A 144,179-nucleotide genomic window follows, 5' to 3' on the forward strand; every position below is an offset into this window, starting at 1 on the left:
TGGGACACAACAGGGCAGCTGCACATACCAACTCACAGTGGTTGTACCAGCATGCACAGAACCTGTGCAAGAGGAGGCCAAACCAAATTCCAGGTTGGAAATGGGATTTGGACACAAAATACTACCCCTAGCTAAAAAGCTATGGGCAATTGTTTAACTGTTTAAAGATGGAGAAACACTTTTTTCCAAGATTATAGCTCCTGGCAAGTCTACCATGCTGCAGTGGAAGGCCATGCTTTCAAGAATATTTGGGCAGCACATTGCTCTCGATGGGTCAAGAAGAAAAGAAGAAGGAATAGGAGGTTAAAGGAGGAAGAAAAATGGAAGAGGAGGAGGAGAAAGAAGGAGAACAAGAAAAAGGAGGAGGAGGGGGAGGAGGGGGAGGAGAAGAAGAAGAAGGAGAAGGAGAAGGAGAAGGAGAAGGAGAAGGAGAAGGAGAAGGAGAAGGAGAAGGAGATTGTAGGAAGGAGGGTATATCTGAGAAAAGTTGCCTGGGGTGGGTGTTGACTATGACCACAACATGTAATGTGAAACTCTCACAGAACTAATAAAAAACATAAAAAAATTTAAAAGTATTTAACATCAATTTTATTTGAGTTACACATGAATATTAAATGGACTCTTTAATAAAAAGCTATCCTTATAACTCATGCTTAGCAGACTATGAGCTTTCACCAGCCCCAAAGCAAAGAATGTCATAATTCTTTGTTCTACAACTAATGAAGTCCCATGTAACCACTTCCATGGTAGAATATGGTACTTGAGAAAACTTGAACCTGTACTCCTTGGCCATGATCTCTTATAAATGGTTCTGGAGTAAACTATCTGCTCTGCCTTGCTTTTTGTTGCTGTGGTAAAACACTATAACAAAAAGCACCTTGGGAAAGGAACAAGTTTATTTGGCTTACATTTCCATGTCACAGTCACCATTGAGGGAAGTCAGAGCAGGAACTCAAAGCATGAGCATGGAGGCAGGAACTGAAGGAAGGACCACGGAAGAATGCTGCCTTACTGGCTTACTTTCCATGGCTCACTCAGCTTGCTTGTTTTATACAACCCAAGACCATCTGTTCTGGGCTGACAATGCCCACAGTGAGCTGGGACCTCCCATATCAATCATTAAGCACAACCCTTCACAGACTTGCCTACAAGTCAATCTGATGGAGGCGTTTTTTTCAATTGAGATTTCTCTTCCCAGTTGACTCTACCATGTGTCAAGTTGACAGAATTAACTAGCATAGTATCTTTTATTTGTTTTGGGGTAAAAAACTGTGTCTTTTAAATGATTCTTTTTTCTTTTAAAAGAAAGTCATTTACTCCTTGACTCCATCTAATCAAAACTGAGCTTTGGCTAGAGTTGAGCTATACAGTCTACTCATAGCAGGCATCTAAGATAAACATTAGAGTCAGACTGGGGTATCATAAGACTCCCAGCCTTGGCCTCCAAACTGGTTTCAGTCACCTTCACTCTCACCACAGCAAAAGGAAAATTGTTTTTAGAGTGCCAATGATAAAACCCTGGCCTTGGTAGTGGTAAGCAAGCACTCTACCCCTTTTCCATCTTCCTATTTGATCAGACACATTTTTGATGGTTTAATAGCTAGAACAGAAATAGAAAGAAGTATCCCCATCAGCAATAAAGAAATATTTTGATTTCGCACCTTGAAAAAGTGTCCATTATCAGAAAAATTCAGGCCACAGATAAGATAGTTTATCTTGAATATTCAGAATGCTTAAAAACTGGGATCAAATAAATTCGGTATTGGTTACAGCGTATAATCATAGACAATTTTTCCCAAAGGTTGAAATAAATTTTAAGATCCTCACATAGCTATGAATCAAAGCTTTGAAGTCAACAAAATAGTATTATGACACTACAAGTGGGATGGGACACACAGAGAGTGATCAGTTACAATCCTCAGTTCAGCATGTCATCTGCATCCATGATGAATAATCCCATTCCTCCAATTCTGACATCAGCTAAGGCTCCTGCTCCTTCCTTGAGTCCTAGTGGATTACAAGTTCTCACCACCTCTTAGTCACATATCAGCTTAGCAAGAGCAACAGCACACAGAGCCCTGGTGTCTATTAAAGGGAAGTCGAGTTGAGTCTGATTTATATTTGACTTGTAGAAATTTTAGACCTGGCCTTTTGCTATCATTTCATGTGTCTCCCCCACGCAAAACAACAATGACAACAAAAATGTGCTGGAAACTTAACACCCAACCCAACAGTGTTGGGAGATAAGGCCTAATTCAAAGTAATTAGGCTAAGAGGGCTCTGCCCCTGTAAATGGATTAGTGTCACTATTTTTGGAGTGGGTTCCTTGCCAAGGGAGTAATTTCTTTATACAAGGTTGAGTCTAGTCTCCCCTTGAAATCTTCTCACTATTTCTTTGCGTGCCTGCTATGGAATGATCCAGCAAATTATCCCTTGACAAATGCAGCCACTCAATCCTAGAGACATACTCAGATTTTGACACATATAAATTCATTCTAAATTACCCCACCTCTCATATCTATGTTATAAGAGTACAAAGCAGACTAAGACACCTACAAAGGCATGGACACAATCATCAACCATCCACACATTCACCACTCATTTATTAGCATGTGTAACACACACCCATTAAACTTCTATATACCATATATATATATATATTGGGGATGCAAAGTTAATGAAGCATGAAACTTTCCCTGGGGAAGCTTAAGAATAATATGTTTGCCAAGTAAACCCAAGGGTTCTGACAAACATCATAAATTATAGATCAAATGGGTACCTGAAATTGGCATATAACTCTCAACAGTAGTCCATAGGACAATCCCAAGGAAAACCTCTGGAACTTTGATTTTTTTTATTAAATTTTCTGAGATTGTCAGAGTCCCAAATGAATTACTTCATATTTTGGATAAAATCCAGATAAGGTCTCACTCTAACAGATGTCAGTCATTAAACATGACATGCCCACAACCAAATCTAGAATAGAATCAATAATTGAACCCAGAGCTCTCCTGACTTAATACCCCTTATGATTCACTCCAAGTAGCTCAGAGAGAAAAAGATAGTTGTGACTCTACAGTGATCACTTTATAATGAATGATAGGTTCTGCTTGTGCCCAACCACCAGATCAATATTCCATCTTCACCAAAGTCTCCACTTACATTAGTTTTCCATTGTTGTGTAACAAGCTGTGTCAAACTCAGCACACACTACTGCACAGTCTCTTAGCATCAGACACTGATGCAAAACTTTTCTAGGACCTTTGCTTAGGGCTTCTTGAAACCTCAAGTATCAGGATACTGAGGGTTGAGATCTTATCTGAAGACTCAACTGGAGAGGAAGATCTGCTTTCAAGCTCACTTATATGGTTACTGGGAAACTTAGTTCCTTGAATGCTATTGAATAGGAACCTCCATTCTTGTTCCTCATTGACTATCCTCAGTTACTCAATATAATGTCCTCCCCAGCACAGCATCCTATTTCATTGTAACTAATGCAAGAAAGAGAGTGGGCAAGCTAGATGGAAGCCACAATCCTTTCCAACCTCATCATGGAAGTAGCATTCCTTCATGTTCACCTTAATCTATTCATTAGAAGCAAGTTATTGAGTTCAGGCTGTATTCAAAGAAAAAGGATTACATAGAGTATACTGTGGTGATATTTTGTTTGTGCTCTAACAAATAAAGCTTGCCTGAAGATCAGAGTGTGGAGCTAGCAACTAGTTAACCATAGAGGACAGGCAGTGGTGGCACACACCTTTAATCCCAGCACTTGGGATCTCATGTCTTTAATTCCAGTACTAGGGAGGAGGAAACAGGAAGTGATATGGCTGGGTGGAGAGAGGGATATAAGGCAGGCAGAGACAGGATCTTGGCCCCTTTTTGATCTGAGGATTCTAGAGGTAAGAAGTCTCTCTAGCGGCTGGCTGCTTTGCTTCTCTAATCTTTCAGCTTTCACCCTTGATATCTGACTCTGGGTTTTTATTATTAAGACCAATTAGAATTCACACTACAGTGTGAATATTAAGAGGAATAGATATTGGAGTCACTCTAGTAGTTGGGTATCACACAATCACTCTCAGCATCTGAAGCACGTATTAAGAGCACCCATGTCTTCCCCAGAGAACTGGTAGGCAGAGTGATAATCGGTGGAAGGTAGGAATTAGAGTCACAGCCTTCTCTTTCCTTCCAATGTCTTGCTAGCAATGACAGCTAAGCTGTACTCAAGCAAGCACAACAGATATGCCCTAAGCCTCCCTTTTTTAGGAAAGAGTACAATGCATCCTCCTTTATGATAACTGGCTCTTCAATCATAGTTCAGATACTTGATACTCTACTGATAACAATCTTATAGATGAGAATAAAATACTTTTCCTCAACAAATTGTTTTGCCCTAGACAGTAATTCTAGTGTTCAATTAGAATGAAAGTCTTGAAGTCTTGGGGTATTTTTCTTTAAAAAAAAATGATTAAATTTGTTCATTGTCAATTTTATACATGTATATAGTGCATTCTGTTTATTCAAACCTCTCTGTTCTTTCTTATCTCCTTCCTACCCTTGGTATCTCCCATTCTCCCTGCAAGTCCCTTCACACAGTCACAACTTTTGTATTTGTTTGTGACTCTCCAGTTTTAGCCAGTACCATCTGTGTGGCAATGGGTTTGAACTATCCATTGGAGCCTGGTGAGGTCACCATTTGGTATACATCTGAAGGCAATGACTGCCTACTCCACAGGATCTATCAATTGGCAAACACCCAATCATGAATCCAGTATTTTTATTTTTGTGGCACTTCTTTCTTCTATTTACTCATAGGTGTTAGAGCACAGACCAAATAAATAAATAAATAAATAAATAAATAAATAAATAAATAAAAACACTATTGTGGGGACTGGAGAGAAGACTGGGAAGAGCATGCATTACTCTTTCAGAGGACCAAAATTAGGTTCAACTACCTGTAACTCTAGCTCCAGGGGATCAGGTATCATCTTCTGGGTTCTTCAAACATACACATAGCCAAATACAGATGTTCATAATAAAAAATAAAATATTTTAGTAAGAGCAGCAAGATATTCTAGAGCCCTAGATTATTCACCCACCTTCCTATTCCTTAGTTAAGCTACTCAATAAGTATTTATTAAGCTGCCATTGCATGTTAGATATAATGCTAATTCTCATTGTGCTAAAAAGATGAATAAGGACTAAGTGGGCCAGAGTGTCACAGTGACACCCCATTCCATAGTTCAAAAAACAAAAAGAGAACAGAAAAAAAATAAACTACAGATAGATGAGATATAGATACTTTAGTCAATCATTCTGTCTTAGTTAGGGTTACCATTGTGGTGATGAAACACCATGACCAAAAATCACATTGTGGAGGAAAGGGTTGATATGGCCTATGCTTCCACATTGCTGTTCATCTGAAGTGAGGACAGGAACTAAACACGGCAGAAACTTTGAGGCAGGAGCTGATGCAGAGGCCATGAGGGGAGCTGTTTACTGGCTTGCTCCTCATAGCTTGCTCAGAATATTTTCTTATAGAATCCAGGACTATCACACAGGGGTACTACCACCCATAATGGGCTGGGCTCTCCCCCAACAATCATTAATTAAGGAAATGGCTAATAGGTTTGATTACAGCCCCATCTTATGGAGCCATTTTCTCAATTGAGGCTTCCTTCTCTAGATTCTAACTTGTGTCAAATTGATTTAAATATCAGCTGGAAAAATTTACCCTTGGTCAACTTGACACACAAACACACCACTTATTGTGCTGGCTAGTCTTATGTCAACTTAACACATAAGCTAGAGTTATCTGAAAGGAGGGGCCATCAATTGAGAAAATGACTCCATAAGATCCAGCCTGTAGGGTATTTTCTCAATGAGTGACTGATGGGGGAGAGCCCAGCTTACTGGGGGTGATGCTGTCTCTGGGCTGGTAGTCATGGATTCTATAAGAGAGCAGGTGAGCAAGCCTCAGAAAGCAATCCAGTGAGCAGCACCCCTCCATGGCTTCCACATCAGCTCCTGCCTCCAGGTTCCTGCCCTGTTTGAGTGCCTCTCCTGACTTCTTTCGATGATGAAGAGAAATATGGAAGTGTAAACCAAATAACCCTTTCCTCCCCAACTTGCTTTTTGGTCCTGGTGCTTCATTGCAGCAATAGAAACCCTAAGACACTTATGAAGCATAACCTTTCCTTTCTTGTCCCCAAGATCTCATACTTATATTAGTGTTACAATATAAAACATTATAGACTTTAAACATCTCACATTCTTTACAAATTCAAATGCTTGAAAAATCCAGCCTCTTAACTGTGGGCTCCTACATAATTAAAAATACATTACTTTTTTACTTCAAGAGGGAAGAACCAGGGCAGAGTCACAATCAAGCCAAACTCCAACTGTGTAAATAACCCCGTGGGTTCAGTGTCTGAGATCTACTGAAAAATCTTCTGATCTCCTCCACAGAGCCGGGGTCACTTTGCTGGTTCCCCACACTGCAGCACACACAGAGTATCTCCTAAGCCCAGGCCAACTCCACTCCGAAGCTGCTGTTCTTCTTGGTGGTCATCCCATGGCATCTCCAAAATGCTGGGGTCTCTTGATACAACCAGGTTGCACTGCAGTCAACAACCTTTCCTGGGCTCTCTTCAGAGACTCCAGTCCTGCCACACAGTGCCATGCCTCAGCTCTTTTCCATGACTCCTTCATGCCTTCCAAACCAGTGCCATCTGAGTAACCTTTAACACTACCATGTTCAGCTTCCAGCAAAAGATACACCGTTGGCCGCCTCTAGAACACAGCTGCACCCCTTTGTAGGCAATGGGGACAAAGTTTTGCCCTTATCATGTAGCTTTTGAATCTGAGCTACTCTTTTTACTGATATCTAGCTTCTAGTATTGTAGGTTACCAAAATGAATCATGGAGTCTAGGAATACAAATTTGAATAAAAATTCAATACAAAGAGAATGTTGGCTGTGTGCTAACTCTGAGGAAACACTTCCAAGAAGATTTCACCTCAGTGATGCATGTCTCTTCTTAACCACTGATAATTTCCCAGTTCCAGCTGCCTATCATCAATTAGCCAAGCAAAGCAAAAGTTTCACTTTAGTGGTTCTGGTCTCTTGCTCGCCATAGCCAATTCTTAAACCCCAGCTTACCAGAACCACAGATTATCAAATTTCCCACAGGAATTTTACAAGACAGGCCTCCATGGTCTGTGTTTCTCTCAACACTCTTATCTTCCAAGCTCCCACAGAAGAACTCACCACACTTTGAACACTCAATGGCTTTTCTGGCCCAAACTTTCAAAGTCCTGCCACAATTGTCCCAAAAACATGGTCAATTCTGTCACAGCAATACTCCACTATACTGATATCAATTTCTGTCTTAGTTAGGGTTACGATTGTGGTGATGAAACACCATGGCTAATAGCAAACTGTGGAGGAAAGGGTTTATTTGGCTTACACTTCCTCATTACTGTTCATAATCTGAAGGAAGTCAGGGAAGAAATTAAACAGGGCAGGAACCTGGAGGCAAGAGCTGATGCAGAGGCCATGGAGGGGGTGCTGCTTACTGACTTGCTCCTCGTGGCTTGCTCAGACTGCTTTCTTATAAAACCCAGGACCACCAGCCCAGAGTTGGCCCACTCACAATTGACTGCTCCCTCCCACTTCAATCACTAATTAAGAAAATGCCCAAAAGGCTTGCTTAAAGCCAAATCTTATTTTTTTGATGTAAAATTACTTTATTTTATGCTATTGAACTTTTTTTTTGTTTGTTTTCTTTTTCTTTATTTTTTTTAATTTTTATTTTGCAATACAATTCAGTTCTACATATCAGCCACAGATTCCCTTGTTCTTCCCCCTCCTGCCCCCCTCACCTTCCCCCCAGTCCGCCCCCCATTCCAATCTCCTCCAGGGCAAAGCCTTCCCCACAGACTGAGATCAACCTGGTGGACTCAGTCCAGGTAGGTCCAGTCCCCTCCTCCCAGGATCTCTGGGAGTCCAATTAGCGAGAATGAGGAGGGTTTATATGAGCGAGAATTGTTGAGACCAAGGTTGGATAAAGCACAGAGACAAATAGCCAAACGAACTGAAACACATGAAATATGAACCAATGGCTGAGGGGTCACGAACTTTTTTTTTTAATTTTTATTTTGCAATACAATTCAGTTCTACATATCAGCCACGGATTCCCTTGTTCTGCCCCCTCCCGCCCCCTCACCTTCCCCCCAGCCCGTCCCCCATTCCCATCTCCTCCAGGGCAAAGCCTTCCCCACAGACTGAGATCAATCTGGTAGACTCAGTCCAGGTAGGTCCAGTCCCCTCCTCCCAGGCCGAGCCAAGGGACCCTGCATAGGCCCCAGGTTTCAAACAGCTAACTCATGCAATGAGCACAGGACCCGGTCCCACTGCCTGGATGCCTCCCAAACAGATCAGGCCAATCAACTGTCTCACCCACTCAGAGGGCTTGATCCAGTTGGTGACCCCTCAGCCATTGGTTCATATTTCATGTGTTTCCGTTCGTTTGGCTATTTGTCTCTGTGCTTTATCCAACCTTGGTCTCAACAATTCTCGCTAATATAAACCCTCCTCATTCTCACTAATTGGACTCCCAGAGATCCACCCAGGGCCTAGTCATGGATCTCTGCATCCAGATCCCTCAGTAGTTGGATGAGGTTTCTAGCACGACAATTAGGGTGTTTGGCCATCCCATCACCAGAGTAGGTCAGTTCGGGCTGTCTCTCGACCATTGCCAGCAGTCTGTTGTGGGGGTATCTTTGTGGATTTCTGTGGTCCTCTCTAGCACTTTGCTTCTTCCTATTCTCATGTGGTCTTCATTTACCATGGTCTCCTATTCCTTGTTCTCCCTCTCTGTTGTTGATCCAGCTGGGATCTCCTGCTCCCAACTCAAATGGCTGAAAGACATTTAAGGAATTGCTCAACATCCCTAATCATCAGAGAAACGCAAATCAAAACAACTCTGAGATACCACCTTACGCCTGTCAGAATGGCTAAGATCAAAAACACTGAAGACACCTTATGCTGGAGAGGATGTGGAGCTAGGGGAACTCTCCTCCACTGCTGGTGGGAATGCAAGCTTGTACAACCACTTTGGAAATCAATATGGTGCTTTCTTAGAAAATTGGGAATCCATCTCCCCCAAGATCCAGCTATACCACTCTTGGGTATATACCCAAGGAATGCTCAACCACACCACAAGAGCACTTGTTCAGCTATGTTCATATCAGCATTGTTTGTAATAGCCAGAACATGGAAACAACCTAGATGCCCTTCAACTGAAGAATGGATAAACAAAATGTGGTACATATACACAATGGAATACTACTCAGCAGAGAAAAACAATGACATCATGAGGTTTGCAGACAAATGGATGGATGTAGAAAAAATCATCCTGAGTGAGGTAACCCAGACTCAGAAAGACAAACATGGTATGTACTCACTCATAGCAGGATACTAGATGTGGAACAAGGATGACTGGACTGCTACTCACATCACCAGGGAGGCTACCTGGAAAACAGGGCCCCAAGAAAGACATGGGGATCGCCCAATGACAGAGAAATGGAATGAGATCTACATGAACAGCCTGGACATGAGTGGGGGTAGTGAAGGGCGAGGGTCGAGGGAAAGAAAACCAAATCTTATAAAGGCATTTTTTAATCAAAGTTTCTTCCTCTCAGATGACTCTAGCTGTGTCAAGTTGTCTTAAAAACTAGCCAGCCCACATCCAAAACACCCTAGACTTGCTGAGCAACTTCTCATGGAAGTTGTTACTATCAAGTTACTAATGAACATTCTGGTCCCAAAGCCAACGTTCTCTTTGTATTGAATTCCTAGTCTCTATGATTCATTTTGGTAACCTACAATACTAGGAGCTAGATATCAGTAAAAAGAATAGCTCAGATTCAAAAGCTACATGATAAGAACAAAACTTTGACTCCATTGCCTACAGTAGTTTTTTTAAAATGAGATCTTCCACATAAAAATTCTTAAATAAGATTTTTATTAGTATTTTCATTCCCTTCACTTTTTAAAAATCTGCTCCTCCTACCCAGATGAATTTGCTATTGATTTCCAAATGGATTTCAGCACAACTCCTTGAAGACATTGATCTTACTAATGAACTTAATATTACCCAAACCAAGAGCCAAGTCTATATTCTTGAATTAGATGCCTTCATGACATCCAGAACTCTCCTCTCAGGTACACCCTCCTTCTCTTTAAATTTACTTTATTTTATTTATGTGTATTATGTGTGTATGCTACATGTATGCAAATATACTTGGAGACCAGAAGAGGACATTGAATACCCTGGAGCTGGAGTTACAGGAGGTTGTGACCCACCTGACATGGGTGCTACAAACCAAGCTCAAGTCTTCTGGAAGATCACTATACACACAGAAACACTGGTTCATCTCTCTGGCCTGAAATGTTCTTTTTTGACTTGACTTCCTCAGTGTCATGCTGTCTTCACTGTCCTCCATCTCCCACCTCCTGCTCAGTCTCCTTGGGTGACTCTTGTACCTCTGTTCAGAAATCTTGATATGTCTGTCCAGGATTGTATCTTGAGACTCTAACACTTTTAATCAATGAATATTTTAAGTTCAGACTATTCCATTTAGTCCTATAGCTTGAAAATCTGTCCTAGACTGCTCCTTCCCAAATTTGATCTCTATGACTATAGAGGACAGGGATATGATCATTCAAAAATGACATAGAAGAGGGAAAATTTTTCCACAAGTCTCAAGAACTCCAGATACTAAGCATTCTAACAGCTAATACATGAAACCTAGACTATGTAGCAGTACCATCCTAAACATTCTTTTGTTAGTAAAGCTTCTCCTTTTGTGCTTTCCTGATATAAGAATGTAATACAGAAGGTAGTGTTCCAACACTGGAATGTCATAGGAGCTCAGAAGGCAGTACTGCTGATAGTAACAGGTACTGTGGAGGACCAGCTCAAGAAGTTTCAGAGGGTAACAATATTAGAAACTGGGCTAGGGACCATTCTTGTTATATTTCAGCAAAGAATATGTCTGCCTTCAGCCTTTCTTCTAAGAATTTACCTTAGACTAAATTGAAAAGCAATGGACTAATTTCCTTGGCAAAATAGTTTTCTAGAGAACTTAAATTAATGATTCTGTTGTATGGTCACTAGACATCAATTTTATATGGGCCTACAGTTAAAAAGAAGCAAGTAGGGCAAAGAAGAAATATAAAATGTACAATTTGAAGCAAAAGAAAAAGAAAAAAAGAATACCAGGAAATTTAATGTTAGGGCCAAGGCTTGTGTTGAAAGAGATCAAGGAGAGGCCTTGACGCACATTGAGATAAAGATAGGGTTCCACCCAGAGTAAGATCTCACTCAACTAAGCTTCCATAATGTGGAATGAAAAGGCTTAAGACAGTTTCTGCTCCTAAAAAGCAAAAAGCCATAAAAACTCAAAGCTGTTACAAATGTGTTTCTTCTCAAAGGTGTCGTGACTCACCCCAAGTTGGTAGATGAATTTGGCAGTACTATCTCTATGATTCTGTCTTTAGAGTCATGAAGGATACATAAGTAAAGGGGTTGTGCAGTCTTCCTCCATGATTAAACACAGCTACTGAGATCAGGCAAGTGGCAGGGGAAGTCCCTGCATGAGGGCTTGGAGAGGCCATTGTGTGAAGCTACGAAAGTGAAACCTGGATTGTACTGGAGATCCCAAGAAGTTGATTACACCAAAGCCATGACACATTTGCCAAGGTAGAGAGGGAGTGGAACCATTCCAGGAGAGAGTATGTTGTAGGCACCAAAGCTAGAAGAGCAGAACCAGCTAAGTCCTCTGACATCAGACAAGGAGCTACAAGATTTGGAGTTTGTCCTGCTGGGTTTGTATCTTCTATGCCATCATTTGTAGGAAGAATGTAATTTGCTTTCTCATTTTACAAAGAGTTACAATTAAGAAATTGTCTTGCGTCTTAGAAGAGGCTTTGAACTTTGGACTTTCAAACAGTGTTAAAACTGAAAGACCATGGAAACTTGCTGATGTACAAAGACAGCCTCTATATGATGTCCACCCCCTGGCTCTATGCTGTGCAGCAGCTTTGAATGCTTGGGACAGAACTGAAGAAGGTGGAAAGAGAACTAAATCATTTACTAAAGTTATACAGGACCCAAAAGAAACCTCCACTGATTTTTTTTTTTTTTTACAAAGATTGTCTTCAGCTATAAATACAATGATACCAATTTCAGAAGCTAGACAGATAATAATTGAATCTTTGGCTTTTGAAAATGCTAATTCACAATGCAAAGAGACAATTAGGCCTTTATAGACAAGGTCATCACCCATCGAGGAATGAATCTGAGATGCAGTCAATGTTAAATCTCATAACTATGATGATGCTTGGATAGAGGTGTAGCTGGAAGTTTTCCTGTGTCCTGCCCAGTCCTGCAACCACTCAGACCTAAGGAAACACACAGAGGCTTATATGAATTATGAATTGCATGGCCACGGCCTATGGCTTAATTTTCTTGCTAGCTAGCACTTTTTTTTTTTTTTTTTTTTGGTTTTTCGAGACAGGGTTTCTCTGTGTAGCTTTGCGCCTTTCCTGGAACTCGCTTTGGAGACCAGGCTGGCCTCGAACTCACAGAGATCCGCCTGGCTCTGCCTCCTGAGTGCTGGGATTAAAGGTGTGCGCCACCACCGCCCAGCGCTAGCTAGCTCTTATAACTAAACTCAGCCCATTTCTACTAATCTATTATGTTGTCGCATGTACCATGGCTTTCCCTGTGTGCCATTACATGCTGCTCCCTTGATAGCAGGATGGCATCACTTGCCTCTCCTTTCTCCTTTCACTCTCTCCCTTGGATTTTCCAACCTGGCTCCATTCTGCCCTGCCATAGGCCAATGCAGCTTTATTTATCAACAAATCAGAGCAGTACATATTCACAGAGTACAGAAAGACATCCCACAGCGTAGAGGAGGTGATTTCCAGAGGCTTGAAGAAAAATCGAATTGTCATGTGTTTTCATTGTGGCAAATAAGGTCACCCAAAAAGGAATTATAGACAGGACATTCCTAGAAACAATGATTTTTTAGGACTAATCCAAACAGAAGGCTCTCCCTTCTGGAGTATGCAGAAGGTGCAGCAAAGGCCTACACTGGACCAATGAATGCAGATCAACAACAGGCAGACAGGGTAACTCTTTGCCATCAGAAAACATCTTGGAGGCCCTCTAACAGGCTCCCATATCAAATTTGGTTCAGTCATTCCCTGTCACCACGGGGGAAACTCCTCCCCAGAGCGATTAAAGAACCTAATGCCTATTGTAAAAAACTGTACTGTGCTGGAGGACAGAAAAACAAGGAAGTAGACAAAATGGAAAAAAAATCAAGTTTTTTTTTATTCTATGAACAAAGCTTAATTTTAGTTTTGATTGTATGTTCCAACATATATCAAGAACCAAAAGTACCTTAAAAAAATTGTCAGAATGTGGTAATATAATAAGAATTTCATATGCATAAAATCAGAAAGTAGACATCTCTACAGTAGACCAGGTGTAGATAGTCTGTTCTATAAAAAGGCAGGGAGGAGTTTTCTGGGGTAGTGGACATGGTCTGTGTCTTTGTGTGTATGTGTGTGATATGCATGTGAAGGTTGATTGACCTGAACAACCTATAGACTGGCTATGTTGATGTGTGGTCACACCTACATGTTTTAAAGGTAGAGGAAAGAACCAAGTTCTAAGTAGCACATAGCAGCGTACTGGAGTACCTCTGAGCTGTGGGCTTTAGAAGTACCTCTACTATCTTCAATTCAAACTGGTACAAGCCTCCATGATGAGAGCCACTGTGGCAATCTCTCTTGTGACATCAGCCACATAAGAAAGTGGCTGCTACTAACTTGCCTTCTTTAATGGGAGCCCAAAGGTCTTGGGACGGAGATTTTGGAATCTATGTGCATTACTTGATGACTAATAGTGTTCCCATTGCAAGTTCCTGAAGTTTGCAAGCAAGGACGGACATTTCTGGTCACACTCAGAGCTAAGACAAAAGGAAATCTGTCAAGGATGGCATTTCTTTCAGACATGCTTATTGCACTGGACAATTTCCAGCATTTCATCTGGGGATTTACCTATTTATTCTCCTTTAAGTTCACACCCTGTGATCAAGGCCATTGGATGAACTGTTGGCTGATTTGCTGACAGAAAACTCAAATCTTTACTGGGAATTGTTCTACAAGTGAAAAAGTAGCTGCCTTGGTTCTGGAATTCTTGAAAGAGAGGCACAGCACATACCCACAGTATTAAGTGAGCCTTTTAATCTGTATTTTCTTGGTTGTTTTCTTTCTGTTTAAGTAGATCAAGATCCAACTTCAAGGCTACACATCCTTGAAGCTGCCCATGATCTTTTCAGGCAGCGTTGCTGATTTACTACTGCCGTACTAACACACGTCATTGGGTCTATCAGTAGTTACCTAGAATCTGAACTGATCAGTCACTGAACTTGTGCTTTCTAATAAAGTCTATTAGCCTGAAGCTATTTGTGTGACTCATGTCTTAATAAAGCATATTAAACAAAATAGTCTCAAAAATGCTTACTGGGTTGCATTGTAGGTATTCATGAAATAAATTTAATTTTTGGTTAAAAAAACTTTCATGTAATTATCCTGAGATGCAACACTGTAATTGATTGCATCTAGTAACTCTAATTATTTTTGTTTTGTTTTGCTTTTTGAGACAGGGTCTCATTATGCAGCTGTGGCTATCCAAAAATTCACTATGTAGACTAGCCTGGCCATGAACTCACAGAGATCCTGAATCTATCTCCAAAGTGCTGGTATTAAAGACATGCACCTCCAAGGCCCTTATTTTTTTGAAAAAAAAAAAAAAACTTCAGTGTTTTATGTCTACTGGTCCTTTATATGTTAACAAAAATCCTGAAAGAATTGCACATGTCCAAACATAATGAAGTCTTTGTCACAACATAGCCTTGAAGCTGACTTTTCTTTCTGTGTCAAGAACAAAGGATATAACATGTCACATTAGTTACTGGGGAGGAGGGATCACAGGAAAGAATAAATAATGACCCCAAAGTAGGCATGAGTCAAAGTATGATGGATCAAGAGACCAGCGCGTAAAACTCGGGTGCTGAGGGCTGAGGCCAACATCACTCTGACCCTTCCATTCTCTCTCTAAAAGTTTAGCAGGGTGGAACACTGCATTTATTTTAGTCCCTTGGTGCTGGTGAGGCAGTGTTTGCACAAATCGGGTAGAGTGAATCTGGGGATTACTGGAAAACTGTTCTCATTGGCCCTCTTTACTTGACCTTTCTAGGGTCACCTACATCACACCTGCTCCCATTGCCATCTGCTTCCTGTGTTGACCATGCCAGGGTGGAGCTGCCTGGTGACAGGAGCTGGAGGGTTTCTGGGCCAGAGGATCATCCGCTTGTTGGCTCAGGAGAAAGAGCTGCAGGAAGTCAGAGCCCTGGACAAAGTCTTCAGACCAGAAACCAGGAAGGAATTCTCTAGTAAGTAAGCCAGAGGCTGTTTGTGTGATGGCTGTGAATGTTGACTGGACATTGAGGGGGCTCGGTGTCTAGCAAACAGGGAGCACTTGGAGCATAACTCTTCTCCCATGCTCACACTCATCAGGAAGAATCATGAAAACACAGCATAAACTACATCACCCAGCTGTTGGGAGGCTAAAGTCTGGCTTATCCCAGATCTAGAGAAGGTGGCCATGAGGACAACTGATGGACCTCCAGGCCTCTGGCCTTCTTCCCATTGGGAAATGTCCCCTCTGTTCTCTCTTTCTAATGTGCTATTTTGGATTTATAGATTTGTTTAGTGCTCCACAGCATCAGCAAGCTTCTGGGGTTGGAGACTTCATCAGCAGTTTGCTGCCTTTCCTACTTGTCCTGGGGCTGGCTGACTGTTCCATTTCTTGTTATATTTTACAGAGGAAAGCCATATAGCATCCTCCTGTAGAGTTGGAAAAATAAAAAAATGAGGCTCTTTAAGTGAGACAGAGAGTCAGAGGATGCAGAGAATGAGTGCCTGCATCAGGCAGAACATACGCAGGACAATACAAAGAGCAGAGTCAGGTGAGGGCCTGCAGGGCCACAGATGCCTCCCCTGGATTCCTTCAGTGTCTTTCCAATCATTCCTCTCTGTCCTTCATCTTGACAAAGAAAATGACGGCAGACTTTGCTGGAGCAGCACGTAATTCTTTGCTGAAATTGCTATCCCTAGGGTAAGGGCAGAGTCTAGGTGGAAAGTGTGGTTTCCCAGCAGCCTTATCCTCACATCTTCAAGATAACCCTGCAGTGAATGAGGAAAAAGGCTCAGACATGAGGACTATAGCCTGAAGTTTTTCTCAGGTCCTGCCCGGCCGCGCAGTCATGCATTCCTCTAGTCCTGCCTGGCCGCACAGTCATGCATTCCTCTAGTCCTGCCTGGCCCCTCAGTCATGCATTCCTCTAGTCCTGCCTGGCCCTGTAGTCATTCATTCCTCTAGTCCTGCCTGGCCCCTCAGTCATTGATTCCTCTGGTCCTACCTGGCCCTGCAGTCATTCATTCCTCTAGTCCTGCCTGGCCCCCCAGTCATTGATTCCTCTGGTCCTGCCTGGCCCCGCAGTCATTGATTCCTCTGGTCCTGCCTGGCCCTGCAGACATTCATTCCTCTGGTCCTGCCAGGCCCCACAGTTCCTCAGTCCCTTATAAAATAATCATTCAGAGGCTTAATATTAATTACCAATTGTATGGTCTATGGCAGGCCTCTTGCTAGCTAGCTCTTATATCTTAAATTAACCAATTTCTATTAATCTATATTTTGCCACAAGTTCCCTGGCTTTACCGGTCTGCTGTAATGTTGCTCCTTAGATGGCAGGCTGATGTCTCTTCAGATTCAGCCTTTCTCTTTCCTGTCTCTGTCCTTGGATTTCCCACCTGCCTCTAAGCTGCCTTGCCATAAGTAAGAAGCTTATTTATTAACCAATGGGAACAACACATATTCACAACATACAGAAAGACATCCCCAGCAGAGGACACTGTCAGGGACTCGTGTAGGTTGCATGTGTCACAATGCTAACTTTGTGGGATAATTTAGCTGCCAGCACGGCAGTCAGTGTCATCCTATGGATGTCAGAGAAGCATGAGGATATTGATTTATCCAGTGCCCTGGCTTAGTGTCTGCAATGCAGGTCTCTTGGTGGCTGACTGGTGTGCAATGCACACTTCTGACATCTGCCATATGCTGACAAGCAAACCCATCATAGGAGCCCATTCTGAGTTCTCTCACTGGGGCTCCAGTTTCCTCTCTGTAACTGAGCTCACTCTTCATTTGTGCTCAGCCCAGACTCAGAAAGTATCAAGATATGTCAGGGGCAGAGCTCAGTTTTCCATCTTCATGTCTCCCTCTTCTGGGTCCTCCTCACTGGAACTCTGGAGGACACAATCTGATTAACCTGTTGCTTGCCCAGGTTACTCTTATGTCTTCATGCCTGTCCATTAGCAACCTGAGAGCACTGTTACAGCTTCCCAGGGCAGGACTCTGCCTCTGTTTCTCCTTCAGTCTGAATCCTCAAATGATTCCCCGTTCTCTATCAATTAAATCCTAGTTGTGCCTTTTTACATTTGACATCCACCACCTCTCTGGTTCCTTTAATCACTGTATGAATTCCCATCACTCTGTTTTTATGTACAAAGCACAAATCACATCTCACTGCTCAGACTCATTTTCTACAAAGGGTGGGGTAGACACAGATGCTTCCTCCTTTCCTACAAATGATACATTCTGACTGTTGAGCATTTATTGTTCCTTCAATAGAAAGGCCTCCTCCCCAGGATCTCCTCACTCTGGCTACCCTTGAAGGCCTAGGTCACTGATACTGTGTCAGGAAACTTCCATCCTGTGCAGAAAGCTTCCCAGTGACCTGCTTTGTGTTCCTCAGACCTACAGACAAAGACCAAGGTGACAATGCTGGAGGGAGACATTCTGGATGCCCAGTGCCTGAGGAGAGCTTGTGAGGGCGTCTCTGTTGTCATCCACACTGCTGCTGTCATTGACTGCTTAGGTGCTATTCCCAGACAGACCATCGTGGATGTCAACGTGAAAGGTACAGAGCCTCAGGAAGATATGGAACAGGTGGAAAAATGAAAACAGAAAAACAGGTTTGGGGAAGGGACTCCTACTTTGAAACATCTGCTGTGCTTGCTCACCTCTCTCAGAGAGCAGAGCACACAGCTGCTAGTCTCAATACTTCTTTACATTTTTATTTTATTTTTGGTTTCTGCCTGCAAGCATGTCTGAGCACTGTTTGCATGCTGGCTGCCAATGGGGTGAGAAAAATGCATTAGATCCCCTAGAAATGGAGTTACAGACAGTTGTAAGCGGCCACATGAGTACTGGAGTCACACTCAGATTCTCTGGGAAAGCAAGCAACCAGTGCTCTTAACCGATTTGACACCCCTCCTGACCCTAGTCTCAACAGTTCCAGTGAAGAAAACAAAGTAAGAGGGGAAGAACATGATCAGAATGCCCGAAGTATTAAGAGAATGAAGATTTAAAGTCACAATCCTGTCCCCTCAACTGCTAGAAAAGTTATCCATCTCCATGCCAGTGCAACTGGACTCCAACTCCAAATCCTCAACTTCCATCTACCCACTGCCCTGCTGGCCAGATCCAGACCTGACAGGTGATAGCCAGCACAGCATGTGGTATTTTCGTTCTGTGAGAGCCACTCTGCCCATCTGCACAGACCATGGAAAAGCTTCCCCACAGATGTCTGCAGGAAAGAATGACCCAGCACTTCCCTGCCCACTCTAGTTTTTTAGGAGTCACTAGTTCCCTTGTCTTTAACAATAGCTTCTCAGCCCACTGTGGATCTCCTCTGGAGGAAGTAGGTAATTCCCTTTAGTTGGTGGTCCTTTCTGCATTATGGCTTTGTAATATGTTAGGGTAAAACAGGTAAGTTTGCATGGGATTTCTATGTAATGTCCTCACCCTGAGCACCAAGGACAAATCTCTGTATCATTATTACACCCTCTCCAAAGCTGCTCTATGTTTTCCTTATGTTGACTTTCAATTTGGACACTCCAAGACTCCTTTACGAAAGAAAAATATTTGATTTAGAAATCAGGAATATGTCAAAAATATCCTTTCTGGTTTTTAATCCATCTCCCTGAAGTGGCACATGCATACCTGCAGGAAGGTGACAAAAGTCTTTGGTATTCCTCCCCTAGCTCTCACCTGGAAAGAATGCACAATGGAGCTGGGATTAGGGTGGAAATGAACAAGAATTATGTGGATGCCTGAGTTTATTTCCTGAGACTGACTATATGTTGTCTGTGACTAGGTACCCAGAACCTGTTGGAGGCCTGTGTCCAGGCTAGTGTGCCAGCCTTCATCTACACCAGCTCAGTTGATGTTGCTGGACCCAACTCCTACAAGGAGATTGTCCTGAATGGCCATGAGGAAGAACTGCATGAAAATTCATGGTCTGATCCATACTCATATAGCAAAAAGATGGGTGAGAAGGCAGTGCTGGCAGCCAATGGGTGCAGCCTAAAAAATGGTGGCATTTTGCATACTTGTGCCTTGAGACCTATGTATATCTATGGGGAAAAAAGTCCATTCATTTATGTTACAATGGTCAGGGCCCTCAATAATAATGGTATTCTTAATGTTATTGGCAAATTTTCTACAGTTAACCCAGTATATGTGGGTAATGTGGCCTGGGCACACGTTCTGGCTGCCAGGGGCCTACGAGACCCCAAGAAGTCACCAAGGATCCAAGGTCAGTTCTACTACATCTCAGATGACACCCCTCACCAAAGCTATGATGATTTAAACTTCACTGTAAGCAAGAAATGGGGCTTCCACCTGGATTCCAGTTGGAGCCTTCCTCTGCCCATGCTCTACGGTCTCGCCTTCCTGTTGGAAACTGTGAGCTTCCTGCTGCATCCAATCTACAGTTACCAGCCTCCTTTTAACCGCTACTTAGTCACCCTGTCAAATAGTGTGTTCACCTTCTCCTACAAGAAAGCTCAGCGAGATCTGGGCTATGAGCCACTTGTCAGCTGGGAGGAAGCCAGGCAGAAAACTTCTCAGTGGATCGGGTCACTGGTGGAGCAGCACAAGGGGACACTGAACACAAAGTCTGAGTGATGTGACCATGGCAGGGACATGGCACTGGGTGCTGTCAGTTGGTAGTTGTCAGGTCCTCCAGAAGGGATAGAGGCACAACCCAGGTCCTGCTTCCAACTTGGTGTCTTCCTCAAGTCACCAGATGCTTTGCCCGTCACTGGCCCAGACACAGGCTTTCCTCCCCCAACACCTGCCCAGGGACACAGAGGCTGCTATGTCTCAGCTGCTGTGACTAAAGCGTTCAGCAGTTACAATTTCCCTTCACTTGGATTGCAGGACTGGTTTTCTTTCCACTCTCAAGCCCTAGATCACATTCTGCCTTTGAAAAACCCCATTGCTTTATAAAGCTCAACAGAAAGAGCAATAAATATTGCAATGCCTTACCTGGAGACAGCATCTTTCTATTATTGGGCATTGTTATGGCTTCCCTCCATAGCCAGGCTTGGCACATCCAGATCACAAATGGAACCTGGAAATGGCATTTACTCACAGGAAGTATGAATTTGAGCTTGGGCTTAACCAACCATGTGGGCACTGACGACATGATTCATATAGATTACCTCATTTCATACCTTCCAGACAGGGATCCCAATCCCATGTCATGTATGAGAGATCCACCCCCCTGATGGGATGACGGAAAGTTCACTTCAGCAGAGACTGTGGATAACATGTAATCTTCCCTGTAAACCTTGTAGCCTGCACTTGCTTTTTATAGAGGCAGCAGCTCTGAAGAGTAGGCTGTTCCTCATTGGCAGAGCTCCAGCTCTCTTGGCCTCCTTTCTGCCTACCTAGACCTACACACAAGGCTCCCCAGAACCTTGAGGGGTACCTGGAAGACTGTGTACTCCTTAACAAATGGCCCTGGGGAGCGAGGCAGGAGAGGGAGAAACTCTCAGCCACCACCTGCAAAGTCAGTGTCGTGAAAGATTCTAGAATATACCTGGATATATTTGTGACAGGTATTTTAGTCATTAATAACCCCATACTTCTACCTTAATGTTCACACAATAAAGACAAACCTGAGTTCCTGGAAGGTTAAAAGGAACAGAACAAATTCATCCAAACTTGTGTTCCTACTCAGCCTTGAATCCGAAAGAGGTTTCCCCCTATTTATTTAATTTCCACTCCTTATATCTTCCATGTCTCCATCTCACTTCCACAGGGCCTCTTCTGACATTGTACCTCTTTACTTCCTTCCATTTCTCCACTTTGCTTTCAATATTGTCTGAGCAGAGGAAGCTAGTCAGGAAATGTGTAGTAACCTAAAGAGAACACAAGTATTAACTAACGATTAACCAGCATTTGACAGTTGAATGCAGACAGCAATGAAGCATGCTACTTAGGTAAGATAGAGGTAAACACTCTGCACACAACCCTTTGCAGTGCAAGTAAAACACCACAAGGGGCAGCAAAGACACAGGAAAATGGCAGCAGCTCCAGCTTGAGAGCCTCCTTCCCTTTTCCTCAGGATTCTGCAGTCTGTGGTCAAGGAATAAGGGAAGCACAGGGAAGTGATCATCCATGGGTTTAAGTGTGATGTAAAAATGACCGAAGAGAATGGAGTTGGACAGAAGGTGTCCAGTAAAGCTTCAGAAACCAGATGGGACTTGGAGAGTCAGGTGGGTCTATGCAGGGAGGACAGCAGGAGAGTTTGTGAGAAGAAGGAGTGTGCAGATGGGGAAAAAGGAGAGCAAGGAGAGTATAGAGGATGGACACCACTTAAGGTAGGTTTAAAAAAAAACAGTGGGTGTCTTGAGTGCAGGACAGAGCTGGGCACTAAGAAGGGTGGCCTCTGGGGACACAGCAGAGTGTCCAGTGCATAGTCTAAGAGGCCATCCACAAGAGCATGGTAAACACCAAAAACAGTCAATGCTTGATCTTTTATCTCCAAATACTGGAGTGTGAGCTTTGGGAAGCAGAGAACAGCTCAAGGAAGAGGGTGAGTGTGGAATCAACTTTCTTAACAAGATGGTGACATATCTATTCTTTTATGGTACTTTGTTGCTAGAATGAATTTTCCCATACTTCAACCTTCTACATATTTTCAATTGGCTGAAGATCCTTTAAAAATAGAGTCAATTGATTGGCAACACTAAGTGCATAAACTAAGAAAACTCATCTGTGGGCTGATCATGACCTCTGGCCTCCAGTTGCATCTCTGCTCCTAATTCCTGGTATAGTTAGGAAATCAAACATGAGATTTGGCACATCTGGAAAGCTTGGGAGCAACAAAAGCAGAGTGTAACAAGGCCAAACCTGCAGCAAGAGAGAAACATTCAGCTTTCTTGGCAGCCCCTGCTCACTCACTTAAACCCAACTGCCCATCCAGGTAGTCAAGCATTTTGCCAAACTGCCAGAACAGAATTCAGGGCAAAACATTTTTCTCCTCTATTCTAGATGAGATTTAGGACATAAGATCATGGTGCTTTTTGGTGTTTTTTCCCTCCTGTATCTCCTTCTGTTCAATGGGTCATAACAAGGACATGTGTTGCCCAAACCCAGATGTTAGGACCTCGATGTAATTTCTTTTTTGCAACTAGGAGTAGATATAATGTGGGTGTGTTAAAATGCCCCCTATCACTGACCTGACATGTTATCATGTCCAGCCCTCTGAGCACAATACAAGGAACACACTTGCTGTGCTTTACAAGTGAGTTATCTAAACCAACCCAGTGTTGTCTATATTGGCTATTTTGCTTAGAAACCTAGTGATCACAGGCTTTCCTCACATTTACAGATAAAAGGTTTAAACCTAAATCTTCATTCCACATTCCAGATAGTATGATTAAATTGCTTTAAGATCAAATTTAAAAAAATTTCTTTCTGAGAAAAACTCTTCTGAGTTTTAAAAAGACAACAGATATTCACGGAGACGATGAAGCAGGAGAGATTTCTCTCTGATGACTTCTTCCCCAGTTATCATGCTCCCTTCTATTAAATATGGAAAACTTTTTAAATGTTTATTGGCACAGAAGACAAGCAAAGAATTCCAAATATTTTAACAGTCTCTTTCTCACATGTTCTTTGTTCTACAAAGCTAGTATATTTGAATTTTCAAATGGACTAAAATTCAACATTTTAGAAACAATGAACTATCCACATTTCTCTGTGGGCTTCGACGAAATGTCTTCATATGCATTTGAAGATTGTCAAATGAGATAGTTTAGCTGATGACCCAAATACTAGAATGATTACACTAATAATCTAGCATTCTATCTGGCATGTGATGAACATCAGAAAGAGGTTCCAAGTCTGGTAGATCCCTGAGGTCCACAGGTCAACCAGGCTGACGTAGTCAGAGAACTCATGACCAATTGAGAGATCTTATCTCAAAACAGGATAGAGAGAATTTGAGGACTACCTGGGGCTAACCTCTGTCTTCCACAAACGCATATACACACACAAGTGTATAAACATGAACACAAACATATTATGAAGTTTTTTCTTTCTAAATTTTGATAGGACAAAAAGGAACTATCAAGTAAGAATAAGAAAAACTGTGTCCATTGTTTGAAGTAGGTGTTTCTACCCAGGCTCTGGCCCAAGCTTTTGTTCACCATTTGAGGTTGGAGAGCCTACTCATACTTTGAACCCTGTCCCAAGTTTCCTTGCCAGCCCAAGAAATCAGATGCGAACCCTACATTCAGTATCCACCAAGCTCTTGTTGCCCCCCACAGTTTTTCCTTATTTGTATGATACACATGATCATTATAGCAAGCTACCTATGTCTCTCATGATTCATACCTTTTTGTTTTGTTTTATTTCCTCTCTCTCCACATGATGTCATCTATATTTTTTCTCTCCCAAAGAACACGGGCTACTTTATGTTGCAGAAACTTTGGACAATGACCTTATTAGAGATGAGCATGTTTGACATCATTTTAGTACATATTATGACCTCATTCTTTTTAGTCTATTTCTAACTAAGACATGAACATCTAACACCATCCCTTTTCCTTTGTGGCTGCCATTCTTTCCTGGTCACATTCCACTCTTTACCTCCCATATAACAGCATAATGACAATCACTAGCCCCTCTGTTTCCTTCCTTTTTCTCTTTATTTTCTCCCACAGTGATCCGTGTATATCATAGTACTGGGCTCTTTTCTATTTTCTACAACATATGGTATGTACAGAATGACTGTTTTGTAGTCAACTCACACTCTGTGCAGTGTGTTTATTCCTGGACAGAGACTATAGTTGCAGACACTACTCAACTTCAATAGATGTCTGGGGATACAACCTGGTGGCCTGAAAAACAAACTAAAATAGAAAGTGTCACCTCAAGCCCACCACAACCTAGTCTTTCCTGAACACCATTCCACTAAAAGCAGAAAGGCAACCTGAATTCAAAAACAATGAAAATCTTAATCAATAATCTGATCCCAGATAGGCAGGTCTCAGAGTAAAATCATCAGGAGCACATGAAAAACCAAGACAACTTGTTGAGTTATGTGGATTGTACTGTGTAGATACAAGAAATAGTAAGTATGCTGTCTTTGTGGCCCCTAGATAAAACTTGTTCTGGCCAGTCCTTTTACAGCCTATAGTGTATTATAAATGTAAGTTTTATGTACTATCCTATATATTCATTTATTAGTCTGCATCTCTGGTAATCAGCTTGTTGGAAGCTGAAAACTTTATGGCTATAGCAATGGTCTCATTATGTATTTATCTACATGAAGGTCTCAGGAATCCAAAGATAAGAGACAAATACTTATGCTAGGTGACTCTAGGTGACTAGACTCTTAATGGATATTTAGACATGCTTGGCCCATAATGAGCAGAGGCCTCATAACAAATCAGAAAATAGTACTGTGCTGCTGCGCTTTAAGGAAACCCAGCAGCTCATCTGGGAGGTCCATCCTAGGTTTGACCACTTGAACCTTGAATTATCCCACATCCTTGTTATTTGAGGTTTCCCTAAACATAGCTGCCCATAATTGACAGTGTAAGAAGGAGTCCCTATTAAGCAGTACACATAAATGGCCAAAACCACTCCCCTAGTTCTGATTATTTATCCATCCACAAAGATTAGCCTATAACCTGAAACACAATCTTCCTTTAGAATTCCTAAAATTAACTGACTAATGTAGCTCCATTTCTGCCTTTTGACTCATTAAGTATTGTTGTTGGTTTTTATTATTTCAAATATATAATTGTTGCATTTGCAGGAGTTATTGCCTGTCTGTGTTTATTTTCTCTCTGGATGTCTGTGTAAGATCTGATGGTTAACTAAGAGTAAGACTCAGCCGGGCGGTGGTGGCGCACGCCTTTAGTCCCAGCACTCGGGAGGCAAAGCCAGGCGGATCTCTGTGAGTTCGAGGCCAGCCTGGGCTACCAAGTGAGTCCCAGGAAAGGCGCAAAGCTACACAGAGAGACCCTGTCTCGAAAAAACAAAAAAAAAAAAAAAAAAAAAGAGTAAGGCTCTATTAATGGTCCTGGATTGATGGTTACAACGTAGGCATTTTGCTTTATTTTGGAGACTTACCTCTACATTTCCACCTGTACATCACCAATATCAAGTTATTGAATGTGAATGAAAACTATCTTCTGAAAAAGCTCAGAACTGAGCATGGGTCTTGGATTCCTAGCTGGTGTTGTTGATCCACATAAGTTTGTAGGGCTCTAAGGCCTAGACGGCTCAGCAGTATTTTGGAGAGGAGAGGAAATGACCATCACCAGAGATCAAAGGCTAGCCTGTAACATCCTTTAGAGTTCAAGAAGATCTGAGTGATGGGAAACAGTCTTCAGTGTTGATGGTAATGGTTGATATCCCAAAGAAGTAGCGTAATATTTCATAATACAGAATATTCCAATGTTATCAGATGGTTAAGTAAACTAGAAATCAAGAGACAAAAGCACAAACCAAGTGTGCTGGCTGGTTTTCATGTCAAATTGACACAAAGCTACGACAATGTGGGTAAAGGGAATTTAAATTAAGAAAATGGCTCCATAGCAGTTGGTCTGTAGGTAAGTCGGGAGGGCATTTTATTGACTGATAATTGATGTAAGAGTGCCCAGCTCACTTTGGGCAGTGCTACTCTTGGTCAGGTGGTCCTGGGTGGTATAAGAAAGCAGACCAAGCAAGCCATGAAGAGTAAGCCAATAAGTAACTCTCTTCCATGACCTCTGCATCAGCTTCTGCCTCCAGGTTCCTGCCCTGTTTGAATATCTGCCCTGACTTCTCTCAGTGATAGACTGCAATGCAGAACTGTCAACTGAAATAAACCCTTTCCTCACTGAATTGTTTTTAGTCATGGTGTTTTATTAGAGCAGTAGAAACCGTAACTAAGACACCAAGCATTTCCAAACCCATCCTGACAAGCTACCTTAGATTTGTCTAGCCAGAAGGCCTTTTGAGTTCTTAAAGGAAAAACTTAGTCACTCACTGTAGGAGTCAGGGACTGAAAATGTACAGTAGAATAAGAAGAGTAAGAAATGCTACTAGATAAGAGGAAGAGCCGTGGCCATGTGCAGCCAAACAAGGGTTGTGAAAACTGGACATGAGAAGAGGCACAGCAGTATGCCTAGCATTAAAAATAAATAAGTAAGTAGAATCTACCCCTTCAGAAGAGAAGAGGCTGGCAAGAGCCTGCCATGTTGCAGGAAGAATTCACTGGCTTGTGTGGTGATATTTATTTGTGCTGAAATGTAGTAACACACTAGGGAATAGCCAAGCATGGTGACAGATGCTTTTTATCCCAGTACCAAACATAGAGACCCAGAGGTCTGTAAGACAGGCAGTGACAAGGAAGTGAGGTAGGTGGGCTAAGAGCCAATGAGAGGGCAGAACAGCAAGGCAATAAAGGCACTTGTAGACAGGAAGTAAGTCAATTTTGATAGCTGCAGAGCTGGAGAGGCAAGATTGATGGCTATCACTATTTCCCTGATCTCTAAGGCTTTCACCCCTATATTTGGCTCTGTGTTTCTTATTTAATAATACCATTTAGAAATTCACCTATGGGCTTGCTTCTCATAAGGTCCTCTGAAGCAACAGACTGCAAATAGAACAGATCTAGATATGATCAATTAGTGCATCCCAGCAGCCCACTGGTTGCCAGTGCATTGTCTAGGGTCTGACCGTGTAGGAGTTAAGGGGAATGTTCTGAAGTCTGTGTAAAGGTTAGGCATAGTCTGTTGAGCATGTGGGTGAATGACAGAGCTGTCATGGAGGGTTTGGGGGAAATATCAGACAGAGAGTTAGACTCTCATTTACTCAGAGCCAGACAAAATTAATTTTGACAGAGCATTCTGGAAAGAATTTTGTGGCAATCAAGAAAGAATTTGCCTGGGGTAAGGGAGAGCATAAATGTCACCAAGACACTTCCCACCAGGGCAATTTTAGAGGCAGAAGCTCTGTGTCACAGATCTTTATATTTAGTTGTCTGAAGTTGGCCTCTAGGGTCCCCTTTAAAGGGAAAGTATAAGGACTTCGTTGGTTTAGTACTCTGGTGGGACTCACTTGCAGCTTGCTTTGGCTGTTTCTTGAAAGAAATGCTGACGGTGCACAGGTGAAACTCCCTAGTAAACTCATGGCGTCTGACAGCCACTGCATTAGTTAGTAACACCTAGTAAAGTCCCTTTCAAATGGCTGAGACCAGTCATTTAAATGACTCTCCTGTGGGTCTTTAGGTCCCCTGACTGAATGAGGTCAATCTGGGAACCTCAGTGAGGGGCTGGTAGCACTTGTTTCATAGTATCATAACTGTTTGGTGTTGTTGGCATTATTCTTTCGTACTCGATGTTCAAGTCAAATAGGTGGCCAATAATTAACCTTTTAAATGCTAATTTAGCCAAAACTGGGGGGTTGGGGGTAAACTATCAGTTGTCATCTTCAGGGATGGGTCAAAGTCTTATTTACCTTGTGTGTGTGTGTCCTAATTAAAGCATGAGAGAACTTTTGTTCTGATGTTTTCCTCCTCAGAGGGAATTCTGTTTAGTGTTCACCCTCTAGGGTCTCAATTGCATCTGTTATTAAAAGGAACGTTTAATCTGGAGCTGTGGTATTTAAAGGCACCTGTGTTCCCCTGGATTCTGACTAACCTTCCAGGACTAAGACCCAAGCATTGGCTTTCTTTTTTGTCCTTACCTTTTGACATTCACACTTGGACATTAGAAGGACTTCAACAAATCTTTATGTGGGGCCCAGGGGTTTTTATTAAAACTTTTGTGAAAATTTACATAAAAATTAGATAGGAAATTAGATTTTAAAATAGTCATTTTTGTTATTTATTGTGAATTTTGATGTTAATTTTTCTTGATTCTTGAGAATTTCATGTGTATGTACAGTGAGGCAAGATCATATTCATCCCTCATTTACCGAACCCCCCCCCCCCAAATGCTCCTCAAGCACCCTGTCCCAACACTTCCCCTGAACTCCGTATCTTTTTTGGATAGTGTCCATGAATGAGTATGGAACTATCCACTAGAGCAGGAGACATTAACTGGTGGTCATGGTCAACATTCAAAATTCTATCTAGGTCTGATAACCTCCTCCTTGCTCTAAAATATACCCAAATGTAAAAGGGCGCAGTGCAAGGATAGCAACCAGCCCTCTCTTACTTTCTTGAAACCCAGTGGCCCATCCTTGCTGCTATCTCCCAGTCAGCAGAAACACAGCTGTAGCCCTCTGCTGGTCCCACTTGTGAACTTTGCAGCACTCTGCCTGCCTCCACCCTTAGCCCTGAAAACAAAAAAGCTTTGAACATCAGTATTAATATTTCACAGTTAGATTTATCTATAGCTAAAGATATAAAATGAGATGTCATAGAACAAATGAAAACTCTCCCCACACATTTATGGGGACACCTTCCTACAAGATGTTCTAGCTTCATATCTCTTCTCTTTTAAGTTTAGACTGGTCCTTAGGTATAGAACAAGATGTTCTCTTTTGCTCAAAAGTAGCCTTCCCCCAAAAGAAGACCCCTCACCTGGTTCTGACACAGGAGACACCTAATTATGATTCGTTTTAGTGTCAATTCGTCACAAAAGAGAATCACTCAACAAAGTGCCCTGATGACCTTGATTGATGTGGGAAGCCCCACCCTAAAAGTGGGCGGCAAACTCTGGAAGCAGCCCAGATAAAAAACGTCCAGTTCAGAAAAAAAATCTAGCCTGTTGCTGGCTTTGGATCTCTCTTGCATTGGAGTTGGTTTGTGGTGCTGCTGCTGGCTCCTTTGCAGATAGAAGACACCAGCTTCTCCAAGCTTGCATCGTGGACTAGGGACCAGCTGGTCTCAGAAACCTTCCACACTTCCAGTGCCAACTTGTGACAACTGACCCACTGGCCCTGTGGCTGAGTAAGTACAATTTGTCTCCCCACAGCGAGGAACACTTATTGTGGGACTATTCCAATGGTTGGGGTATTTAGCCTCAAGGACCAAGTAAGCACTAGTTTCTGAGGTGTGATTTAGCTGTTCTTACTACGTTAAAGCTGATTTAATAAATTCTGAGAGACAGAAAGACAGAAGACAGACAGATAGATATAAATCCTCTTGGTTCTGTTCCTCTATAGACCGCTGACTAAAACACACCAGCTATCTGCCTATACTATACTACTACTAACTGCCCAGCAGGCTATTGGGAAGGGTATATTCTACCATCACTGAATTTTGTAACCAGAACTTCTAAGTTAAAAGCCTAGACTGGAGCAGCCATCCTGACATACCAATTAAAGAAACAAGGAATTGCTAAAGCAGAGGTGTGGGGGAGAATCTCTTCAACGTGGCTCCAGGAGGATCAAAAGCAGACAGGGGTGTTCAGGGACCCCAAGTCTGTCTTCATGGTTCTGCTTTGGCTTACGGTAAACAGAGAGAGCTGCCATAGGAGCCACAGGTAAACATGATTAAGCGATGCTTGTAAAGATCATTGTCTGAGTCTAGGTTTGTCAGTGTCCCCAAGGAAGTCCTTGGTGCTTAATGTCACAAAGTGATTCTCAGAAAATGATTGCTCACTGTCATGGATAATTGCCCTCCTCTTTTGTTGATATACAATATCAATATATCAAAGAAAATTCAATATATTAGGGCGACAAATATAGATATTATATCCTGAGAGGAGCCTGGGAAGCACATGGTTATAGACAGCCCTTTTTTATTCCCCTTTCGCTTCCTGAAGGCTCAATCTTACAAACATTTATTAAAAATTATCCCTGCAACTTAGAGATGGCTACAACATCTGGAGAATTGTGCCCCTGTGTGCCCAGAAACATACAAACTCATAAGAAAGGACTGAAACAGTCCATTATTGGCCATTGTTAACAGACAGTGCTGGGTCAGACTGCTGCAGAGGATGCCCAACATGAAAATAATAGACCAAGAACAGTGGGTCAGACTGATGCTAGACAGAGCTCAGAACTCCATGTGTTTGACCTCAGCCTTCTACCATCAGCAGGGCCTCCAAGGAAAATTACACAAGAACTACAGGGGTAATCTTTCTGTTCCTTGGTCACCAAAAATATTCCTTTAAAGGGAAAGGTAATAGCAAGAAATGGTGGAAGCAGGAAAGCATAATGTGAAGGAAATCTTTCATTTGTGTAATCCAAATGGATTGTGAGAGTAGCCGGTTAAGAAGAGCAATTCGGTTTTGAAAGCTGTGCAGTGGCCAACACACCAGGGTTCATACAGGACCCATGGCCACAGAAAGCAGGCTCTACCTGGTAAAAACTAACACTAGGTTATCCCCCAGTGGGGGAGCAGACTAGTGGGCTGGATAAAGGACACTCAGGTCATTAACTTGGCACCAAAACATTAAAATATAAGAGCCAATAAGGTTTCAAACTTGAAGTGTTTAAACCGGCATTATGTGATAAGCTGAACCACATTTTCTTTAGTGTTGGTTGAGAAGGGTGTAGCCTCTAGGTGAGCAGCCCTCCCTGATGAGGTCCTCTTAGACCAAAATGTGATGCTGAAGTCTTAGTGGAGGCCAAGTAGAAACGGTGATGGGATAAGGACAAAGTTCACAGAAGAGGGGTCTTTACGAAACCTTTCCTTCAAGTTCTTATCTCTTTTATCTGCTTCTGAGGGAGCAGAAATTGAATCTAATAAAGAAATCTTTCTCCAGCCTGATGTGTAAAACAGTAGCCATGCAAGCCAGAGAAGTGTGTGCATATGTGTGTAATTGTGTGTGACTGTGTAACATTTTGCTTTTCATATCTCTTCAAAGATCACCTCCCAATGCACCAAGACTCTGGTCTGAGGACCAGAATTCAAATAACTGAAAGTGCTATGCTAGAAACAGTGCCCATGGATACTTCTGTCAGTCCTCCTCGGGGTTTGGGGGCTGGGGGGTGTTGGGGTTAACAGTGAATGCTGCTATATTGGCTAGTGGTCCAGATAGCCCACTAGTTCTACAAGATGTAGCTAACCCTACTACTGTGTGGGAGAGTGGTTATTTAGTATTCTAGCCTTGCTGCATGCAGCCTAGATGGGACAGTGTTATCACCTAATGCCCCTTCCAAGCATGAAAATGTTTGAGTGTTGATGAGTTGGGAGAAAATGTGAGCCCCTGAGAGAACAGAAGGAAATAACTGCACTCTACCTTAAAGGGTATCTTGTACCTCCAGTAAGACTAGAGGAAGAAACAACATTATTTCATAGCCCAGTTATACCAGATGCCTGAGAAGATGAAAGTTTAGGCTTGCCAAAGTGTTACCTTGCTTTGTAACCTGATGTGATCGAAAAGGAAGTGTGGTATCTGACTTGATTTGGAAGACATATTCATATAGTATAAAGCACAGTACTTGCTAATAAAGGTTGACCAGAATTCCGTTGATGTGGCGATTTCTTGAGTTATGTATCTGTTTGGTATGAGGGATTTAGGAGTTTGTGTTTAAAAAAAAAAAAAAAACAGGCTGTGGATTTTAATATTATCATCTAAATTGCTTCTCCTCTATTGTATGTGATTCAAATCTCACTCCAAAATGGCCTGTGGCTGATTTGACAGAGCCTTCTTATTCCAAATGACTTCTGCCCTGCAAACTCAAGGAAGGAATGCGGAGAAATTTTAAAAAACAGGACTTACTGGATCACCTATCCCATTTGATGGCACTTAGATAAACTTGTGTCCTATCACAGTTCACTAAAATTGTAAATGGTTCAAGAATGCCCATAAATGCAATCTCCAAAGAGTTGCCTGATAATAGGTCCATTGTGGTTCTGGGACAATGAACCTATAGAATTTTCTGGAGGTATAGACCTCGAGGCACGGGATCTCTCGACCCTTCCTTTGTGCCTCACCTTTTGTAGCCAACAAGCAAACATTTTTCTGAGTTCCATGAACTGCTTATGTAACTTGATCGTGTGCAGTAAGTTTGTGGCCATTTCTGAAGCACAGGTGAAATTGCCTGGGCGGGCAACAGATATCAGGTTACAGGAGATATCTTGGGGAAAAGAGACCCTGCGGGTCTAACAGTTTCTGGGTACACATCGAAATACATTGATAGTGCTATGGAGAAATTGTACCATGTCTTATGATCTGTGTTATGAGAGGTTGGTGGGAGAAATTAAGCTTGAGTAATCCCTGGCCGTCTCTTTCTAGGCATCTTCAGAATCACCCTACATTACCCCTGCTCTCACTGGATCTGCTGCCTGTGTTGACCATGCCTGGGTGGAGCTGCCTGGTGACTGGGGCAGGAGGATTTCTAGGGCAAAGGATTGTCCACTTGCTGGTACAGGAGAAGGATCTGGAGGAGGTCAGAGTTCTGGACAAGGTCTTCAGACCAGAAACCAGGGAGGAATTCTTCAGTAAGTCAACTTGAGGATTTGGTATAAAATTCCAATTCAGCATAACAATTGCTGACTGATGCAGGGAGGGCTTCTGAACTGTTAAGTAAATAAGGACACTTGCTGTCATAACACAGCACCATGTCCACATTCATCAGGGGGAATCAGACCACACAGCATAAAAGACACTGTACAGTTAGGGGAGGCTGAATTTGAACTGACGATTTCTCTCTCCCTTTCCTGGAGCTCTTTAATGTGGACTTGCCAATTGCTGGGTATTAGCCATAACGATCGTTAAGCTAGTGGGTTCAGTACAAGCTCCCTCTGTCCTAACTGCTACTGTTCCAGTTGTTTTGTTCTGGTTTGCTCTGTGTGGGCAGGGTGGGGGCAGAGGGAGGTGGTTCTGTTTTTTTTTTTTTTTTCATCTTTTGTGGTCCTTCATTTAGCATTTTGAGTATATGTCAAATAAAAGAAATGAAAAATAAAAAAGGGAGAGAAATTTAGAGAGACAGAGTAAGAAAGTGATAGACAGGAAAAAACAGAGATAGAAAATAAGATTGAGAAAGTGAATTTCTGAGGAAATGCATGAGGTCACAGCAAGGGACCAACACAATGCCAATATGAGCAGGACTGTTCATACCTCACCTGGACTGTTCTTGCGTATTTCTCTCCATTCCTCAACGGAGTTTATCATCACTAAGGATAATATTGCAGAAGGCACTGGGGCAGGCCATAATTCCTTCAGCGATTTGTTATCTCAGTTACAACTGGACCAGCTGGTTTCATGGGATATTTTTACCACCTTTTCAACCTCCAGGTCATTATAAGAACTTTGCAGGACTTGGAGGAAAGGATGCTCACTCACCTGGACAGCAAGGACTTTGAGTTGGGATAACAAAGATGACTATAGCAGCAGCATCCAATTAATGAGGATCACAGACCAAGCAAAAGGTTCCCTCACTTACACTCCATTATTTTGTCCAGGGACCAACTCATGGCTGAGCAGTCCTCCCATCGTCTGTATGTGACTCAAGCTAGCTCTATGCCCCGTCCTTGGCTTCAAGGATAAGTGCACTCTACCTAGAGATCTGCCCTGCACACAGGACCCTCCATGGCCCTTGAGACAACACTCCCCCTCTACTCTGTCTTTGTTTCTGACTTCTTCAAATGTCAAGTTCCTCCTCTATCATTCTGAGTGCTGCCTCCAGAAACTCAATGTTAACACAAAGCCAATTCTATTCGTTAGAGTCCCGATGTCTAAGCAATACTTGCAAATAGCCAAGGCTTGAACTGGAGGAATAGCACAATAGTTGAGTACTGTAGGGATAGAGGTAGAGAGGGCCCTGCATAAAAATAAATGCGCTTTCTGTGCCAGGCTCCGTGGTACATACTGCGGTGACATATCATTAGCTCAGTTTAAAATTCCTGGAATGTAGATTAATAGGTGCAGAGGATAAATGGTTTACCCAAATATGAAAGCTAAAATAAACAAACTGAATGGGAACCCCAGAAATCTTTCTATAGCCTTTATATTCCTCACATTCAGTGTGGGTAGGAGCTTCTTTGGGTCTCTTTCTGACACTGTTCGCATGACAGCAATACTCCACCATGTTGCTGTGCAAACATTTGCCACATCCAGGTGTTCTAGATAAGGGTGCAGCTATGGCTCCACCAACAAACTCTCTAAGAGGACTCTCCTGTGATCTCTGGGTTCCCAAAAAGCTCATGGATTAGAGTCTACTACAATATACATCAGGATTCCTCTTTTCTATTCATAGCGACATCCCTGAACCAGTCTGTAAAAATCAAAGGCAAAGGAGAAGAAGGACAGAATGGGCAGATAGGATCATAAGCCATGAATTCAACCCTCATACAGGTACCTGATTCCCTGTGAGCAGTACCTTGTTTGCCTCCCTCTACTTCAGGGCTTTCCTGGAGTTATATAAGGAGTGGAGGGGACATGGATAGGACACACTTAGAAGAGAGTAAGTGGGAAGCCATTCTATTTGTGTCTCTAGAGATGTTTCCTCAGCCATGGATTTCTGCTATCCTTCTCACTGTTGTTCAGCCTCATTGATAATTTCAGTTGAGTGGAATGACTTCAATCTGCCTCTGATAAATTGATTGCAAGCATCCCCAGAGAATAGGCTAGTAGCACAGGTAGAGACAGGTCAAGGGAGGTGTCCTCAGTCAGTGTAGCCATAACTGTGTCCACAGATTGCTGATAACCCACAAAGTTCATCTACTAATTCTGGCCTAGAGGACCAGTCTCTACAAAGTGTGGGCAGAAAGGAATGAAACTCCAAAACCTGGGTGAGAATTAAGAAGCCAAAGCAAATGTAGGGTACTGGGGAAAAAACGCATGTGGGACACGGGCATTTTGTGAGTTGAATGACAAAATTATAGGCAGTGCTATTTGTAGGTTCCATAGGAACCAAAAGATACTGGCATTGTACCCACTGCCTTGGGTAGATGGCTGTAAGGGATTCCCTGGAAGGCCTCAGTTACAGCATAGACATGTAGTTTTTTGATAATATCTCAGAGACGATGTTCTACTATCTACCTATGTGATCCCATCCTATTTTTATTGTTAGTTCCTTCACTCTCCATGAGTCATGTATGCCCATCGAGTGGTACTGTGTTAACTCTTCCTTTTTGGTTCAGCACAGACTCAGAAAATACTAAACTCTGGCTGAGATTCATAACCATGTGGCTTCTCTCTCTGATCCCACTGCTGGAAACAGGGTCTTCCTCATCATAATACTGAAACAGACATTCCATCTGCTAATCTCCCTTCTACCCAGCCACCATCATTACCTCCTGAGTCTCTTTGATGAATGGATCAATTTCCCACCACTCTTCTGCACAGGTTCATGCCCCAGGCACATTTCATTGCTTCCTAATCTGATTTGTTTTCTGCCATGGGAAAGAATGCATCTTCCTTCCTTATATCAGGCCTCCTCTCAAAGATTTCCCCCACTCTGACAATTTTTCATGAACTCAGAAACTGGTACCTGTGTACAGGAAACATCCCAGCCCACAGAAAAGTTTCCCAATGACCTGTCTTGTGTTCCACAGACCTACAGACAAAGACCAAGGTGACACTGCTAGAAGGAGACATTCTGGATGCCCAGTACCTGAGGAGAGCCTGCCAGGGCATTTCTGTTGTCATTCACACTGCTGCTGTCATTGATGTTCAGGGGGCCATTCCCAAACAGACCATCCTGGATGTTAATCTTAAAGGTACAGTATCTGGACACAAGGTGAAAGTTGCGAGGTTGAAAATGTCCACACAGATCAGGAAGGGATTCTCTCACCACAGAAGACCTGCCATGCTCTGATTCTAATGCTGTGCTCACCAGACCCAGCTTGAAGATTTCAGGGCTATTACATGGCTAAGGCCCAGCAGGTAGAAAGTATGTGGCCTAGGATGTGAGGTCACATCTATGTCACTCCAACTTCAAGGAAAGCTCTTTTGTGGTCGTCCCTTCCAAGGAGACAGGATTCCAACTCCAGGCAGTTGACAACCATCCACACTTTCCTCCTTTTGGTCAGACATAGACAAGACCTACATGCTATTAGTTTTGAGAGAGCTTTCAGCCTGACAAGGGTCTGCCATGACAGGAATTCCCAGCAGGAAACACACAGTCCCTTTTAGTTTTCTTCCAAGAGGAAGAGATGACATCAGTCAGTGCTGGGATCCAAGATGAAAACTAAAAGAATATTTATCCCCTCTACTTTGTACAACTAAGTCAATAAAGTCATAGATGGAACCAAGAGTGCTTTACCGTTGTGTATGCACTCAGGCACACAGTTGTATCTTCACTTCTCCCCAAACCCAATAATCATTTGTTCCCTGACTCAGACTAGTTGTCTTTAGACAGTTTTATTCTTATCTAATGACAAAAACCCTGTAGCTATGAAATGTCTGTGTAACATATTATGACCTGTATACAAGTGGATTTGAGCTTGGATGATGTTAATTCTTGAACAATTCTTAGTTAAAAAGAGCTATTTGTGTTAAAATAGTTTTAATTAGTTAAAAAGAATATGATCTTCTGCTTTTGTACATCTAAAACACATGAATTTATATGCATAAAATTATAATTATATCATAGACATATTCAAATTGGATAAACAAGAAGCCTTAGGGGCTTTGGACACTAAAGGACACCCAGTTTCACATATTCATGCACATAAACACACACAGGGCTGTGAACACAAGTGCCTAGAGACTCTTGTTCTCTAGAACTACCTGTTGTCCCCAGATCATAGCAAGGTAGCTGTGAGTTTAGAGAACAGGAAATGTGCATTGGTCTGTAAAGGTTGCTCTGTTAGCCAGAAGATGAAAATAACCATGAAGCTGTGCACATGGTGAACCCCCTTAATTATCTATCTCCTAAGACTGACAGTGTATTCTCTGTGATTAGGTACCCAGAACCTGTTGGAAGCCTGTGTCCAAGCTAGTGTGCCAGCCTTCATCTACACCAGCTCAGTTGATGTTGCGGGTCCCAATTCCTACAAGGAAATCGTCCTGAATGGCCATGAGGAAGAACAACGTGAAACTATATGGCCTGATCCCTACCCGTATAGTAAAAAGATGGCTGAGAAGGCAGTGCTGGCAGCCAATGGGTGCAGCCTAAAAAATGGTGGCACTTTGCATACTTGTGCCTTAAGGCCTATGTATATCTATGGGGAAAAGAGTCCATTCATTTATGTTACAATGATCAGGGCCCTCAAAAATAATGGTATTCTGGGTGTTACTGGCAAATTCTCTATAGCCAATCCAGTGTATGTAGGAAATGCAGCCTGGGCACACATTCTTGCTGCCAGAGGCCTACGAGACCCCAAGAAGTCACCAAGTATTCAAGGTCAGTTCTACTACATCTCAGATGACACCCCTCACCAAAGCTATGATGATTTAAACTGCACTGTGAGCAAGGACTGGGGCTTCCACCTGGATTCCAGTTGGAACCTTCCTCTGCCCATGCTCTACTGTCTTGCCTTCCTGCTGGAAACTGTGAGCTTCCTGCTGCGTCCAATCTACAGTTACCAGCCTCCTTTTAACCGCCACTTGGTCACCCTGTCAAATAGTGTGTTCACCTTCTCCTACAAGAAAGCTCAGAGAGATCTGGGCTATGAGCCACCTGTCAGCTGGGAGGAAGCCAGGCAGAAAACTTCTCAGTGGATCGGGTCACTAGTGGAGCAGCACAAGGGGACACTGAACACAAAGACTCAGTGATGTGACCATGGCAGGGACATGGCCCTGGGTGCTGTCAGTTGGTAGTTGTCAGATCCTCGAGAAGGGACAGAGGAACAACCAAGGTGCTGCTGCCTCCCTTTGACACAGAGAGCAACTTGGTGTCTTCCTCAAGTCACCAGATGCTTTGCCCGTCACTGGCCCAGACACAGGCTTTCTTCCCTCAGCACCTGCCCAGGGACACAGGGCTGCTGTGTCTCAGCTCAAACTTCCAAACGATCAGCGCCTCTTGCCCCTTAGAGCTCTCTCCATTGGTTTCATCCCCCCACTAAAAACATTTACATCTCTGCAAATTTTTCTTTGCTTTATAGAGCTCAATCAAAGGATCAATAAATATTGGTTAATACATCATCTGCACAAGTTGTTTTAGTCTTCTATTTCCCTTCCATGACCAGGCAAGGCCATGCTGGGATCAGAAATAAATAGGGTTCTGAGGTGGATTGAGGAAAATGGGGGCCAGATTAGGGACAGGAGACTCATCCCTGGCCGCTGTCCTGTGAAGTGCACTAGATGACTAGATGACTGTACTTTATGTAATAGGGACTGGCAGTAAGAATGCCACAGTTTCTCCAGGAGATTCCCCAGGGCCAGGGAAAGAGCTGGGAGGAGGCGTCCTCTAGTGGATATTCAGAGTTACAGTTTTTCTCACAGCTAAATCTACACTTGTCTGTTTGGTGGTTTATGTTCCAGGTTTCCTATAAAATTGCCAGTATGAGAACAGTGGATAGAGGCTAAGAAAGTTTCTCTCCCTTGGTCTAGACAGAACTATGAAAAAACCCACTCCCCTTTACCAGCTAATGCCTCATAGTTTTCTCTTTCTGATGCACAGAGAAATGGGCCTCAGATATCTGACTCAGGGGACCAGTTTTTTACAAGCCTAGACAGTAGAGAGTAACTTTGTTTCAATAATCCTGGATTCCCAGCAGTTGGTGGGTAGCGCCCAATGGGTTGCCAATAGTTTCTACCTAAAACCTGAGAAAGAAGATTGTAAAACGGAGTTAAAAACAGCTTCCTAGTTGTTTTTCTCAAGTTAGCAGCAGCCTACCGGTTTGAGCTACTATATGGTGGGTTCCTGGTGTGTGCATGGTTGACCTGCAGCATGGCGGGAATGAGGCGCCTCCAAGCCACACATTATGCTGTGTGGTGGATTTAGCCTTTGCTAGTACAAAACAAAAAAAAGTGGTTCTGGGTTCCATGCTTCTTGGATAGAAGCATAGATCCACTATGGCTCCCAGCGCTGGTGGTGAATTATCTCCACCAAGCTGAAAAGCTAAATTGCGTGGAGCTAACAGCCAAGACTTCTGCTTCAGTACTAATCGCTGCAGTTTAAAACAATGGGCTCACAATTAGATAGGTTCAGATAGAATAGTTTACAATGTGTGTAAAAATGTTCGTAGCCTTGAAAGAGAAAAAAAGAAATATATGCAGTTATATTGTTATATAAAGAAATAGATAGTTTTTAAAAATAAAGTCTTTAAAGAGACAGTAAAATTAATATAACAAATAAGGCACCTAAAGATGGATATCACACAGAGAATCTGGATTATGTTGTCTTTGATATTCTTAACTGCAGAAAGACATTTGATTGTAAAAGCTGTTGAGTTAAGGCAATATATATGTTTTAAAGTTACCTTGACTTCAAAATTTAGATATAAGGATATGTTGCTTTGGAAAAGAGACTCTGCTTTTGTTTCCACAGAAAGCCAGAGGTTATGGATTTGTTCCAGATTAAGATATATCAGGTTTGACCAGCCAAAACCCTCTGAAAGGTCTCTGATGACACCATGGCCCAGTGGTTCCAACATCCAAAATTGGCTTCAAGGCAATTGGTTCAGACAATACACTTTCACAGACTACTCCATAATCCTAAAATTTTCTTTATGTCCCCATAAGATACAGTGCCCTCCTCCAGCAGGAAGTAGTAAGAAAAGCTAAGCCCAAATTCCCAAGCTGGCTTTGGAGATAGAATTGGCTCACTCCTTCTCTAAATCCAAGCATATTGCCAAAAAAAAAAAGGATTAAGATATTCTTTTGTCCTATATCAGAAGAGACAGAGAAAAACCAATATTTTTATTTAAAACAGGTTGATTATAAATACAATCTCTTTCTAAAGAACAAAAGGGGACAGTATAGATAATGATAAGATAAAGGGGTAGATTATTGAACTTACTTTTAAAGAGCAACTTGTTTAAAAATGTTTTACATTGCTATGGATTTTAGTTTATTGATACAAATTTAAAGTTAATTTTGTTATACTGTATGTGTATTTTTACTCTTGTTTAAGGTATTATGTTTATACAACTCATTTAAATTGTAATGGAATAGTTAGTATTCTATGATAGTCAAATTTATAGATCATGTTAAGTTTTCTAGGTATACATAGATATATTTCAGATAGATAGGTAATCTTCAAATACTTCAAAGACCCACAGAATATGACATTTAAAATGTTTTTAAAAATTTAGACTTTCTGGACAATGAGACATGTCTGCTCCTGGCAGCACAGATTTACTTCAGAAAGGAGGATAGGCATCTAAGACACTCCATATGGAGTTTATCTTCTTGGCAAAAATAGCCATTTGGGCAACAAACTGTTCTTGCCTTGTCTGCTTGAAAATAATGTATCGACTGGACAGGCAGGACCTGTAGGAAGGTGACCACTGAACTTTGCTAGGCAAAATGGTCCTTCAGGTTCCTGCTTCACAGAGGAAACTGCCAGACATTCTACAGGACACAGAGAAAAGTGACTGAGGTACTCTAAGCATGTGGGCTGAAGACAGATGCCCCAACTTTACAGAAAAACTTTGGATCACTGTCCTGGCTGCCAGCTGTCTGTGTCTACTTTCGTAAGATCCTGAAAGTTGCTTGCATCCTTCTCCCATTTCTCAGGTAATATTATATCCTTCAGATGTCTTTGATGTAGTTGAAGACTAGATAGTTATAATTTCCTTAGTTATGATAAAAGGTAAGTTAGATATGAAATCTTAGACTCACAAATGTAAGATAGATAGGATATCTTCTTTAATTTTGCCAAATACAAATAGACTAGATATTATAAATAGAGTAGATATTGTAACTGTAATGCTTGCTTGATAATTGTTTTGTCATATATAATTTTACTATGTTAAAGTTAAAACCTTCCTTTTTGAAAAAAAAGAAAAAGGGAAGTGCTGTGGGATGTTCCCTATGCTGTGAATGTATTGCTATGATTGACTGATAAATAAAACACTGATTGGCCAGTAGCCAGGCAGGAAGTATAGGCGGGACTAGCAGCGAGGAGAACTGAGGGAACAGGAAGGTGGAGTGGAGGAGATGCTTCCAGCTGCCACAATGAGGAACAGGATGTAAAGTACCGGCAAGCCACGAGCCACGTGCCAAAGTATAGATTAATAGAAATGGGTTAATTTAAGATAGAAGAATTAGATAACAAGAAGCCTGCCATGGCCATACAGTGTATAAGCAATATAAGTCTCTGTGTATTTACTCAGCTGGGTCTGAGCTGCTGCAGGACTGGCGGGTAAGAGAGATTAGTCCTGACCATGGCCCAGGCAGAACTGGAGAAACTTCAGCTACAGTTGGGGGTGGGGGATGAGGAGATTCCCCCTTTTCAAGCACGGTAGTACCAACTGCCTATGAGGGATATTGATCAAGAGAATGGGCAATGGGCTCCAGCATGACCTTATTGGGAAGGAAGCTGTGCTACTGGGTTTGTGATTGGAAAGTTGTGGTAAATTGTGGTTAGGAATGCTATTCTTCTCATTTACCTTTTCCAGTTTCTAAGATTATGAAGATTGCTTGCTTCTAAGAACCCCTTGAATAGGAAAGTGGACCCTGTGTATTTGAACCCATTTTGTAAAGAGTGTTGGGTAAGATACATATGCATTTAGGATTGCTGTCATGTGGGAGTCTCTTCTCCTCACACCTAAAGCTGCACAGGCACCAGACTCCAGACACCATGCAGAAGCTCTCTCCTCCTGTGAGCTCAGGATTCCACACCTGGGGTGAACACAGCACTGGCACTCTCTCCCTTGGATGTGCAAGGAATGTGACTTAGGAAAAAAGATATGCCGAACTGAATCAGAGGCTTTGGGGCTTGTTTAAATATGATCTTTAGCCAAAGCCTGCTCTGCTCTGTCCTTAGATCCTGGGAAGTGACAATCTGCCCTCACTTTTTAAACAGCGTGTCTGTTCTGAACCTACCTGGGTATTCTAATTCTATGTGAATGCTCTTGTCCTGTTCCTTTTTGTCTGAATCTATGAAGACTGGCCCGATGAAGGCAAAACAATGTAGCTGCATCAGTTCTGTTAGAGAGGAGACAAATGTGCCCTCCAGCCCACTCTCCTAATGAGGGACAAGGCCCCTAACAGAAGTTTCAGGCATCTGACCCCAAGACATACATCTGCCTCACAGAGAGTCATAGGAGAAGAACATATCCCATTTCTGGAGTGGAAGGAACTCCAAGAACTCCTCAGGGAGATGGACATAAGAGCTTGGTCACGCCATATCTTGAGCTATGCCACATCCACTTTAGAGTCGGGCCCTTCTGAAACATGGAAAAGAGGATGTCTGGCCCTCAGTGACCCTCTGGAAAGGAGCCTTCAATAAACATCACACCTCAATGACCCATAACACTACCCCAGCATTAACTCTTGCTTCAGCCACTAAAATCATCCTCTAATCAAATAAACTAAAACAAGGCATTCAGCAAAACTTCATCTACCTGTGGAATTCTGAAAAGTAAAGAACTTGTGTACCTGCTATGGTCCATTTTTGCATCAAATTGGGTTTTCCTTATGTATAGCATATGTTACCATTCTGGTGTGTCTACTCTAAAAACAGTTGTGTAAATGTGCGTGTATAAGTATATGAACATTATTATCATATTATGCCTTTCTCTACTGACTTTCCATTTGCACTTGTTTGTGTCTCCTTGTGAACCACAGCAGGTGTGTGTAGAAGCCAAAGGACAAGATGTGGAGTTAGTCCATCCAGGAACTGAACTCAGATTATCAGTCTTTGGGGGAGGAGCCTTTACTTGCTTAGCCATCTTACCAGCCCTTAAGATGAAGTTGTAAACACAGTGCAGAGACTATGTCTCTGACTCATAGTCCCAACTCCATAGCTCTTTCTTCTGCTGCCTCTGAAAGAAAAACTATTAGGGAAGCTTCTTATTTCAGCTCACTCTAGCTGACATGTTAACGTTTAAGAGTTAATTCTCAGCACGGGCAATTAATTCTCAGGCACATCTGAGTTAAAGGCCAGCCTGGTCTACAGAGTGAGTTCCAGACCATCCAGAGCTGTTACACAGAGAAACCCTGTTTCAAAAAAAAAGAGAGATGGAGAGAGAAAGAAAGATGTAGGGACAGAGACAGAGACAAAAGAGACAAAGAGAGAGAGACAGAGAGAAATAGGCACACAGAGAGATAAAAAACACACAAATTCTCATAGGAGATTAAAGGGGAAAATACACGAACTATTGCTATTGTTTTAGCTTAGACATTTACAAAAAGAGTAAACGATACCATTTTCAAAGGATGTAACAGGCTTGAAGGGCCCTCTCCTCACGCCCTACTCCCTCCATTCCATGGGGACTCCTGGAACCTTGCAACAGACCCAGGTTTCCTCCTTCTTCCATCCATCTGTGTCTGAAGCCTATATGTATAAAAGCTCTCTACTTGAAACCCACACTGGACTCCAGTGGGAGACTTGCACTGTCCTTCATGCCCTCCATTACACTTTCTCTCCTCACCCCCAGCCCTGTAACAGCCTGCTTGCAGGAGCCTGTCCCTCAGTCCTACTTCCTTACCTGGGGACCATGCTAAACCTTGCAGCAGACCCAGCTTTCCTCTTCCTGTGGATCATCTCACTTCCCACCCCACCCCCAACACACTTCTAGCCTTTCCCCATTCCTTCCTGTCAGCCCCCAATACCAAGAAGCTCTTTGTACCCGGGACCCCAGTGGCTACATCTGGCAGGGACTCAGATAGGGGAGTCACACTCTCCTTCCTGTCCTCCATTATGATCTCTCCACTCTCACCCTCAGATATATAACAACCTGCATACAAGTCCCCTTCTCCCACCTCAGCTCCATTCACTGGAGACTTCAACTCTTGCTTCAGAACCAGGGTCCCCCAGCCCATTCAAGCCTGTCTCTCCAGATTCTTCTGTGCCTTAGGTCAACCTACTTACAGAAGGCCCACTTTCTATCATACCTCCAACTTCCTGGGGACCCCATCACTTGATGTAGACAGGATCCCCTTAGCTATTTCCTGGAGCAACTCTTCAGCCTTTTTCCTAGCCCACCTCTATTCCTCTTTGCCACCATCAATCTGCAGAAGCACTGCAGAAGTCTACCACCACACTCTCCTAAGATCAAGAGAGGGCAACAGAAACCAAACAACAGAGCACCCACACAACAAAGACCAGATATCAACACCTAAAATCACCTCAGTCATCACAAACCCAGAGGCCAAGACCCCAGCATGGAAACACAAGGACTTCAAAGCAGCAGTTCTGAATATGTTTAAGGACCTTACAGAGGATGTGGAAAAACCCTTAAGGACGTCTATGAAAACACAAAGGAACAGTGAGGGACGTGATGAAAACAGTTCAAGACATGAAAGTCGACATGGAATAGCTAAAGCAAACCCAACCTGAGATAAAACTGGAAATGGAAAGATAAGGAAGTAAAACTCAAACCTCAGAGTACACAGCATGGAACAGAGAATCTCTGGTGTTGCAGAAGAAATGGATACCTCAGACACAGAAAATGTTAAATTTCCACACAGCTCAGCAACCTTTGTTCGGGCACTAGGGATGGTCCTTGTGACAATTTCTATAGATCTCACTTGGTGAGAACAATTCCAGAGATATAATGTCCATGTCAGTGTTCAGTTGCCTCTGTACAACTGAGTGTGGCACTGTAGCATCTGGAATCTCAGCTGTCCTTGTATGTGGCTGTACGTTTTTCTTAATTTGAAAATTGCTTCCCAATAATGAAATGAGAAATTTTCGTCTTTAAAACTATATTGACAAATCATAGACTAGAAATACTCTGGTCTTTTCCAGAATCAAAGTTCTTGGTCAGAATTACACACACACACGCACACGCACACACAGAGAGAGACAGAGACAGAGAGACACAGACAGAAACACAGACAAACAGAGAGATCTCTGTAAAGGCTGAAAGTCTAGAACCCTTGGCTCCCAGATAGTAGATGTCACCCCTGTCATTTTTATTGGTTGTGTTCCCACACCATGGCCGTGCTGATCCAGGAACAGGAAAGAATGTACCAGGCAACAGGGATCAAGGTGGAAATGAGCAGTAATCATGTGGACATTTTGGTTTGTTTCCTTATACTAACAGTGTGTTGTCTGTGATTAGATACCCAGAACCTGTTAGAGGCCTGTTTCCAGGCTGGTATGCCAGCCTTCATCTACACCAACTCAGTTCATGTTTCAGGGCCCGACTCCTACAAGGAGATCATCCAGAATGGCTGCAAGGAAGAGAATCATGAAAGCACATGGCCTAATCGCTACTTATATAGCGGAAAGACAGGCGAGAAGGCAGTGCTGGCAGTCAATGGGTGCATCCTGAAAAATGGTGGCACTTTGCATACTTGTGCCTTATGGCCACATACATTTATGTGGAGGGAAGCACATTCCTTTCTGGCACAATTGTTAGGACCTTCAAAATTAATGCTGTTCTGGATGTTACTGGCAAATTCTCCACAATCAACCCACTATATGTGGGTAATGTTACCTGGGAACACATTATGGTTGCCAGGGGCCTACAAGATCCAAAAAAGTCACCAAGCATCCAAGGTCAGTTCTACTACATCTCAGATGACACCCCTCACCAAAGCTATGATGATTTAAGTTGCCTCTGGAACAAGGCTTGGGGCTTGCACCTTGATTCCAGTTGGAGCCTTCCTCTGCCTGTGGTATCCTGGCTTGCCTTCCTGCTGGAAACTGTGATCTTCCTACTGCATCCAATCTACAACTACCGGCCTCCTTTTAACTGCTGCTTGGTCACACTGTCAAATAGTGTGTTCACCTTCTCCTACAAGAAAGCTCAGTGAGATCTGGGCTATGAGCCACTTGTCAGCTGGGAGGAAGCCAGGCAGAAAACTTCTCAGTGGATCGGGTCACTAGTGGAGCAGCACAAGGGGACACTGAACACAAAGACTCATTGATGTGACCATGGCAGGGACATGGCCCTGGGTGCTGTCAGTTGGTAGTTGTCAGATCCTCCAGAAAGGACAGAGGCACAACCCAGGTCCTGCTTCCTCCCTTTGACACAGAGACCACTTGGTGTCTTCCTCAAGTCACCAGATGCTTTGCCCGTCACTGGCCCAGACACAGGCTTTCTTCCCTCAGCATCTGCCCAGGGATGCAGGGGCTACTGTGTCTCGGCTCCTAGTTCCAAATTCTCAGCACCTCTTGTACCTTAGAGGTCTCTCCATTGGTTTCATCTCCCCACTAAAATCATTTTACATCTCTGCAAATTTTTCTTTGCTTTATGAAGCTCAATCAAAGGATCAATAAATATTGGTTAATACATCATCTGCAGAAGTTGTTTTAGTCTTCTATTTCCCTTCTGTGACCAGGCAAGGCCATGCTAGGATCAGAAATGATCATGGATCTGAGGTAGATTGAGGAAAATCAGGGCCAGATTAGGGATAGGAGACTAACCCCAGCCCATACTCCTTTGGGAGTGTGCTAGATGACTAGATGATCATATTTTATGTAATAGGGACCCTGACAGAAGGAACGCTGAAGTTAAAGTTTTTCCAAGAGATTCCCTACTTGGGCCAGAAGGAGGCTCCTGCTTCAGAACATTCTCAGAGTTACAGTTTTTCTTGCAGCTAAATCTAGAAATGTCTGTTTGATGGTTTTTATTACAGTTTTCCTATGAAATTGCTGGTATGAGAACAGTTGTTGTTCAAACCTTAGATGGTCCTTTGATAGAAAAAAAACCCAGAGCCAGATATCAGGGTGAAAGCTGAAAGATCAGAGAATCAGAACAGCCAGCCACTAGTTCTTACCTCTAAGAAATCCTCAGCCTAAAGAGAGTGAGTTTCTGTTTCCTCATGCTTCGTATTTCTTTCTCTTCCCAGACATCACTTTCTGGGATTAAAGGCATGTGTGTGTCTTGTCCCAGTACTGGGATTAAAGGTGTGTAGCACCACTGCCTGTCTCTGTTTCCAGTGTAGCCTTGAACTCACAGAGGTCCAGATGGATCTCTGCCTCCCAAGTGATAGGATTAAGGGTGTGTGCCACCACTGCCTGACCTCAATGTCTAATGTAGTGGCTGGCTCTGTCCTCTGATTCTCTGGCATGTATATTAGGGTACACAATATATAACCTCAACAGTGGATAGAGGCTAAGAAAGTTTCTCTCCCTAGCTCTAGACAGTACTATAAATAAACCCACTCCCCTTTAACAAGTTAATGCCTCATAGTTTTCTCATTCTAAAGCACAGAGAAATGGACCTCAGATCACAGACTCCAGGGACCATTTTTTTTTAATAAGCCTAGATAGGAGAGAGTGGATTTGAGTTGATATTATAAGATTTTCAACAGTTTCTGGGTGGTGAGGAGTGGGGAGATTCCCTTATTCCAAGCATGATGGTGCCAGCTGCCTATGAGGGATATTCGTCAAGAGAATGGGCCATGGGCTCCAGCCTGACCTTGTATGGAAGGAAGCTGTGCTACTGGGTTTGTGATTGGAAAGTTCCTGGTAAACTGTCATTAGAAGTGCTTCATTCTTCTCACTTACCTTTTCCAGTTTCTAAAAATGTGAACGATATAATTGGTTTTTTGTTTTTGTTTTGTTTTGTTTTACTGTTTTTTCTGTGGGAGGCCTGCCACCCATCTCCCAAATAATCACATGGAGACTTATTCCTATTTATGAATGTCTAACCTTATCTTACCTTGTTTCTAGCCAGTTTTAATTAACTTAAATTATTTCATCTACCTTTGGCCTCAGGCTTTTCCTTTTCTATTCCTGTATACCTTTCATTACTTCTTACTACATGGTTTGCTGGGTGGCTGGCCCCTGATGTCCTCTGGACCCTCTCACTCCCGCCCTCCTTCCAACACACACTTCTAGCCTGTCCCCATTTCTTCCTGTGAGCCCCCAATACCAAGAAGCACTTTCTCTCTGGGACACCAGTGGCTATTTTTATTTCAAAGGCAGCAGAAGAAAGAGCTAAGGAGTCAGGACTATCAATCAGAGACACAGTCTCTGCATTCAATTTGTAGTGTCAGCTTAAGTGCTGGTGAGATGGCTAAGCAAGTAAAGGCTCCTGACACAAAAGACTGATAATCTGAGTTAAATCCTTGGAATAACTCCACATCTTGTCCTTTGACCTCTACACACACCTGCTGTAGTTCAAGCAGGCACACACAAGTGTGCATAGAAAGTAGATTAAGAAATGTATAACATAATGACAATGTTCACATACTTAAACACACACATTTATAAAAATGTTTTTAGATTAGAAACAACAAGAGTAGCAATTTGTACTATGCATAAGGAGAACCTAAATTGATGCAAAAATGGAGACTTGCAGGGACACAAGTCATTTACTTTTCAGAATTCCACAGGTAGATGAAGTTTTACTGAATGCCTTGTTTATTTGATTAGAGGATGATTTCAGAGGCTGAAGCAAGAGTTAATGCTGGGGTAGTGTTGTGGGTCATTGAGGTGTGATGCTTAGTGAAGGTTCCTTCCCAGAGGGTCACTGAGGGCCAGGCATCCTCTTTTCCATGTTTCAGAAGGGCCCGACTCTAAAGTGGATGTGGCATAGCTCAAGATATAGGGTGACCAAGCTCTTATGTCCATCTCCCAGAGGAGTTGTTGGAGTTCCTTCCACTCCAGAAATGGGATATGTTCTTCTGCTATGATTCTCTGTGAGGCAGATGTATGTCTTGGGGTCAGATGCCTGACACTTCTATTAAGGGCCTTGTCCCTCATTAGCAGAATGGGCTGGAGGGCACATTTGTCTCCTCTCTAACAGAATTGTTGTAGCTACAGTGTTCTTTCCTTCATGGGATCAGGGTTCGCAGATCCAGACAAGAAGTAACAGGACAAGAGCATTCATATAGACTTAGAATGTCCAGGTAGGCTCAGAACAGACATGCTGTTTAAAAAGTGAGTGAAGGCTGTCACTTCCCAGAGTCTCTAGGGGCAGAGCAGAATAGAGCAGTGTAGTAGTTGTTGTTTTATTGTTGTTGTTTACTGTTTGACTGTTTTGAGGGGAAGGTGAGGGGGCGGGAGGGGGGAGAACGAGGGAATCTGTGGCTGACATGTAGAACTGAACTGTATTGCAAAAAAAATGGGTTCAAATGCACAGGGGCCACTTTCCTATTCAAGGGGTTCTTAGAAACAAGCACTCTTCATAATTTTAGAAACTAGAAAAGGAAAGTGAGAAGAATGAAGCATTCCTAACCACAGTTTACCAAGACTTTCTAATCACAAACCCAGTAGCACAGCTTCCTTACAAAATAGGTCAGGCTGGAGCCCATTGCTTATTCTCTTGACCAAAATCCCTCACAGGCAGTTGGTACCACCATGCTTGGAAAGGGGGAATCTCCTCATCTCCACCTCCACCAACTGCTGGGAATCCAGGAGTATTAACCCAAAGGTACTCTCTACTGTCTAGGCTTGTAAAAACTGAGGCAGATGTCTTTGTGCATCAGAAAGAGAAAATTATGAGGCATTAGCTGGTAAAGGGGAGTGGGTTTATTCATAGTTCTGTCTAGGCTTAGGGAGAGAAACTTTCTTAGCCTCTATCCACTATTCTCATACTGGCAATTTTATAGGAAACCTGGAACAAAAACCACCAAACAGACAAGTGTAGATTTAGCTGTGAGAAAAACTGTAACTCTTAATGTCCACTAGAGGACGCCTCCTCCTAGCTCTTCCCCTGGACCTGGGGAATCTCCTGGAGAAATTGGAACTTTGGCATTCCCACTGTCAGTCCCTACAGTCATCTAGTCATCTAGTGCACTTCACAGGACAGCGGCCAGGGATGAGTCTCCTGTCCCTAATCTGGCCCCCATTTTCCTCAATCCACCTCAGAACCCTATTCATTTCTGATCCCAGAATGGCCTTGCCTGGTCATGGAAGGGAAATAGAAGACTAAAACAACTTGTGCAGATGATGTATTAACCAGTATTTATTGATCCTTTGATTGAGCTCTATAAAGCAAAGAAAAATTTGCAGAGATGTAAATGTTTTTAGTGGGGAGATGAAACCAATGGAGAGAGCTCTAAGGGGCAAGAGGCGCTGATCGTTTGGAAGTTTGAGCTGAGACACAGCAGCCCTGCGTCCCTGGGCAGGTGCTGAGGGAAGAAAGCCTGTGTCTGGGCCAGTGACGGGCAAAGCATCTGGTGACTTGAGGAAGACACCAAGTTGCTCTCTGTGTCAAAGGGAGGCAGCAGCACCTTGGTTGTTCCTCTGTCCCTTCTCGAGGATCTGACAACTACCAACTGACAGCACCCAGGGCCATGTCCCTGCCATGGTCACATCACTGAGTCTTTGTGTTCAGTGTCCCCTTGTGCTGCTCCACTAGTGACCCGATCCACTGAGAAGTTTTCTGCCTGGCTTCCTCCCAGGTGACAGGTGGCTCATAGCCCAGATCTCTCTGAGCTTTCTTGTAGGAGAAGGTGAACACACAATTTGACACTGTGACCAAGTGGCGGTTAATGGAAGGCCGGTAGTTGTAGATTGGACGCAGCAGGAAGCTCACAGTTTCCAGCAGGAAGGCAAGCCAGTAGAGCATGGGCAGAGGAAGGCACCAACTGGAATCCAGGTGGAAGCCCCAGTCCTTGCTCACAGTGCAGTTCAAATCATCATAGCTTTGGTGAGGGGTGTCATCTGAGATGTAGTAGAACTGACCTTGGATGCTTGGTGACTTCTTGGGGTCTCGTAGGCCCCTGGCAGCTAAAACATGTGCCCAGGCCACATTACCCACATATACTGGGTTAACTGTGGAAAATTTGCCACTAACACCCAGAATACCATTATTTTTGAGGGCCCTGATCATTGCAGCATAAGTGATTGGACTCTTTTCCCCATAGATATACATAGGCCTTAAGGCACAAGTATACAAAGCGCCACCATTTTTCAGGCTGCACCCATTGGCTGCCAACACTGCCTTCTCAGCCATCTTTTTGCTATACGGGTAAGGATCAGGCCATGTAGTTTCATGTTGTTCTTCCTCATGGCCATTCAGGACGATTTCCTTGTAGGAATTGGGACCCGCAACATCAAATGAGCTGGTGTAGATGAAGGCTGGCACACTAGCTTGGACACAGGCTTCCAACAGGTTCTGGGTACCTAATCACAGAGAATACACTGTCAGTGTCAGGAGATAGATAATTAAGGGGGTTCACCATGTTCACAGCTTCATGATTATTTTCATCTTCTGGCTAACAGAGCAACCTTTACAGACCAATGCACATTTCCTGTTCTCTGAACTCACAGCTACCTTGCTATGATCTGGGGACAACAGGTAGTTCTAGAGAGCAAGAGTCTCTAGGCTGTTTTGTTCACAGCCCTGTGTGTGTTTGCATGCATGAATGTGTGGAACTGGGTGTCCTTTAGTGTCCAAAGCCCCTAAGGCTTCTTGTTTATCCATTTTGAATGTGACCATGAAATAATTATAATTGTATGCATATAAATTCATGCATGATTTTTAGATGTACAAAAGCAGAAGATCATAATCTTAGATTACAAACAAGAATAGCTCTTTTTAACTAAGAATTGTTCAGGAATTCACATCATCTAAGCTCAAATCCAGTTATATACAGGGGATAATATGTTACACAGACATTTCCTAGCTACAGGGTTTTTGTCATTTGATGAGAATAAAACTGTCCAAGGACAACTAGTCTGAGTCAGGGAACAAATGATTATTGGGTTTGGGGAGAAGTGGAGACACAACTGTGTGCCTGAGTGCATACACAACGGTAAAGCACGCTTGATTCCATCTATGACTTTATTGACTTAGTTGTACAAAGTAGAGGGGATAAATATTCTTCTAGTTTTCAACTTGGATCCCAGCACTGACTGATGTCTTCTCTTCCTCTTGGAAGAAAACTAAAAGAGACTGTGTGTTCTCTGCTGGGAATTCCTGTCATGGCAGACCCTTGTCAGGCTGGAAGCTCTCTCAGAACTAACAGCATGCAGAGCAAGTACCTGCAAGGGCTTGTCTATGTCTGACCGAAAGGAGGAAAGTGTGGATGGTTGTCAACTGCCTGGAGTTGGAATCCAGTCTCCTTGGAAGGGATGACTACAGAAGAGCTTTCCTTGAAGTTGGAGTGACATAGATGTGACCTCACATCCTAGGCCACATACTTTCTACCTGCTGGGCCTTAGCCATGTAATAGCCCTGAAATCTTCAAGCTGGGTCTGGTGAGCACAGCATTTGAATCAGAGCATGGCAGGTCTTCTGTGGTGAGAGAATCCCTTCCTGATCTGTGTGGACATTTTCTACCTCGCAACTTTCACCTTGTGTCCAGATACTGTACCTTTAAGATTTACATCCAGGATGGTCTGTCTGGGAATAACACCCAAGACATCAATGACAGCAGCAGTGTGGATGACAACAGAAATGCCCTGGCAGGCTCTCCTCAGGTACTGGGCATCCAGAATGTCTCCTTCTAGCAGTGTCACCTTGGTCTTTGTCTGTAGGTCTGTGGAACACAAGACAGGTCATTGGGAAACTTTTCTGTGGGCTGGGATGTTTCCTGTACACAGGTACCAGTTTCTGAGTTCATGAAAAATTGTCAGAGTGGGGGAAATCTTTGAGAGGAGCCCTGATATAAGGAAGGAAGATGCATTCTTTCCCACGGCAGAAAACAAATCAGATTAGGAAGCAATGAAATGTGCCTGGGGCATGAACCTGTGCAGAAGAGTGGTGGGAAATTGATCCATTCATCAAAGAGACTCAGGAGGTAATGGTGGTGGCTGTTTAGAAGTGAGATCAGAAATTGGAATGTCTGTTTCAGTATTATGATGAGGAAGACCCTGTTTCCAGCAGTGGGATCAGAGAGGGAAGCCACATGGATATGATTCTCAGCCAGAGCCTGGTATTGCCTGGGTCTGTGCTGAGAAAAAAAAGGAAGCGTTAACACACTACCACTCACTGGGCAGAAATGACTCAGGGAGACTGAAGGCACTAACAATAAAAATAGGATGGGTTCACATATGTAGACAGTGAAACATAGTCCCTGAGATATTATCAGAACACCAGATGTCTATGCTGTAATTGGGGCTTTCTAGGTACTCCCTTACAGCCGTGTACCCAAGGCAGTGGGTACAATGCCAGTATCTTTGGGTTCCTCTGAAACCCACAAATAGCACTGCCTGTTATTTTGTCATTCAGCTCACAAAATGACCGAGCCCCACATGCGTTCTTGCCCAGTACCCTACATTTGATTTGGCTTCTTGATTCTCACCCAGCTTTTGAAGTTTTCTTCCTTCCTGCCCACACCTTAGAGGACCTAGAGACTGGTCCTCTAGGCCCTAATTAGTAGATGAGCTTAGTGAGTTTCCAGAAATCTGTGGACACAGTTATGGCTACACTGACTGAGGACACCTCCCTTGACCTGTGTCTACCTGTGCTATTAGCCCGTTCTTTGGGGTTGCTTGCAGTCAATATTTCAGAGGCAGATTGAAGTCATTCCAGTCAACTGAAATTGTCAACAATGCTGAACAATAGTGTGAGGAGTGGGAGAAATCCAGGGCTCAGGAAACATCTCTAGAGACACAAACAGAATGGCTTCCCATTAATTCTCTTCTAAATGTTTCCTATCCTCGTCACCTCCTCTCCTCATGTAACTCCAGGTAAGCCCTGAAGTAGAGAGAGGCAAACAAGGTACTGCTCACAGGGAAGCAGGTACTGTGTGAGGGTTGAATTCTTGGATTATGATCCTATCTGCCCATTCTGTCCTTCTTCTCCTTTGCTATTGATTTAGACAGGCTGGTTCAGAGATTTTGCTATGAACAGACATGTGGAATCCAGACTTGTATTGGAATAGACTCTCATCCACGAGCCTTTTGGAAACCTGGAGGTCCCAGGAGAGGCTTCTTAGAGTGTTTCCTGGTGGTGTCATAGCTGCACCCTTATCTAGGATACCTGTACCTGGATGTGACAAATATTGACAGAGGGACATGTTGGAGTGTTGCTGTCATGTGATCCGAGTCAGAGAGAGACCTTAGGAAGCTCCTACACAAAATGAATGTGAAGATTATAAAGGCTCCGACTAGATTTCCTGAGTTCTCTTTCAGTTTGTTAATCTTAGCTGTGGTGTTTGTGTAAGCCATTTAACATCTGCACCTATTTATCTACAGAAATAGAGCATAGACACATGAACTTCATTTCAGGATTGTTAAACAGAGCTAATGATTAGTCGCCACAGTATGTACCACAGAGCCTGGTACAGAAAACGCACTCACAGGAATATCAGCTTTATCTTTATGCAGGGCCCTCTCTACCTCTACCCCTGACAGTACTCACTATGGTGCTATTCCTCCAGACCAAACCTTGGCTATTTTCAGGTACTGGTGAGACATCGGGACTCTAAAAACTGGAATTGACTGTGTGCTAATATTGAGTTTCTGGAGGCAGAAATTAGAATGTTAGAGGACTAACTTGACATTTGAAGAAGTTCGAAACAAAGACTGAATAGAAGGTGAGTGTTGTCTCAAAGAGACAAGGAAGGTCCTGTGTGCAGGGCAGATCTGTAGGTAGAGTGCGCTTATCCTTGAAGCCTTGAAGCCGAGGAGGGGGCATAGATCTAGCTTGAGTCACATACAGACAATGGGAGGACTGCTCAGCCATGAGTTGGTCCCTGGACAAAATAATGGAGTGTAAGTGAGGGAACCTCTTGCTTGGTCTGTGATCCTCATTAATTGGATGCTGCTGCTATAGTCATCTTTGTTATCCCAACTCAAAGTCCTTGCTGTCCAGGTGAGTGAGCATCCTTTCCTCCAAGTCCTGCAAAGTTCTTATAATGACCTGGAGGTTGAAAAGGTGGTAAAAATATCCCATGAAACCAGCTGGTCCAGTTGTAACTGAGATAACAAATTGGCAAAGGTATTATGACCTGCCCCAGTGAATTCTGCAACCTTATTCTTAGTGATTATAAACTCCAGTGAGGAATGAGAGAAACATGGCAAAATAGTCCAGGTGAGGTATGGACAGTCCTGATACTGGCTTTGTGTTGTTCCCTTGGTATGATCTCATGCATTTGCTCAAATTCACTTTCTCAATCTCATTGTCTATCTCTGTTTTTTCCTGTCTACCTGTCCCTGCCCAATCTCCTGTATCTGTCTCTGTATGTTTCTTTCCCTTTTATATCTTTTTACTTATTTTATTTACCCTCTACCCCAAATTCTAAATGAAGGAATGGAAAAAAAGGTAAAAGAACACCTCCCTCTGCCCCCACCCTGCCCACACAGAGCAAACCAGAACAAAACAACTAGAACAGTAGCAGTTAGGACAGAGGGAGCTTGTATTGAACCCACTAGCTTAACGATTGTCATGGCTAATACTCAGCAATTGACAAGTCCACATTAAAGAGCTCCAGGAAAGGGAGAGAGAAATCGTCAGTTCAAATTCAGCCTCCCCTAACTGTACAGTGTCTTTTATGCTGTGTGGTCTGATTCCTCCTGATGAATGTGGACATGGTGCTGTGTTATGACAGCAAGTGTCCTTATTTACTTAACAGTTCAAAAGCCCTCCCTGCATCAGTCAGCAATTGTTATGTTGAATTGGAATTTTATACCAAATCCTCAAGTTGACTTACTGCAGAATTCCTCCCTGATTTCTGGTCTGAAGAACTTGTCCAGGACTCTGACCTCCTCCAGATTCTTCTCCTGTACCAGCAAGTGGACAATCCTTTGCCCCAGAAACCCTCCTGCCCCAGTCACCAGGCAGCTCCACCCAGGCATGGTCAACACAGGCAGCAGATCCAGTAATGTAGGGTGAATCTGGAGATGGCTAGAAAGAGAGAGCCAGTGATTACCCAAGCTTAATTTCTCCTGCCAACCTCTTGTAACACAGATCATAAGACATGGCACAATTTCTCCATAGCACTATCAATGTATTTCGATCAAGTTACATAAGCAATTCATGGAACTCAGAAAAATGTTCACATGTTGGCTCCAAAAGGTGAGGCACAAAGGAAGGGTCCAGAGATCCCATGCCTTGAGAAACATGCCTCCAGAAACTTTCATATGTTCAGTTTGCCGGAAACACATGAACCTGTTATTGGGCATCTACTTTGGATATTACATTTATAGTTGAACCATGTACAATTTTAGTGAAATGTGATAGGACACAAGTTTATCTAAGTGCCATCAGATGGGATAGGTAGTCAATTATGTCCTGTCTTTGAAATTTCTCTGCATTCCTTCCTTGTGTTTGTGGGACAGAAGTCATTTGGAATAAGAAGGCTCTGTCAATCAGACACAACCCATTATGGAATGATACTTGAATCACGTACCATAGAGGAAAAGCAATTTAGATGATAATATTAAAATCCACAGCCTGTTTTTTTTTTTAAAAAAAAAACACAAATTCCTAAATCCCTCATACCAAACAGATATGTAACTCAAGAAATCGCCACATCAACGGAATTCCAGTCAACCTTTATTAGAAAGTACTTTGCTTTATACTATATGAATATGTCTTTCAAATCAAGTCAGATACCACACTTCCTTTTCGATCACATCAGGTTACAAAGCAAGGTAACACTTTGGCAAGCCTAAACTTTCATCTTCTCAGGCATCTGGTATAACTGGGCTATGAAATAATATTGTTTCTTCCTCTAGTCTTACTGGAGGTACAAGATACCCTTTAAGGTAGAGTGCAGTTATTCCCTTCTGTTCTCTCAGGGGCTCACATTTTCTCCCAACTCATCAACACTCAAACATTTTCATGCTTGGAAGGGGCATTAGGTGATAACACTGTCCCATCTAGGCTGCATGCAGCAAGGCTATTTAGAATACTAAATAACCGCTCTCCCACACAGTAGTAGGGTTAGCTACATCTTGTAGAACTAGTGGGCTATCTGGACCACTAGCCAATATAGCAGCATTCACTGTTAACCCCAACACCACCCACCCCTCAAATCCCCAGGAGGTCTGACAGAAGTTTCCACGGGCACTGTTTCTAGCATAGCACTTTCAGTTATTTGAATTCTGGTCCTTAGACCAGAGTCTTGGTGCATTGGGAGGTGATCTTTGAAGAGATATGAAAAGCAAAATGTTACACAGTCACATACATTTATACACATACACACACACTCCTCTGGCTTGCATGGCTACTGTTTTACACATCAGGCTGGAGAAAGATTTCTTTATTAGATTCACTTTCTGCTCCCACAGAATCAGATAAAAGATAAGAACTTCAGGAAATGTTTCGTAAAAGACCCCTCTTCTGTGAACTTTGTCTTTATCCCATCACCGTTTCTACTTAGCCTCCACTAAGACTTCAGCATCACATTTTGGTCTAAGAGGATGTCATCAGTGAGGGCTGCTCACCTAGAGGCTATGCCCTTCTCAACCAACACTAAAGGAAAAGTGGTTCAGCTTATCACATAATGCCGGTTTAAACACTTCAAGTTTTAAACCTTATTGGCTCTTACAGTTTAATGTTTTGGTGCCAAGTTAATGAATGAATGTGTGCCTTTTATCCTGTCCACTAGTCTGCTCCCCCACTGGGGGATAACCTAGTGTTAGTTTTTACCAGGTAGAGCCTGCTTTCTATGGCCTTGGGTCCTGAATGAACCCTGGTGTATTGGCCACTGTGCAGATTTCTAAACCGAATTGCTTTTCTTAACCGGCTACTCTCACAACCCATTTGGATTACGCAAATGAAAGCATTCCTTCACATTATGCTTTCCTGATTCCACCATTTCTTGCTATTACCTTTCCCTTTAAAGGAATATTTTTGGTGACCAAGGAACAGAAAGATTACCCCTGTAGTTCTTGTGTAATTTTCCTTGGAGGCCCTGCTGATGGTAGAAGGCTGAGGCCAAACACATGGAGTTCTGAGCTCTGTCTAGCATCAGTCTGACCCACTGTTCTTGGTCTATTATTTTCATGTCGGGCATCCTCTGCAGCAGTCTGACCCAGCACTGTCTGTTAACAATGGCCAATAATGGACTGTTTCACCCCTTTCTTATGAGTTTGCATGTTTCTGTGCACACAGGGGCACAATTCTCCAGGTGTTGTAGCCATCTCTAAGATGCAGGGATAATTTTTAGTAAATGATTGTGAGATGGGACTACAGGAAGAGAAAGGGGAATAAAAAAGGGCTGTCTATAACCATGTGCTTCCCAGGCTCCTCTCAGGATATAATATCTATATTTGTTGCCCTAATATACTGATTTTTCTCTGATATATTGATATTGTATATCAACAAAAGAGGAGGGCAGTTATCCATGACAGAGAGCAGTCATTTTCTGAGACTCATTTTGTGACATTTTGCACCAAGGACTTCCTTGGGGAACACTGATGAAGGAGACTGAGACAGTGATCAGGAAGCTCACATCTTTACAAGCATCGCTTAATCATGTTTACCTGTGGCTCCTATGGCAGCTCTTTCTCTGTTTACCATAAGCCAAAGCAGAACCATGAAGACAGACTTGGGGTCCCTGAACACCCCTGTCTGCTTTTGATCCTCCTGGAGCCACGTTGAAGAGATTCTCCCCCACACCTCTGCTTTAGCAATTCCTTGTTTCTTTAATTGGTATGTTAGGATGGCTGCTCCAGTTTAGATGTTTAACTTAGAAGTTCTGGTTACAAAATTCAGTGATGGTAGAATATACCCTTCCCAATAGCCTGCTGGGCAGTTAGTAGTAGTATAGTATAGGCAGATAGCTGGTGTGTTTTAGTCAGCGGTCTATAGAGGAACAGAACCAAGAGGATTTATATCTGTCTATCTGTCTGTCTTCTGTCTTTCTGTCTCTCAGAATTTATTAAATCAGCTTTAACGTAGTAAGAACAGCTAAATCACACCTCAGAAACTAGTGCTTACTTGGTCCTTGAGGCTAAATACCCCAACCGTTGGAATAGTCCCACAATAAGTGTTCCTCACTGTGGGGAGACAAATTGTACTTACTCAGCCACAGGGCCAGTGGGTCAGTTGTCACAAGTTGGCACTGGAAGTGTGGAAGGTTTCTGAGACCCAGCTGGTCTCCAGACCACGATGCAAGCTTGGAGAAGCTGGTGTCTTCTATCTGCAAAGGAGCCAGCAGCAGCACCACAAACCAACTCCAATGCAAGAGGGAACCAAAGCCAGTAACAAGCTAGATGATCTTCCTGGACAGGACGTTTTTTATCTGGGTTGCTACCAGAGGTTCCCGCCCACATTCAGGATGGGGCTTCCCACATCAATCAAGGTCAACAGGACACTTTGTTGAGTGATTCTCCTTTGTGACAAATTGACACTAAAACCAATCATAATTGGGTGTCTCCTGTGTCAGAACCAGGTGAGGGAGGCTTCTTTTGGGGGAAGGCTACTCTTGAGCAAAAGAGAACATCTTGTTCTATACCTAAGGACCAGTCTAAACTTAAAAGAGAAGAGATATGAAGCTAGAACATCTTGTAGGAAGGTGTCCCCATAAATGTGTGGGGAGAGTTTTCATTTGTTCTATGACATCTCATTTTATATCTTTAGCTATAGATAAATCTAACTGTGAAATATTAATACTGATGTTCAAAGCTTTTTTGTTTTCAGGGCTAAGGGTGGAGGCAGGCAGAGTGCTGCAAAGTTCACAAGTGGGACCAGCAGAGGGCTACAGCTGTGTTTCTGCTGACTGGGAGATAGCAGCAAGGATGGGCCACTGGGTTTCAAGAAAGTAAGAGAGGGCTGGTTGCTATCCTTGCACTGCGCCCTTTTACATTTGGGTATATTTTAGAGCAAGGAGGAGGTTATCAGACCTAGATTGAATTTTGAATGTTGACCATGACCACCAGTTAATGTCTCCTGCTCTAGTGGATAGTTCCATACTCATTCATGGACACTATCCAAAAAAGACACGGAGTTCAGGGGAAATATTGGGACAGGGTGCTTGGGGAGCATTTGAGGGGGGTAAATGAGGGATGAATATGATCATGCCTCACTGTATACATATATGAAATTCTCAAAAATCAAGAATAATTATCATCAAAACCCACAAAACATAATACAAATTACAATTTTAAAATCTAATTTCCTATCTAATTTTAGTGTAAATTTACACAAAAGTTATAAGAAAAAAACTCTCAGCCCCACTTAAAGATTTGTCAAAGTCCCTCTACAGTTCAAGTGTGGAGGTCTAAATGATAAGGACAAAAAAGAATGCCAATGCTTGGGTCTTAGTCCTGGAAGGTTAGTCAGAACCCAGGGCAACACAGTTGCCTTTAAATACCACAGCTCCAGATTAAACGTTCCTTTTAATGACAGATGCAATGGAGACCCTAGAGGGTGAACACTAAACAGAATTCCCTCTGAGGAGGAAAACATCAGAACAAAAGTTCTCTCATGCTTTAATTAGGACACACACACACAAGGTAAATAAGACTTTGACCCATCCCTGAAGATGACAACTGATAGTTTACCCCCACCCCCCCAGTTTTGGCTAAATTAGCATTTAAAAGGTTAATTATTGGCCACCTATTTGATCTTGAACATCGAGTACGAAAGAATAATGCCAACAACACCAAACAGTTATGATACTATGAAACAAGTGCTACCAGCCCCTCACTGAGGTTCCCAGATTGACCTCATTCAGTCAGGGGACCTAAAGACCCACAGGAGAGTCATTTAAATGACTGGTCTCAGCCATTTGAAAGGGACTTTACTAGGTGTTACTAACTAATGCAGTGGCTGTCAGACGCCATGAGTTTACTAGGGAGTTTCACCTATGCAGCGTCAGCATTTCTTTCAAGAAACAGCCAAAGCAAGCTGCAAGTGAGTCCTACCAGAGTACTAAACCAACGAAGTCCTTATACTTTCCCTTTAAAGGGGACCCTAGAGGCCAACTTCAGACAACTAAATATAAAGATCTGTGACACAGAGCTTCTGCCTCTAAAATTGCCCTGGTGGGAAGTGTCTTGGTGACATTTATGCTCTCCCTTACTCCAGGCAAATTCTTTCTTGATTGCCACAAAATTCTTTCCAGAATGCTCTGTCAAAAATAATTTTGTCTGGCTCTGAGTAAATGAGAGTCTAACTCTCTGTCTGATATTTCCCCCAAACCCTCCATGACAGCTCTGTCATTCACCCACAGGTACAACAGACTACACCTAACCTTTACACAGACTTCAAAACATTCCCCTTAACTCCTACACGGTCAGACTCTAGACAATGCACTGGGAACCAGTGGGCTGCTGGGACGCACTAATTGATCATATCTAGATCTGTTCTATTTGCAATCTGTTGCTTCAGAGGACCTTATGAGAAGCAAGCCCATAGGTGAATTTCTAAATGGTCTTATTAAATAAGAAACACAGAGCCAAATATAGGGGTGAAAGCCTTAGAGATCAGGGAAATAGTGATAGCCATCAATCTTGCTTCTCCAGCTCTGCAGCTATCAAAATTGACTTACTTCCTGTCTAAAAGTGCCTTTATTGCCTTGCTGTTCTGCCCTCTCATTGGCTCTTAGCCCACCTACCTCACTTCCCTGTCACTACCTGTCTGTACAGACCTCTGGGCCTCTATGTTTGGTACTGGGATTAAAAGCATCTGTCACCATGCTTGGCTATTCCCTAGTGTGTCACCATATTTCAGCACAAATAAAATATCACCACACAAGCCAGTGAATTCTTCCTGTAATATGGCAGGCTCTTGCCAGTCTCTTTTCTTTTGAAGAGGTAGAATCTACTTACTTATTTATTTTTAATGCCAGGCATACTGCTGTGCCTCTTCTTATGTCCAGTTTTCACAACCCTTGTTTGGCTGCACATGGCCATGGCTCTTCCTCTTATCTAGTAGCATTTCTTACTCCTCTTATTCTACTGTACATTTTCAGTCCCTGACTCCTACAGTGAGTGACTAAGTTTTTCCTTTAAGAACACAAAAGGCCTTCTGGCTAGACAAATCTAAGGTAGCTTGTCAGGATGGGTTTGGAAATGCTTGGTGTCTTAGTTACGGTTTCTACTGCTCTAATAAAACACCATGACTAAAAGCAATTCAGTGAGGAAAGGGTTTATTTCAGTTGACAGTTCTGCATTACAGTCTATCACTGAGAGAAGTCAGGGCAGAAATTCAAACAGGACAGGAACTTGGAGGCAGAAGCTGATGCAGAGGTCATGGAAGAGAGTTACTTATTGGCTTACTCTTCATGGCTTGCTTGGTCTGCTTTCTTATACCACCCAGGACCACCTGACCAAGAGTATCACTGCCCAAAGTGAGCTGGGCACTCTTACATCAATTATGAGTCAATAAAATGCCCTCCAGACTTACCTACAGACCAACTGCTATGGAGCCATTTTCTTAATTTAGATTCCCTTTACCCACATGGTCCTAGCTTTGTGTCAATTTGTCATGAAAACTAGCCAGCACACTTGGCTTTGTGCTTTTGTCTCTTGATTTCTAGTTTACTTAACCATCTGATAACATTGGAATATTCTGTATTATGAAATATTACGCTACTTCTTTGGGATATCAACCATTACCATCAACACTGAAGACTGTTTCCCATCACTCAGATCTTCTTGAACTCTAAAGGATGTTACAGGCTAGCCTTCGATCTCTGGTGATGGTCATTTCCTCTCCTCTCCAAAATACTGCTGAGCCTTCTAGGCCTTAGAGCCCTACAAACTTATGTGGATCAACAATACCAGCTAGGAATCCAAGACCCATGATCAGTTCTGAGCTTTTTCAGAAGACAGTTTTCATTCACATTCAATAACTTGACATTGGTGATGTACAGGTGGAAATGTAGAGGTAAGTCTCCAAAATAAAGCAAAATGCCTACATTGTAACCATCAATCCAGGGCCATTAATAGAGCCTTACTCTTAGTTAACTATCAGATTTTACTTAGACATCCAGAGGGAAAATAAATACAGACAGGCAATAACTCCTGCAAATGCAACAATTATATATTTGAAATAATAAAAACCAACAACAATACTTACAGCATAATGAGTCAAAAAGGCAGAAATGGAGCTACATTAGTCAATTAATTTTAGGAATTCTAAAGGAAGATTTTGTTTCAGGTTATAGGTTAATCTTTGTGGATGGATAAATAATCAGAACTAGGGGAGTGGTTTTGGCCATTCATGTGTACTCCTTAATAGGGACTCCTTCTTAGACTGTCAATCATGGGCCAGCTATGTTTTGGGAAACGTAAAATAACAAGGATGTGGGATAATTCAAGGTTCAAGTGGTCAAACCTAGGATGGACCTCCCAGATGAGCTGCTGGGTTTCCTTAAAGCCCAGGAGCACAGTACTTTTTTTCTGATTTGTTATGAGGCCTCTGCTCATTATAGGCCAAGCATGTCTAAATATCCATTAAGATTCTAGTCACCTAGAGTCAGCTAGCATAAATATTTGTCTCTTATCTTTGGATTCCTGAGATCTTCATGTAGATAAACACATAATGAGACCTTTGCTATAGCCAGCAAGTTTTTAGCTTCCAACAAGATGATTACCAGAGATGCAGACTAATAAATGAATATATAGAATATTACATAAAACTTACATTTATAGTACACTATAGGCTGTAAAAGGACTAACCAGAACAAGTTTTATTTAGGGGTCCCAAAGATAGCATACTTACTATTTCTTGTATCTACACAGTACAATCCACATAACCCAACAAGTTGTCTTGGTTTTTCATGTGCTCCTGATGATTTTACTCTGGGACCTGCCTATCTGGGATCAGATTATTGATTAAGATTTTCGTTGTTTTTGAATTCAGGTTGCCTTTCTGCTTTTAGTGGAATGGTGTTCAGAAAAGACTAGGTTGGGGTGAGCTTAGGTGACACTTTCTATTTTAGTTTGTTGTTCAGGGCACCAGGTTGTATCCCCAGACATCTATTGAAGTTGAATACTGTCTGCAACTATAGACTCTGTCCAGGAGTAAACACACTGCGCAGAGTGTGAGTTGACTACAAAACAGTCATTCTGTAAATACCATATGTTATACGATATAGAAGAGAGCCCGGTACTATGATGTACATGGATGACTGTGGGAGAAAATAAAGAGAAAGAGGAAGGAAACAGAGGGGGTAGTTTTTGGTATTAGGCTGTTATATGGGAGGTAAAGAGTGGAATGTGCCCAAGAAGGAATGGCAGTCACAAAGGAAAAGGGATGGGGTGAGATCTGCATGTCCTGGTTAGAAGTAGACTAAAAATAATGAGGTCATAATATGCACTAAAAAGATGTCAAAATACTCATCTCTAATGAGGTCGATGTCCAAAGGTTCTGCAACATAAAGTAGCCTGTGTTCTTTGGGAGAGAAAAAAATATAGATGACATCATGTGGAGAGAGAGGACACAAAACAAAACAAAAAGGTGTGAACTATGAGAGACACAGGTAGCTTGATATAATGATCATGTGTATCATACAAATAAGGAAGAACTGTGGGGGACTACAAGAGCTTGGTGGATACTGAATGTAGGGTTCGCAATTGATTTCCTGGGCTGGTAGGGAAACTTGGGTCAGGGTTCAAAACATGAATGGGCTCTCCAACCTCAAATGGTCAACAAGAGCTTGGGCTAGAGTATGGACAGACACACCCACTTCCAACAATGGATCCAATTTCTCTTTTTTCTTACTCGATAGTTCCCTTCTGTCTTTTCAAAATAATGAAAAAAAAAACAACAATCTTTTTAATATGTTTGTGTTCATGTGGATACACTTATGTGTATATGTGCTTGTGGAAGACAGAAGTTAGCCCCAGTTATTCCTCAGATGGTATCTCCTCTGTTTTTGAGATAAGATCTCTCAATTAGTCTGGAGTTCTCTGACTACATCAGTCTGGTTGACCTGCAGGCTACAGGGATCTACAGGACTTGGAACCTCTTTCAGATGTTCATCACAGAGAAGAGTCCTATATTATTAGTATAATCATTCTAGTATCTGGGTCATGAGCTAAACAATCTGATTTGACAACTTCAAATGCATATGAAGACATTTCGACTAACCCCACAGAGAATTGTGGATAGTTCATTGTTTCTAAAATGTTGAGTTTTAGTCCATTTGAAAATTCAAGTATACTAGCTTTGTAGAACATTAAAAATGTGAGACAGAAGCTATTAAAATTTTTTAAATTTTTCTTCTTGTTTTCTGTGCTAATAAACATTTAAAAAGTTTTCCATATTTAATAGAAGGGAATATGATAACTTGGGAAGAAGTCAACCGAAAGAGACATCTCTCCTGTTTCATCATCTACATGAATGTTTTTTTAACACTCAGGAGAGGTTTTCTCAGAAAGAAATTTTTTAAATTTGATCTTAAAGCAATTTAATCATACTATCTGGAATGTAGAATGAAGATTTAGGTTTAAACCTTTTATCTGTAAATGTGAGGAAAACCTGCGATCACTAGGTTTCTAAGCAAAATAGCCGATATAGACAACACTGGGTTGGTTTAGATAACTCACTTGTAAAGCACAGCAAGTGTGTTCCTTGTATTGTGCTCAGAGGGCTGGACATGATAACATGTCAGGTCAGTGATAGGGGGCATTTTAACACACCCACATTATGTCTACTCCTAGTTGCAAAAGAGAAATAACATCGAGGTCCTAACATCTGGGTTTGGGCAACACATGTCCTTGTTATGACCCATTGAACAGAAGGAGATACAGGAGGGAAAAAACACCAAAAAGCACCATGATCTTATGTCCTAAATCTCATCTAGAATAGAGGAGAAAATTGTTTTGCCCTGAATTCTGTTCTGGCAGTTTGGCAAAATGCTTGACTACCTGGATGGGCAGTTGGGTTTAAGTGAGTGAGCAGGGGCTGCCAAGAAAGCTGAATGTTTCTCTCTTGCTGGGGGTTTGACCTTGTCCCTCCCTGCTTTTGTTGCTCCCAGGCTTTCCAGATGTGCCAACTTCAGGATTCCCAGTGTTCCCAACTTTCTTTCCTAATAAATTGAATTTCAAATGAAAGCCTAGGAATATGTGTTGGAAACACTGAAAACTTGTGCTCTCTATCTTAAATATTCAATACTTAAAATTACAGGTAAAATATGTTAAGAGTTCTGGGCTTTTTTAATTATCTTCTTGAAAAATGTACTATTTTAAATACATATTTGAGAACTCAATGCATGAATGCAATGTTTTTTGATCATATTTGCCCCACTCTTCCACCCAGTTCCTCCAGGATCTAAGCCCCTCCTCCTCACTCCTTTCCAATGTCATGTTCTTAGGAAAAAAGCCCACTGAGTCAATTTGTTCTGCCCGTGTATCTATTGGTGTTACACCATCCACTGAGGCATGGTCAGCCTGCTGGGAATCACATCCCTAAAGAAAACTGACTTTCTCTTTCCTAGCAGTCATCAGCTGTCAATTGCTCCCTAGCTAGGGGTGAGGGCTCTGGGCCCTTCCCCATTCCAAGATGTAATGTTAACTGACTTAATCTTGTTAGGTGTGTGGAGGCAACCACAGCTGGTATGACTTCATCAGGACAATAGTACTGTCATATCTAGAACACAGTTTGACTTGGTGTCTTACTGACCTCTGGCTCTTACAATCTTTCTGTGAATCTGTCATTGTTCTCTGAGGAACAGGGAGATGGCCTCTGCAGCAGCTCCTGCCTTTATGTTCCTTCTCTGTTAAGAGTTTTTTTCCTGACATCCAGAGACGATGAACAGTGGTACGATAGTGTAAGCTTAATAAACCCTTTCCTCCCCTACTTGCTTTTGGTCATGGTGTGTCATTGCAGCAATAGAAACCCTAAGCTAGTGTGTAATATAGATGTTCCATTTACTGCTGAGAACTCCAAGGATCCTTATTTTCTGTACTTTGCCTAGTTGTGTATTTCTGTTTTGTTGTCCACTGCACAAAAATACTTTTGTGATGAGGATCTAGGGATGCTTATACATGGGTTTAGGGATATATATTTAGAGAGCAGTTTGATACTATGTCCATCTAGCAAAGTAATAGTAGTAGGTTCCCCCCAAAACTATGAGCTGCAGAAGCATGGTTCTTAGTCAAGTCTCCAGGACTAGGAATGCATTTCCTCCTGTGGTGTGGTCCTTATATCTAAGGAGAAAGTTGTTGGTTCCTCCCATAATATTTGAGTCACTATTGCATCTGTCAGTGTATCTTTCCTGGCTGGTTATTATTGTAGCTAGCAGCATTCACAACTGTATAAGAATGTCGATATTTTCTTTCTCCTTGTAGTCTTCACGACAGCTTATGAATGCTAGCCAGCTGGGAGGAAGCTTCCTGGATAGTGCCAGCTTATTTTTTCCATGTCCTGTGACCATAGTGTGTGGTGTATTCAGCAATAGGGTCTTACCATAAGTTATGATGGGTAACCAGGAGCAATGGCAGTAACCTGTATAATTTGGAGGTCTTTGGAATGGCACTGACCAACACCTTAGTTGGTGCTAGGCTTTTCATTTGGCACACTGTGTTTCCTGAGAGGAACAGCTTTATCCTGAGAAGAGCAACAAACTCATATACATACATTCATATATATATATGTATAATATATATAAATTATTTCCTTTCCATATGCCCTTTTCAAGTATCTTAGTAATTAATATCCCTTCCCCACATCTTCTTCTGTTCTACCCTCCCAATTTCCTTGACACTTAAATCTTCCACTTCATTATATCTTTTCTCTTTTCATATTACCTGTTTTCTACCACCCACACCCCATATACTTAATATCTTTCTTCCTACCTCTCCGTGACCAGAAGTCTTACTCCAAGTTAAACACACAAATCTAATGATTTAGTGCTCAATACTACACGTGCAGCATTTGTCTTTATGGGTCTGGGTTTCCTCACTCAGGATAATTTTTCCAGTTTTCTGAACATCATTAACTAAACTATTTATAACAGATGTAAGCCTTGTTATAACAGATACTCAAAAACTGTCTTTAAGAGGCTCTTCCCGTTTGGATCTATGAGGCAATTTGATCATGAGTGAGAGCCAGACATTTTGTTTCAGTGCTACTTTAGTCTGTTTGACTTTGGCGTTAACAAGTTATTGTCCCAGAACATTATAAAAGGGAAATTAGGGGCTGTAGAAATGACTCAGCAGATATGAGCACTCATTGCTCTGGCACTGCAACCAGATTCAATTTCCAGCATGTACATGGCAGCTCACAACCAGGGGAGGCATGGAGGTCTTTGTGCTCAAAGATAAATCCTAGAGGAACTATAAATGTCAAACACGCAAGCTTGTCTTTTCAAAGAGAGAGATGTACAATCTGTTTTCTGCATGAAGTTTGGGAGAGGATGTGATTAATAGTCTGGTTTAACTCTGTGCTATCTGTGTGTCTGAGAACACACCAAATCCTTCTCCAGACCCTTATCATGAGCTTGTCAACCTATCTTTATGGAAGATGTCACATGTAATCAATATATGGGACCCATCTTCATGGTAGATGTCATATGTACTTTACAAGGTTGAGTTATTTATGAATTGAGTTATTTATCACCAGGAAGTTTTTTTTTTTTTTTTATCAAATTGTGCTGTGCTTGAATATGCCAAAGGAGATACTACAAATGATGCTATAGAAATAGAGTATACAATTAGAGAATGCTTAGCAACAGGTTGCAACACTTCAAAGAAATGAGCAAATCCATGGAGACATTAGGTTTTCTTGCCACTTTCGTTTTATAAACCTGTGTGCTTTGACATCATGTGATTATCAATTTAAAATTTTACATTTTTATTGAGTTGATACCTTGATTGTTACATGGTGACCTTTTTATATCTTCTTAGGATTTTAATATTAATGTCTGTGTCTCTTATACCATTGCAGGGATCTCTACTTCTTCTGCAGCTGAATTTTCCTCTCTGTTCAGATTTGTTTTCCTTGCGGCCTCAGGATCATGCAGGTTCCTACCGTCTGCCTTTGTAGGCTTCAATGCATCTACCTGGATCATTGTCCTTCCCTCTTACAATTTGGAATCCCACCCATCTACCACCATGCAGCCTAATGGCAAGGGCTTTTTCAGCCTTTGTCCAGACAGGGTATTGCCTTCATACATGACCTTTCTCAAGCATTATATACCTTCCTGTCTACAGCCACTACCAGATCTCATGGTTTATCTCCTAATTATACCAGGAATTAGGAGCAGAGATGCAACTGGAGGCCAGAGGTCATGATCAGCCCACAGATGAGTTTTCTTAGTTTATACACTTAGTGTTGCCATCCAATTGACTCTTTTTTTAAAAGGATCTTCAGCCAACTGAAAACATGTAGAAGGTTAAAGTATGGCTAGATACATTCTTGGGACAAAACCCCAGAAAGAACAGATATGTCACCATCTTGTCAAGAAAGATGATTCTACACTCACCCTCTTCCTTGAGCTGTTTTCTGCTTCCCAAAGCTCACACTCCAGTATTTGGAGATCAAAGGTCAAGCATTGACTGCTTTTGGTATTTTGCAATGCTCCTGTGAATGGCCTCTTAGACAATGCACTGGACACTCTGCTGGGTCCCCAGAGGATACCCTTATCTAGTGCCCAGTTCTGTCTGGCACCCAGGACACCCACTGTTTCTCAGTAAACCCTGCTAAGTTGTGTCCAGCGTTTTACTCATCTTGACACTCCTTGTCCCTCACGTGCACACTCCTCCTCTGCACCATCTCTCAGGCCGTCCTCCCTGCATGGACCCACCTGACTCTCCTTACCAAATCCCACCTGGTTTCTGAAGCTTTCCCAGACACCTTCTGTCCAACTCCATTCTCTTCAGTCATTTTTACATCACACTTAAACCCATGGGTGATCACTTTCCTGTGTTTCCCTTATTCCTTGACCACAGACTGCAGAATCCTGAGAAAAATGAAAGGAGGCTCACAAGCTGGAGCTGCTGCCATTTTCCTGTGTCTTTGCTGCCCCTTGTGGTGTTTCACTTGCACTGCAAAGGGTTGTGTGCAGAGTGTTTACCTCTATCTAACCTAAGTAGCATGCTTCACTGCTGTCTGCATTCAACTGTCAACTGCTGGTTAATCGTTAGTTAATACTTGTGTTCTCTTTAGGTTACTACACATTTCCTGACCGGCTTCCTCTGCTCAGAGAATATTGAAAGCAAAGTGGAGAAATGGAAGGAAATAAAGAGGTACAATGTCAGAGGAGGCCCTGTGGAAGTGAGATGGAGACATGGAAGTTTTAAAGAGTAGAAATTAAATAAATGGGGAAAACATCTTCCAGATTCAAGGCTGAGTAGGAACACATGTTTGATGGAATCTGTTCTGTTCCTTTTAATCTTCTGGGAACTCAGGCTTGTCTTTATTGTGTAAATTTTAAGGTAAAAATATGGGGTTATTAATGACTAAAATACTGTCACAAATATATCCAGGTGTATTCTAGAATCTTCCATGACACTGACTTTGCAGGTGGTGGCTGAGAGTTTCTCCCTCTCCTGCCTCACTCCCCAGGGCCATTTGTTAAGGAGTACACAGTCTCCCAGGTACCCCTCAAGGTTCTGGGGAGCCTTGTGTGTAGGTCTAGGTAGGCAGAAAGGACGCCAAGAGAGCTGGAGCTCTGCCAATGAGGAACAGCCTACTCTTCAGAGCTGCTGCCTCTATAAGAAGCAAGTGCAGGCTACAAGGTTTACAGGGAAGATTACATGTTATCCACAGTCTCTGCTGAAGTGAACTTTCCATCATCCCATCAGGGGGGGTGGATCTCTCATACATGACATGGGATTGGGATCCCTGTCTGGAAGGTATGAAATGAGGTAATCTATATGAATCATGTCGTCAGTGCCCACATGGTTGGTTAAGCCCAAGCTCAAATTCGTTCTTCCTGTGAGAAAATGCCATTTCAAGGTTCCATTTGTGATCTGGATGTGCCAAGCCTGGCTATGGAGGGAAGTCATAACAATGCCCAATAATAGAAAGATGCTGTCTCTAGGTAAGGCATTATAATATTTATTGCTACTTCTGTTGAGCTTCATAAAGCAATGGGTTTTCTCAAAGGCAGAATGTGATCTAAGGCTTGAGAGTGGAAAGAAAACCAGTCCTGCACTCCAAGTGAAGGGAAATTGTAATTGCTAAAAGCTTTAGTCACAGCAGCTGAGACACAGCAGCCCCTGTGTCCCTGGGCAGGTGCTGGGGGAGGAAAGCCTGTGTCAGGGACAGTGACTGGCAAAGCATCTGGTGACTTGAGGAAGACACCAAATTTGTCTCTGTGTCAAAGGGAGGAAGCAGGACCTGGGTTATGCCTCTGTCCCTTCTGGAGGACCTGACAACTACCAACTGACAGCACCCAGTGCCATGTCCCTGTCATGGTCACATCACTCAGACTTTGTGTTCAGTGTCCCCTTGTGCTGCTCCACTAGTGACCCGATCCACTGAGAAGTTTTCTGCCTGGCTTCCTCCCAGCTGACAAGTGGCTCATAGCCCAGATCTCGCTGAGCTTTCTTGTAGGAGAAGGTGAACACACTATTTGTCCTTGTGACCAAGTTGCAGTTAAATGGAGGCCGGTAGTTGTAGATTGGACGCAGCAGGAAGCTCACAGTTTCCAGCAGGAAGGCAAGCCAGTAGAGCATGGGAAGAGGAAGGCTCCAACTGGAATCAGGGCGGAGGCCCCAGTCCTTGCTTACAGTGAAGTTTAAATCATCATAGCTTTGGTGAGGGGTGTCATCTGAGATGTAGTAGAACTGACCTTGGATCCTTGGTGACTTCTTGGGGTCTCGTAGGCCCCTGGCAGCTAAAACATGTGCCCAGGCCACATTACCCACATATACTGGGTTAACTGTGGAAAATTTGCCAGTAACATCCAGAATACCATTATTTTTGAGGGCCCTAACCATTGTAACATAAATGAATGGACTTTTCTCCCCATAGATATACATAGGCCTTAAGGCACAAGTACGCAAAATGCCACCATTTTTCAGGCTGCACCCATTGGCTGCCAACACTGCCCTCTCAGCCATCTTTTTACTATACGGGTAGGAATCAGGCCATATAGTTTCAAGTTGTTCTTCCTCATGGCCATTCAGGACGATCTCCTTGTAGGAATTGGGACCCGCAACATCAATTGAGCTGCTGTAGATGAAGGCTGGCACACTAGCCTGGACACAGGCCTCCAACAGGTTCTGGGTACCTAATCACAGAGAATACACTGTCAGTGTCAGGAGATAAACCAAGGAGTCCACATGATTCCTGATCATTTCCACCCTAATCCCAGTTCCCTGGAACATTCTTTGCTGTTCCTGGATCAGTCCTACCATGGCATGGGCACATGGGCAATTAAAAAAATAAACAGGGATGACATCTGCTGTCTGGGAGCTCAATTTTATAGACTTTCAGCCTTTACAGACCTTTCTATTTCTGTCTGTGACCTTTGATTCTGGTGGAGAAGAAATGCTTCCTAGGGTTGTACTTGGCAACATAGCTTTAAGAATTTGTTTTTACTGTTCATATAATCTCACTATTTTCTACTGAGCCTGGTGGAGAACTGAAAAAGAATGTGTGTCTCAGACTGGTCCTTCCTGTAATGGCAGAATACTGCAGACAATGTAGCTGAAGATCCTGGAGGAGAGGCGAGGGCATCCTTCCCGGAGGAAGGGAGGAATGTCCTGGGCAGTAGTTACTATTATTATAATTCATTCATTTATTAACATTAGAAGGTACTCTGCAACTTAATTTCCTCGAGAAACAACTTCATTATCTGAAGTTAAATATATTTCTCAATTAAATTTAGGCTTTGATTACTAGTGGAGGTTTGGATAACCATCATTGTGAAATATTTTCTCAATCTGTTACCATGATTCAGTAAAATAATGCCTTAACCACTATCCCTGTCATTTTCCATCTCCTGTTGCTGAAAAACCAACAGGTAATTGCTACAGGTGAGAGCTGGGCGAGGAACACCAGAGACTTTTGTCACCTTCCTGCAGGTATGCATGTGCCACTTCAGGGAGATGGACTGAAAACTAGAAAGGATATTTTTGAGATGTTCCCTGAAATTCTACTCAATTTTTTTGTTTCTAAAGGAGTCTTGGAGTATCCAAATTGAAAGTCAACATAAGGAACACATAGGGCAGCTTTGCAGAGGGTGTAATAATGACACAGAGATTTGTCCTTGATGCTCAGGGTGAGGACATTACATAGAAATCCCATGCAAACTTACCTGTTTTACCCTAACATATTACAAAGCCATAATGCAGAAAGGACCACCAATTAAAGGGAATAACCTACTTCCTCCAGAGGAGATCCACAGTGGGCTGAGAAGCTATTGTTAAAGACAAGGGAACTAGTGACTCCTAAAAAACTAGAGTGGGCAGGGAAGTGCTGGGTCATTCTTTCCTGCAGACATCTGTGGGGAAGCTTTTCCATGGTCTGTGCAGATGGGCAGAGTGGCTCTCACAGAACGAAAATACCACATGCTGTGCTGGCTAGCACCTGTCAGGTCTGGATCTGGCCAGCAGGGCAGTGGGTAGATGGAAGTTGAGGATTTGGAGTTGGAGTCCAGTTGCACTGGCATGGAGATGGACAACTTTTGTAGCAGTTGAGGGGACAGGATTGTGACTTTAAATCTTCATTCTCTTAATACCTTGGGCATTCTGATCATGTTCTTCCCCTCTTACTTTGTTTTCCTCACTGGAACTGTTGAGACTAGGGTCAGGAGGGGTGTCAAATCGGTTAAGAGCACTGGTTGCTTGCTTTTCCAGAGAATCTGAGTGTGACTCCAGTACCCACGTGGCCACTCACAACTGTCTGTATCTCCATTTCTAGGGGATCTAATGCATTTTTCTCACCCCATGGGCAGCCAGAATGCAAATGGTGCTCAGACATCCATGCAGATAGAAACTAAAAATAAAATAAAAATGTAAAGAAATATTGAGACTAGCAACTGTGTGCTCTGCTCTCCGAGAGAGGTGAGCAAGCACAGCAGATGTTTCAAAGTAGGAGTCCCTTCCCCAAACCTGTTTTTCTGTTTTCATTTTTCCACCTGTTCTATATCTTCCTGAGGCTCTGTACCTTTCAGGTTGACATCCATGATGGTCTGTCTGGGAATAGCATCTAAGTAGTCAATGACAGCAGCAGTGTGGATGACAACAGAGACGCCCTCACAAGCTCTCCTCAGGCACTGGGCATCCAGAATGTCTCCCTCCAGCATTGTCACCTTGGTCTTTGTCTGCAGCTCTGAGGAACACAAAGCAGGTCACTGGGAAGCTTTCTGCACAGGATGGAAGTTTCCTGACACAGTATCTGTGATCTAAGCCTTCAAGGGCAGTCAGAGTGAGGAGATTCTGGGGAGGAGGCCTTTCTACTGAAGGAACAATAATTGCTCAACAGTCAGAATGTATCATTTGTAGGGAAGGAGAAAGCATCCATGTCTACCCCTCCCTTTGTAGAAAATGAATCTGAGCAGTGAGATGTGATTTGTACTTTGTACATAAAAACAGAGTTATGGGAGTTCATACAGTGATTAAAGCAACCAGAGAGGGGATGGTAGTCAAATGTAAAAAGGGAGAATTAGGATTTAATTGATAGAGAATGGGGAATCACTTGAGGATTCAGACTGAAGGAGAAACAGAGGCAGAGTCCTGCCCTGGGAAGCTGTAACAGTGCTCTCAGGTTGCTAATGGACAGGCATGAAGACATAAGAGTAACCTGGGCAAGCAACAGGTTAATCAGATTGTGTCCTCCAGAGTTCCAGTGAGGAGGACCCAGAAGAGGGAGACATGAAGATGGAAAATTCAGCCCTGCCCCTGATAGATCTTAATACTTTCTGAGTCTGGGCTGAGCCCAAATGAAGAGTGAGCTCAGTTACAGAGAGGACACTAGAGCTCCAGTGAGAGAACTCAGAATGGGCTCCTATGATGGGTTCGCTTGTTAGCATATGGCAGATGTCAGAAGTGTGCATTGCACACCAGTCAGCCACCAAGAGACCTGCATTGCAGACACTAAGCCAGGGCAGTGGATAAATCAGTATCCTCATGCTTCTCTGACATCCATAGGATGACACTGACTGTCATGCTGGCAGCTAAATTATCCCACAAAGTTAGCATTGTGACACATACAACCTACACGAGTCCCTGACAATGTCCTCATGGCTGAGCCTTTTTCCTCATTCACTGCAGGGTTATCTTGAAGATGTGAGGATAAAGCTGCTGGAAAACCACACTTTCCACCTAGACTCTGCCCTTACCCTAGGGATAGCAATTTCAGCGGAGAATTATGTGCTGCTCCAGCAAAGTCTGCCGTCATTTTCTTTGCCAAGATGAAGGACAGAGAGGAATGATTGGAAAGACACTGGAGGAACCCAGGGGAGGCATCTGTGGCCCTACTGGCCCTCACCTGACTCTGCTCTTTGTACTGTCCTGCATATGTTCTGCCTGATGCAGGCACTCATTCTCTGCTCCCTCTGACTCTCTGTCTCACTTAAAGAGCCTCATTTTTTTATTTTTCCAACTCTACAGGAGGATGCTATGTGGCTTTCTTCTGTAAAATATAACAAGAAATGGAACAGCCAGCCAGCCCCAGGACAAGTAGGAAAGGCAGCAAACTGCTGATGAAGTCTCCAACTCCAGAAGCTTGCTGATGCTGTGGAGCACTAAACAAATCTACAATAGTACAAATCTATAAATCCAAAATAGCACATTAGAAAGAGAGAACAGAGGGGACATTTCCCAATGGGAAGAAGGCCAGAGGCCTGGAGGTCCATCAGTTGCCCTCATGGCCGCCTTCTCTAGATCTGGGATAAGCCAGACTTTAGCCTCCCAACAGCTGGGTGATGTAGTTTATGCTGTGTTTTCATGATTCTTCCTGATGAGTGTGAGCATGGGAGAAGAGTTACGCTCCAAGTGCTCCCTGTTTGCTAGACACCGAGCCCCCTCAATGTCCAGTCAACATTCACAGCCATCACACAAACAGCCTCTGGCTTACTTACTAGAGAATTCCTCCCTGGTTTCTGGTCTGAAGACTTTGTCCAGGGCTCTGACTTCCTGCAGCTCTTTCTCCTGAGCCAACAAGCGGATGATCCTCTGGCCCAGAAACCCTCCAGCTCCTGTCACCAGGCAGCTCCACCCCGGCATGGTCAACACAGGAAGCAGATCGCAATGGGAGCAGGTGTGATGTAGGTGACCCTAGAAAGGTCAAGTAAAGAGGGCCAATGAGAACAGTTTTCCAGTAATCCCCAGATTCACTCTACCTGATATTTGCAAACAATGTCCTCACCAGCACCAAAGGAGTAAAATTAATGCAGTGTTCCACTCTGCCAGACTGTTAGAGAGAGAATGAAAGGTTCAGGGTGCTGCTGGCCTCATACTGTGATTCATGCCTACTTTGGGGTCATTATTTATTCTTTCCTGTGATCCCTCCTCCCCAGTGATTAATGTGACATGTTATATCCTTTACTCTTGACACAGAAAGAAATGTCAGCTTCAAGGTTATTTTGTAATAAAGACTTTATTTTTTTGGGGGGGGGGCATGCACACTTTTTACAGGATTATTGTCGGTATATAAATGACCACTAGACATACAATACTAAAAAATTAAAAAGAATGAGGGGCATGGTGGCACATGCTTTTCATTCCAGCACTCTAGATGTACATTCAGGATCTCTTTGAGTTCATGGCCAGGCTAGTCTACGTAGTGAGTTCCTGGATAGCCACAGCCATATAGTGAGACACTGTCTCCAAAAACAAAACAAAAGAAAAATAATTGGAGTTACTAGATGCAATCAATTACTGTGTTGCATCTCAGGATAATTACATGAAAGTTTTTTTAACCAGAAATTAAATTTATTTCATGAATACCTACAATGCAACCCAGTAAGCATTTATTGAGACTACTTTGTTTAATATGCTTTATTAAGACATGAGTTACACAAATGGCTATAAGCTGAGAGACTTTATTAGAAAGCACAAGTGCAGTGACTAATCAATTCAGATTCTAGGTAACTACTGATAGACCCAATGACGTGTGTTAATACGGCAGTAGTAAATCAGCAATGCTGCCTGAAAAGATCATGGGCAGCTTCAAGGATGTGTAGCCTTGAAGTTGGATTTTGATCTACTTAAACAGAAAGAAAACAACCAAGAAAATACAGATTAAAAAGGTCACTTAACACTATAGGGATGTGCTGTGCCTCTGTTTCAAGAAATCTGAAAACCAAGGGGACTACTTTTTCACTTGTAGAGCAATTCCCAGTAAAGATTTGAGTTTTCTGTCAGCAAAACAGCCAACAGTTCATCCAATGGCCTTGATCACAGGGTGTGAACTTAAAGGAGAATAAATAGGTAAATCCCCAGATGAAATGCTGGAAATTGTCCAATGCAATAAGCATGTCTGAAAGGAATGCCATCCTTGGGAGATTTCCTTTTGTCTTAGCTCTGAGTGTGACCAGAAATGTCCTTGCTTGCTTGCAAACTTCAGGAACTTGCAATGGGAGCACTATTAGTCATCAAGTAATACATGTAGATTCCAAAAACCTTCTTATGTGGCTGATGTCACAAGAGAGATTGCCACAGTGGCTCTCATCATGGAGGCTTGTACCAGTTTGAATTGAAGATAGTAGAGGTACTTCTGAAGCCCACAGCTCAGAGGTACTCCAGTACGCTGCTATGTGCTACTTAGGACATGGTTCTTTCCTCTACCTTTAAAACAGGTAAGTGTGATCACACACATCAACATGGCCAGACAGTAGGTTGTTTAGGTCAATCAACCTTCACATGGATTACACACACACACACACACACACACACACACACACACACACACACACACACACACAAAGACACAGAACATGTCCACTACCCCAGAAATCTCCTCAATGCCTTTTTGTAGAACAGACTATCTACACCCAGTCTACTGTAGAGATGTCTACCTTCTGATTTTATGCATATAAAATTCTTGTTTTATTCCCACATTCTGACAATTTTTTTTCTTCTAAGGTACTTTTGGTTCTTGATACGTGTTGTAACATACAATCAAAACTAAAATTAAACTTTGTTCATAGAGTACAAAAAAGACTATTTTTTTTCATTTTTGCCTACTTCCTTGTTTCATTTGTTTCTTTTATTTTTATTATTTGCTTCCATTTATTTAATTTAGACTTAATATCTTCACTTTCTGGCATCCTGTGGTAAAAGCTCAGCTGAGGGAATTCATGCTTTCTTTAACTGTAATCCCTATTCAGTGAAGCTGTTTTCTATTGTCCCAAGTAGTTCTTTCTTTTACTTTCTTTTACAAGTGTATTTCTTATTCTATGGAAATGAGGCATTTTCTAAGCTTTACTGCTATTGATTTTTAATTTAGAGGTCATGTGACCATAGCATGATCACTGTATGATTTGACTCTTTGACGCTTATTGAGACCTCTTCTTTTAAGGAAGTTTTCCAAAGTGGTTGGAGATAACTTTAATATGAAGAGTTTCATATTCTACTTTGGACCACCTTTTCCCATTTTGTAGATATTTTTCTCCTTCACCCTGGGTCCTGAATCCCAGTGCTTCAAACACACTTGCTCAGGGAAGCATGACTATACAACTGTTAGTTAAACGTCTTTGCTCTTAATGATATTTTCAGGCTTTCTCAACAACCACCTAGGTGAATTGGGCACCTTTGCCAGCTATATCTGATGTCATAGAGTAACTGACAGACCCCTCTATTGCCTTTAAGACTGGGATATTAATTCCTCAGCTTTAGCAGTGTCAGAGGCTAGTAGATCGAATTAAGTATTTCTCTGAGAAATTCTTTTTATCAAAGGAGCTTGGAGAATAAGGATTTGGGCTCCCCAGTAGATATATACAAACCCTAAGAAAGTGAGAAACAAAGCAAAGGGATTATCATGTAACTTTTGTTTTCAAACTGTTTCACTGAGATTTGATTTGTGTGCATTCATCAGTTTTAATTGTACAGTTCAATGATTTCCAATAAAATTTAGACTTGTGTCACCACCATCATAATCATGCTTTAGGACATTTTTATAATCCCCCAAATGATCTCTCATGTCATATAGCAGTCCTTATTCTTATCCTCCCACTCTAGACAACATCTATCCTATTCCAAAAATACATTAACATTGTTGTTCCTTGTCAGAGAATCTTCTTTTTACATTACATACTAATTAATACAGAGACCTACAACCTATCAATGTGTTTAGAATAAGAGACTGTGGAGCACTCAGCTTTAACTGGGACAGCTATGTTACAATCTGTCTTAGTCACTCTTCTAATGCTGTGATAAAACAACACAACCAAAGCAATTTACAAAAGAATGTGTTTAATTGGGTTTACATTTTCAGAGGGTTAAAGTCCACAGTGGTAATGCAAAGTCACGATGGCAGGAACAGCAGAGAACTTACATCTTGATCCATAAACAGTAGGCAGAGAAAACTAGCTGCACATAATGTGAGTTTTTGAAGCCTCACAGCCCGTCCCCAATGATATACCCCTCAATAAGACCATGACTTCTAATCCTTCCTAAATAATTCTACTAACTGAGTACTAAGTATTCATAAATGTGAACCTATGGAAACCATTTTCATTCAAATCTCCACACTCTACTCCCTAGCTCCCAAAGGCTTTTGGTTACTCCATAATGCAAAGTACATTCAGTCCAACTTGAAAAGTTTCTGTTGTGTGAGCCTCTCAAGTGCTGGCATCAAAGGCATGAGCCTTCAAAGTACTGGGATCAGAGGCATGAGCCTCCCAAGTGCTAGGATTTAAGGTGTGAGCCACCATTGCCTGGCCTCAATGGTTAACTAGTGGCTAGTTCTCCCCTCTGGTCCCTAGGAAAGCTTTATTTATCAGAATACAAACAAAATATCACACAACATTTTCCCCTTTTGTCTAAAAAAAAGGGAAGGTTTTAACTAACATAGAAAAACTATACACAATAAGTACAATAACTATATACAGGCAATAATTACATTAACAATGTCTGGTACATTAACATTTGATAAATTCAGAGAAAATACTCCATAATCTATTTTATCTTGGTGAGTCCAAAGTGTTGTACCTAATTCACTTTCTATCCTAATTTGCATTACCAACCTAAAACTATCTTTTTATGTCTCTCAATCTTATGCACTTTACACCTCTTTAGTGAGTTTCTTTTACAAGTCTGGTAACAAGGAAAACTGTAACTATAATTATCTATTCTTCACCTCCATCAAAGACCTGAGAAAGATAGAATATTACCTAAGTAAACACGAAGTCTAGAGCAAACAACTTTCAAAAATAAGAAATGACAGAAACAGCTGACTGCCTGGTCAGTCGCCCAAGGTTCCTCTGCAATGTTGGGGCATCCATCTTTGGCCTACAGACCTAGAATATCTGAGAGACTTATCTGTGAAGAAGAATTTTTGAAGGACTGTCCTACCTTGTCTTGGCAAAGTTCTGCAATCACTTTCTTTTCTCTTCTGCTTGTCCAATTTAAACAACATATTGTCAGTAGTTAAGGCAAGGGCAGTTTCTTGCCCAGTGTATAACTTTTGCCACAAATAAAGTAAACTCCATACAGAGTTTCTTTGATGCCCATCATCTTCTCTGAAGTAGACTGGTGCTGCCAGGAGCAGACATGTCTCATTGTCATTAAAACAACAAACTTATATTATTAAAATATCTTAAATGCCATATTCTGTAGATCTCTGAAGTGTTTGAAGACCACTTGCCTATCTAAAATATATCTGTTTCACCTTGAAAACATACCTAACATGACTACAAATTTGATTATAATAGGTGACTAACTACTAACCTGCATTTCTATATTATCACAAATAGTTTGTAATAATAACTTTCAAGGACTAGAAATTTACATTACATTGTTAGATGTGCTGTATAGGTACAATACCTTGAACAAGAGTAGAAACATATGTACAGTGTGTTCTAACCTTAAATTTGTATCAATATACAAAAATCCATACCAATGTAAAATATTTAAAACTAGTGGTTGCTTTTTAAAAGTACATTCAATAATCTACCTTTTTCTCCTATTTATATATCCCCCTTTTCTTTTTAGAATGAGTTCCTTGTCTAATCCTTTGTTCAGCTTTTTTCCTGACCATTACCAATAACAACTTGTAACCCATCCCCCTAAATGATAATAAATATCCATAATCCACTGACGGGCCAAAAACCACCCACCCCATTGCTTTGAATATAGGCATCATGTTCTTAAAATTACTTCTTGCTGTCTGGGGGTGATGGCATCTTTAAGGCACCCTAAAAAATTTGGGATAATTGTCAAGTCCTGGGAGAGCTAACTACATCATATGTTGTCCACTGTCAATGTAATGGGAAAGTACAGGGCTTGTCTCAAATCCTGGCTAAAGTATCTGTGAGGCTAGATCATTTCATCTAGCTACCTTTTAATTGTCCTGAGCAGTTTGCATTCCAAGGCCGATCTTTAGGTGGTGTTTGTCAGCTCAATGACTTTACCAGGGTCCAAGTAGACTCATCTTTGTGGGGCCACATCAACTTTTTGGAGACTTCAGAGATCACTGTTAGGAAAGTTTGTCTTTAACTGTAGAAAACTTAAACATCATTAACAATAAAGCAGAAAGTTTACATTTTAAGATAGTACTATACCTAAAGAGAAGTTTTGAAGAGTCAAAACAAATTTGAGGAGTAAGAAATTTGTGACAATAGTAGTCCCTTGATTTTGGTTTTCTTCTGTCCCATACCAGGTGGCTCTTCTGATATGAAACAGAAACTCTGAATTTTCTTGTAACAATGTGCTTGGATTTAGAGAAGGAGAGAGCCACACTCCAACTGCAAAGCCAGCTTTAATTTTTAGTTGAACTGGGACTACAAAAAGATCATTTATATTATGCGACTGTAGAGAATAGAAGAAACAAATATTTAGGAAGATTTATGAAATTTCATCCTGTTGGAAATGTGACATATAAATAGGACAATTTACTCTTTTTCTTGGGACATTTTTTATAGACGATTTGTCCTTTTTCTGCAGATGTCTCATTTGTCCAATGGTCTTTAGATTCCTTTGCAGGATGCCTTCATTTCCTGGAAAGACAAAAACAAAACCTGCCCCAACCTTAACTTGGGAAGTTTCCTTTTTGGCAAGTTATATCTGATCAAATGAAAAGCATTTGTTATTTTATAAGTTAGTTTAGCTTGAGAGGTCTGGCTGTTTGATGAACTATCACCTCGCCTAATGAAGTGGTCTCTCTTGTTCAAATCTAATCTTTATCAATTTTGATTTATAGTTTCTCCTGAAATTTTTGTTTTATCTTCTAAAGCTGTTTTATCATCCAGAACAGTATGGTTTTTTACAATAGGCATTAGGTCCTTTAATTGCTCTGGGGAGGAGTTTCCCCCATGATGACAGGGAATGAGTGAACCAAATTTGACATGGGAGCCTGTTAGAGGCCCTTCAAGATGTTTTCTGATGGCAAAGGGTTATCCTGTCTGCCCCTTGTTGATCTGCATTCATTGGTCCGGTGTTGGCCTTTGCTGCACCTTCTGCATACTCCAGAAGGGAGGGCCTTCTATTTGGATTATTCCTAGAAAAAAACATTGTTTCTAGGAGTGTTTAGTCTACAACCCCCTTTTAGGTGACCTTGTTTGCCATAATGAAAACACTTGATATTTTCATTTTTCATCAAGCCTTTGGAAATCACCTCCCCTATCCAATCATAATCATGGTTATGAGATTCAATATTGACTCTACCTCAGATCCATTACTCCAAGTGTGCTGATCTTGCTTTAAAAGGCTTAATTACCCATTTGCACTGTAAATTAGCATTTTCAAAAGCCAAAGATTCAATTATTATCTGTCTAGCTTCTGAATTTGGTATCATTCTATTTACAGCTGAAGATAATCTTTGTAAAAAAAAATCAGTGGAGGTTTCTTTTGGGTCCTGTATAACTTTAGTAAGTGACTTAGTTCTATTTCCACCTTCTTCAATTCTGTCCCAAGCATTCAAAGCTGCTGCATGGCATAGAGCCAGGGGGTGGTCATCATATAGAGGCTGTCTTTGTACATCAGCAAGTTTCCAGTCTTTCAGTTTCAACACTGTTTAAAAGTCCAAAGTTCAAAGTCTTTTCTGAGACTCAAGACAATTTCTTAATTGTAACTCTTTGTAAAATGAGAAAGCAAATTACATTCTTCCTACACAGATAGCATAGAAGATACAAACCCAGCAGGACAAATTCCAAATCTTGTAGCTCCTTGTCTGATGTCAGAGGACTTAGCTGGTTCTGCTCTTCTAGCTTTGGTGCCTACAACATACTCTCTCCTGGAATGATTCCACTCCCTCTCTACCTTGGCAAATGTGTCATGGCTCTGGTGTAATCAACTTCTTGGGATCTCCAGTCCAATCTAGGCTTCACTTTTGTGGCTTCACACAATGGCCTCTCCAAGCCCTCATGCAGGGACTTCCTCTGCCACTTGCCTGATCTCAGTAGCTGTGTTTAATCATGGAGGAAGACTGCACAACCCCTTTACTTATGTATCCTTCATGACTCTAAAGACAGAATCATAGAGATGATACTGCCAAATTCATCTACCAACTTGGGGTGAATCATGACACCTTTGGGAAGAATCATATTTGTAACAGCTTTGAGTTTTTGTGGGTTTTTTTTTTTTTTGCTTTTTAGGAGCAGAAAATGTCTTAAGCCTTTTCTTTCCACAGGTTGAAAGCTTAGTTGGGTGAGATCTTACTCTGAGGGGAACACTCTCTTTATCTCAATGAGCATCAGACCTCTCCTTGATCTCTTTATCTCTTTCAATACAAGCTTGGGCTCTAACATTAAATTTCCTGGTATTCTTTTTTGTTTTTCTCCAAATTGTATATTTTGTATTTCTTTTTTTTGACCTACTTTATCGCTCCTTTTTCTTTTTCAATGTAGGCCTATATAAAATTGGTGTCTAATGAACATACATCAGAATCATTAATTTAAGTTCTCTAGAAAACTACTTTGCCAAGGAAATTAGTCCATTACTTTTCAATTTAGTCTAAGGTAAATTCTTAGAAAAAATGCTGAAAGCAGCCATATCTTTGCTGAAATATAACAAGAATGGTCCCTAGCCCAGTTTCTAATATAGTTACCCTCTGAAACTTCTTGAGCTGGTCCTCCACAGCACATATTACTCTCAGCTGTGCTATGTTGTTGGATTTTTCCTCTTTTGGGGTGGCGCCACCCAGCTTCTAAATATAAACACACAGAGATGTATTCTTACTTATGAATGCCTGGCTTTAGCTTGGCTTAGTTTCTAGCCAGCTTTCCTTAAATTAATCCATCTACCTTCTGCCTCTGGGCTTTTTCTCTTACTTCTGTAAATCTTACTCTTATCCTGTTGCTGGTTGTGTAGCTGGGTGGCTGGACCGTGATATCCTCCTCCTTCCTCTTTCATTTCTAGATCCTAGATCTTTCCTCCCAGTTTTGTCCTTCTATATATTCTCTCTGCTTGCCAGCCCCACCTATCCTTTCTCCTGCCTTGCTATTGGCCAATTTTTTTTTTATTAAACCATTAGGTATTTTATACAGGCATAGTAACACAGCTTCACAGAATTAAACAAATGCAACATATACAAAGTAACACACCTTAGAATAATATTCCCCAACAGTACTGCCTTCTGAGCTCCTATTACATGCCAGTGTTAGAATACCTTTCTTTATTATATTTTTATGTCAAGAAACCACAAAGGAATAAGCTTTACTAACAGAGGAAAGATTAGGCTGGTACTGCTAGGTAGTGTGGGTTTTATGCAGCTGTTCACAAGGCTAATGTGGGGAAAATAGTGCTCAGTATTTGAAGTTCCTGAGACTTGTGCAAAAATTTTACTTCTTCTATGTCATTTTTGAATGATCATGTCCCTGTCCTCTATAGTCCTAGAGAGGCAAATTTGGGAAGGAGCAGTCTAGGACAGATTTTCAAGCTATAGGACTAAATGGAATAGTCTGAACTTAAAATATTCATTGATTGAAAGTGTTAGAGTCTCAAGATACAATCCTGGACAGACATATCAAGATTTAGAGTCTGAGCAGAGGTACAAGAGCCACCCAAGGAGACTGAGCAGGAGATGGAGGACAATGAAGATGACATGACACCATGAAGTCAAGTCAAAAAGAACATTTCAGGCCAGAGAGATGGCTCAGTGTTTCTGTGTGTATAATGATCTTCCAGAGGACTTGAGTTTGGTTTGTAGTACCCATGTCAGGTGGGTCACAACCTTCTGTAATTCCAGCTCCAGGATATTCAATGCCCTCTTCTGGCTTCTTGCGTATCTGCATACATGTAGCATACACATATAATACATATAAATAAAATAAGGTAAATTTTAAAGAGAAGAAATGTGTCCTGAAGAGGAGAGTGCTGGATGTCATGAAGGCATCTAATTCAAGAATATAGACTTGGCTCTTGGTTTGGGTAATACCAAGTTCATTAGTAAGATCAATGTCTTCAAGGAGTTGTGTTGAAATCCATTTGGAAATCAACAGCAAATTCATCTGGGTAGGAGGAGCAGATTTTTAAAAAGTGAAGGGAATGAACACACACACACACACACACACACACACACACACACAAAAAAAAAATCTTATTTAAGAATTTGTATGTTGATGATCTCAGTTGGATAAAGCACAGAGACAAATAGCCAAATGAATGGAAACACATGAAATATGAACCAATGGCTGAGGGGTCACCAACTGGATCAGGCCCTCTGAGTGGGTGAGACAGTTGATTGGCCTGATCTGTTTGGGAGGCATCCAGGCAGTGGGACCGGGTCCTGTGCTCATTGCATGAGTCGGCTGTTTGAAACCTGGGGCCTATGCAGGGTCCCTTGGCTCGGCCTGGGAGGAGGGGACTGGACCTACCTGGACTGAGTCTACCAGGTTGATCTCAGTCTGTGGGGAAGGCTTTGCCCTGGAGGAGATGGGAATGGGGGGTGGGCTGGGGGGAAGGTGAGGGGAGTGGGAGGGGGAAGAACAAGGGAATCTGTGGCTGATATGTAGAACTGAATTGTATTGCAAAATAAAAATTAAAAAAAAATAAAAAATAAAAAAAATTATTGTAGGCAATGGGGTCAAAGTTTTGTTCTTATCATGTAGGTTTTGAATCTGAGCTATTCTTTTTACTGATATCTAGCTCCTAGTATTGTAGGTTACCAAAATTTCAGCTACCCATTTGTTCTATATTGGATGATGTTACTCAGAACTTTTGGGTTTTCTTGGCAAACATATCATCCTTAAGCTTCCCCAGGGAAAGTTTCATGCTTCATTAACTTTGAATTCCCAACTATATATGGTATATACAAGTTTAATGGATATGTGTTGCACATGCTAATAAATGGGTGGTGAATGTGTGGATGGTAGATGATTGTGTCCATGCCTTTGTAGGTGTCTTAGTCTGCTTTGTACTGTTATAACATGGACATGAGAGGTGGGGTAATTTAGAATGAATTTATATGTGTCACAATCTGAGTAGCTGCCCAAGATTGAATGGCAGGGGCTAGTTTGCTGGATCATTCCATAGCAGGCATGCAAAGAAATGGTGAGAAGATTTCAAGGGGAGACTAGACTCAGCCTTGTATAAAGAAACTATTCCCTTGGCAAGGAACCCACTCCAAAAATAGTCACACTGATCCATTTACCGGGGCAGAGCCCTCTTAGCCTAATTACTTTATTTTAGGCCTCATCTCCCAACACAACAGGGAGTTAAGTTTCCGGCACATTTTTGTTGTCATTGTTGTTTTGGGTGGGGAAGACACATGAAACGATAGCAAAAGGCCAGTTCTAAAATTTCTACAAGTCAAATATAAATCAGATTCAATTCTTTCCCTTTAATAGACACCAGGGCTCTGTGTGCTGTTGCTCTCGCTAAGCTGATATGTGACTAAGAGGTGGTGAGAACTTGTAATCCTCTGGGACTCAGGGAGGAGCAAAAGCCTTAGCTGATATCAGAATTGGAGGAATGGGATTATTCATCATGGATGCAGATGACATGCTGAACTGAGGATTGTAACTGATCACTCTCTGTGTGTCCATCCCACTTGTTGTGGCATAATACTCTTTGGTTGACTTCAAACCTTTGATTCTTAGCTATGTGAGACCTTAGAACTTATTTTAATTGTTGGGAAAATTGTCTATGATTATACACTGAAACCAATACCAAGTTTATTTGATCTAAGTCTTCAAGCATTCCGAGTATTCAAGATAAAATATCTTATCTGTGGCCTGCAATTTTCTCATAATGTAAACATTTTTTATGCTGCAGAGTCACCATATTTCTTTATTTTTGATGGGGATACTTCTTTCCATTTCTGTTCTCTTTATTAAACCATCGAAAACTGTGTCTAATGAGGGAGGAGTATAGGAAAGCAGTAGAGTGCTTGCTTGCAACTGTGAAGGCCAGGGTTTTATCACTGGCACTGTAAAATCAATTTCTTTTGCTGTGGTGAGAGTGAAGGTGACTGAAAACAATTTGGAGGCCAAGGCTGGGAGTCTTATGATACCCCAGTCTGACTCTAATGTTTATCTTAGATGCCTGCTATGAGTGGACTGTATAGCTCAACTCTAACCACAACTCAGTTTTGATCAGAGGGAGTCAAGGGCTAAGTGACTTTCTTTTAAAAAAAAAAAAAGTCATTATAAAGACACCATTTTTTTGCCCAAAAAGGAATAAAAGATACTATGCTAGTTAATTCTGTCAACTTGACACACGGTAGAGTCATCTGGGAAGAGAAATCTCAATTGAAAAAAATGCCTCCATCAGATTGACTTGTAGGCAAGTCTGTGAAGGGTTTTGCTTAATGATTGATATGGGAGGTCCCAGCTCACTGTGGGCATTGTCAGCCCAGAACAGATGGTCTTGGGTTGTATAAAACAAGCAAGCTTAGTGAGCCATGGAAAGTAAGCCAGTAAGGCAGCATTCTTCCGTGGTCCTTCCTTCAGTTCCTGCCTCCATGCTCATGCTTTGAGTTCCTGCTCTGACTTCCCTCAATGGTGACTGTGACATGGAAATGTAAGCCAAATAAACTTGTTCCTTTCCCAAGGTGCTTTTTGTTATAGTGTTTTACCACAGCAACAAAAAGCAAGGCAGAGCAGATAGTTTACTCCAGAACCATTTATAAGAGATCATGGCCAAGGAGTACAGGTTCAAGTTTTCTCAAGTACCATATTCTACCATGGAAGTGGTTAAATGGGACTTCATTAGTTGTAGAACAAAGGAATTATGGCATTCTTAGCTTTTGGGCTGGTGAAAGCTCATAGTCTGCTAAGCATGAGTTGTAAGGATAGCTATTTATTAAAGAGTCCATTTAATATTCATGTGTAACTCAAATAAAATTGATGTTAAATACTTTTAAAATGTTGTTATCTTTTTTATTAGTTCTGTGAGAGTTTCACATGACATGTTGTGGTCATAGTCAACACCCACCCTAGCCAAATTTTCTCAGCTATACCCTCCTTCCTACCCTGCCTAACAATAACAACAACAGCAACAACTTTCTTCTCCTCCTCCTCCTTCTTTTCTCCTCCTCCTCCAGTTCCTCCTTTACCTCCCCCTCCTCCTCCTACTCCTCATCCTCCTCTTCTCTTTTTCTTCTTCCTTCTTCCTCCTCTTCTTCTATTTTCTTCTTTAATCCATTGAGAACAATGTGTTGCCCAAATATTCTTGAAAGCATGGCCTTCCATTGGAGCATGAGAGAATTACCAGGAGCTATAATCTTGGAGAAAAGTGTTCCTCCATCTTTAAACAGTTAAACAATTGCACATAGCTCTTTAGCTAGGGGTAGTATATTGTGTCCAAATCCCATTTCCAGCCTGGGATTTGGTCTGGCCTCCTCTTGTACTGGTTCTGTACATGCTGGTACAACCACTGTGAGTTGGTATGGGCAGCTGCCCTGCTGTGTCCCAAAGACTTTTTCCTTGTTCTAATCAACAGTGTCTGTCCCTCCCAATCTCCATCATCTTTTTGTAGTGGACACTAAAACTTGGGAGGAGGGTGTGCATTACATGTTTTATTTAGAGCTGGATATTCTGTGACCTTTTATTCCTTGAACCTCAGTCCCACCTCTGGCAAGATAGCCAGTTCAGGCACCATATCCACCATTACAAGGAGAGAATTCACTAGGGTCACTCTTGTAGATTCCAGGGAGTTTCACTGCACTAGATTTCTACATTGCCTCCAAATGTCCCCCAATTCCAGTCATCTCTCTCTGTACTCTCTCCATAACTTCCACCCCCCCAATCCCTTCTGTTCCCATCCCCACCTGATCCCTTCTGTTCCCATCCCCACCTGCCCTGAATCTACCCACAATATCTATTCTATTTCCCCTTCCCAGGGAGATCCGCGTGTCTCCATTGAGCTCTCTTTGTTACTTAGCCTCTCTGGGTGTGGAATGTAGCATGATTATCCTTTACTTAACGGCTAATATCCACTTATAAGTGAGTACATACTATGTTTGTCTTTCTGGGTTACCTCACTCAGGATGATATTTTCTAGTTCCTTCCATCTGCTACAAATTTTGTAATGTTGTAGTTTTTAACAGGTGAGTAATGCACCATTGTGTAAATTTACCACATTTTCTTTATCCTTACTTCAGTTGAGAGACATGTAGGATGTTTCCACTTTCTGGCTATTATAATTAAAGCTGCAATGAACATGTTTGAGCAAGTGCTGTACAATGGTAAGTTTCCACATGACATTTTCAAAAAGTCTTTTTTTCATAGATAATCACAAGGATGTCAGTTCATACATATTTGAGAAATGTCAGATTTTCAAAGGAACCAAAAATAACTCATGATATTTTGACTCTGGTCTGTAATGTTTTAACTCTCTGTAATTCTTGATGTTTTGCCATTTGATCTTGTAGACTCTTTAACACAAGTTTAGTCTCTCTCTCTCTCTCTCTCTCTCTCTCTCTCTCTCTCTCTCTCTCCCTCTCCCTCTCCCTCTGTCTCCCTCTCCAACCTACCCTTCCCCTCTTCTTCCTCCATGGAACTTCAGTTCATAAAGGGATCCAATGATTTCGACTATCTTTGGGGTACTGACATGGAATTTGGGTTTAAATAGAGGATTGATTGGGATAGGGGACAATAGGAATACATAACTAATGAGCAGTCCTGGTCAAGATATGGTCCTGCCCATGATTATCTTAGCTACAGTCCCATAAGGTAATCTGAAGATACGCTTTGCTTGAGCAGACAAGATGTCTTCGGGGGATAGATTTCTTCTGCTCCAGGTTATATTTTTCCATGGGTAACTACCCTCATATCAGGGTAGGGAGAAGTCTCCGAGAGCATCTCTAAATTTTGCTCTGAAAAGAAGCAGCAGGGCCATCTACTCTGGACTTGGGTCAAGGCTAGGATAATATTTAGAAAGGTAGAACTGCATAGTCACATTCTCCCCCATGGCTTTCATTTCCATCTTCAATTTTACTCCTCCTTCCCTTAAAAATGTTTTCAGAATTGGCTCTATTGTGCTACCCAGGCAAGGTGCAGGGCCTGCTCTCCTGAGTGTTGCAGTTGATGAGGGGCAAGGACAGCTCTCATGCTGTTATGACCTCAGGGCCAGCCCTCCCACCTGACTCAGACATTGATGGGGAGATCTGTCTTCAGCCCATGCTGCCACATGACAGATGAGTAATGGCGACAGCTCTCCCATGCTCTCAGCTTCAGGGCTAGCTCACGCACACATCTGCATTACTCATCTGTCATGTGGCAGCGTGGGCAGGGGAGAAATACCCTTCTCCCTCCTCCACCCCACCACCCATCAGCATGTGAGACAGATGGGAGGGCTGGCCCTGAGGCCATAAGAGCAAAAGAGCTGCCTCTGTTCCCCATCAGCTACAACATTTGGGGGAACAAGCCCTGCACCTCACCTGGTCAGCACAATAGAGGTATGGATGAGTCAGCTCAAAGAGCTGTCCCCAATACTCATCTGTCACATGGATGGAGAGATGCCCCCCACATCTATGTCTAAGGCAGGTGGGAGAGTGGGAGAGCTCTAATTTCATAAGAGCAGGAGAGCTTCCCTGCCCCTGCAGGGAACTTGAGAGAGTGGTCCGCACACACCACTTGGGCAACACGCTAGAGCTGGCCATGAAGGTGTAGGTGTGGGAGAACTGACCCTGAGGACTCAAAAGCAGCAGAACCGGCCCCGCCCCTTGCTTACCTGTAGCCTGAATCTTAAAAGGTCTTATTAATAAAAACAAACCCAGGGCCAGGTATTGGGGTGAATGCTGAAAGATCAGAGAAACAGAACAAGGCACAGCTAACCTCGCCAGTTCCTCAGCTGATCATGTTACCTCAGACTGGAAGCCTCTGAGTCCTCATCCGAATGGATCTCAGCTGAACTGCTGCTCAAAAGCCTAAAAGCTTAACCAGGCTCTAGTTCCTGGTTTTCACGCCTTATACACCTTTCTGCTTCCTGCCATCCCTTCCTGGGATTAAAGGCGTGTGTCACCATGCCTGGCTGTTTCCAGTGTGGCTTTGAACTCACAGAGATCCAGATTGATCTCTGCTTCCAGAGTGCTAGGATTAAAGGTGTGTGTGCCACCATTTTCTGGCCTCTATGTCTGTCTAGTGGCTGTTCTGTTCTCTGACCCCAGATAAGTTTATTAGGGTGCACAATATTTTGGGGAACACAATATCACCACACTCATCACTACAAGATGTGAACTAGCTAAGGCAATGCAGGAGAGCTCACCCTGGTGGTAAGGACAGGGAGAGCTGGCAGGCTGACCAACCCTGCAACTACCCAGGCCCAAAACCAGAGTTAAGAGTTGACCTACCTCAACATCCACCCCATCCACTCCATCTGTGATCTGCTAGAGCACATGAAGGGACCAATCCTGCACACCCGAAGCTATAGGATCTCCATGACATAGGGCAACAACAGAGTAACCAAGAGGAGTTCCAGTGAGGGCCCAGTATTGATAACGTAGCAGAAACCAGAGGACTCAATGACTCTTTTCAATGAACACTTGCAAATAAAGCTATGGGTAAAAGGGTAAACTTTGTGACTCACTGTGTCACACTGCAGCTTCCATGGTGAGATTGATTTTTCTTTTTTTTTCTCTAAAATTTTATTTTATTTTATTTTGGGAGTGTTTGTAAGTGTAGAGGGTGGATACAAAGAATGGGGAAGTGAATAGGATGGAAATGCGTGGTGTGAAAGACGCAAGGAATAAAAAATAAAAAAAGGAAGTTTAAAAAATGTTTTCAGGAACTGGAGCAATAGCTCGCTGTTTAAGGGAGTGTTGTACACTTGTACTTGCACAACACCAGAGCTTGCTTCCCAGCACTGATGTCTGGTGGCTCACAACCACTTGTAGCTTCAGGTCTAGAGAATCTAACACCCTCTTCTAGCCTCCGTGGGCACCTGCTCTTGTGTGCACAGACACACGTAGATATGCACAATTAAAAATTTAAAAATGAAATAAAATCTTTCAAGAATATTTTTGGCATAGTATTCTTTACAAGGCTTATAATGTGTTTTTCTTTAGGCAACTTTATTGACATAATTTATGTAATAAATGGCTCATAATTAAGGCACAAAATTTTAAGGTTTTTTTTATGTATCTACTGTTGTAGAACTACCAACACTCTCTAAATTAGAGTGTTTCTCACCCATGAAAAAGCCACATACCCTGTTTGGACATTTCATAGAAAGGGATTCATGAAATATTTTATTATTTTGCCAACTTCTTTTGTTTAGTGTAATTTTTAAGGTTTACTCAGGTTGTGGCGTATTTCCATACTTTGTTCTTTTTATTGAGAACACTTTAGTAATAAGAAAAACACAAAGAAGAGAAGTAAAAGCAAATTCTTGTTGCAAGATAGCATTGCTGACACATGGATGTGCCTCTTTCTCACCTCTTGGGTGATTTTGTGGACTTGTAAGTGTGCATTTGCATTTGTGTGCCTGTGTGCCATTGAGATAATGGCAGCTGTAGTGTTACATCCTGTTTGTGGCACCTGGCTATCCTCAAAAGTGGTTTCTTGCTGGGCAGTGGTGGCATATGCTTTTAATCCCAACACTTTGGAGACAGAGGCAGATGGATCTCTGCGAGTTCTAGGACAGCCAGATCTACACAGAGAAGCCCTGTCTCAATAAACAAAAACAAAACCAAGTGGCTTCTCATAGCACTGGTTTTCTTCGAAAACATGGTCCTGCGTCATTCCCTCATGTAAATATACTACAAGTAACAACTTTTTCCTTATTGTTAAAAATTTAGGTGATTTTTTTCATATTCTTACTATTAAGTAATTATAAATAATCTTGAATTGGAACTCACAAGAAATTTAAAAGAAAACACACACACATACATACGTGTCATCACTTTATGTCAATATTCTGATTCTTGTAATTCCAATCCTTTGAAAAGAAGAAAGTAAATTGTCATGTTTCCCAGCCATATTCCTTCTCTTCTTGGGGATTTCTTTTGAGTTATAAAGTACATTAAGCCTTCAATAAATCTAGTTCAAACTAAGTTCTCAAGAAACACAGCTAGTTTTGCAAATATTTAAATAGTTGTAGTCATTAGGTGTTGGAGAAGATATAAGAAGACAAGTGTCCTATTTGTGGAACTGTAAACTGAAGCAAGATTGTCTCTGACAAAAATAATTTAAATATTCACTCATTTGACCCAATGAGTCCACTCTAAAAATGTAAGGAGTGGATTGTTAAGATCAAGCCAAGAGGAACAGAAGGGGTAGCACTGTGTTTAAGAGCACTTATTGCTCGGACAGAGGATTTGCGTTCAGTCCCTAACACCCACATGGTAGCTCACAGCTGTCTGTAACTTCAGATCTAGGGGTTTCAACACCATTCGTGGCATCTGGAGACAGCACACATATATGTGGTGCACATCATGCATACCGTCACTCACACATACACATATATAAAATCAAATATTTTTTAAGATGATTAAGAGTCATATGACTCACCTTGCCCATAAGATCTTAACATAAGAACCCTAATACATTTAGTATTTATTGTCTTTTAGTGTGCATCAAATACATTACCCATTTTGTTCCCTGTCAGCTGGAATTGAACCCAAAACCTCATGCACAATGATCAAATGTGATCTACCACTGAGCTACATTCCTCCAGTGGGAATTAATATTTACATAGATTATTTTAAATAACAGTTTGAGTTTGAAAGCAAAATTGGATAGGAAATGCAGGGTTCCCAAAGTTTCACAGCACATCAATGCACAGCCTCCTTACACCAATATCCTGAACTGAAAGGATGCATTTGTTACATCAGGCAACCTGCACTGGCCCTCTCTCTCCATGGTTTTTCTTTTTTCACAATGTCATACATTTAGAATTTTATAATATGCAGCTTTTTATGACCAGCTTCTTTCACTTGGCGACATACCTTTAAGGTTCTCCAAGTCTCTTCATGGTTTGATAGCTTTTTTCCTCCTGGGAACTGAATAATATCTGCTTGTACCAACATTTATCAACGAGCTTACTAAAGAACATCATGGTAGTTACCAAGTTTGGGCAGTTGGGAATGGAGTTCCTGTGAAGACTCTCAAACTATTGTTTTCGATGTATGTGGACATAGATTTAAACATATTTGGGTAAACACCATGGCTCCCAGTTGCCAGTACATCCAGCAAAGATGTTTAGTTTTGTGGAAACTGATAAACTGTTTTACAAAGTGGCTGTGCTGTTTTATATGCTCACCAGCAATGCACATCCTTGCTGACATTTGGTGCTCATGGTGGTTGGACTTTTCCACACTCCAGTAGGTATACAGTGGAATCCTGTTGTTGTTTCAGTTTGTAGTTCCTTAATATGCATGGTGTTGAGCATCTTTCTACCTGCTTATTTTCTATCTTCATACTTCCATTAGTGAAGTATCTGATCATGTCTTTTGTCTACTTTATATCAGGTCATATTGTAATACAGAGTACTTTTAAGTTTTAAACCGTTTCTTTCTAAGATTTAACATGCATTTCTTTTGAAGTGACTGAAGTAATGCCATCTTCTCCTGACTTTGCTGTGTATCTGCTTAGATACTTCTCAGCCCTCTGACCTATAACAGTCATGTCTGCCTTGTCAATGCATTTGAGATTTCTATGACGATAACCATGGTCCAGATGTATGAGTCAAAGTAATTAATGTTTAAAATAATCAAAACAGGTTTAAGTAGAAAATAATTTTCATGTTATGCCTGAAATAACTATCATGGGTTTTTTTTTGTTTGTTTTTGTTTTGTTTTGTTTTTCGAGACAGGGTTTCTCCGTGTAGCTTTGCGCCATTCCTGGAACTCACTTGGTAGCCCAGGCTGGCCTCGAACTCACAGAGATCCGCCTGGCTCTGCCTCCCGAGTGCTGGGATTAAAGGCGTGCGCCACCACCGCCCGGCAACTATTATGTTTTGACTAAAAATATGTTGCAAGCTTTCTCTACCCCTTACCTGGTGTTGAGGTAATTGTGGCTTTTGCTTTGAAAGATGCGGTGCCCCTGAGCTTCAGTGCTGAGAGACTTTGAGGCATGAGCCTGTTCTTGGTCACTGGTCAAAATTAAAGGGCTCTGATACACTTAATTGGCTTAGTTAGTGTGGTAGCCTATATCTTTCTCAAATGAAATTATTACCCTGTGGATCAATGTATAATCTTATGCTCATGCTTTTGAGCAATGGGGAGCACTCAGTTGGCATTCTCTTTAGGTAATAGTCTTCATTCCTCCTTTGGAATTTTTATCTAACTGTTGGCACCTAGAAGAAAATGCAGCTTAATTGTAATTTTAAATCTAGGATCCAGAAAAGGCAGGGCTATCACTCAAGTAGTGGTATTCAGGGAGCACTTACATTTTTAGACAAAATAATGCCACTATCTGCTAGTCAAATTATATTCACACCCTGGACATTTTTTTGAGTTTGTTTGTTTTTCAAGGCATAGTTTCTCTGTGTAGACCAGCCTGGCCTTGAACTCACAGAGATCTGCCTGCCTCTGCCTCTGCCTCCCAAGGACTAGGATTAAAGGCATGAGTCACCATGCCTGGCCTTGTTTCACTCTTGAAACAAACAAATCTACAACAACTCAATCAAGCCTCCAACTGCTAAGTGTGAGATGGAAGAGATGATCTCTGTTGTGCCAGTCTGAGTTATTATGGTAAGTTCAGCTACTACCACTACAGCAAGTATGGCTATTACCAAGGAAGCTGGATGAAATTTCCCAGCATAGCCATCAATCAGTAGGGGAGCATGGACAAGTTAAGTTAAGAAGCGTCTAGAGGGGCAAGGTGAACTTGGCTCTCTGGCTTGCTCAGCTAACTCTTTAAACACAGCCCAGACCCATCTGCCCAGGAATTGCATTGCACACTGTAGACCAGGCCCTCTACCAATTAGTGATTAAGAAAATCCTTCTAAGACATGGCCACAGGCTAATCTGATTGAATGAGTCCTTCAGTTGGGGTTCCCTCTTCCCAGGAGACTCTAGGTCTACATCAGGTTGACAGCTGAAGCTAACTATGACCATCACTGAGGCCAATCAGTACTGAGGCATTCTTACTTTGTTTCTAATGTGATGAGAATGGTGGGACTAAAGATATTGGTGTATAAATGGAGGGATATAGAAGTACCTGGTGCCTGACACAGAATTCTGTGATATAGAAACACTGGTCTAAAGAATGATTAAAGGAGTCTAGGGCTGTAAAACATATGAAAGAAGAGGAAAGTGCGTCTAGATGTGGTCATATTTCCAGGAAATGTGTGAGGCTGGTTTCTTATGCATGAGTTTGCATCAGACTGTGTTCTTGGAGAATTCTGGGTACCAGAAATTTTCTAGTCTTTAATCTTTACAGTTATTTTAACTTTATAAAGTTTATTGAAAAGGTGTACTTTTTTTGACAAAACTAAATACCAGAATAAAGATGTCTTCTTTTTCACCTATTGGTGAAAGGCTGGAATCGTTCATTTTGATTTAGTCATAGATTCTTGAAAATGAGTTTCAAAATCTTCCTTTTGCTATTTTTTTTGGAGGCCAGTTACTATCTACTATTTGAGGACATTAGGAAATAGATCGTAAAATTTCTGTAATATCCTGTGACAGAACCTTGAGTGATTCAAACATTCATCTGATCTCTGCTGTTTTATGTTTCAGATTTTGACTATATGGATTAAAGTTTAAACATTCCTAAAATGTCTTGCAGGATAGAATGAGTAAAACTACATCAGAGTAACCCTGTCCCATTTCTTTTTGAACACATATTGTTATTTCAATTGATACATAGTAATTGCACACATTTATGGTATAGTAAAGCATTTCAATAATGTATAATGTACATAATAATCAGATGAAGCTAACTGGTATGTCACATGAGACGTAACTATTTCCTTTCTTACTGGAACATAGTTATTCAACATAGTCAATTAATTGTATCAACTATAATTACTCTGTAGAACATTAGATGTTATTCCTTCAAAAGAAGTACCATGGTGGGAGCTGTTAGTTATCTTTTAGCCATCCCTCTCTCTTTTTGAGGGTGCAGGACTCAAACTACTTGATAGGATGGGGTACAAGAATAATAGCATTGCACACCACGTTGAAGACTTGTCTTCCCCTTGCAGGCAGTCTCAGTAGATCTTTATAATCTGGGGAACTGAATCAGGTCTGGACTGATCTCAGTGACTGATCGGCAGCCTGGAAGAACCACATAATTATGAGCTTGCTTCTAGGCAGGTGAGAAGGCTTAGCAGGGAGAGGTCCCTGGATCCATATCTGATGACCTGGGTTTGAGTCCCACAAAATGGATGTAAAGAAGCAACGCTCAAGAATTGTCCTTTCACCTCCATGCCTGCTCCTGCACATCCTCTCTGTCTCTGTCTGTCTCTGTCTCTGTCATTCCCACCACCCACCCTGTGTACGTGTGTGTGTGTGTGTGTGTGTGTGTGTGTGTGTGTGTGTGTGTACATCTTCCTCTCTCTATCACAGAGCTTATTTCTTTCTCTATAGGCATGGGATGATGCCACAGGAGCAAGCTTTTAATCTTTGTGCTTACCGTGATAAAGTATTATTCATATTGAATGGGTATTGCAATTCTGGTTACAGTGGGAATCAATAATCTCATAGTTTCTCATAGTTTACACATAGCCACATTAAAATGTAAAACCACACACACACACACACACACACACACACACACACACACACACACGTGTCCACACACTATTTTAGCACCCAAAACCTAACAGCATGCACTAGAAGTCTTTGGCCTTTGCTCAGTTCTGATAAGGTGGGTGTACTTAGGCAGTATATGCTAGTCTGTGAGGAAGAATAGACTCAAGGATACTGTAGCAGATGGGGTGAGTACCCATATACCAAAAGCATTCTAGGGAAGTTTCTGTCAAGGAAAGATCGTTCATTATCAGAAGATCGTAATTAGGATGTAACATGAAGATTAGAGCTGAGCTTCCACATGGAGACTGAAAAAAAGCAGAGCTGGCGTGGTGACTTGGGGAGTTGTGAGAAAGGACAGTGAGAAGGCCTGGTGATGAAAGGGCTGAAAGAACTTATTAAGAGGCTGTGTGGGATTGAACTTGGTGTAGTCACCTTCACCTCCACACACATGCATCCCAAAAATGTACCCACCAAGAGATTTTTTTCCTAAAAGAAGGCAGGAAATGGTTGAATTTCACTCCAGGGGTGGGAGCCTTAGGCAGCCCCAGAGTGAACTAACTTCGCACTGACAGTGAGCCTGAGAACAGCACAGGGTTTCCACTGTCAGAGAGCACTCCTCAATCTCTTTGTGGAACATTTCTACCCTGTTCTGTCTTCAGGACAACTACCAAGACAAGGCAGGGTTAACCAGAGGGAAGGATTTCAGCTTCTGTCTGTAGACTAACCACCTGAAGCTCTGAATGGGGGGCGAGGGGGGAAAGAACAGAATACGTACCTGAAAGGGTCATAGACCTGTGGAGCTCTGTTTTTAAAATATTTAAAACTTCCTTAACACCATGTTCACCCTGAAAAGTAAGAGGGGGGAGACAGAGCTTTGAGAGAACATTCTGACCACCTGTTGGGTACAAGCTGTGTGCACAGTCAGAACTGTTTCAGGGAGGATAGAATGGGTGAAAGCAGAATTATGTAAAAACTAAAAGAAAACAAAGGGAGAAAGTTGAAAGTGAGGGCTGTGGAACACAGCATAGGCCTGAAGGTGAGGTGACCTGAAACTGTTTTGCAAGAACTTTAGGAAATGTCTTCATTGGAAGTTGGATTACAGAAAACCTACCTTGTAGGCAAGGCCCCAGAGGATTGGTCTCCCAATGAAAACACACTTAGCCCCAAGGGCCAGTGCCTTCAACACATCATTGCCAGTTCGAACCCCACCATCCATGTAGACTTCAACTTTCCCTTTGACAGCAGCCACCACTTCTGTCAGAGCATCAATCTGAAAGAGAAATGCACACCTAGATTCAGGTGTTTCTGTTTTGTTTCTCGTGGGCTCAGGAGATGAATGTCCTCTCAAAGTAGAACAGGGCCGGGAAATGCAAGCAAAGGCTAAGCCCGTCACGATTTTCTCCAGCTGTGCTTGCAGTTGGGGGAACTCAGCATCCTCCCCCTGAGGCCTGGAGACTCCTGAGGACCAGAGGAGACTCTCACTCACCGGCCCTCCAGCAGTCTAGCCTCTGACTTTTAAGAAGATCCCCTCCATGTTGGCTATGCTTGGCTCCTGCTTTCATATTCAGGGGATATCTTCCCACGCACAGTGTTCACTTGGGCACTACGGAACCTGCTGACTTTCATTATCCTTCTATCATCTCTGTTTCTGAGATGTCATAGTGAGAGATGTCCCCACTGCTCGGGGACTAAGTCTTTTCTAGAAGAATAAATATGGCCAGTCGTGGCCTGAGTGTCTAAACATCAGCCTGTCTTGGGGAACGGCAACATCATTTCTTAAGTCTTCATGAATGGGTAACTCGTCCCCAGTGTCCTCATCTGAGATGTAAAGATAGGAGTGTATCAGCAACAACACAAAGGACAAAGGTACACCTCTGGAAGACAAAGGAAAACAAGGTCACTTTGTCCTGGTTTCTCTCAGTTCCAGACATAGACGCTAAGTTGTTTTACCCACCCCATCCCCATCCAGCACCTGCAGGTGCCTGGCTCCTCCAAGTCTACAAGGAGGAGGACAGCAGGACCCTCCTGAGGTTTGGGATGAGGGTCCTTGAAGACGCAGTTCTGGGCTCCTTTGGTTACTATCTGTGTTCCTCTGAAGGAACCCAAGGAGAGGCATTGAAACAGAGGCCCCAGGCCCTGACACTGTGGAAGGAACCCATCAGAAAGCTGCCTAAGTCTGAGCAGAGTAATAATTTTTAAAAACAGGGAGGACATAACTTTGTCCTTTGATGTATGTATGGAGTACTGGATGTATTTCGGATTTATATAATAACTGGTAAAAACTCATGTCCCAGTGTTATTTGGAATTGTTTATGGTGCTGTGAAAAAGGAAATAAGTGTATTTATAAAAACTCCTCTAGTCATACTCAGTACTGCAGATGATAATAATTTAGAAACAGAATGCAGAAGCCAAGAGTGGTAGTGCCTATAAACCCAGCAGAGATGAGGAGATCCAGGAGTTCAAGGTCAGCCTGGGCTACATAAAACTCTCAGAAGAGCCAAAAATAGGGCCTGCAGGATGTTTCATAGGGTGAAGGCATTTCTTGCACCCATCCATACACATAGACACAGATGAACATGCACACATATACATATAGACACAGGTGAGCATGCACACACACACACACACACCAAATAAATAAAGAAATGTAAAAAATGTATAAATAAATAAATTAATTAATTAATTAAAAGCAAATACATGAAATAATAAAAGTAGAAATTGATTTCAGCCTATGGTGCAGAATGGCTCATTCTTAATGAGTCAGAACAGGACATTTACTGAAGTTCTCTGAAAATGCTGTCTCTTGATTCCAAGAGGAAGCACAAAGACTGTTTTCTATGGAAACTCACAGAATAGGCTTACTCATCCCTTTTAAGGATTTTCTTTTGCAGATGCAATTGTGAGGAGCCTTGTTCAGGTTTAACGATGAGACAGAATTGTTGGTAAGGTTAAAGTCCAAAGCTACATTCTTGTCCTTAACCTGGTTTCCTTGTTGGTTCAACACTCTGGTTTGAGTCACTGCTTAGAGAGAGGAGCGTTTTCTCGAGACAATCTCCACTGAGGTTTTGTTTTTTTGTTGTATCGAACTTTTTGCTCATTGAAAGTAAATATACAAGAAGAAAGGGAAAAAAGCAGATACAAAAGCCATTATTAACAATGAAGCCCTATTAACTCAGACAGTGAGCCAGATTTGTAAGCCAGATCACTGAAAAGCCAGGGCCCCTTTCCAATTCCATGTTCTCTTCTGTGTTGAGATGCACCCATGACTATTCCTCTCAATCCAGCTTTCACTGAGAGACTCAGCCCAGTGAGCCTTTTTTCCACACAGGCCTGTCCTTCCACTGTTCTCACCAGCGAGGGCATGGTAGAGAAGGCATGATGAGTACCTGAAATCTCTCAGCTCCACAAGCCTCAGAACACAGCTGGAGCAGCTTTGGAATTTCTGCTTCTTGGAATATGTCTTTTAAAGAATTAATCAAAGACACATGTTTTACTTTTACAGATGGTCACTGATACATTGTTTAAAATAGTTAAAAAAAAAGTCAGATATAGTGGCACACACCTGTAATTGCTACACTTAGGGATCAGAGACGGGAAGACTGAGGATCCAAAGCTAGTATGGACTACAGGGTGTGACCTTGTCTAAAACAACAAACAAATCAAACAAAAAGAAACCAAGTAGAGAAATCCTGGAATCAATGCAGATGTTCAACAATAAGGGGTTGATTATATAAATTGTCCATTCATGACTCATCATTAAAAAGAAGAGAGACTTATAAGTAATGAAAGTATGTGCCTAATACTTTGGGTAACTGAAAATATGGAAATTGTGAAACATATTAATATGTGTAAATTTTTAAACCAAAATTGTTTATTTGTAACTATAAGTACCAAAAAACCACCAATGATTGTGATAAAATTAGGGGTGTTTTTTTAATCATTTCCTTTTGTTCAGGGATATTTTATGACGCAAAAGGAACTAAAGAGGAAAAAGCTTCACTTCTGTTTGTTAAAATGAGAATAGCTTTGGGGGAAAAGATAGCATAAATATATCTACAAAGACAAATTAACAACCAATTCCCATTTAAAGATTTTCCCTATTTCCCTTTGCTCATTTTCTTTCTCACAAAAAAACTGTGCAGAACGGACACACATTTGTGAGATAGTGTAAGCTAGTGTAGCTCTTAATAAATGATTTATCAGTGTACTATGCACTAGTGAATCAGGGCATTTCAGATCCATTATAAAAAACACTTGTGCGTCCATGTGAGGTGCTGCTCCTCCCTGCATTGTGTCAGATAAGAAATCTTAAGGTTTCTAAAAATCCATGAAGACACATCAGCTTTAATCTGATCACTTCAGCTGGCTGAAGCAGGGTCCTCGATGCCTTTGAACATCTCCCTTAGTCTACTTCATTATCTATTGTGAACTTGTACACATTAGTTGATGTCTCTAGACTCCAGTATCTTAACTGTACAATAAGGATGTATCTGTTTCTCAGCAGTCTCACAAGGTTTAGATATGTTACACACACAGTTCACAAAAATAGTCATGTGTATAATGTATTTTTAGTAATTAACCATCCTTAAAATCAATAGGTAATACCCATGATAAGTGAGAGGACAATGTGTACCAGATTTAGGAGGGGGTTTTGGTGTAGACATGTATAGAGCTTTCAGACATACTCCCTCTGTAGTCATCCTACTTACTGAAGCAGGAACCTCATCAAGCTGCCTCCCACCATGGTTGGAAACAAGAATGCCTTGGACATTGTGTTTCACTGCTAATTCTGCATCCTCTTTTGTCAAAATCCCTTTGAGGATAATGGGCAATTGAGTCATACTCTGAAGCAAGGAGAGATCATTCCAGCAGAAAGATGCACTTGGCAAAGACGTGGGAGAAGATTGTGTGGAATTTCTCTGTAGGGAATGAGAAGGTCAGTGTTAGTCCCAAATGCTCACATCACTTGATTCACTCAAAAGATGAGACATACTTGGAGCACTCATATTTATAAGCTATGAAACCCGAACAACACTACCCAACACTGATTCCAATTCCTTCCTCTCACAAAAGCTTTATAAAGAATTTCTACTTCAATGACTTATTCCATGACCATTAATCAATGTCTTTGCTTGATAATTACTCTAGGATTTGGAGACACAATGACAGATAGGACAAATCTATGCTTTAAAGGGGTGCAGAGTTCAGTATGTGAGATGAAGAAGAAAAATAGTTACGGGTCAGATTGACATTTTCTTTCTTTTTTCTTTATCTTTCTCTCTTTTCTTTTTTTTTTTTTTTTGTTGTTGTTGGTTTTTCGAGACAGGGTTTCTCATATAACAGCTCTGGCTGTCCTGGAACTTGCTCTGTAAACCAGGCTGGCCTCAAACTCACAGAGATCTGCTGACTCTGCCCCCCAAGTGCTGGGGATTAAAGGCATGGGCCATCACCGCCCAGCTACTTAGACATTTTATTTTGGGGCTATGCATGGACTAATAAAACTAAAGCAATAAGAACCTTAAGCAAGCCCTGTCTCATAGTATGCAGCAGATTTCCTTAAATTTTGATGTGTCTCCTGGTTCAAGAACACCCAGAAAAATCATAGCTGCCCACAGGCTGAAAGGGCCAATGTCACTATAGCCATGATTTTCACTCTCAAGGGCATGACATCTCTTTCCACAGTTAGAATTTAACAAAGGAAGTGTCCTCTGTAGTCCCTTAATTGAATGGTTTCCAAAAGATGTGCTGAGGAACCTTGATGTTTCTGGAGGAGTTTTAAGTTTCAAGGCAGCAGATTGGGCCCCAGCTGGCTGGACTAGCTAGCTATACACCTGTGCTGTGAGTGTCCTCTTCTGAGAGTCAGTTTGTCTATATATTCCATGCAAAATAATCACTTCCTGAGTCCATCATGAAATGGAAAATATTAGATGAATAGTTTGCTCTCCAGTTCCTGCACAGCTCCTCTCTAAGGCTCTCCTGTCTCCCAACATCAACCTTGGTTGAGCATCTCTGATGACAGGCTGAGCAGTTTCAGAGATGGGAGCGTTTGGTTTTAAGTTCTGCCTGGAAGCTCTGGGCAGCTGAAACCTGGTCAACCACTTTAACTGCTACCCCTCTAGTATCTGCCACAACAAGGCAGGTAGGGGGAAAGTAGGCATGAGAGAGGGAGGAAGGACAGGAGTGATGGGTGATGAAGGAAGGAGGGGAGGAGAAGGAAAGAGAGAGACACAATAATGTTCTCTCCTCATTCTAAACTCTTATAAGTAATGCCCTTTGAGTCTGGTATCTTTCTCACCTCTTCAGGTGATCGGAGGTCCGTGAGTTTTACTTTTGCCTCTAAATTCAGTTGGTTTCTTATATTCCATCGCCTTTTGCCAATTATCGGTACATCTACAGTGATCACCAAAGCTTTGAAACCCAAGGCTTCTACTCTCCGAATCAGCTGCCTGTTGAGCTCCCAATCTGACTGCACATAGAGTTGGAACCATCGGAAGCCTCTGGGGGCAGCAGCAACAATGTCTTCCAGGGTACAGCTGGCATAAGTGCTGGTGATATAGCAGACATTGGCTTCATGAGCAGCTGCAAAGCAGAGGGTGTGAACCAGTTTGGAAGGCAGAGTTTTTTGAAGTAGCCTCTGACCAGGTAGCCCAGTGAGTGTAGAGAAAGCTCAAGTTCATTCTACTTCCTCACAGGGCAGGATGAGAGATTGTTTGGTTCAATAGAGAAGCCTAGTGCTTGTGCTCTCTTCTGTGTGTAAGCTGCTCTGTAAATCTTGGTTTTGATGATGAAGATTTTCTAACAAGAGATGTTACTGAATCCCCAGAGATGCCATAGGGTGTATTATACCCTTCAGGCAGGAAAGCAAACGTCCTATGAGTTCCTGGGTGGAAGAGAGGGGATTTAGAGACAGGAGATGTTCCACTGCAAAATCATGAGCTTTGTAGTGGAAGATGAACATAACTGAAAATAAGAAGACTGAGTCCCACTCCTCCTTCCCTATGTGGCTTTATTTGTTCCTCTATTTATCAAATGGAAAAGGTAGAACTGTGTGTCCTGGCTATAAAATTATTATTTCTCATTTCCTGCCTTCATCATGTCAGTGTCTCCCCAGCAGGTTAATCTCACTGTGGAGCTACATTAGCGGCCAGAGAATTTGGCCCAATCAAAAATTAATGCCCATGCATGAATTTTCACAGTCTAAATTCAATGATAAGCAAACAATGGCATAAACGATCCTTTTGTTATCATTTTTTTTTCAAGACAGGGTTTCTTTGTGTATCTTTGGCCATTCTGGAACTAGCTCTGCAGACCAGGCTGTACTTGAACTCACAGAGGTCCTTCTGCCTCTGTCCCCCAAGTGATGGGATTAAAGGTATTCACCACCTCTGCCCCATTTTGCCACCATACTTAATTCCAACAAGATTTATGCCCCCTAAGGCCTTTATGTAAGAAGTCTTGATGCTCCCTGGCCCTTCTCAGGGTGAGGCCTCTCACTCTCTTCTGGCCTTCTGGAAAGGGATGGTTCATACCTCTGGCTGTGCTCCTCTCTCCATCTGGCCAGACCATAGAGTGCAAAGCCGTGGGTGAGATGCAAACGGGGGCCGAGATCTCCTGCCCTTGGATTGTGGTTCTGGTGTCCACCTCTGACACATCTCTCAGGTATCTGGGGCGGAGGCGGATTCTGCACTAGACAATAAACTGGATTATTCTCTAGCGTGATGATGCTTTCTGCAGCTGGGACCCTGGTTCCCAATGAGGGTCTGAGCAGACTTAGATCTCTAAGCCCTTGGTGGGATTAGTTGATTGATCTTGAGTAAGCAGTGAAGGCTCAGAGAGAGGCTAATCACCAGGAAACCATTTCCCCACATGAACCCAGGAACTCCTGAGCTGTTGGTGAACCGGAGTCCCCCACAGCCTCTGTGTTGCTCTGTCAGAGTACTGCTCCTGTGGCTTGCCACTCAGTGTTAGATGCTTAATTTAGTCTTTATCAGCAATGACTAGACAGGGAAAGAAAAGGAAGAAAGGAATTTTAGGTATCCCCAGAAAGAAAGACAAGGCAATTAAAAGGATCCAAATCCTAAGAAAACAATGATGTCTCCCCACTCCCCCTGCCCCGAGCACCTCAGAAGATTGATTCATTTGACTTATACACTGCTGTAGGGAAGGTAGGGGAGTCCACAAATGACATCAAAAACATTATTTGATGACAGATAGAAGCTTGGCTATAGCTATTGTTGGTCGACATATGCTCCAGCCGTTAGTGTTCAAGTCCAACTCTCACCCTAAACACCCTTGGATCTCATTTTCTCCAAACTTGAGTCCCTTCCCCTCCTTCACATTTTTCTCCTCCAAGGCCGAGGTTTTAGGAGCCCAAGAGCTCCAGATCTACATGCAGGATTCTCTGTCAGACACCCCGGCTGGGCCTGTTCCATCTTCACTTGTTTACAAAGTTGCCGGCATACAGAGAACTGATAACTCACTTCCCCTAGATCTAAGAAGATTCTCTCTACAAAACTTCTCCCCAGCTCCCTATGCCTCGTCCCCCACGCCATGATAAACCAGCACAGAAGCCAGCCATTTTCCTGTATATGTTGTGTTCGCTAAAGACAGACACCAGAACTGTCACCATCTAAGGAGTTCTCAAGCAATGCACACTAGAGTAACAATGCAAAGGATAAAGAGAAGACCTTTTAAATGCTGTGATGTTTTCCTTGTGTGTGATGCCCTCATCAGCTTCTCCTTCAATAAAGTCCCACGATGACTTTGATAGCAGCTCTTGTGCATGTGCCTCAAAGTCTGCCACACACACCAAAGACATTTCTGGACCTTCAAAAAACAAAACCCAAACCACCACAATGAGAACACTGTGGACATAAAAGGGAGGCTAAAGGGGAACCAGAGTGTGAAGCTGTTTAAATACAGCATCTATATTTTGGTTTTCTTTAACTGAATGATTTTGCTGCTGACCCCAAACCAGAAGACCTCCATCCTTTTACAGCCACTCCCAACACCTGATTAATTGGTCTTCTAAATCTCTACCATGGCTGCTTCCTCTGTTCTACATACCCTGTATTAGATCTGGTTGAGGCTCTACCACATCTTAAGAGATTACAACCTTCCTCCAAGTGTCTCTTGCCTCCTCATCTCCTTCCAGGTGGCTGAGATCTTCATGAAATGAAGTTTCTTTGCACCCTGGTGTCTCCATGCACTCATATCATCTCCCTTGCCCCTTTCCAGGATCTGCCTCCTAACAGCCTACTAAGCTTCATGTCTCAGTGACATTACTTTCCTTTGGCATTCCCATCACTTTGTGAAAAATCAGGTCTGAATTGATATCAGTGGGAGTTTCCAGGAACCCCAGGATGTCTGAATTACCCAAGAGTGTGGACAACATGGTGAAAGCAATTGTTTTGTGGTTGCTCCTTGGCCGGATGATTGGACACATTGCCAAAATGTCACCGCCTTCTACTTCTTTGCCAAGAACACATATTGCTCCCATTTATTGCCATCAGTGATCTAAAACCTGCAAACAGTACATGGTACTTCTGATACAAACACACTGGAGAATGAATAAGGCAGAATTTAGGGGTCACCAATAATTTCTCTAATGGGAGAAAGGACAGTGAGATCAGTAGTTGCAAAGATGCCATCGACACTGGGGTTGCTCACAAAATTCAGGGATCTTACATGAGAAGATTCTGGAAGGAAAGGATGGAAAATGTACACTTTAAAGCTCTAGCTAACCCTAGTACAAGAGATAACAGTGTAAAAATTACCCCGGACATAAAAGTAGAAACCAAAGAACTTCTAAGTTATTCGCTGAGGGAAAGGTATATATCTCAGGAACTCACTCTTCTATCAGAATGACAAAGGACCAAAACGTCAGATGAAAATGTGGGGTGCTGAATACCGTGGCTTGGTTAGAGATGAGGCAGAACTGGCATGAGGGCAACTGGAGCCAGGAAAAAGTCTAGAGAAGCCCAACAGAGAAGTACCACGTAATCCCTACCTACGGGGCTAAACAGAAGTTCTGTGACAAAAATCAGGGTCCCTGGGATGTGGAAGCTTTAGACGGAGATTCGGAAGAGGCACTAGACTTCACCTATAGAGCTTTGCATAGGTAACCTTGTCAGTGGATGAGCAGGAACCCACTGAGGTACTGAGTTAATCTGACGGAATTCAGCAACCATATTTAATTTAACTCACCCTACCCACCTAACTCACTGATGAATCAAACAAATAACAAAGACAAACAAACAAAAAATCCAAAACCCAAGGCATCTATCTTGCAATTGCTTGTTCATAGTTTTGTGTGCATAGAAAGGTTAATATAGCAGCCCTTAGAATGTTATTGCTCAGAAGACCTGCTTTCAAGGCTACATCTTGGTTTATGGCTAGAAATTGTGATATCAACAGGGCCTGATAAGAATGATTTAATGTATCTGAACTGTTTTTATAAACAATGCGATTTATGCTAAACATCTGCTTTCCTTCTAGGAGCCTAGGACTTTGGTACAGAGAGTAATCACATGACCAGCCCCCAAAATGAGCCTGTAGGTGCAGAGTCTCTAACGCATCGCATCTTATCATTAGAGGATTTAATGCATTTCTTGGAAGCTTAAAACTTGTTTTATTTTTTCCCAGACATTTTCCTGTCCTAACTTTCCTTTGCGTCTTTTCACTGAAATAAGCCATAGCCTCAACTATATGCAGAGTTCTGTGAATTCTCCTGTGAATCCACTGATAGACACACTGTACCTCTTGGCTTTAGGATAGTATGGCACTAAATTACTGTGTAGATGGGTTGATTACTTCAATTTAGTATTCCTCTGTGTGCCATGTCTCTGCTTTGATGGAGAGGGTTAAAATTCTAGCAGATTTTGATTATTGGTATCCTAAACATTAAGTGTCTATGAAAAAATGCCCATGTCTAGCATGGAAACTGCACAGAGATGGAGTATAATCCAAGAGAAACAGCTCAGAGTTACCTGTCCATAGTACTGTGATTATGGAATTTGAAATATGTTTGACAATAAAGCATTAGTCTCAACATCCTTAAATGTAACCAAAGCTGTCTCGTTTTCATACACCTTCTAATCTTTCTACTTGCTAGTAGCTGTCAACATCTCTGTTGAGTAGACAGAGGCATTCAAGCTAATGGGCTATTAATCTCTTTATTTTGGTTTCAGAGAGAATGGGGCTCAGAAAATAGACACTTGTGGATGATTAGACAGTAAAATAGTGCAGGCAATGACTTGGGAACTATATCTCCTGTTAGTCATGAAAGATAGATGCTTGCTTCCAATTCAATAGTAAAGAGCAATGTTGTCAATGCAGTGTTTTAAAATACAAATTTTGTATAAAATTCATATATAGTGTATAAAGAATATCTCTAAATTGTGATCAGTAATTTATATTACATTTAAAAAAATTTTGGAAGCTAAGTTATCCATTTTTCTTTTTATCACATATGTAAAGGTCAATGGAGTACTGAGTTCATTATTCTCATTAAAAGAACAATGTAGGAGTTACTGTTGAAGGGGATCGATCATACCTTGCCATTTAAAGTGTTCCCAAATTTGAGAAAGAACTTAGTGTAGCGTTTTTTGTATATTGCAGTCTGCTTCACAGCAGAGTTGAAACCAGAAGCTGAAGGGAGGATTCTAGTCACCCAATGGTTCCTTGGGTACCCACTTTCTCTGTCTCCTTCATGAGCTTTGCTTCTGTTCTTTCTGACTCTGACGGTCCTGAAAAACAGGCTGGGCATAAGGAAAGCCTTTTGCCCACAGATCACATGTGAAATGTTGTTTCAGGAACTTTATCTCCTCGAGCTTCTTCAAGCTCCTTCAGGATTGAAAATTAGAGGGAAACCACTCAAAAATGAGTGACGATATGAAAATCCAAGAGCAAGGACGTTCAGGGTATCTGCTGCTTGGTCTGCTGTTCAAACTCTGATCCCTGACACAAGGTGTAAACCCGGAGCTGACTGTCCTGCTGAGGAAGAGCTTTTGTTCAGAGTGATAATCAGAGCTGAGTCAATTATCCTAGACAACTCATTGTTTTCCTATGAAGATTTTATAGGCTGCATGTTGCTTTTACTTGAGAAACTCTGGAGTATCAGATTTTGCATTTGATTGGAAAACTCTGGTGTTCTCTGTGGGGAACAAAGCAAGAATCATGGGGGTACTGGGAGACACAGGGTAGGAGAGGAACAGTTTGCCTCACTGTAGGCTTCCTTGATGATTCAGGATGTGTCCTTTAAGGGCCTGGTCTCTTGGAATTTAGGCCAATGTCAAAGATAAGAAAAAGGCCACAGTTTGGGAGATTATAGGGCCCAAGGTTGACTAAAACTCTGTTCCAACCTCAAGGGTTGATGTTGCAAAAGGCAGGATAACCTTTAAAGCCTTTAACTTCAGCAATTATCTTTTTAAAAAGCAGCAATAAATTCATGGTTGAATTTATTTAGGGAGAGTGTAACATTATGGGGTTCTGCACGCTTTCAAGCATAAGAGCCCTAGGACTGAGGGCTTGATCCCTAAGGCAAACAGTGTAGATCACAAGATCACAAGGGATAATAGCCCTAGGATTAAGCAGAGGAGGCCCCAGGACAACCATAACAGGAGAGGTATCTAACAGGAGAAGGATTGGATAAGTAACAGGTCTGCCCTCAGAACAATAACAGGGAAGGAGGAACAGAGTGTCACATTTGTTTGAGAGTGGGGGATCAAAGTATGTGTTTAGTCAGAGCATCTATTTAGTCAGAGGCTGCAAGAATTGATCAGCACTTCAGTCAGCCTGGAAACAATTCTGGTCAAATCTCTGGAACATCATGTTAAAGGCACAGGACCCTTTTGGGCCATGATGATCGTTCATTTATTTTATAAGGTAGTGTTCATTTATTTTATAAGGCAGTGATTTCTCCCCTTCTCCCCAATTACCCTCAACTTCTTATTGTCTTGTACTCCTTCCCTGTAATGTCACTTCCTTTCTTATCCTGTGACCATGTGCTGCCATGGAGAGTGTGCTATTTGGGTGTTTCTGAACTCTCTCTGCACCTGTGCAAGGCACTGATTCATGCTTCTGTTCTACTGCAGGGGCTTGTGTATCACAGCTCTGGGACACACTCATCCCAGAGCCCTTGAACACACTCGCTGAAGCATCTTGGCATTCCTTACCTTTCTACTAAATTCTCCTTCCCTCCATGGTGTCAGCAATTAAGATTGCTGTTCCCCATAAACAACATTCATGATAAATAAAAGAAATTATGTATAAAATAATTTTTTATACTTTGCTGTGTTGAATAATGACCACCAACACAACAACATTGCTTTGTAGCATTTTGTATTGTGACTATGCCAATTTTCAGAAACTTTGTTAGTCAAGGGGGTATTTTCTGTCACTTAGAGTTCAATCACCACTTTAATATCATTTTGTCTACGGGAAAACTATATTCTGAGCTCCAAAGGAATAACTCCTAAGTAGAGTGTTGCTGTCCAGCTGTGTTGATAATTGTTTGCTTTCTATAGGAGTTAGAGACACTGATAGAGTGTTTTGGAAGATTGAAGAATTTCCTGATTCAGTTAAGCAATGAGATAACTTTATTATGCATGTTTGCAACAATATGATGGTTCCTTTAAAATAACAACAACAATAACAATAATGATGATGATGATGATAACACATTGCAACCATTTGTCTAGTGTTCCACAACACTCAACACACTGTGTGAGTGGCTTAAGTCCACTAATGTTTTAATTCTTTTTGTCATCCCCACAATAAAATATTATTATTCACCATTTCACAAGTGAGACAAAGATTAAAAGACTGAATCACATCTTGTAGCTTGTTCTGACTTCTATACCTAGCTACTAAACACTATGAAAAGAAGAAAATATCTGTTGTCAAAAGTGGTTTCTAGAATGAAAGAGTTGGAAAGTACCTTCAATATTTGAAATGTCATGGTCATGCACAACATTCACTTCACCTGGCAACATTACAAGTCTACCAGAGAGTAGAAAACTGCCAGATAAACAAGAAGCAAGCAGCCAACCACAAACCAAACAAAACACTCATCCAGCTCCATCTCAACATCTTACAAAACATTCTTCCATATGTTAGAGCATTTGATGCTCACAATACAGTGTGCATGTAAGAGTTCAACTGCAGATTTTAAAAACTGGTTTGCTCCTGGTGCCCTTGAAGCCACATTCAACGGTGGGTAGAGGAAACACCTCACCAGCTGTGCAGCACAGGGTGGACTTGGTCAATTCTCACAATTCAATCCACTAGGAAAGGTGTCCCCATGAGTGACCCCCTGATCACTGTCTTGCCTCTATTTACTCAGGGTAGAGTGTGCAAACAGACAGAAGTTACACAAATGGTTCCTTTTCTTTTCATCATAGGCTGAGGAGTTAGAAATCCCAAATGCACCAAAATCTAAAACTGACTGTCAACATGATGCTGTTCCATTCCCAACTTCACACTGTGGCATGTTGTCAAACCACAATGCAGGAAATGACCTTCAGACTTTGAGTGAGGTACAAGTGAATTTTGTTTTTAGATCTGGCATTCATCCCCAGGGTGTCACATTATGCATATAATATTCCACTACCACATCTGTATCACTTACTGCTCCCTAGACTAGTAACATTTCCTAATTGTTTAATGATAGTTGGGATTACAAGGCTAGTTCTGCCCAACAGGCTCGGTATGGATATGGCATGTACTAGTTCACTGGTAAGATTTAGGACACTTCTTTTCTGCTGCTACAGCCATGCAGAGGCCCCATCTTCCAAAAGTCACATCTATGAGATAAAGGTGGCTTGGGTTTCCAAATCACTATTTGGAAGGGGGTAACCTTGTATGTCAGATGATTTTAAACAAACAAATATGTATTATCTGTACATGTACATTTTTATGTTAACTCACTGATGTTTCAGGATATGTTTTTACAACAGTAACTAGCTTTAACTAGATATCTAGGTGCTGTCCTAAATATTGGAGATTAACTGAAAAGTTGTAGTTTTTCAGTCTCGGGTCTCAAGACACTTAGTGTCAAAGTTAAAAATGAGAGTCGGTATTTCATTCTCAGATTACTAGGGCAATTTAGAAATTAGTATGAGTGCTTTCCTAGGGAAAGCTACTGGAAATATGGGGAGAATCTCCATTGCTTCTCTATGAGGACCTCAGGTGATGCCCACTATCACTTGTACAAATTCCAGTAGTTACTGAGCTAAAAAAAATATCAGGATATCAGTATCTACCCCAGGGTTCTCATAAGAATGGAACTACTTAGTGAAATGCAGAATAACAGAGTGGTTCCCAGTAAAGGCTTTGGGAGATTTGCGTTCTGGGAGGGTATAGAACATGAAAACCCCCTTTTCTTTTGATCTATTTCCTGATTCGTCTATTCCATTCAACTATTGGCTATCTATATGCCAATTTCTCCTTGTCTTGGTTCCTGTTCCTTTCAGTCCTTCCCAGATTGATCTGTAGATACATGTGGAGCCTGATCATGATCCTAAGAAGCCAGTCTACTGAAGGGAACTCATACCCACTTCCAAAGGATCAAGTATCTCCAAGTAAATGACAAAAGTTCATTTATTTTTTTTAAATTATTAACTATATTGCTTCTAAAAAATAGGAGACCTGTCACTGTATTCTTCTTGTGGCCAATGTTCCATGTAATAAGCACATCTAAGTGCAAGGACCTGATGGTTTCTCAGAGCTCTTTTATGTGAACATATTTTGATGGATTTTTCCCTAGGGATATATACACATTCTACCATTTCCAGGTTTGAATTCACCAGACTGAACCTTTTCTGTCTGCAGACTCTTTGATACTACAGCTTCCTCGGGAAAATGTCTCAATGGCCCTGCCACCTATCTGCCTGTTATCCTCCTTGCCACGCTCTCACTACACCTCCCACAAATGCCTATCCTAGATAGGACCACACTTGCTATGTCATCTTCTCCCCAGGTTCCAAGCATATAGACAATAACCCAAGACAAACCTGATTCAAAAGTCTTCCAATAACCAGGGATAGTGATATGTAGAGGCAGGCATGCAAAGCCTGGTACAGTGACTCACGGCCCACTGCAGGGGTAAAGGCTATTCAAGGATAAATATTAACCTTTCGGTGAAACAGTTATCAGGGAAGTACTAAGCAATTAGTCCAGATCAAAGTTAGCTTTGACGTAAACTTCAGTGGTTTTGTAATGTTTGCTCCCAAAACTATTTGTTTACAAAATGTTACAAGGATCCTGAAATTTGTTGTAAGGTTAAACTTTGAAATAAAGTAGTTGCTTATTTGCTTTCAAGCCACCTGTTCATAAAGACAGTTAATGGATGGATAGGAGTGCTTTCAGGGAGAGACTTTTAAAAAGCCTGCACTGGAAAAAGGAGACCTTTGCCTGGCAGGTGGTAAGCAGATAGAAGAGCAGATAGTCACTTGAAATAATAGACAGAAGAGCAGATAATGGCTTCCTACCATCAGGAAGGTAGTGAAGATCCCAGACAGGACAGCATAAGAATAACGTCAAGCTCTACATACTGAACCAGACAATCAAATTCATGCAGGAGACAGGAAGACTATTATTTTTGAGGACAACCTGATTCAGTAAAGTAAGATGATGGATTGGAAGAGGAAATGAAACTGTAAGCAGAAAAAAAAAGGACTGATTCCCAGGGCAGAAGAGTCCTGTGGGGTTCATTGAAGATGACCAATTTATTGATTGCCCAGGTCCTCTCTCTCTTCCTCTACTCCAGCTGTTATCAGTTGTTTTTGTATTACAGCAGCACTGAACACTTTAAGTCATTACATTACACCAGACACATTCCATGAAATATCTTATTTGATTCCATGAAATATCTTATTTGATTCCATGAAATATCTTATTTGATTCCATGAAGTATTTTATTTGATTGATTGCCTCACCAGATACATGGTTAGACATCATTTTCCCCATTTCTCAGAAAAATGGATGAGGTCAATTTACTTGCTCAAAGCCATCTACCAATGTGAGGGTTAATCTTGACCATCAGCTTGATGGGATTTAGGATATCCTGGGCAATGCCTTTCTGGGTGTGTATGTATATGGGTGCTTCCAGAGAAGTTTAAGTGAGATGAGCAGATCTGGCCAGAAAGTTGGAGGACTGTGACCCCAGACTCAATAAAAAAGAGAAAACAATTTGGATGTAGTGTCTCATGCCTACAATGTAGGTATTCCAATGGCCAAGGCAGGTAGTTTGTCAGATGTTCAAGGCTAGCCTGGACTACACACTACACAGAGAGTTCAAGGATTGCATGATAATAATGTAAATCCCTATTCCAACCAAAGAAAGCAAAACAGAATAAAACCAAACCAAACAAGCCAAAACCAAAACAAAAGAGAAAGCGGGGGGGGGGGGGGGGGGACCAGCATTCACCGTTTTGTTTCCTGACTGTGGATCCAGTGTGACCATTCACCTTCTCTGCCACCATAATGGACTGTGACCTCTGTAAACAATGAGCCAAACACACCCTCCCTTCTTCAAGCCGCTTTTGTCAGGTGTGTTGTCATAGCAATGAAAAACAGGACAAAACAAACACTAATCAGCCGAGTTAGGAGCTAAACCTCCCCTGTTCCCACACAGCCAAGCAAAACGTCAAGGTCTCCTGATGGTCATGGCAGTGAGACCTGACCCTCTTCTAGCGTCTACAGTGTGAGTGAAAAGAATAATTTCCTGCTGGTTTTCCCAAACTTCCCGACTTTATCTGCTTTCTCCTTTATCTCCTTGGAGGGGAGATGATGGTTTTCTGACCACTAGATGGCAATACTATCTTAAAAAATGCTTTCAAAGCAGCCTGCTGTTAATCTGGGAATGTCTTTTCCTCAGCAATTTCAGGCCTTTGTGAACAACTCTGGGGTATGCCGGCGGTCAGCTCTGACATCACCTAGACTGCATGCAGTATTTTGATTGACATCTTCCATTACGTCTTGGACCACACTTCACTGTTCCAGAAAGCAGCTCAGGGAAGATGATTCTTTTTTAAAAAAGATTTATTTATTTTGCCTGCATGTATGCCTGTACGCCAGAAGAGGGCACCAGATCTCATTAGAGATGACTGTGAGCCACCATGTGGTTTCTGGTAATTGAACTTAGGACTTCTGGAAGACCAGCCAGTGCTGTCAACCTCTGAGCCTTCTCTCCAGGCCAGGAAGATGATTCTTAATCTTCAATTTATGTCACATATTTATTAACCTCTACACATTATGTAACATTCTTTGTGTCCCGTTTCTTCACAACATCTCTTACGTCATAATGAGAAATATCCTAGTTTGTTTTCTGTTTACTGTGGAGAGAAAAGTGTTTATTCTGGCTTACCAAGTTATAGTCCATAGCTGAGGGAGGCTAAGGCAGGAACCTGGAGACAGGAACTGAAGCAGAGGCCACAGAGATGTGCTACTTACTGGCTTGCTTCTTATGGCTTGCTCAGCCTGATTTTTTTTTTTTTAATACAGCACAGAATCATATGTCCTGGGGTGGCACTGTCCTCAGTGGGTTGGGTCCTCCTACCTCAGTCATTAATCAAGAAAATGCCCACACAGCCTTGCCTAGAGGCCAACCTAATAGAGATGCTTTCTCAATTGAGTCCCTCTTCTCAGATGACTCTAGCTTGTGTCAAGTTGAAAAAAATCTAACCGGCATAAGAAGCAAATGAGCTGATGTATGTAAGTGCTGGTAGCAGGTAGAGAAGAGGAAGTTCTCATAGGAGACTTTCATATTTGAAGTACTTACCATCTCAGATCCTTTTTAAATAGGGTCATTAAACGGAAACAAGGAACTTCCAAGGTGAGACATTTTATATCAGTATACAATGCCCCCCACCTAAGGGAATTAATCTCAATGTGTATATATATGTATATATATATATATATATATATATATATATATATATATATATATATATATATATATTCACAGATATAGCCATTTGAGGTGGAGGCTTGACAGCATCTCTTGAGTTCTAGAGAATTGGTTCATGGTAAAACAGGCAAGTCTTGGATCCATCTGGCTTTTACAGACAGAGACAATAGGAATTCAAGTGCACTCAGAAGGCAACTGGGAAGTGCTCCTTGTCTTTTTCAGGTGGCCATTACTACCCATAGAGCAACATTCCTGTTTAGTTTGGGTCATGAAAATGAGATGCCATCCCAAGTAGTCTGGATTCAGCCAGGAAGCAGCTGCCATTCCATAAAATGCTGGAGTCCTGTGCAATTCAATAAATATGGATGAGGGGCCTGGTCCTCATGATCCTTCTGCTTCTGCTCTGGGATGTGTCTCACGTGAGATAGTTTTGCAAGTCAGGATGAACCCTGGACTTGGTTATGCATGCCTGAAGACCATAAGGCTTAGAGTGACACTTGACCTCTGAAGACAATCAGGTTAATGTTACCCTTCAGTGACTGAATCAGTCATGGATAGGGCTAAGTCACTTCAAGAAAAGTTTGCATATTTCTGATCCCATTATGAGCTATGAACCTTCAGCAGTGACTAACCTCCAGAGGCATGGCATGAGTTACAAGGACATATGGGGAAAAGGCCTAAAGGGACTGCTGGAGATCTTGGGTACAGAACAATGACTTTTGTTATAGATTGCACTATTTATCCTTATTTTATAGAGTCAAAAGTGTCCTTTAGCTGCTGAATTCACTATATAGGCCAGATCAGACTGGAAAGAAATGAAGTGTCTGGACCAGGTACTGATCCTTCCTCAAATCACAGAAAAAGCCAGGTTCTAGGGACAGAACAGGAGATCAAGATTCCGGTCATGAGTGTGGGCATCCACAACTAGGTATCACTATCAAAAACCCATTGATGTGAAAGTCACGGCATCTTGGAGCTAGTTTGTGTTTATCAAAAGGTTCATGAGGATCCAGGATCAAACTCAACTAAATGCGAATTAATGACAGAAGACAATGTCTGGAGCAGGAAAGAAATTTGTTTTATTGAAAAGCAGCAACATACTTCCTACCCCCACCTTGTATTGGGAATCCTGTGCAGAGACACCAGACTGTCTCACAGCTCAGTAATGAGAGGGTATAGAGAGGTCCCATACTATGCTAGCTAGCAAAAAATGTTCCTTAAATGAAAGCTAGTACTATTGGCAACTAGGCAGATACTCTGAGGTTCAGCCACGTATGCTGTGGCCCTTGCTGAACTTATCGACTTTGTACTTACCAAGAGGCAAACCTGTTTCAGCTACAAAATTGGTCACCCAGTTGGGACTTCCCCCTTGAAGGCTTGTGGCTGCTTTACCTGCCAACAGTAGAATCAGTGGGCAATGGCATTTTGTCCTGGGTTGACTTTGCTCTGTTGACAGAGTCAGGCCATGAATAGATGGGAGAAGTTGCTCCTTGGTGCATGACTGCACTCCTATTAACTTGTGTTGAATTTAGTGGCCACTCTGAACATTTGGTTCAAAAGTTTCTCTGGATTGTGAGTCATGCTGGACCCTTCTATCTATGGGTAGGGTTCTGGGGTTATAGAGAAGGATCTGTGCTGGAGACGTACCGAGGGGTTCAGCATAAGTCGGAGAAGCTGTAACAATCAGAGATTTGGGAGATTAAAAGGAAATCTCGGTGCCAGATGCCTTCAATTAAAGTACTGGAAGATTGAAGAACATCTTTGTGCTAAAGGAGGGGTTGGTTGGGGGCACATGTGGCTGTGAAACCTGGGAGATTGAGAAAAATCTGCATCTTGGCTGTTGACAATTAAAGGTTTTGGAAACTGGGTGGTGTCTGTCTCCATACTGTGGACCTGCATCAACATGAAGGTTCCCCAGGGGAAAGTTTTGTTTAATTTTTACAAGATAATTGTCAAATTTTATGTATTAAGGAAGATGAGTTTTGGTCTGTTTCCATCAGAATGTTCTTGTGTCAGTGTTGGGGTGGGAGCCCATGAGTGTATGATTAGAAAATTAACACCTTGGGGAACTTAGTGATGAAAATTCTTGGGCCAATTCTGCTCATCAGAAGTGGGATTTTTAGTTAAAGTTGTACTCCGTATCTGCATTTCTTTAGACACTGTCCCAGTTGATCAAGGAGTGGTCTATTCTGTTCTACATTTTCCCCCTTTTGTGTTTATTTCACATTAATGCTGCTGATGAAATTCAAACTCATCTTGGAATTATTTGAAAACAGACATCCTGTCTTTAATAGCCACTCACAGAAGCAGTGGTGTTTTTCAGAATAATTATCCTGGATTCTCTAGGGCATTAAACCTAAATTGTCTGTGTTACTTAAATTAGGAATGTTCATTTGACTGATTCTAAGTGTGACATACTTATGTGTTGGAAATTTTCCTGTAAAATAATCGCTAAAGGAGTCCAAGAAATGCTTTCGTACATTATTGTTGGTGATAGTAAAGTCTAATGTACTTTATTATTTCTTTTTCTTTATTCTTCTGTCATATAATACATCTTGACTGCAGCCTCCCTTCCCTCCCCTTCTCCCAGTACTCACCCCCACCTCCTCTCTCACCCAGATCTACAGCTTTTTGGTTTCTCTTTAGAAAGGAGCAGGCCTCTCAAGGATTTCAACTAAACACGTCATAACAAGATGCAATAAGACCAAGCACAAACTCTCATGTCCAGGCTGGATGAAGCAACCCAGTAGGAGGAAAAGGGTCCCATAAGCACACAAAAGAGTCAGAGACAATCCCACTGCCACTGTTAGAAGTCCAACAAAAACCCCAGGTAAACATTTAACCACAGCATGTATGCAGAAGGCCTTGCACAGACCTATGCAGGCTCTGTGGCTGCCTCGTCAGTCTCTATGAGCCTTTATGAGCCCTGCTTAGTTGATTCTAGGGGCTGCTAGCACACTTTATTAATAAGAGAATTTCACTTTTCTAAAAAGGTCATGACAGTGCCCTATTCACATTAAGTGATTCTGGAATTACCACTATCTCTAAGGCCCTGAGGTCTGAGGAATGGAATGTCATGGGGGAATTTTTTGGTAACTGGTCAGATAACTTCTAGAGCCAATCCATTGTTTACAAAGGGTGCTGTTGCACCTTTACATGACTATTAACATGCCTTCGATGTTTTTGTTGTTTTAGTTGTTTAGATGCGGCCTTCTGTGGAAACCTACAAGGAACATCTTGAATCATTGAGTGAATCCAAGCCCTCCACCTTTGGTAACCTACAGTAAATTTTACTCAATATAATACTAAATTCCCTGCCAAGAGGCATGCTTGGTCATCATTTTTGAACACGTGTTGTGCAGGAAGCACTTTGAGCTGAGTGTACTCAGGAATGTGCTCTCCTCTGAGGGTGCCAAGTCTGTACCATATGAAGACATGACTTTGCTCCTTTGCTTTCTGTGCTTAGGGACATTGCTTAGGGAATTATCCTCAGCTCTCTTCTCATTCACTTCAGGGAACACACCTTTCTTCATTCTTTCTACCTCCTGATTGTGCTAATGAACTTCACACCCACCAAGAGGTGAATGCATTGTATTAGGTTACAATATTATCAGTAATAATAACAACATTTATAGAACATTGATTGATCTAGCAAATCTTCCAGGGGTTTAGCATATATTAAATCATGAGGTAAAAGTCATTATCACCATTTCATATGTAAGGAGAATGAGACACACAATAAAAACTAAGTTGTCCAAAGTCATGTAACTAACCACACAGCTGGGGCTACAAATCCAGGTAATATGGCTCTTGGGCATTTAAATATTACATTTTTTACTTAATACAACAGAGAATTTCCCATGGGAGATCACAACAGAGAAAGAGTGCTTCTGGGAAGTCACTGCCTAAAGAAGCAGTCATTTTGGCGATGCTTTCATAGCAACTGAATACTATGTTCTGCTCTTAGCACTTGTAGCATGAATCTCAAAAGTTCTTATTAATGAAAACAAACCTGGAGCAAGGTATTGGAGTGAATGCTGGAGATCAGAGAAGCAGAACAAGCCACACATACCTCACCTTGCCAATTCCTCAGCTGATCCTGTTTCCTCATACTAGAAGCCTCTGTGTCCTCATAAATGGATCTCAGCTGAACTGCTCAAAAGCCTAAAAGCTTAACCAACCCTAGTTCCTGGTCCTCTCATCTTATGTACCTTTTTGCCATCACTTCCTGGGATTAAAGGCATGAGTCACCATGCCTGGCTATTTCCAGTGTGGCTTTGAACTCACAGAGATCTGGATGGATCTCGTCCTCTGGAATGCTAGGATTAAAGGCATGTGCTACCACAGTCTAACCTCTATATTTAATATTATGGCTGTTCTGTTCTCTGACCCCCAGATAAGTTATTGAGGTGACAATATATCAACCATAAGCACTAGTCATTTGCTCCTAAGCTGAGCTCAGGAAGCCTTGTTTCTCTACAAGCTACAGTGTCAACAGACTCAGCAAAAGCCACAAATCTGTGGAACCGAGAACCTTGGGGATCCAGATACTATGGGTGAGATGATAAGAAATTCTAAGAGATAGTGTGTCTTTAGGAAAGAACTAGCGACTCAGGGGTAACTTTTGCCTCTCTCTGCACCAAAGCACATTGATTTCATGCCTTTGTGCCTTGTATTTGTTCTTCTTGTTTCTCCTACCTATAGCTGAGACTCAGTTGATATGTCTCTCTACCTAAGAAGCTATGGGAAGAGCTGTCCCCTCTCCCATAACTTCGTGAGCCATATTCCAGATGGTCCATCACAACTGTCTGGATTTGTAGTTCCTTAAGGCCAAGAATCACGTTTCTTTCCTTCTTGAGTCTCATTGCCCAGCCAAACACCTAGGAGGAATAGAGATCAGGGAGTGGATATTAAAACAGAATTATTAGGGAAACAGATAGAATGACAGACTCTTAACTCCCATCTCCATTTGGCATCTCTCCCTCCTCTTACCCTCTTTTACCATGGTCCCACTGAATGTTATGGCAGATTGAATGCAAACCCAAGATATCTTTTGTTGTTGGATTGTTGATGCTTACATTTCTGTCATCTGTGAAGACCTCAGCAGATCCAAGGGGCCAACTGTAAGCAATCACACCTGGCCATGCTGGTAAAAATCAGCCTCAAGCAGGGCACATTAGATACTTTTATATCAATGTGACCAAATTACCTAACTAGAAACTTAAAGGAGGAAAGATTAGCTTATGGATTTGAGGGATTCAGTCAATCATGGTGAAAGCCTATGATTAATATCATGGAAGGCCAGGAAACAGAAAGAGTGCTACAGGGAGATCCTTCCCTAGTGAGCTCTGCCCATCAGCCATGCTTTGCCTCCTAAAGATTCCATAGTCTACAAAATAGTGCTACCAGCCAGGAAGCAAATATTCAAATCACTGTCTAAGGTCCTTCAGATCCAAACCATAACTCAAGAGTCACTTTTTTAAGTCCTAAGAGTTCTATGAGGCTTCCAACATCATACCCATACAAGGTAGTATTTTCTTCTGGTGTGGTCCCATAGTTTCTGAGTGATGAGAAAGCTCTCTCAGAGTGGGTTCATCAGGCCTGCTATACTACTTTGGTAATGTAGCATGTCGTACCTTTTCTTTTTTCTTTTTCTTTTTTCTTTTTTTCTTTCTTTCTTTCTTTTTTTTTTTTTTTAAGCTGAGGACCAAACCCTTGTGCTTGCTAGGCAAGCGCTCTACCACTGAGCTAAATCCCCAACCCCATGCTAAATTCCCCAACCCTGCTCTTCTTATTAGTATGATAAAATAACTGGCTAAACCAACAAAGGAAGGAAGAAAGGAAGAAAGGAAGGAAGGAAGGAAGGAAGGAAGGAAGGAAGGAAGGAAGGAAGGAAGGGAGAGTGGGTTTATTTTGGTTTACAGTCCAAAGGAATCCATTCCAACATGGTAAGGAAGGCACAGCATCAGGAGCGGGCAGCCAGTTGATCTTGCTGCAGCCACAGTGAGGAAGCAGAAAGTGAACAGGAAGTGGGGCCAGGCTCACCCCAGCCATCCTCTTCTTCCAGCAAGGTTCTACCTCCTATAGACTCCACTGCTTTCCCAAACAGCGCCACCCACTGGGGACCAAGTGTTCAAACACATAAGCCTGTGGGTCCATTTGATATTCAAAGCCCTTGTTGGCTCTGAAAAGCACCTGCCTGGAATTGTGCTTCTAACCCTCCTTGACAACTGCATCTAAAAGTTTTCCTCCCAAAAGTCTCTATATATGCTCAGGGCTTTTCATTGCTGTGAAGAGACACCATGACTATGGCAACTCCTATAAAGAAAATATGTAATTGGGGTGGCACCCTTACAGTGTCAGAGGTTGAGTTCATTATCATCATGACAGAAACATGGTGGCAAGCAGGCAGACCTGGCAGTGGCTATATCTTGGCTTGCAGGCAACAGGAAGTCAACTGACTGTCACACTGATGGAGCTTGAGCAAAAGAGACCTCAAAGCTCATCCCCACAGTGACACTCGTCCTCCAACAAGGACATACTTCCTAATAATGCCATTCCATTTTGGGGTCCATTTGCATTTTAACCACCACATTCCACTCCCTGGCCCCAAAGGCTTATAGCCATATCATAATGCAAAATGCACTTAGTCCAACTTCAAAAGTCCCATTGTCAGTAATAGTCTCAAGGTTATTACAAAGTCCAAAGTTCCATAACCTAAAAAGATTTTAGCCTCCCCTCCTGAAAGCACAGCCAGCATTTTCTTTCATCAGCTTGATACAGTACAAATTCTTATCCTAATAGTGAAATGTTTCACTAAAGCTTGCCCAGTGATTGGGCAAAACCAAAACTTATAAGCTGCAGTCATCTTAGGGTCTTCCCCTGCTTAGTAGCCTCCCTGGATCTGTGGGTTGCAGTCTGATTGTTCTTTGCTTTATTTCTAGTATCCACTTATGAGTGAGTACATAGCATGTTTGTCCTTCTGAGTCTAGGTTACCTCACTCAGGATGATATTTTCTAGTTCCGTCCATTTGCCTGCAAATTTCATGATGTCATTGTTTTTCTCTGCTGAGTAGTACTCCATTGTGCATATGTACCACATTTTCTTAATCCATTCTTCAGTTGAGGGGAATCTAGGTTGTCTCTAGGTTTGGCTATTATGAATAATGTTGCTATGAACACAGTTGAGCATGTATTTTTGTGGTATGATTAAGCATTCCTTAGGTATATACCCAAGAGTGGTATGGCTGGGTCTATGAGGTAGATCAATTCCCTATTTTCTGAGAAACCACCATACTGATTTCCACAGTGGTTGTACAGTTTGCATTCCCACCAACAGTGGAAGAGTGTTCCCCTTGCTCTGCATCCTCTCCAACATAGACTGTCATTAGTGTTTTTGATCATAGCCATTCTGACAGGTGTAAGGTGGTATCTCAGAGTCATTTTGATGTGCATTTCTCTGATGACTAAGGATGTTGAGGATTTCCTTAAATGTCTTTCAGCCATTTGTGATTCTTGTTTTGAGAATTCTCTGTTTAGGTCTGTAGTCCATTTTTTAATTGGATTATTCAGTATTTTGATGTCTAGTTTCTTGAGTTCTTTATATACTTTGGAGATCAGTCCTCTGTCAGATGTGGGGTTGGTAAAGATCTTTTCCCATTCTGTAGGCTGTCTTTTTGTCTTATTGACCGAGTCTTTTGTTCTACAAAAGCTTCTCAGTTTCAAGAGGTCCCATTTATTAATCATTACTCTCAGTGTCTGTGCTACTGATGTTATATTTATGAAGTGATCTCCTGTGCCAATGCATTCAAAAGTACTTCCTACTTTCTCTTCTATCAAGTTCACTGTAACTGGATTTATGTTGAGTCTTTGATCCACTTGGACTTTAGTTTTGTGCATGGTGACAGATATGGATCTATTTGCAGTCTTTTACATGTTGACATCTAGTTATGCCAGCACCATTTGTTGAAGAACAATATCTGCTGTAAATCAAACAGTGAAGGGGAAGATGAATAGGAATCTCATACAATTTAAGTAAAACATAGCTCTCTGAACAGATGAAGACAGGTTTCTTCTGTATTCCAAATCTAATCAATATTTATATGTATAATTCTGCTATTATTTGACTTAAATTATTGGGAAATGTTATCATTTTTATTATTATCTACAGAGAAAATATTTTCCTCTTTCAAATAACCCAGGACTTTTGAATTATACCTGTTTTTATGTTCAAGCTATCTATGTATTATTTCCCCTGCAGTTGTACATAAAATGTTTTTTCATTAAAAAAGGACAAATACTATAGAATTGTATTACATGAAATATATAGAATATACAAATTCACAGAGACAGAAAGATCAGATGTTATCTCAAGATGGAGAGGAAAGGAATATAGAGCAATGATTTCCTAAGTACAGAATCTCTGTTTTGTGTGATGGAAAAGCCCCATAAACAGATAGTAGTATCAGGACATAACATCATGAGTGTAATAAATCAATACAATTAATGTAATTAATGAATATCATAAATATAATTAGTGAATGAATACTGTGAATGTAATCAATGAATACCACAAATGTAATTAATATCATGAGTGTAATTAAAAAAATAAATTTAAAAATTTTTTTAAAAAAGTTCAAAGTCTCTTCTGAGATGCATGGAAATCTCTTAACTGTAATCCCCCTGTAAAAATAAAAAAGTAGATCACGTGTTTCCAACATATAATGGTATAGGATATACATTACCATTCCAAAACACATGGAAAGGAGCATCATGGGGAAATATTGGACAAAAGCAAGACTGAATGCTAGCTGGGCAAACTCCAAGCTCTGCAGCTCCATGTCTGATGTTAAAGTGCTCTTCAGCTTTGTTCAGCTTTGTTCAACTTTGTTGAGTGTCACACAGTTCTTTATTTTGAGCAGGTTCTACTTCCTATTAGCAGCTCTTCTAACATCTTGGGTTCTCCAAGGCAATCCAGGCTTCAACTTTATAGCTTCATACAATGGCTTCTCTACTAGGCCTCCATTTAGGAATGCCCCTGATACATGTCTGGCGTCAGCAGCTCTATTCTGTAACTCCTTTATTCTATCCTTAACTCTAAAGCCAGAACCATGTGGCTGAAGCTAACAAGTACTTCAGGTTGCTGAGGCTGGAATATGCCCCTCTCATTCAATTACATATTTACAAGCTTTTTGTTGTATAGATGGTTTCTTTCACTGCCTAAGCTTGACTGTCCTGAAACTGGATCTGTAAACCAAGCTGGCCTCAGACTAAGAGATACCCCAGCCTCTGCCTTCCCAGTGCTGGAATTAAAGTTGTACCCTACTACACCAGGCTCTAAACTTTTCTTTAGTTTTTTTGCACAAGTTGGAAACTTAGCTGGGTGGGATCTTGCATGGAGGTCACCACTCCCTTTATTCCAGTTCTCCCTAAACATAGGGTTTAGCTTCATTCCACTTCCTGGTGCTCTTTTTCTCCTCAAAATTTACTTTTTTTAATTTACCCTGTCAGCTTGCTCCTTTTCATTACAAATCTTCATTATAGTTACCACTAATATTGACATGAAAGAGTCTATACTATGCTGTTTTCGGTTTTCTTCTGCCAATGGAATTAATCTAAAACTCTTCACTTTGGCCTCAGCAGACTCTTCAGACAAGGGCAAAAGACGGCCACTTTCTTCACCAAAATATCACAAGAATGATCTCTAAGGAACATACTAAAATTCTTTTCCTCTGAAATGACTTGAGTGAGTCCCTGACAGTTCAAATAACTCTTAGCACCTCTCTTTTCCATGCTTCTACTTGTATGGCTCATTAAGCAGTGCTTAAGGCATTTCACTGCTTTCCTAACCCAAAGTACCAAAGTCCAAATTCCTCCAAACAAACACATGGTCAGGACTATCACAGCAATCCCCCATTCCTGGAGTTTTCATTGCTGTGAAGAGACAAGAAAACATTTAATTGAAATGGGTTGCTTACAGTTTCAGACATTCAGTTCATTATAATCATGACAGGAGCATGGTAGTGTGCAGGCAGATGTGGTGCTACATTTTGGCTTGCAGGCAACAGGGAGTCAACTGACTGCCACACTGAGGGAAGCTTGAGCAAAAGAGACTTCAAGGCCTGCCCCTACAGTGACACACTTCCTCCAACAAGGCCACACCTCCTAATAGTGCCACTCACTTTGGACGCCATTTTCTTTCAAACCACCACAGGGCTGTTCCCTGAACTCAGAAGAGACATGCTTCCTGGCTCCTCTCTAGGAGGCTGCTGCCAGTAACTCTATTTAGCTCTACTCCCCATTTTTCTCATTTTCAGTCCTAGAAAAGGCCTTTACCGGCCAAGACAATCTTGCTTGTTTTTCTGAACTGGTTCTAGGAACTCTGTTTAATAATCACACACAATTTGAAAAGAGAATGTCCCATGCACACAATAAGGGAATATCACCACAGTGTGGCATTCACCATCTCCAGTTGTCCACTTAAGCCCTGGGCAATACTCCTTTCTACTTCTTTCTCTGGTCCTTACATAATTCCCCTTCCTCTCTAAATATCTGAAAGGGGAAGGTAAGACACCAGTCTGTCTCCTTCTGGGTTGGCAGCACTCCCCGTTAAACCTTGCTTTCTTCCTCCTAGTGTTTGTGTCTTAGGTTTGAATTGATAAGTGATGAGCTTTCAAACCTAAATTCAGTATCAATTGATTATGAGGGCCTGGGGTAGGGAATTGCTTCAATAATTAGTAGTGCTTCACATGTATTTTGTCTACAAGCTGATTAATCCACATTCTAGAAGCATAGATTGTGTGTTGGTATAACACACTGCAGGTCACCATTGTCCCTGGTCCCCTGGTGTACTCCCAGTGAAGACTGACTGCATGATATCTCATCACTGGTGGTCTGAAACATGAAAACAAGAAGAGTCATGTGGGGAGGTAGAGGGCACAGTTGTTGTCTCCTATTACCCGAATCAAACAGGTTTCATTGGAAAATAATTTATATATTTTAAGTGTTCAATTTTGACATTTACATCACCTTAGATAGTTTCCTTGTTTCATCCCAGCTACTTTCCCATCCCCACAGGGAATTGGTGTTTGAAGTTCTATTGCCGGAGCAGCCACCTATGCTAGGAATTTAAAATGCCTTAAATATTTATTTCTTTATATGTTTCTTCATTCATTCAACACAATGCATTCAAGATTCTGTCATGTTGTTAGCGTGAGTGTGCTTTCACTGCTTAGTATTGTCCTACTGCAAGAATGGCATTCAAATTTGTTTATCCTTTCCCCTGGTCCTGGGAATTTGGATGGTTTCCAGTTGGATGGTCATTCAGAATAAAGCCTCTGCGTACCCTTTGCCCAACTTTCTGTAAACATGTTTTTGTTTCTCAAGGATAAATGAATGAAGGAATGAAATTCCTGGGCAATAGGGTAGGTGTAATTTGTAGGAAAAAGATGTATCCAAAGTTGTTTCTATTACCACTCTCAGGAGTCCTCTGACTTCACTGGGGCTTCATTTTAACAGCTCCTAGTCACTAGTTACAGAGAACCACTCACCCATTTGTAAAGCTAATTCCTACAAATTGATTTTTTTAAGGTGTCCTCTCCTTAGGAGATCCTCCTCACTCAGACACCATTGATACGGCAAAGATTCCTGTTCTTGAGACCCGAAGCCCACTGTAAATTTTGAAATACTGTTCAAGAAGGAGGGCAGGTAGAAGGCTGTGCAGCAGGTACAGAGTGAGGAATCAAATCCAGCTACCATCTTCTCCATGAGAGTCTTTGTAACAAGTCACTGTCTATCCCTGAGAGTAATCAGGATTTATTTGCAGTCTGTTAGCTAATTGATCCCATACTGAGCACAGATCTTAACAAAATGCCCTAAGCAACATTTAGATTTCTGGTCGCTATTATGAAGCAGTTGATAAATTACCATGCTTATATCCTGTCAGCATAGTTTGATTTAATTTTCTTGAGATTGCAACTGATTTCTGAGATTCCTTAAAATAAAATATGATGCAAATATCACAAGATATGATATAAATGCTGAGCAGACAGGGACCTTGAAGTGAGTAGAGATATGACATAAATGTTTGAAGTGATAGATTTGCAAATTATCCTAATTTGATTACTACTTGTTGTATGCATGTATTAAAGCATCACACTATACCTCATGTTTATGTGTATTACAGATTATTTAGAAATTCTTAAGAAGAAGGATGTTGCACACCACTACAACATTCAGCTGTTGCATCATTGAAATTGGACTGTGGCTTCTCAAAACCAAAGTGGGTACCACAATTCTTAATTGTAACCTTCTACTTTCTAGGGTGGATGTGGGAGTTAGGCATGCTTGCTACAGCTGTGCTCTGATCCTGTGTCTGTTACATCCCATCAAGAGATAGGCCAAACATGAGTTTAAATTTCCAGATCTGAGTTTCCATTTTATTACAAACTGAAGATAAAAACGCATGCCTTACAGAACTGTTAAAGAATTAAACTTGACATTGTTCTGTAACGCATTGTCACAGTAGCTGCCTGATCAATGAGAGCCTCAATATTGAGTAGGCTACCTGTCTAGGATTTACAGGGACACTATTGACCAATGACAAATTCACTTTGCTGATAATCAACCTTTTTCGAGGACCTACTGTGAAACAGGTTCATGATTTTTCCTACTGATAAACTTCACACAGTAGCAGCAACACTCCCTGGGCTGTGCTTTACAATTCACGTTGACAGCCTCCCATTCCCCTGGTCCTAGTCATATGGGATCATGTAGTTTTTATATTAAGCAGAAAATAAACCAGTACTAGCTCCAATCTCACACTGAGTGGGAAGTTGCCGTCTCCTCTTGTCCCTGTTCCCATGGATTATCAGAGAACCTGCATTTGTTTTAGGCAACTTCCTACGTTAAAAAAAAATCTGTTTGTGTTCTATTTAGGAAGTGATCTCCTATGCCAATGTGTTCAAGACTACTTCCTACTTTCTCTTCTAGCAGGTTCAGAGTAGCTGGATTTATGTTGAGGTCCTTGATCCACTTGGACTTGAGTTTTGTGCATGGTGACGGATATGGATCTATTTGCAGCCTTCTACATGTTGATATCCAGTTATGCCAGCACCACTTGTTGAAGATGCTTTCTTTTTTCCATTGTACAGTTTTGGCTTCTTTGTCAAAAATTATATGTTCATAGGTGTGCGGGTTAATGTCAGGGTCTTCAATTCGATTCCATTGGTCCATATGTCAGTTTTTATGCCAGTACCAAGCTGTTTTTATTACTGTAGCTCTATAGTAGAGCTTGAAGTCAGGGATTGTGATGCCTCCAGAGGTTGTTTTATTGTACAGGATTCTTTTGGTTATCCTGGGTTTTTTTGTTTTTCCATATGAAGTTGAGTATTATTCTTTCCAGGTCTGTGAAGAATTGTGTTGGTATTTTGATGGGGATTGCATTGAATCTGTAGATTGCTTTTGGTAAGATTGCCATTTTTACTATGTTAGTCCTGCCTATCCATGAGCATGAGAGATCTTTCCATTTTCTGACATCTTCTTCAATTTCTTTTTTCAGGGACTTGAAGTTCTTGTCATATAGGTCCTTCACTTGCTTGGTTAGTGTTACCCCAAGGTATTTTATGTCATTTGTGGCTATTGTAAAGGGTGATGTATCTCTGATTTCCTTCTCAGCCTCTTTGTCAATTGTATATAGGAGGGCTACTGATTTTTTTGAGTGACAGCCCCAACTGACCTACTCTGGTGATGGGATGGCCAAACACTCTAATTGTCATGCTAGAAACCCCATCCAACGACTGAGGGATCTGGATGCAGAGATCCACGGCTAGGCCCTGGGTAGAGCTCCGGGAGTCCAATTAGTGAGAAAGAGGAGGGTTTATATGAGCGAGAATTGTTGAGATCAAGGTTGGATAAAGCACAGGGACAAATAGCCAAACGAATGGAAACACGGACTATGAACCAATGGCTGAGGGCCCCTCAACTGGACCAGGCCCTCTGAATGGGTGAGACAGTTGACTGGCTTGATCTGTTTGGGAGGCATCCAGGCAGTGGGACCGGGTCCTGTGTTCATTGCATGAGTTGGCTGTTTGAAACCTAGGGCCTATGCATGGTCGTTTGGCTCGGCCTGGAAGGAGGGGCCTGGACCTGCCTGGACTGAGTCTACCAGGTTGATCTCAGTCCTCGGGGGAGGCTTTGCCCTGGAGGAGGTGGGAATGGGGGTGGGTTGGGGGGAAGGTGAGGGGGGCGGGAGGGGGGAGAACAAGGGAATCCGTGGCTGATGTGTAGAACTGAATTGTATTGTAAAAAAAAATAAAATAAAAATCTGTTTGTATTTTGCTTCCTATATCTATTTCCTTTTCTCCATTCTCTGTCCATTTATATGTAAGACATATTTTGTTTTTATCTATAATTAAAGTTATTTCCTTTGATTTCTAATCATATACAAATAACTGATCCAGGCCTGGAGAAATGGTTCAAGGGTTGAGAGTGCTTGTGCAGAGGACCAGAATTCAGTTTCTAGCACTCTCACTGGGATGCTCCTGATGATCTGTAATTTCAGCTGCATTAGCTCAGATTCCTATTTCTAGCCTCCATAGGGACACACACAGACACACACTCACACACATAGACACACACTCACACTTACAGACACAGATACACACACAGATATACACACAGACACAAATAGACACACATTCACTCACATACAGAGATACACACACACACACTCACATATACACACAATGCACACAGATACACAGACACATACACAGATAGACACATACTCACTCACACACAGACACACACATACACAGACACAAAGACACACAGACACACACACTGACACACACACACATAGATACACACACACACACACACACACACAAATACTTACTAAGCTAGTTTGTATTGCTCCTCTTTTACTTTCCTGCCTTTCTTTTTTACAATAGTTTTTTATTTTTGCAATTAAAGCTCTCATCCAAATCAAATCCCCCACTTACCCCCAGCTCTGTCACAGACCACCTGCTATGGCCTCCCCTCCCTCTCTGCCCCATCTCCAGCAGATCGTGCAGATCTTCCCCTCCAACCTCTCTTGCCATCACTCACATCATTATCCCTGCCTGCATCTCCAGCAGGTTCTCCCTGGAACCCGCCAGCGACACAGACCAGGGAGGCAGGTAGATCAACTGGGAACTGGCTTCACCCTACTGACTTGATTCATAGTGCCAGAAGATACTGTGCTCGCCACCACAGAGAAAGACAATCATCAACCCAGCTACAAACCCTGTGACCTCCGATGTAACGTGCCTGTGAGATGTGCTGGTGCAATAGTAGAACCAATGTTCCAGGAGTCACCAACCACTCTCTAGTTGGATTTAAGGCTCATTACATGGGATGGAACCCATGCCTGACGCTGCTAGGGTGACCAAGAAACTGAGGCTGGATAGGGGAAAATCAAATACTATTGTTCTGCTAAGGAAAAGTAGCAATAAAATGACTGCCTATGACATTCTGACCCACAGACCAGTGCCTCACTCAACCATTATCCGAGAAGTGTCTTCGGCAGTGAAAAGGAGCTTACACAGAGACCCACAAATAGACAGTGTTCAAAGAGTGAGAAACATTGGCGCACTCAGTCCTAAATGCATTGTCCTCATCAAACCCTCCCATCGGTACTCAGCGACCTATGAAGAAGAGGAGGCAGAAAAAGTGTAAGGGCCAGAGGTGATGGCTGACTCCAAGGAAACAGTGTTCTCCAGACACAACAGGGCTGCTGCACATATGTACTCACAGACTGTAGCAGCACACACAGTATCTGCACAAATTTAAGCCAGGCAGGGTCCCAGCACTGAGATCAGGAGGGCTGGCACTCCTAACCAGGAAGCTATCTGCAATCAGTACCCATTTGAGAAGGGAAAATCAGTGTTCTCCAATGGAGTCTCACTATGTATATTAACCACACTCCAGTTCCAGAGTATTTGACACATTCTGCTGGCCTCTGTGGCCCTGTATGCAATGATACAGAGACATACAGCCAGACAAAACACCCATACACTTTTAAAAAATTGAGAGAAAGAAAGGAAGAAAGACCTAGGGCATTAGTAAGCACACTTTTTGCCGTGTCTGCAAAGTCATTTCCTGGAAAGATTAACAGACCAGAAAAGACAAGTTATTCAGGTGGAACCATGCTGTGGGTCTTGGATCACAAACTAAACAAAAAGGAGCAAAAGGCAGACTGGATGCTAGATGGAACTGAGAATTCTGTCTGTCTGTTTAAACTGTGTCTGCAGCCTGAGATCTGCCTTCCATGAATAAAATTACAGGGATGACAAAAGCACCTCTAAGATCCTTGGTCTCCAAAAATGCAATCCACATGCAGAAGGATCATACAAAGAAATTTTAGAAAGTAGGAAGTATGCTGTGCAAAAATTGTTTCATTTACCTGGAGAATAGGGACTGCCCAAGTGTCCCTATGTGTGTTAATGGCATGTCCCAGGTGAGATTGATTTTATGCCCTCCTACACAGGCCATGGGGGACTGTCTTAGTTAGGGTTTTCTACTGCTGTGAAAGGACACCATGACCACAGCAACTCTTATAAAGAAAACGTTTAATTGGGGCTGGCTTACGGTTTTAGAGTTTCAGTCCATTATCATCCTGATGGGGAGAAGGGTAGTGCACAGGCAGACAGGGTGATGGAGCTGAGAGTGCTACATCTTGCAGGCATCAGGAAGTCAACTGAGATATTTGGTGGTATCTGAACATAGGAATCTTCAAAGCCCCCCACAGACACACTTCCTCCAACAAGACCACAATTCCTAATAGTGCCACTCCCTTTGGGGGCCATTTTCTTTCAAACCACCACATTCCACTCCCTGGCCCCAAAGGCTTGTAACAATACCATAATGCAAAATTCATTTAGTACAACTTCAAAAGTCCCTATAATCTTTCACAGTGTCAACAATGTTTAAAAGTCCAAAGTTCAAAGTCTCTTCTGAGACACATGGCAATCTCTTAACTGTAATCACCTTTAAAATCAAAATAAAATAAAAAAAAACAGATCACATACTTCCGATATATAATGGCACTCAATATACATTACCATTCCAAATGCAGAGAAGGGAGCATAGTAAGGAAGCTCATAGCAAGACCGAAAACGAGCTAGGCCAACTCCAAACTCCGCATCTTCATGTCTGATGCTGAAATGCTCTTCAACTATTGAACTTCATTTAGCTTTGTTGACTGCAACACAATTTTCTCTTACACTAGTTCTACTTCCTGCTATCAGCTTCACTCAGCAGGTATCCCACAACTCTGGCACCTTTAACAACTTGGGTTCTCAAAGGCAATCCAGGCTTCAACTTCACAGCTTCATGTAATGGCCTCTTTACTAGGCCTCCATTCAGGGACACCCTTGACATATGCCTGGCCTTGGTGGCTTTTTTTAGGCATGGAAACAAATTTCATGCCCTGTTTCTTCTATTCTTAACTCTAAAGCCAGAACCATGTGACCAAAGCTGCCAAGTTCTGCTGCTTACTGGGGTTGGAACATGGTCCACTTGTTCAATTACATCTTCACCAGCTTTTTATCTTTCACTGCCTAGGATTTGCTATCTTGAAAATTATTCTGTAGACCAGGCTGGCATCAGACTCAAAGATCTGCCAGCCTCTTACTTCCCAGTGCTGGAATTAAAACTGTGCTCCACTACACCAGGCTCTAAGCTTTTTTTTTTTAGTTTCTTTCTACAAGTTGGAAATTTAGCTGGCAGGGATCTTGCCCTGAGGTTACCACTCCCTTTATTCCATTTCTCAATTTCTCCTAGATCCCAGAATTTAGCTCTACTCCACTTCCTAGTTTCCTTTTCTCCTCAAAATATTTATTTTGTAATTTACCTTGCTCAGCTTACTCTTTTTCATTATAAATCTTCATTAGAGTTATCACTAATATCCACACGACAGAGTCTAAACTATGCTGTTTTGAGATTTCTTCTGCCAATGGAATTAATCTACAACTCTTCACTTTAGCCTCAGGCAGACTCTTAGGGCAAGGGCAAAAAGAAGCCACTTTCTTCACTAAAATATCACAAGAATGATCTCTAAGCAATATACTAAAATTCTCCTCTGAAACCTCTTGAGGTAGCCCCCAACAGCTCATCAAATCAAAGTAAGCACCGCTGTCGTCCATCCTGCTACTAGTATGGCCCATTAAGCAGCACTTAAAACATTCCACTGTTTTCCTAACCCCAAGATTCAAAGTCCGTATTACTCCAAACAAAATCATGGTCAGGACTATTACAGCAATCACTCAGTCCCTGGTACCAACTTCTGTCTTAGTTGGGGTTTACTATTGCTGTGAAGAAACACCATGACCATGGCAACTCTTATAAAGAAAACATTTAATTGAGGCTGTATTACAGTTTCAGATGTTCGGTCCACTATCATTATGATGGAGAGCATGGCAGCATGAAGGTAGACCTGTTGCTGGAGCTGAGAATGCTACATCTTGCAGACATCAGGAAGTTGACTGTGACATTGAGCATAGGAAACCTCAGAGCCTGCCCTGAAAAAGTGACACACTTTCTCCAACAAGGCCACACCTCCTAAAGTGTCACTCCCTTTGGGGAATCCATTTTCTTTCAAACCATCAGAGACTGACTCATGATGACCAGGACATTGGCCATCACATGATAAATATTCTGGTAAGGGGCACTCCATGGAACTTCACTGATGTAAAACCCAAGCGAGGGATGAGGAAGCCTTTGGATTTTGCTATCTAAATTCCTGTATGGATCATAATGTACTGATAATAGTGAGATTAACTAAGAGAATAAGGAGAGATAGAAGGAAAGTTACAGGACTCATTCCAACAAGTTAGAAAAAAAATGTAAGGATATTAAAAAGTAAAGTAGGTAAAGAACAGGCCAAGGCAAGGGAAGTAAGAAAAGTTAGAAGTAAAAGTGTTTCTCAAGCCATTCTTTTTAAAATCATCTAATTATGTATTTAGGTATAATACATGCCTGTGTGTGGGAATGTGAGCATGTGAGTGCAGGTGCAGGCAGAGATCAGAGGTGGATTATGGGTCCCCAGGAACTGGAGTTACAGGGATTGTGAACCACCTGATGTGCATGCTGGGAATCAAACTTGAGTTGTCTTCTTTTTTTTCGGGGGGATCCTCTTGTAGAGAAGCAAATGCTCCTATCCACTGTACCATTTCTACCATTGTTAGTCAGAAAGGAACAATACTGGGTCCTTGAAAATACCACCAACTACCAGTGGCAGGAGGAAGCACCAACTGAAAAATGTCTTTCTGACCAGAGTTAAGAACATTTATGTAAACTACAGGTAAGAAACATGCTCTAAGCTGTCCTGGCTACAGATTAGAGGGAAAGAACAATGCAGAACAGACAACATCTGGTGATACACTACCCTTTGAGGAACCGTAACCAAACCTATTGATAAAGTCTCAAGGAAGCTTTAGTTGGAAAAGGGGATAATCTAGGCTTAGTACTTGTTACTTTGGGGTGGGTTTGTGTTGAAAAAAGAATAAGATATTTGTGAACTTTCCTTCTGGGCTTCGATGTTTCAACATATACTCAGGTAAAAGTGCATTTTCCAGTGTTTGGCCTTCAACTCTCAGCTCTCTTTATCTCATTCTCTTCTATCTTCTGACCTTTTTCTAAATGTATACAATACTATCATTTTAGTCTCTTGTCAAGAACATTGCTGTGGATGGAAATAAGTCCTAGAAGGAGAAACACAGTCCTCTTCTCAGCAGGGTGGGGTTCTTAGATGATCACTAAGACAAGGAATGAATGCACTGGGTATAGATGGGCTAATGCTTCGTTATTAAGGGGTGGAAAAAAGGACTCCTATCTATCTATCTATCTATCTATCTATCTATCTATCTATCTATCTCTGCTGGTTATTCAAAATGGAAAGTCTCTAAACAAACAAACTGCATTTATTCCAGTTGAGAGAAACTCTAGAGTCAAAATACCATGATTTTAGTGAAAGATCTGATATATGAGATAGCCTGGGGCAATAGTCAGGCTGAAGAATCAAAATACAGATTGAAGGGTGTCCAATGTCCCTTGCTTGTAATCCTTATACAAAAATGAGGCCAGCCTGGGTAACAGTCAAGGTTTGTGCACAACACACACACACACACACACACACACACACACACACACACACACCTGTTGAAAGTCCCAAGTCATTTGGCTTAAATGCCAGCAGAAGCACAATGTTTTATACACAAGGCTCTAAAGGAGGAAAGACATTCCTGGCATTGGTACATATAAAAATAAAAGAGTTAAAAAGGGACTCAGACCAGGGAAGCAGGTAGGCTAATTGCAGATCCTCCAAACTTCTTTATGAATTCACTGCTTTATCCCAGGCCCCAACTCCTGCAGGCACTCCCCTGGAACTTGCAGGTCATTCCATAGCCAGGCAAGCAGGCCAGCTGAAGATCTTACCACTCCTTCCTTCCTCCAAATACAAGCCCTAAGTCTCACCCTCATCTCTATAGCAGACAACATGCTGCAGCCTGCCTCATTCTCTGTCCCCATTCTTAGGGGACTAAGCAGATCCTAGTGGACCACCCTCCTTTTTCCCTCCTGTGAACCCCTTCATCCTCCCTTCTTGTTCCTCCCCAGTCCTAAGTATCAGCTCCCAATAACTAGAAACACATGGTACCCAGAACTCTCAGTGGCCACTCCTAGCAGGTTCCCAGAAGCATCCCCTTCCAGGAAACATCCAGTTGCTACACTCTCCTAAGAGTCAGAGAGAGCAACAGAAATCAAGGAATGGAATATTCACCAAACAAAGACGAGAATATATATCAGCAACTTGAATTACAATCATCCCTAAACTAGATGCCCAGATGCCAGTGTAAGAACTCAATGAGTAACAGCCAGGATAATATGTCTCCACTAGAGCCCAGCAACCCTGCCACAACAGGCTCTGAGAACTGCAATATAGCTGAAGCACAAGACAAGGATGTTAAAACAGCCTTTATGATACAGGTGCTTAAAGAGGAAATGAATACACCCTTAAAAGAAATCTAAGAAAACATAATCAACAGTGGAAGGAGATGAATAAAAACAGTTCAAATCCCGAAAGTGATAATAGAATCAATAAAGAAAACCCAAACTGAGGGAAATCTGGAAATAAGAAATCTAGGAATTTGAAGAGGAAGCTCAGGGACAGCCCCACCAACAGATTACAGGGTTAGAAGAGAGAATCTCAGGCTTTGAAGACAAGATAGATACCTTGGTCAAACAAAATGTTAAATCTAAAAATCTCTAGGTACAATACACCCAGGAAATTTGTGACACTATGAAAGGACCAAAACACATGAGTAATAGGACTAGAGGAAGAACAAGGAATCCATGTCAAAGGTCAAAAATATTTTCAACAAAGTTATGGGAAAAAAATATTCCCCAACCTATAGAAGGAGATACCTATCAAGGTAAAACATACAGAACATACGGAACACCAAATAGATTGAACCAGAAAAGAAATTCCTTATGGCACATAGTAATCAAAATACTAAATGTAAAGAAAAATAAAAAAATGTTAAAAGAATATGTAAGAATTACACTTGACTTATCAATGGAGACTCTAAAAGCCAAAATGGCCTGTCGAGACACCTATACTACAAATCTTCCCCACAATAGATAGGGATGATAAAACCAAATTTAAGCAATATCTACCCACAAACACAGTTCTACAGAAGGTGTTAGAAGGAAAACTTCAATCTAAAGATGTTAACCACACCCAAGAAAACACAAGGAATAAATACTACCTGTCAAGTAAATCAAAAGAGAGGGGGAGGAAAACACACCACAGGAGCAAAATAACAAGAATCAACAAACACTGTTCATTGATATTTCCCAACATCATCATTGGTCTCAGTTCCCCAATAAAAAGACACAAACTAACAGAATGGATGTGACAACAGGATTCATCATTCCACTGCATCCAAGAAAAACACCTTAATGTCAAGGATAGATATCACCTCAGGATAAAAAAGATGGAAAAAAATATTCCAAACAAATGGATCTAAGAGCTAAGACAGTGTTGCCATTTTAATAGCTGACAAAATAAACTTCAAACCACAACAGAAGAGATGGATAAGGCCACTACATACTCATCACAGGAAAATTTTTTTAAAAAAAGGATATTACAATTCTTAAAATCTATGTCCCAAACACAAGGGCACCCAAGTTCATAAAACAAACACTACTACAGCTTATATCACATACTGACCCTCACACAGTGATAGTGGGAGACTTTAATACCCCATCCTCAACAATAAACAGATCATCCAGAAAAAGCTAAATAGAGAAATGCTTGAGCTAAGTGATGTTATAAATCAAATGAACCTAACAGATATTTACAGAACATTTCACCCAAATACAAAAAAATATACCTTCTTCTCATCATTGCATGGGACTTATACCAAAACTGACCACATAGCTGGATGAAAAAAAAACAAAAACAAAAACAAAACAACAACAACAAAAAACAAGTCTCAACAGATATTAGAAAGTTGAAGTAACGCCTGCATCCTATCTGACCTCCACATATTAAAACTTAATATCAACAGCAACAGAAAGCCTACAAATTCATGGAGACTGAACAACTTTCTACTGAATGAAAAATAGGTTAAGAGAGAAATTAAAATATTTTTAGAATTGAATGAAATAAAAATACAAGATAGCCAAACTTATGGGACACAATGAAGCTATTCCAAGAGGCAAGTTCATAGCATTAAGTGCTTATATTAAAAAAAAGATCTCATACTAGTAAATTAATAGCACACTTAAACCTCTAGAAAAAAGAAATACAAGGCAATAAATAAATTCAGGACTGCAATAAATAAATTCAGGACTGAAATAAATAAAATAGAAACAATAACAACAAATATTCGAAGAATCAATGAAATGAAGAGTTGGTTCTTTGTGAAAATCAATAAGATTAACAAACTCTTAAGAGCCAGGCAGATCTCTGTGAGTTCGAGGCCAGCCTGGACTACCAAGTGAGTCCCAGGAAAGGCGCAAAGCTACACAGAGAAACCCTGTCTCGAAAAACCAAAAAAAAAAAAACAAAAAAAACCCTCTTAACCAAATTTACTTGAGAGAGAAGATCTAAATTTTCAAAATTATAGATGAAAAAGGGACATAAAATAGGCACCAAGGAAATCCAAACAATCATAAAAACATACTATAAATCAACTGACAAATAGGAACATCTAAAAGAAATGGATAGTTTTCTTTTTTTAAAGAAATGCATACTCTTTATTTTTTTATTTTTTTCATTTTTCTCTATTAAGAAATTTTCTACTCACTCCACATGCTATCCACAGACCCACCCTCCTCCCTCCTCCCACTCCCAGCCCTCTTTCCCAAGCCACCCCACATCCCCACATCCCCCATATCGAGGATTCCATGGGGAGTCAGCAAAGCCCAGCTCACTGAGCCTAGGCAGGTCCAAGCCCCTTCCCACTGCACCAAGGCTATGCAAGGTGTCACATCACAGGCACCGGATTCCAGAAGCCTGCCCATAGACCAGAGACAGATCCCGATCTCCCTGCCTGGGTTCCCCCCAAACAGTTTGAGCCAAACAACCGTCTTCCATATCCAGAGGGCCTAGTCCAGTCCTATGGGGGCTCCACAGCCACCAGTCCACAGTTCATGGGCTTCCACTAGTGTGGCCAGTCATCTCTGCACATCATCCCAACATGATCTCGACGTCCCTCGCCTGCAGTATCTCTCCTCTCTCTCATCAATTGGATTCCAGTAGCTCAGCCTAGTGCCTGGCTGTAGATCTCTGTATCTGACTCCATCTGTCACTGGATAAAGGCTCTATGATGACAGTCAGGTTATTTGCTAGGCTGGTCACCAGAGTAGACCAGTCCAGGCACCCTCTGGACCACTGCCAGCAGACCAAGGTAGGGTCAACCTTGTGGATTCTTGAGAGCCTCCCAGCACCCTGCCTCTTCCAATTCCCATGATGTCATCATCTATCATGGTATCTTCCTCCCTGACCTCCTACTCTGTCCCTGTTCCAGCTTGACCCTCCCATTTCCTTATGTTCTCATCCCCCAATCCTCACCCTCTGCCATCCCCCCACCCCAGTCCACTCATGTAGATCTCATCCACTTCTCCTTCACAGGATCATCCATGTATCCCTCCTAGGTTCTTTTCCTGTTAGCTAGCCTCTCTGGAGTTGTGGGTTGCAGTCTGGCTATCCCTTCCCTCCATTTAGTATCCACTTATGAGTGAGTACATACTATGTTTGTCCTTCTGAGTCTGGGTTACCTCACTCAGGATGATATTTTCTAGTTCCATCCATTTGCCTGCAAATTTCATCATGTCATTGTTTTTCTCTGCTGAGTAGTACTCCATTGTGTGTATGTACCACATTTTCTTTATCCATTCTTCAGTTGAGGGGCATCTAGGTTGTCTCCAGGTTTTGGCTATTATGAATAATGCTGATATGAACATAGTTGAGCATGTGTTCTTGTGGTAAGATTGAGCACATCACCCTTTACAATAGCCACAACTAATATAAAATACCTGGGGTAAACTCTAACTAAGCAAGTGAAAGACATGTATGATAAGAACTTTAAGTCTCTGAAGAAAGAAATTGAAAAAGATATCAGAAAATGGAAAGATTTCCCATGCTCATGGATAGGTAGAACCAACATAGTAAAAATGGCAATCTTACCCAAAACAATCTACAGATTCAATGCAATCCCCATCAAAATTGCAACACAATTCTTCACAGACTTGGAAAGAACAATACTTAACTTTATATGGAAAAACAAAAAACCTTGGATAGCTAAAAGAATCCTGTATAGTAAAGCAACCTCTGAAGGCATCATGATCCCTGACCTCAAGCTCTACTATAGAGCTATAGTAATAAAAACAGCTTGGTACTGGCATAAAAACCAACATGTGGACCAATGGAATCGAATTGAAGACCCTGACATTAATCCACACACCTATGAACATATGATTTTTGACAAAGAAGCCAAAACTGTACCATGGAAAAAAGAAAGCATCTTCAACAAATGGTGCTGGCATAACTGGATGTCAACATGCAGAAGATTGCAAATAGATTCATATCTGTTGCCATGTACAAAACTCAAGTCCAAGTGGATCAAAGACCTCAACATAAATCCAGTTACACTGAACTGGATAGAAGAGAAAGTAGGAAGTAGTCTGGGACGAACTGGTACAGGAGACCACTTCCTAAATATAGTATCAGTAGCACAGACACTGAGAGCGACAATTGATAAATGGGACCTCCTGAAACTGAGAAGCTTTTATAGAGCAAAGAACACAGTCAATAAGACCAAACAACAGCCTAGAGAATGGGAAAAGATCTTCACCAACCCCACATCTGACAGAGGGCTAATCTCCAAAATATATAAAGAACTCAAAAAGCTAGACATCAAAATACTGAAGAATCCAATTAAAAAATGGGCTATAGAGCTAAACAGAATTCTCAATAGAAGAATCTCAAATGGCTGAAAGGCACTTAAGGAATTGCTCAACATCCTTAGTCATCAGGGAAATGCAGATCAAAACAACTCTGAGATACCATCTTACACCTGTCAGAATGGCTAAGATCAAAACCACTGAAGACAGCTTATGTTGGAGAAGATGTGGAGCAAGGGCAACACTCCTTCACTGTTGGTGGGAATGTAAACTTGTACAGCCACTCTGGAAATCAGTATGGCGATTTCTCAGAAAACTGGGAGTAAGCCTTCCTCAAGACCCAGTTATAGCACTCTTGGGCATATACCCAAAGAATGCTCAATCTTACCACAAGATAGTTTTCTTGATACATACCACTTACTGAAGTTAATTCAAGATCAGATAAGCATTTTAACTAGACCTACAACCCCCAGTGAAATAGAAGCAGTGATTTAATGCCTACCCCCCAAAAAGCTCATGGCCAGGTGGTTTTAGTGCAGAATTCTACTTGACTTTCAAAGAAAAATTAAAATGCCAATAAAAAAGGAGCAATATTGGACAATTATTTAATGAGGACACAGTTACCCTCGTATCTAATCACAAAGACTCAACAAAGCAAGAAAATTACAGACCAGTTTCCCTTATGAACATGGATGTAAAAATTCTCAATAAAATACTTGCAAATCAAATACAAGAACATAGCCAAAAGATCATCCACCATGATCAAATAGGCATCATTCCAGAGATGCAGGGGTGGTTCAACATACATTTTAAAGTCTATAAATGTAATGCACTATATAAACAAACTAAAAGACAAGATGACATGATCATCTCATTAGATACAGAAAAGGTCTTTGACAAATAAAATCCAACATCTCTTTGTGATAAAAGTCCTGGAGAAATTAAGGATACAAGGGACATGCCTCAACATAATAAAGGAAGTTTATAGGAAGCCCATAGCCAACATCAGCTTTAATGGAGAGAAACTCAAAGCAATTTCACTAAAATCAGGTACAAGACAAGGTTGCCTACTCTCTTCACATCTTTTTAATATAGTACTTGAAATCTTAGCTAGAGTAATAAGACAACTGTAAAAGATGAATGGGATACAAATTGGAATGGAAGAAGTCAAAATATCTTTATTTGTAGATCAAATAATAGTATATGTAAGTAGTCCTAAACACCGAGGAACACCTACAACTGATGGAAACTTTTAGCAAAGTACTTGGATACAAATTTAATTCACAAAAATCAGTAGCCTTCTGTGGTAGTTTGAATGTAATTGGCCCCTATAATCTCACAGGGAATGGCACTATTAGGAAGTGTGGTTTTGTTGGAATAGGTGTGGACTTATTGGAGGAAGTGTGTCACTGTGGAGGAGAGCTTTGAAGTCTCATATATGCTCGAGCCATGCCCAGTGTCTGAGACCACTTCCT

The 144,179-nt window shown here is 41.7% G+C and overlaps 5 protein-coding genes and 1 pseudogene across 8 annotated transcripts; 3 read left to right on the forward strand and 3 right to left on the reverse strand.

Moving 5' to 3' along the window:
* The first annotated feature begins 15,390 nt into the window (after nt 1–15,390).
* LOC131912601 (3 beta-hydroxysteroid dehydrogenase/Delta 5-->4-isomerase type 1-like) lies at nt 15,391–20,409 on the forward strand. 2 transcript variants are annotated; one of them, XM_059264910.1, is made up of 3 exons: nt 15,391–15,535; nt 17,960–18,124; nt 19,364–20,409. In XM_059264910.1, the coding sequence occupies exons 1-3, from the start codon at nt 15,391–15,393 to the stop codon at nt 20,173–20,175; spliced, it is 1,122 nt and encodes a 373-aa protein (XP_059120893.1). In that variant the 3' UTR covers nt 20,176–20,409. The 2 variants fall into 2 exon arrangements, with proteins under 2 accessions (XP_059120893.1, XP_059120894.1); XM_059264911.1 differs by lacking the exon at nt 17,960–18,124.
* A 12,290-nt stretch (nt 20,410–32,699) lies between these two features.
* On the forward strand, nt 32,700–38,412 carry LOC131912602 (3 beta-hydroxysteroid dehydrogenase/Delta 5-->4-isomerase type 1-like). The gene is made up of 3 exons (XM_059264912.1): nt 32,700–32,899; nt 35,957–36,121; nt 37,309–38,412. The coding sequence occupies exons 1-3, from the start codon at nt 32,755–32,757 to the stop codon at nt 38,118–38,120; spliced, it is 1,122 nt and encodes a 373-aa protein (XP_059120895.1). The 5' UTR covers nt 32,700–32,754; the 3' UTR covers nt 38,121–38,412.
* Nucleotides 38,413–45,396: 6,984 nt separating this feature from the next.
* On the forward strand, nt 45,397–46,334 carry LOC131913832 (3 beta-hydroxysteroid dehydrogenase/Delta 5-->4-isomerase type 1-like; annotated as a pseudogene).
* A 4,048-nt stretch (nt 46,335–50,382) lies between these two features.
* LOC131912603 (3 beta-hydroxysteroid dehydrogenase/Delta 5-->4-isomerase type 1-like) lies at nt 50,383–56,117 on the reverse strand. Its single transcript, XM_059264913.1, has 3 exons — nt 55,962–56,117; nt 52,680–52,844; nt 50,383–51,486 (listed from the first exon to the last, which is right to left on the reverse strand). Exons 1-3 carry the CDS (start codon nt 56,104–56,106, stop codon nt 50,675–50,677), a joined length of 1,122 nt encoding a protein of 373 aa, XP_059120896.1. The 5' UTR covers nt 56,107–56,117; the 3' UTR covers nt 50,383–50,674.
* Nucleotides 56,118–71,577: 15,460 nt separating this feature from the next.
* LOC131912604 (3 beta-hydroxysteroid dehydrogenase/Delta 5-->4-isomerase type 1) lies at nt 71,578–76,343 on the reverse strand. 2 transcript variants are annotated; one of them, XM_059264914.1, is made up of 3 exons: nt 76,185–76,343; nt 74,270–74,434; nt 71,578–72,389 (listed from the first exon to the last, which is right to left on the reverse strand). In XM_059264914.1, the coding sequence occupies exons 1-3, from the start codon at nt 76,327–76,329 to the stop codon at nt 71,578–71,580; spliced, it is 1,122 nt and encodes a 373-aa protein (XP_059120897.1). In that variant the 5' UTR covers nt 76,330–76,343. The 2 variants fall into 2 exon arrangements, with proteins under 2 accessions (XP_059120897.1, XP_059120898.1); XM_059264915.1 differs by lacking the exon at nt 74,270–74,434.
* A 21,468-nt stretch (nt 76,344–97,811) lies between these two features.
* Nucleotides 97,812–107,163, reverse strand: LOC131912605 (2-Hydroxyacid oxidase 2-like). Of its 2 annotated transcripts, XM_059264916.1 has the most exons (7): nt 107,033–107,163; nt 105,875–106,026; nt 104,641–104,924; nt 103,055–103,264; nt 99,456–99,614; nt 99,120–99,189; nt 97,812–97,867 (listed from the first exon to the last, which is right to left on the reverse strand). In XM_059264916.1, the coding sequence occupies exons 1-7, from the start codon at nt 107,161–107,163 to the stop codon at nt 97,812–97,814; spliced, it is 1,062 nt and encodes a 353-aa protein (XP_059120899.1). The 2 variants fall into 2 exon arrangements, with proteins under 2 accessions (XP_059120899.1, XP_059120900.1); XM_059264917.1 differs by lacking the exon at nt 103,055–103,264.
* Between the last annotated feature and the right edge of the window lie 37,016 nt (nt 107,164–144,179).

Source organism: Peromyscus eremicus, chromosome 6 (assembly GCF_949786415.1).
Source record: "Peromyscus eremicus chromosome 6, PerEre_H2_v1, whole genome shotgun sequence".
Taxonomy (NCBI): domain Eukaryota; kingdom Metazoa; phylum Chordata; class Mammalia; order Rodentia; family Cricetidae; genus Peromyscus; species Peromyscus eremicus.

Excerpts from the sequence above, each read along its gene's own strand:
- LOC131912605 (XM_059264916.1), bottom strand. The coding sequence starts at position 107,163 with ATGTCTTTGGTGTGTGTGGCAGACTTTGAGGCACATGCACAAGAGCTG. Across the intron at positions 106,027-107,032 it reads AACATCACAGCATTTAAAAG|AATCCGCCTCCGCCCCAGAT; the intron begins GTCTTCTCTTTA and ends TGTCTAGTGCAG. Across the intron at positions 99,615-103,054 it reads TTGATGAGGTTCCTGCTTCA|ATTGATGCTCTGACAGAAGT; the intron begins GTAAGTAGGATG and ends TTTCTCTTTCAG.
- LOC131912603 (XM_059264913.1), bottom strand. The coding sequence starts at position 56,106 with ATGCCTGGGTGGAGCTGCCTGGTGACTGGGGCAGGAGGGTTTCTGGGG. Across the intron at positions 52,845-55,961 it reads AATCAGGGAGGAATTCTGCA|ACCTACAGACAAAGACCAAG; the intron begins GTAAGTCAACTT and ends TGTGTTCCACAG. Across the intron at positions 51,487-52,679 it reads CCTGGATGTAAATCTTAAAG|GTACCCAGAACCTGTTGGAA; the intron begins GTACAGTATCTG and ends CTCTGTGATTAG.
- LOC131912604 (XM_059264914.1), bottom strand. The coding sequence starts at position 76,329 with ATGCCGGGGTGGAGCTGCCTGGTGACAGGAGCTGGAGGGTTTCTGGGC. Across the intron at positions 74,435-76,184 it reads AACCAGGGAGGAATTCTCTA|AGCTGCAGACAAAGACCAAG; the intron begins GTAAGTAAGCCA and ends TGTGTTCCTCAG. Across the intron at positions 72,390-74,269 it reads CATGGATGTCAACCTGAAAG|GTACCCAGAACCTGTTGGAG; the intron begins GTACAGAGCCTC and ends CTCTGTGATTAG.
- LOC131912602 (XM_059264912.1), top strand. The coding sequence starts at position 32,755 with ATGCCTGGGTGGAGCTGCCTGGTGACTGGGGCAGGAGGATTTCTAGGG. Across the intron at positions 32,900-35,956 it reads AACCAGGGAGGAATTCTTCA|ACCTACAGACAAAGACCAAG; the intron begins GTAAGTCAACTT and ends TGTGTTCCACAG. Across the intron at positions 36,122-37,308 it reads CCTGGATGTTAATCTTAAAG|GTACCCAGAACCTGTTGGAA; the intron begins GTACAGTATCTG and ends CTCTGTGATTAG.
- LOC131912601 (XM_059264910.1), top strand. The coding sequence starts at position 15,391 with ATGCCAGGGTGGAGCTGCCTGGTGACAGGAGCTGGAGGGTTTCTGGGC. Across the intron at positions 15,536-17,959 it reads AACCAGGAAGGAATTCTCTA|ACCTACAGACAAAGACCAAG; the intron begins GTAAGTAAGCCA and ends TGTGTTCCTCAG. Across the intron at positions 18,125-19,363 it reads CGTGGATGTCAACGTGAAAG|GTACCCAGAACCTGTTGGAG; the intron begins GTACAGAGCCTC and ends GTCTGTGACTAG.